Source organism: Strigops habroptila, chromosome 12 (assembly GCF_004027225.2).
Source record: "Strigops habroptila isolate Jane chromosome 12, bStrHab1.2.pri, whole genome shotgun sequence".
NCBI classification, from domain to species: domain Eukaryota; kingdom Metazoa; phylum Chordata; class Aves; order Psittaciformes; family Psittacidae; genus Strigops; species Strigops habroptila.
In genome coordinates, this window is record NC_044288.2 from 14,340,860 (window position 1) to 14,479,774 (window position 138,915).

A 138,915-nucleotide genomic window follows, 5' to 3' on the forward strand; every position below is an offset into this window, starting at 1 on the left:
GCAGCTGCTCTGCTGGAGAAGGACCTTCAGGCTGTGGGCAGCAGAGGTGGAAGGAGCCTGAAGGGTGAATGTGGGTGCCTTGTGCTGATGGGGTGAGGAGCCCAAGCGAGCCTGAAGCAATGGTTGGATGTGGTATTGTGGGGCCCTTGGAGTGCAGTTTTACCCTCCCATTGCTTCCTGCTGAGGATGCTGGCATGGGAGTACAAAGCCGCACAGGGAGTTTTTACCTGGCCTGCTCCCCAGCTCTCCTGCATGAGGAGGTTTGTGTCCTCATGGGGTTACCACAGGTTTTGCCCCAGGATGCCTGTTCCCCAGTGACTGAAACTGGCCCCACAGTGTGTTGCCTCCAGCGAGCCTCGATGCGGAGAGTGGAGCTGCTGCTTCCCAACACAGGTGTCTCAAGGTACCTAAATCTGTGGTGGGATGGTTGGATAAGATGGGTCTGAAATCCAGCTGGGCTGAGCTCCTCCATCTCCTCCCCAAGTGCACTTTGGTGGTACCATGGTTGCACCACAGGAAAACCCAGCTCCTCTCACTGAGACAACACAAAATAAAACCAAGTGCATGGTGCTGGCCTCCTGCTCCGGGCATGGCTGGTTCCCTGTCCTCTACCCCAGTGATGGCCAGGGCAAAGCTTCAGTAAAATGCCAGGTGATCTTATCCCACCCAGTTTAAACAAAGCTGAATTTCCATCTCAAGGAAATCAGACAGCTTCTTCCTGCTTCCACCTATTTAGGGGATGGTTGTTTTTTTTTCCCTGTTGCAAATAGCTAGCTTCATAAGGAAAAGAAAAAAAAGGAAAAGCCATATTCATCTTGCTTTGAAAATGCTGTAAATAAATCAATTCAATCCCAGGGATAAGCTCTGCCTTCTCCTTGCGGTTGACTCCTGCCAGTGCTAATTGGAGCCAATAGGCACATCATGAGGGGAGCAACCCCCTTTACAGGCAACACTTTAGCCTGGCGAGTATGTTTACAGCCTTATTTCAAAGCCTTAAGGAGGAGGGATCTGTCATAAACCCTGGCAGCTTTTGCCGAGCAAACAGTGCTGCTGGAATATTTAAAACCCAGCGTTTGGGTGGAAAATTATAGAAAACACATGTGTTTCCATGTGAGCTCTGCTGCTGCTCAGAGCTGGAGCTGTGGCAGTGCAGGGCAGTTGCGGAGCCTGGCATTCAAGGTGATGAAGAGCCGTCCCTCACAGTGACGGGGGACCAGGGCCTGAGGGTCTGAGTAGCACTGAGGACCCCCAGGACTCCCACCCTGCCCATGGAGGGGGGTTATGTATAAGCTTAATGCAGGGCTCAGGGAGACGTATTCGCTTACTGTGTTTCTAAAATGAGCCCTCCAACTTTTGGGGCACTTAAAGACAGTGACTTAGAAGAAAACCACCTTTCCTAGTCAATGAAAGAGTTGGTGTTGATTTGTTTTTGTTAAAGAAAGAAATATGTTGGGGAAACTATAGAGGTTAGTAAAGATGTTCTCAGGATTATTTTTATCTGAAGAAAATAAGGAGAGATTTCCTGGCACTAAAGATGCCAAGTAAGGTTTATAGGGAAAATACAGTGCAGGGGTAGAAGGAGCAGCGCTCTGGGTGTGGATGGGGTGACCGTGGTCCCATGGGTTGGAGGAGCAGCAGGACTGGCTGCAGGACGCTGCATCTCTCACACTTAGGGATAAACTAAGCACAAATAATTAGCAATAAATCAGGTTTTCCTTGCACAGACCCCCCTGATGGTGTCCTTTGCCAACCCCTCCCCTGCACACAGTAGCTAACTGTGATTTCCTACCCTCCGCAAGGTTAGGACCTCTCTGTCCCAGCAGGATAGGGAGCAGGAGGCTGGCAGGGCTCCAGCGGGGACACGGCACTGCCACAAGCCTTCCCCTAAAGATGAATGGCTGCCAGTTCTCTTAATCCAGCCACTTTGGAAAAATTGTTTGTTCTCATCCTGTTTGAAACAGCTTCAAAGTGGCTCCAGTCTAGACTGTGCCAAGATAAATTACAAACCCAAAGTACTGATATAAACCATAGGGGAAGGAGTCATTTGCTCTAATGTAATTAAAACAAGATATCATAATGTATGTAAGTAGGTATATGTGCAGGCATGCTCTCTGCTGGCAGGGCAGCAGGGAAAGGGAACAAGCAGGATGCCACCAACAAAGGCAAAACCATTCCCACCAGGGTGGGGGCTTCTGCCCCCTTTAAAGAGGGGTTGAGCAGGGAGACCACGCCCCCAGCACCCACCAGCCAATCAGGTGATGCAGGCAGCCTTGACATCATCACCTGTCGTATAAAAGGTGAAGAGGTTCTGCTATGGGAGAGTGGATGTTGGATGAGGTTAGTGGTTGTAGGATGGGTAGATGATGGGTAGATGATGGGTAGATGATGGGTAGATGATGGGTAGATGATGGGTAGATGATGGGTAGATGATGGGTAGATGATGGGTAGATGGTGTTGCTGGTGGTTGACAGCTGCAGATGGGTGGTCACATCCATGATCCTGGTGCATTGGTGCTCATATGTAGGTGTGCAGTGCCATTGCTAGAAGCAAAGGCGGGGACTTTGGAAGGGTGGCAGTGTGCCAAGGGAGGCACATAGTCATGGTAGGAAGAGAAAGGCAGAAGGGCTGCCTCAATGTAAGAGATGAAGCAGGGAATGTGGGTGTTCCAGCATCAGCATGCCTTTCATCAAAGTGCATCTCATGGGAGCCTTCCTCCACACCTCCTGTGGGGGCAGCTGAGGGAATGGGCCTTTTCTCCACAAAAGGTACAGGGTGAAATAAGCACCTCTTCCTTCACCTGGAATAGATCCGATCTGTGATGAGCTAGGTTAAAAAAAAGTACTCCTTCCACTTATAATTCAATTAAATGCAACTCAAGTGAAATAGATGGAGATCCCCTTAAGTCTCCTCTCATTTACTAAAAATAAGGAGGGAGGAGAGAAAGGAAATGAAAAGATCAGGCTCTTAAATTTGGGGGAAAGGAAACTAAATCAATTTAAGGCAAAAATCCTAATTTTGCATTATTATGTTGATAAATAAAGACAAGAGTCCTTGATGAATAATGCTTATAGACGTTCAAGAGACCTTTAAAAAAGTTAATGATCATTAACTTTTCACCATGACTTGGCATACAGACAGAGCTCGATGGAGTTGAATCCTATAAAGAGAAGAAGAGGCAATTACCAGCAAAGGTGTGTCATTTTATTTCAATAGCATTATTATACCTGAATGTGTGTACATACAGCTGGAAGTTAGTATGTTTATAAACATGTGTATGCATACATATGTGTTGCTATACATCACCTCCCCAATACCACATTCCAGCTTCCCCCAAGGCCATTGCTGTGTGCAATGACTTTAACCTCCCTTGGATCTTCTCTCTGGGTCTCTTTCCCTGCAGATCTCAGCAGTAGATCGTCCAAACGCCACCCCAGGTCTGAGATGCTTTCACCCCTGCGTTAACCACAGCACAATTCCTTTTCCAGTTAGTCCCGAAATATCTCTTCCCCTGTTGCTGCCCAGATGCTGCTCCTGAAAGTGTGTGGACGGGATGGCAACAACCCTACAGCCGTGATGCCCTGATGTGATGTCCAATGGACGCGTGTGGAGTTTCAGCTCGTGCCACAAGAGGACTCACGGATTTCATTGGGACCATCAGAGGAATAAAATCCCGGTTAATGTAAGCAGGGGGACCTCTCCGGTGCAGGTGGAGAGCAGTTGTGTCTGGGTTCTTACTTGGTTTGGGAATAGCCCTAAATCGCCCACCTAGCAGCCCATGAGCTGGTCTCCAAAGCTACTTTATTCCTGGTGAGGTGGTTGCATGTGAAAAGCAAATGGGCCTCATTGCTCCTGGCAAATCACTCGGAATACATTGTTATGGGATGCTTTGGGAGCCCATGGGTGCAGGAAGCCCACGGCCACAGGACACAGCCCTGCCTGGAGCTGAGCTGCTGCTTTATCGGGTTGTACCCATCACAGCACAGGGCAGTCTGCTTTGCTCCTTGCCTCCATCCCATTTACATCCCACAGGAGACTTCAGATCCACAGCTCTGCATGGGCAAACTGTGGTCCTGGCACCGCATCCTTCCCACATCCCCACCCTGGGCTGCCTCCACCCTCCCAGCACCCACAGGGGCTCTGTGGCCACATAAATCTCAGCTCGGTGCTTTGAAGTCCCCAAGGAGGGGAGTTGTTGTGTTTGTTTGCAGTGTGGCTTATCACTGCGATGCCTCCTGCTTGTCTCTCGCCGCATGGCTCCAGCTCGCCGTCCGTGCAGCCCCGCTGCCAGGGACCACTGGGCTGACAGCACCGGCTGATAAGGATGATGGATGGGGAGGAGGCTGGCTCCACCACGGCCGGGATGCTTCCTGGGAGCCAGAGCCAGCCCAGCGCTCCCTAAGCCTGGAGGAATGTGTGTCCGAGGGATGGAGAGCCATCGCGGGATGCTGAGCCCTCCACCAGCCCCAACAGTTGGTACCACACATGGGTACCCCCACATCAGCCAAGGTCCTTTCCACATCCACTTTCCGATGGAGTGGGGTGGGCAATGCAGACCCAAATCATGGCAGGGCAGTGGGGAAATGTCCCCCACGCTGCTCCATCACCTCCAGGGTGGCTCTGCAGCCCACCCTGGTCCCCTCCATGGGATGATGGCTTTGATAGGTGACGGAGGGGACGCAACTGGCATCACACCTATTAGCACAGCAGCCTGATGGCATGGGGGGACATGCAGGCGGATGGTCCTCACTTGTTGTGCAAGGGAGGTGCTTTTGCTTAAATTAGGCTTCCTGGGGTGGGAATAGGGCTAAATGGGCTCTGCACACCCTGGTCTCTTTGGTAGGGTGTGGTGGCTCCAGCACCGGGAAGTCCCTACTCTCCGTTCAGGGCATTCCAGATGGAAAATGGTGCTGCATCCCATCCCTTTACATTTGGGTCTCCCTGTCCTTTGGGGAAGCCCTTTGCAGTGATTTTTAGGAGCAGTTCCTAATATACCTGGAGCAAACCCCTCCACACGTCGGCTCTTGTTCCTGACTCAAAGCTAGCCAAGGGAAACATTTTCATGCAGCTACCACAAGGACCACACTGTACTTTCTTTGCAATGCCATTCTTGCTTCCCTTCCTTACCATGACTTGACTTTGCCTTTATTTGACCCGAACCTCTCTCCCTTTTATATTTCTTTCCAATTCCCTTTTTCCCAAGCCATACCATGGAGGACTAAATGCCTCTGCTCCCAGGTTCAGACTGTAGAAAGCAGCCAGCCCAAATCCCCTTCCCCTGGCAGGAGTCTGGACTCGGTCCCCTCTAACAGGCTCTAACGAAGAGCACAGAGCACAGAGATTACTGCTAGCCCATTCCCCAAAGCATCGCTTACTGAGCCATGCCAAGTGCAAACCTGGGATAAAACACACTAATTGCAGTTAGTCGGTCAGACAATGGAAAACTCGGATGCCTTTCCACGCCAGCCTCATTACCAGCCCTTCTTAAGTAGAGGTTGTGCTTGTCATTAAATAGCCATATCTTGGCTCCCCAAGACAGGAGGAAAAGGCAATTTGAAAATGTATTAAAACATGGAGTTTGGCAGTTCTCCTGGATTTAGAACAATTTGTGGATTTAAATCGTTCCATTTCAAATATGTGTGCTTGCTTTCAATGGAATTAAATAAAGATGTGCAAGATGGAGGGAAGGCGGCGCTTTCCTGGATGCTTTTCCCTCTCCGGCTATCAAGGGAAGAGGTAACACTGGGCTCTGAGAGCCTATTTGGTAGCAATGTGTTTTCTGGGCTGCTCTGCGTGGCTGATGCTGTGGCTGACTCAGCTGATGAATACAGGAAAGCAAGAAGTCCTATTAATGCCAGATTTTCCAGTGTTTTTCAGCCTGCTCCTGGTTTTACGCTTACCTCCTGCGCTCTCTACCATGTTCCTAGCACCAGTGGGACCAGCTACCCAAGCACAAGCTGTGACAGTCTGGGGATGGACAGGCTCTTCTAAAGCTGCTTGTTCTGCAGGGATGCCACATTAAAAATGATAGTCAAAAGGCTGGTAAGAAATGACTCCGTGGGCATCGTGCCTTTATACACACCCTTTGATTTGGTGTGAAACATTGGTAATATCATCATTATACAAGTTTCCACATCTACAGGGAGAAACTCATCAGATATTTGAGAACCACATGAAAATCTAACACCTCTTTTACTCCAAGAAAAGAGGGGAAAAAAAAGCACCCTGAATGTCTCTTTAGACAGCACTTCTTGTGCTGGGAAGGTTTATCTTGGCGATAGCAAAGCTCCTCACTTGGCTGTGGGTAGTTGCTGGGAAGGAAGGGTCCAGTAGCATCCCAAAGAAATGTCCCCTCTTTAAGGTAGCTCCAGGACAGAGCAGCCTCTTTGCAGAGCACTTGTACACCTTTTTCTGCTTGTGTGTTTATTAGTCACTCATTTGAAGCCCAAGCAATAGAAACACCTTCTCCCTGCTGCTTCTGGCTCCTCTGGCATCATGTGTGCGTGTGTGTCAGTGGGCAGCTGAGAGGTGAACAGGAGATGAACTATGAGATGACTTACTCGGGTAGCAGGAAGGATGGAGGAGTAGCTTGAATGCAGCCCAAGCCCTGAGCTCTGTAGGCTTGACATAAGCATTTAAGCCTTTGGTTGGGATCTGGTGATAGAAGAGGGCTGGGAAGCGCATTTCTTCTGTGGTTAAAGGTCCTTTTGTCAGTCCATAAATCCAGAGGGAGGTCTGTTTATTCTGTTTACTGCCGTTACCTAACCTGTGAGCCTCTGTGTAAATCATGTGCAAGCCGTGATTTAGAGGGGAGCTGCTCTCCCCATGGCGTGTGCACCATGTCCCTGCCCAGACCCCCACGCAGGCAGCGCGCTCCTCCAGAAGCCGGGAGATAAGAGCAATAAAAGCTGCAGTGCTCTCTCCAGCATCACTGCCACTGCGTTTCTCTTTGGCTCCATCACACGTTGCTGCTAACTGATGGAAAGAGAAACCTGAGCCTAAATTATGGGGTTTCTTCCCTTATTTTTAGGAAGGAGCAAGCATTTCCTGGGGCTCCCCAATGCATTTCCATGCCATCACCCCCAGGGATGTCCGAGCACCGCTATCTGATGGTCCTTGGCCAGACGAGGAGGTGGCTGTGCTGATAACCCCCCCAGGGTACTCGGCATGGCAGCTGGTATCCCAGCCCTCCTCACCTGAGAGGTGCTGAATCCTTGGAGCCAAAATCAGTAGCCAGATAAGGGAGTGACTCCCAGATAATGGTGCCAGATGCTCCGTATGAGCCCCCCAGTGAAAACCGCCTGTGTTATCTGTTCATAGAGCCAGAGGAAGAGGAGGGTTTGGACAACTGAAGGGGAAAAGAATCACCATTGAAACCCCAGCCCTGGCATGCTGGGCTTTGGGCATGCAGGTTTGGTGATGGAGAAGGGATGATGCAAAGCTGGAGAGCTGTGGGAGCCAGCTCATGCTGGGAGGGGGTTCCCAATTCACACAGCCCAGGCTCCATCCTCCATCCCTTCCTCCGCTTCCTCCCACCCACCTCCATTAACATCCACCACAGGATTCCCTTGGCCTTCTCCGTTAGGACGCTGCTGCCAGGTTTGATGCTAACCATTGCGCTCCCCCGTGCCCCATTCCATTTCCAGGCCAGAGCAGTGCAGGGGGGGATCAGCCCAGGTCCTTGCTGTTTAGTCTACCGATCAGATTGGTGACGAGCAGTCTAGCAGCTGGCAGAAAGCACTTCTATAATTGCTCGGATGCCGCTTCGAGCTGTTTGCCCAGTGGATCTTTCTTTCTTTAAATGCTAGAGCCGGGGGAAGGGGAGGATGATTGACAGGGGGATGGGTGAAAAATGTTATATACCCAGTGTTGAAATCTGGACAGCTGGAGGGGGCTCTATGCTGACCTCAAATACAGAGGGATTTGGGGTGTCAGCCACTGGGGAAAGCAAAGTCAAGAGGCAGCTGTGCAAAGCACAGCATCCTCAGGCATTCCGGGTTGGCTCATTCCACCTTCAGGTTGGAGCATTCTTGGCTAAAAAGCTGGATAGGCAGTGTATGGTGTGCAGATGTGCATGCAAATGTGCATGTGCATTTGGTGGCTCCTCACAGGGAGGGTGAGGGTCCAAGAACCCCCCAACCTGGAGCCCATGGGCAGCTTGGTCCCTCCATAGCCCCAGCTGCAATGCAGCTTCACATCCTGCCTCAACCTAAGGGCTGTAAGTGTTGAGGAGTCAATGTCCCATGTCCAGCAACGGATGAACCTCCTCTGCTGGAAACCAGAGCTGTGTTACCGAGTGCAACAGATGGCAGAGTGCTTTGCTGCATGCAGCATCACTGAGAGGCACATCAGGGCCAGTGTTTGCCAAAGAGGGATCCCATATGGACAAACCACACTTGAAACCTGCAAGTCATCTGTCTGACCTTACCTCACATGTGCACTCGAGTGCGCAGGCAAAGCAAGCGACCTAGGGTGGTCTTCATGGCGCTGGGGTTCCTCCTTTGACCACGGATCAAAGTGAGCCCTGCGGGGCTTGGGGTGGGATGCAGATGCTTGGAGTCGGTGCAGCGGCAGGGATGACGAAGTGGATGGTCCAACCCAGCCAAAGAGATGGGGTTTGTTTTCTCTAGAAAGCCAGAGACAGAGGGGGACGTGATAAGAGCCTCCCAAGACCCCCGAGACAACAGTGATCAATCGGTCTTGGGGTCTGCTGGAGTTGGGCCAAGATGTAATCAACTTAATTCGCAATGAGAAAGCTCAAAGGTTAGATATTAAGATGAACGATTCAAGCACCACAGGAGGACAGTGAAGCCTGGGCCAGGTTATGTGAAGGGTATTTAAAGCCCAGCTGGATGATGCTGTGTGTGGAGCAGTCGGGTGCCAGCGTGGGGCTTGGGAAGAGTTTAACCCGCTGAGCTCAGCGGCCAGGCAGGGACACACAGTGATGCCATGTGCTGAGGACATCCTGCCCTGCATCCCTGGTTGTCCCCATTCCAGCAGCTCTGTCTGTCTCCAGATTTCCTGGACAGGCTTGACCGGAACCATCCATCCCTCTGCCACAGCACAGCCTGGACCACTCATCCTCTCAGCATCCTGAGCATCCCCTCAGCAGCTCCTGCCCTGCAGTGGGACAGGGACCAGTGAGACCCTGTGGCACCGCTTTGGAGGTGGCATTTCTATGCTCAAGAAAGGGAATCTCAGAGGTTTTTAGGCACTTACAAGCTACATTACAGGAATTCCCTAAGCCTTGTTTTGGGCTGGTGCCTTTTGGCATTTTAAAGAGAAAAATTATGAGGGGGTTGAGGCTTATTAAAATCCAAAACTCAACCACTCCTGCAGAAACAACCCTGCTTGTTCCAGGCTGGCTTTTATGGCTGTTATACTTGTGTGATAAAAGCTGGCTGGGGCTAATGGCAGGGTGGTGTGGCTATTGCCATATCCCAAACCGCATGTTCACGGGTGTGTTAGTGATTTGTTGAAGCGCTCCAGCTTTGGAAAGGTTTCGCTAACACAGAGAGGGTGGGGAGCTGTGCTGGTTTGGGATTTCAATGGCTCTTCTCATGTGAAGTTAGATCTCTGGTTATTTAAGCAGATTGAATCAAGATTCGTTAAAAGAAAAGCACTTTCCTCCCTTCTTGGAGGGTGGCTACAAGCTGCAAGGAGCACACACACTCCATAGCCACTGGCTGCTCCAGGAAAACTCCCAAATCCAGTATCTCCCCAAGCTCATGGTCCTGCCGCATCCTTTTGGTCGGTGCCTGCTGTCTGCTGGTGACTAAGGAGGTTTATCTGCGGGGCTTTGTAATCAAAGGGCTGCGATAGGCAGGGAAGGATTAACCCCAGAAGGGGAGGAAAATCCCTCGCTGGCCTCCTGCCCCATACATCAAACACAGCGATCCCACGGCCCATCTGCAACACGGCACAGCAGTTAATCACGGAGGAGCTGACCCTTTGAGGTGGAGGAGACCTAAGATCTGGCTCTTCCAGCCCTTGGCCTGGCTGGCATGGCACCCTCCATGCACCTCCCTGGCCTGTCCCAACCTCTGGGGGACACCCATCACCCTCCTCTGGGCTGCTCTCCCAAGTTCTCCCATGCCAGACCCGGCTGGGGCTGGGTGTCAGTTTGGCATCGCTGTCTGATGTTTCATCCCATGGCCATGGGACAGGTTGGGGAAGCAGTGTTGGACGTGGCCGCTCTGGCTGCCGAGCCCCTCATCCCTCTGGACCCCCATCCTGCCGGGACTCCCATCTCTCCAGGACCCCCATCCCGCCGGGACCCACATCTCTTCGGCCCAGCGCTGGCCCTACACTTGGGGAGCAGGTGCAGGTGTGGGGACCAGACGGGTCGATGGCTCCATCTGTTGACAGGCAAATACAACAGCCAGCGCGGCGAGGGATGGGAGAGATGCTCTGCGCTGCAGGGGTGCAGGGCAGGGATGCAGCACAGGGGTGCAGGGCAGAGGTGCAGGGGTGCAGGGCAGGGATGCAGTGCTGCCCAGGGATACAATTTCCGCTGGGACCGGAGCACTTTCCAGGGATCACAGCCGTCTTTAGGAGCTGGAGCAGAAGCCGTGAGGGTGAAGCCCAAGGTGGGGTCACCAGCTCCTTGCAGGAGGTGTTGGGGCGGTGGAGGGGGCAGGTTTTGGGGACAGCCCTGTCACGCACCTCTTGCTGGAGGTGGGAGCTTGGTGGGTGGCTGGAGGGAGGCTGCCACATCCCCTTACCCTGTGATTTAGGTGGCTTGTGAGGCCACTCTGGGACCTGCTCTTCAGCCTCCTCTGCCTCACTTTGTGTCCCTATGCGTGTATTCCCCTATGCGTATATGGTTTCCATCCCATGGGCTAATGCTTATTGCTAATGATCCTTTTGAAGGATTCCAGGAATGTTGGATGGGACCAAACCCCGAGTGGAGCCGCTGGCCACAGTCCACATGTGCCACCCCCTGGACACTCGGCGTAAGCGACTGGAAGCCACCGGATCCCGCGGCAGAAACCTCCAGGTCTGGCTGCTGTTGGGTGGGAAAGGCGGAGGTTTGGCACCCATGGGACTCACCTCCCGGCACAGCGGGACCCAAAGGGGCACCGGGGCTCAGAGATGGACACCTGGGGTGCTGTGGGGTGACTTTACCATGCTGCCACACAGCTCTACCAGGCCTCGGCGCATACTTCCAGCCGGGCTCTGGCTGTTTGAGTGGGAATTGGCCTCTCCTGTCCCTAAGGGTCACAGAGCACTGCAGGGAGCAGTGGGGTTTAGGAACTGTTCCATTAAATCCTCTCAAACTTGCAAAGAGCACGAAACCTCTGGGCTTGTCACAGTTTCTGCAGGCCTATCCCTATGGGGTGTAGCTGGGGTTGGCAGCAGCTGGGGTGCATCTGTGGAGCTGAGATTTTGGGAAATGGGAGGAAGGAATCAGCTCTCACTGGCCCCAAGAGCAGAGGACACAGGAACAAAAAATTGCCTCTTTTGGGAACCAATGGAACATGTGATTTTATATTAATTTATTGCACATATATTTGCCTCCATACATTCAGAAAGGCTCTTGCAGAAGCATCGCTGTTTCGCCTCGCACCGGCGCTGTGGGATGCTGGCTCTGGGAGCTGAGATGCTATCTCGGGGACTAGCTGGCAGTGCCAGCCAGAGCCAGGGCGTACCAACCCGTCCTGTGCTGAGGACACCGTGCAAACGTCCTGACATGTCCCTGAGATTCATTTCTGGTCCGAAGCCAGGCAGGAGGAGGCTTTCTGCGGGAGCTTTCCCCGCCGCGGGCTACCTGCGTCTCAAGCAAACCCTTTGTGCCCTCAGGTCTAACATCTCCGTTCTGAACGAGAGAAAGCGCTGGGTTTACTGTGTTTGGGATGAACGGGACATCTCCCCGCGGTGCCCCGCGGAGCGGTCCCCGGGCCGGGCGGGCGGCAGGTGGCAGCAGAGCCGGGCTCCCGGCTCGGAGCGGGACAACCCAACGGCGTTTCCTTCCAAAGGGGTTTTCCTTGCGGGACAAGGGACTTTCCTCCGGCTATGCCGGGCCCCGGCTCCTTGCCCAGCAGGAAAGGGGAAGCACATCGGCAGAGGAGGCCGCAAGGATGTTGCGAGGGCTGGAGCAGCTCTGCTCTGGAGACAGGCTGAGAGAGATGGGGTGAGGCAGCCTGGAGAAGAGAAGGCTCCTGAAGGGGAGACCTTATAAGAGTCTTCCAATACCTAAAAGGAGTGACAAGAAACCTGGAGAAGGGCTTTGGACAAGGGCCTGGAGGGACAGGACAAGGGGAATGGCTTTAACCTGCCAGAGAGGAGATTGAGATGAGCTCTGGGGCAGAAGCTCTTCCCTGTGAGGGTGCTGAGGCGCTGGCACAGGGTGCCCAGGGAAGCTGTGGCTGTCCCATCCCTGGCAGTGTTCAAGGCCAGGTTGGACACATGGGCTTGGAGCAACCTGCTCTAGTGGAAGGTGTCCCAGCCCATGGCAGGGGGTTGGAGCTGGATGAGCTTTAAGGTCTCTTCCAACACAAACCATTCCATAATTCTATGAAATTCAAGCTGGCTCTGGGCTGCTCTCCATCCCCAGCCATCCCAAAGCTGTCAGAATGACCTTGCCAGGGCTCCATGGGGCATGGTGACAGCCCAAACATCTCTCCTCCTGCCCCATCCTGGGATCCTGTCCCTCCCGGGAATGTTAAGCAATTCCCACTGTGTTAAGCAGTGGTTTCCCATCCCTCTCAATAGAGAGCCCTGGGGGTCAGGGAGAGGGGGAAAGTCCCTGGAAAAGTAAAACTGAAACAAAGCACAAGGCTGTGAGAACATAAACAGGTTTCCAGTAGGATTTCATGGCACCTGCCCCATGGCTGGGAGCACAGCCAGAGCCCACAGGGGTGCAGGGCCGGCCAGGGCAGCCAAAGCTCTCCGTTGGCATCTGATGCCAGGGCTATGCTGGGAGGGGGCCAAAAACACCCCCTCTTAGGACACTCTGGGGTGCCTGTTTACAGGGATGGGTGGTTTTGTTGAGTCACAGGTCAGGGCTGGCAAGCACCCAGCGCTGGATGGAGGGGTCACCCTCAAAGTGAGGGGAAGAAAGTGTAACCCCTGGCAGGGAGCTGGGAGCATCTTCTCCAGCCTCTTGGGCTCCTCTAACACCCTGTCTTGTTGAAAAGGGATTAAGTAGGAAGAAAGCAATGTCTGCTTTGCAAATATGGAGCCCTTGCTGGTGGGGCAGCTCTTACCAGGAAGATGGGCACAGAGATGGGGTCGAGATGTCCCCAGAGGCATAGTAGGGGCTGCAAAGCAGCAGATGGGCCCTGCTTTGGTGCTGTATGATTTTAGGAAGCCGAAGCCTGGCCACAGGGGCACATGAAGGCTGCTGCCAGCATGTAGTGTGTCTCTGAGCCCGCAAGTGCTTCTGAGTGGGAGAGAAGGTGGTTGGGACCAACTGAGAATGCTGCTGGTGGAGGATCTGCATCCCTCAGTGCTGAGCCACCACCAAATATCTCTCTTTTACTCACTGGCTCTCCTCTCCCTGTAAGCAGGGATGGGGGGATTTCTCTTTCAGGGTTCGGGGCGAGGGAGCACCAGCACTGGCATTGCCACTTCCCAATGGACCAGCCATGTAGGGAAGCCCACCACAGGTCCATGACTTCTGGAACTGCAGCAGCATGTACCGTGGTGGCAAATTCCCCCTGTCAGAGGCAGCCCCTCTCTCCTTTACCAGCTCTGCCTCCTCCTGGGGCTCCGAGTTATCTCTGGTGCTGGTGTCGGGGGTGCCTGTGTCACCCCACCCAGCCTGGTGCACCAGAGATGCATTCAGAGCCAGGGCTGCCCTCTCCTGATTACACACAGGGGTGATGCAGCTTTTATCGTGGGCAAAGCGCTGTGGGCTCCCAAGGGCCCGGTGCTCAGAGCCTGGCTGCGCTATCTCCCCTCTTCACGTGAGCCACATGAGCTGCAGCCTGCCTATCTGACAGGCACCACGAGCAGGACAGGGTCCCTGGCCTCTGCCCAGGGGAAAGGGCCATTGCCGCTGCTGGGGAACTGGTTTTTGCAGGGAAGGATGGATCCTGATTGCTCTCACACTGGTGTTGTGACCCCCTGAACACCAGCAGCAGCTCCTGGGATAGGTCCAGCCCTGGAGCGTGATGTCCTGTCCTTAGGAGTAGGATGAAAGGGCAGGCTTGCTCTCCAGCAGCCATCAGACCTTCAAGATGGGATGAAAAGGGTTATGCAGCATGTTAGAAAACGTTTAAATGTGAGTGTCTGACCTCACTGCAATTTCCCTGGGACTTTTCCTTCTGTTTGGGCTATCACATAACCAAGTGAGTCACTAGAGGGGTTGCATGGTGAACAGCTTCACTAGGCAAAGCATCCAAAACAGCAGCACTTGAGGAAGCTCCACAGGAGCATCTTCCACTGCCCTGTGAAATGACAGTGCCATCCCAAATACTCCCCAAAGAGCTGCTGGGGTCCCTACATCAGTCACTGGACCCCCTGCTTGGAAAGGGGACAACATGGAAGTGTTTGGGAGCATGGGGAGGGATAGACAGGCTGGAGAGCCCTGGGAGGAGGTATCAGTTTGAAGATCAAGCAGACGATGTGCCCGGGTGCCCCGCAGCTATTGTGAGCACCAGTGGCTCAATGCTCCAGCCTCTGCCAGCATTATCAGCCATCGTAACACTCTGTCTCCAGGTGCACAAAGACAGAAGGTGCCTTGATGAGGATCACTAAGGTAAGTTATTACATTAGCAGGTAAGGCAGTACAGCTGCAGGAATGAACAGCGCTGGCCAGGAATTGCAGCACCACATGGGGCAGGATGGCTCGTGCCAGGCAGAATGTGTCAGGCAAAACCTTCTCTGGGAAGAGGAACAGGGGAGCCAGTGATCTGTCAGGTGCAGGAGGGGAGGGATGTGTGTGCAGGGACTGATGCTGCCTTGAGTTTTCCCCTCTCTGATGGCTCCATCTCATCAGGCAGGGGAGGAAGCCAAAAGCAGCCTCTAACATGGCTTTTGTCCTTCCCTAGTGCTGCACTGGGCAGGTCTCGTGCCCCACCAACATTAACCACCCCTGGCTGCTCTGCAGGCTCAAGCTGCTGTCCTCCTCCGTGCTCTGGGCCACCACCACGGGCTCCTCCCTGCCCAGATAAACCGAGGGGATGTTTTGGTTTGGCGCGAGCTTTGGTTTTGCATCCTTAGGAGAGGAATTACAAACAATAAGATAAGGCTGCAGAGTGGAAGTGAGCTCAGAAAACCCCGCTTCGAGTGCAAAGAGGTATCTCCTGCCTGACAGACTTGGGTTAGGACTTAAATTGCTGCCGAGGGTTCCTGGAGAGGTGGAGAGCCCTCAGTGCTGCCTTGGGGTGGTCCTGTGCTCACCTTGCACTGCATCTACTGAAACAGAGACAAGATTTTGACGTAGGAGCAGGAGCTTAGAAGTAACTCTCAGGGGTGAAGAGGGGCAATATGTGCATCTTCCCCTGTCTTTTCTTTCTGAGGATGGAGAGGAACTGAAAGGTGTCTCTCTCTGAAGAGGATGAACTCCTGCCTGGCTCCTGTTGTTTCCGCTCTGAAGTCCTGGCCCTGCCTGCTGTTAGATGAAAATGTGTTTAAGAACAAGTGGGGTTTGCTGACAAGCATGAAAATTGAACAGACTGAAACACAGGTGAGAAATCCTGGCACCGAATGCTCGCAGCTTCACGTCGCATTTATGTTGGTTGTGATTGAACTTCAAAGTCTAACAACCAGCCTGGCAGGAGATCAGACTCCCTTACAGGGAGCACTTCTTGCATCACCATGAAATCGGGCAGCCAAAATATAACAAAATCCACTTGCAAATTCTGCATTTCTGGCCTGAGGTTCCTTTCACCCGGTGTGGTTGGAGCTGGTCAGTAGTTGTCACTACACAACAACCTCCATTAATAACATCATCAGGACTTCTTCATTTGCTTGGTATTATTGATATTGCTTGATATAATTGTACAAATAAATGCAGTGATGCAGAGCACAGCCCCTGCATCCCCAGGTTTGCAATTAAACTTCCCATCCTACATTAATTTCCACTGACAGCATTGGGAGACAGATGATGTCTTGGGTCCCTGGCGTGGGTCTCTTTTTCCCTCATTGTTTGCTTGGCTGTCAAGAACCTCGTTGGGAAGTACAGGGCAGAAGAGGCAAAGGCAAGAATAAAGTCATAAAATACAGTATCTCACAGCCTGAAGTCCTGGTCCACTGGTTTTCCGTGGGCAATGGATTCAGGATCCTCCTGATGCTTTACAGGAGCATGTCCATGAGCATCCTGTAGTCTTGCTTGCCCCCTGGAGCTGAAAAAGCAGACCTGCTATACACTGAGGTTAATCAGAGGTACTCTGGTTGATGCCTTTACAGCTGCTGATCTCGATGAGCCTTTCCTGCAGCAACAGCTTCGGGATGACTTTTTAAAACCACTGATGGAGCCGTTCCTTTCCATTCCTCTCATCTCCATACCCAGGTGAGGTTCTCCTGAGGGCCACTACAGAGCCAGGGACCTCCCTGCAACCTTCCAGGCACTGCAGCACTATCTGACATCCCCCATGGGTCTCTGCAGGGAGGGAAGCAGGGGGACAAGGGGTTTCTCCTTGCCCAGGCCAATGTCACTCTGCCATCCCCAGCCCTGTTACCCCCTGGCTGCTCGGCTGAAGGGAGGGCTGACACAGACACTGCACATCCGCCCCTCCGCAACCCATTCCCATCCCCGATGACCTCCCTGGGGACAAAGCATGAACATGAGCCCTTTTAGCTGCCATGTTTGTATACACAGGCCTGTTGCTGACACAGATCCTTTAATCCCCCCCTGCCTGTGTCCCACGGACCGTGCTTGTACAACGGTGGCCATGGCTGGGTGCTGGCACTGCACTTTACTGAAGCCCTTTTACCTCTGACTCGCTGATCAGCTGCTGACAGGGTGTTATCAGGAGGCTGTGGTGAGCTCAGTGGCAGTGCCAGCATCCTGGCTAAGGGGACTGTCCCCAGACTGACTTGGTGTCAGGGGATGGGGAGGACCAGTGTGTGCTGCTCTCTCCTTCGGTATCGCTTTGCTTTCAATTTATCATCTCACCCACATCGTGGGCCTTCAGCTCGGACGTGGAGGTGGCTCAGCACATGATTCAGGCACTGATGTTTCCTTTGCACCAGCAAAATATTTGGGAAAACAAACACAAAGCTGGCGAAGCTGGGTGGGAGTCACAGCCAGAGAGCCCAGCTCCCTGCAGGGCACAAGTGGAGAGGAGGGATGCTCAGAGCAGGCAGAAGCACGGTCCCCCCTGTACCTTGGGTGCACAGACCCTCCAGTGCGGGTAATGGTGACCTGGACTCCTTATAGAAGAGCCATCCCCACCATTCTGGACTGGCTCGTGATGGGGGTCCTGCCCAGTTTCTCCTCCTCTGGTACCTCTGTGATGCCCACTGGAGCCCAGGCTGCTTGTGCCTGGCGCTGGAGTAGATGTGGAGTAAAAGTGGGCAGAAAGCATCATGATAGGATGCCGTGGAAATCAGGAGGTGAAAGTCTGAACCCTCGCACACAAAATAACAAGCAGCTCTTAACTTTTCTTCTCATTGTTCCTCAATCCCCTAGCTATCTGAGGAGGATAACAGCACCCATCACATCCATACGTATCAGAGCAGTGCTGCCCGCCAAACACCCGGCAGCAATGTAATTGTATCATGGGCCAGGCTAGGATTTGAATGGCAAAGCCCAGGGCTTTGCTTTGACTGCAGAGGGGTAAAATAATATTTAAATAACTGCCAGCCACTGGAAGGAGCAGGAGTCCCATGGGAAAGGAGAGAATTTGCGGCCGTGTGGCTGATGATTTTATTGTGAATGTACAACCTGCAAAGGGAGCAAAGGACGCTGCTGGGAGCTGCCTCTGATTTAGTATTTCATAACTTTGGTGGTTGACTCCAAGCCTTTTGGCTGTTAATTATCCTTAGGTGCTTAGAGGAAAATATCCCAGCAATTCCACCCATAAATCTTATTGATTCTCACCTTGAGTCTTTGGGAGCTTTTAGGGCACCTGCACAAGCTGTCACTGCTTGAATTGATTGAGCTCCATGGAGCAGCCACTGGCTGATGCCTCCTGCACATTAGGCATGAGGAAGAAAGATGTATGTCCCCAGCCAGCTCTGGCACAAGGTGTGGATGGCAGAGAAATACGGGCTCTTGGTACTCACAGCATATTGCCAGCACGCTTCGTTTCTCCACGGGAATGGCGTATCCCTGGCTGGGTTGAGCCAGGGGCCTTCATGGTTGCTGTGAGCAGTCAGGACCCGGGAGGGATGCAGGGCATCTCATCTGAAGCACAGAGCTTACGGCATTTTGAAGAAGGATGCTAGAGCATTTATACCTCATTTCTCTTTGTAGAAGCATCTGAAATATTTTTGCTGACGTTCCTGGTGGCAGAGGGGTGGCATGGGGGGAAAATATCCCTCAAAGAAAGTATTAGCCTCAGAGGTCAACTTATGTTGTGTTTTCACAAGCACCTGGAAATTGAAATGATTTAGGAGACGTATTAAGCAACCTTGGACTAATATATCTACAGCAAAATAGGCAAGGTGGGAAATTCTGGTCTAGAGGAGGTATTGCTTTCTACAGCCAATGTCATCAATAACTAGGAAATGGGGGTGTTTTTGGGATTTTTCTCTTGCAGACAAGGTTCTTTACTGGCTTTGGGAGAGCCCTTACAAGAACTGTGGCTTTTGGAGGAAAAACCTGTGACTTTTTAGAGGGGCTTTTTATAAGAGAAGGTAGTGATAGGGCAAGGGGGAATGGGTTTAAACTGAAAGAGGGTAGATTTAGATTAGACATTAGGCAGAAGCTCTTCCCTGTGAGGGTGCTGAGGCGCTGGCACAGGGTGCCCAGAGAAGCTGTGGCTGCCCCATCCCTGGCAGCGTTCAAGGCCAGGTTGGACACAGGGGCTTGGAACAACCTGCTCTAGTGGAAGGTGTCCCTGCCTGTGGCAGGGGGTTGGAGCTGGATGAGCTTTAACGTCTCTTCCAACACAAACCATTCTGTGATTCTATGTTTCTATGATTCTATGATTCTGTGATAAAATCACTTGTGTATCATTATAAACATGCAAAACCTGCATAGCAGAGTTCAGATTTTTAATTATGGGATAGTTATTCTCATTTCAATCTTACTTCTTAATAAGTAAAGCAGGAATAGCTTAGTAATAAGCTTAATCATAAGCAGGAAAGTCCATGGGGTGCACTCTGGACACAAATACATTTGCAGCACCACTTCCCAGTGGCAGAAGATGGGTGGAAGCATTGAGGGGTTGCAGAGCTGGTGGGAGCTGGTTGCCACCCCACGCGTGGCATGAGTGCCCTGAGCAGCACGGTGCCTTCAGCTGGCTGCAGCATTGAACCGCAGAGCCCGAGCCCCAGGGTCGTGGAGTCCTGCTACGTGAAAGCACTTTTTAATGGTGATATAATGGAACTCATTAGTGTCTGCTGTTTTATTATGCAGGTTGAAAATTACCTATTAGTGTGAATGCATTCCATCTTCATGCTGATTGTTCATATGCTTCGCTAGGAGGGTCCAAACGCATTTATCTGGGAGCCAGGGAGTATCTTCCATCTCTCTGGATGACACAGCTACAGATAGAACAAGCCTATGGGACTGTCCATGAGCACTCGCTGGGTTCTCATCCCCTTGCCCTAGCAGGAGAAGCAGAGAGTTTGCTGCTCTGGCTGCATGTTGTGCTTTTGTGCATGGCCCCTCTCCCCAGAGCAGGGATGTGAGCTCTGGGGTTAAAAACCTGGAGCAAGGAGAGGTTAAAAGCTGGGTTAAAGAAGGAGAAACTGGGGAGATTCAGGGCCAATCAAGACCCAGAGATGCTCAAAGACGTTAGCGGCTGCCATCAAAGCATCTTTAAACCTCCAGGCCAGTGTCAAAGCAGCCAGGCATCTGTGATAAATATGCAAGCCACGCTTCAGTCATGGAGAAATAAGTAAGCTGTTGTGCATGGAGCAAGGGAGGTGGGAGCTCCTGCCCAAATCACTGCTTGGCAGCGGAGTTTCCCTGGAGACTGCTTCCTCGGAGCCTGCGCGACCAGCACAGGGCTGGGAGGCAGCACCCAGAGCTCAGTTTGGGCCAGGCAGGCCTGGGGGCATATTTGGGGTGAGGGATGAGGTGGAGAAGCAGGCTTGCGGGTGACAGTTATGTGCTTTGGTTGAATTTGGGGAAAGCGGAGCTGAATTATTTCCTAGTGAACTGTGCTGCAGAAAAGCGGTGACTTTTTGACTGCTTCTCTGCAAGTCGCTGGAGCAGAGGAGCAGAATATCCCAGTGCCAGAGATGTGGTCAGAGCAGGGGGAGATGGGTCCAGCAGAGGTGCGCTCCAAGGGAGGGTGTGTGGAGCTTGCTAGACTCAGCTTCCCTGCACGTGAAGGATGGGTGTTTGAGAGCTGACCAGCCAAGGTGGTTTGATCCTGTGGCTGATGCAGGTGTGATTCTGTGCTGTGGCTGACGCTTCCTTCTCTCTCCCTTTGCCTATGCATCTATTTTCTACCACTGAAAGCTCTGCTGAGGTTTGGCCTGCCTGGCCACCGAGGCTCACCCAGCTCCCTCCTGCCTGGCAGCTCTGGAGCCAGTCTGGCTCTCACCGCGGGCTCCTTCCCACTCACGTGGCAAGCAGAGCAGCATCCCAACAGGACCAAGCAGCAGGAATGGGGGATGGGGCAGTGACCCCATTAGACTGCATGTTCCCTGGCTGCAGACATGTTCCTCAAGCAGCAACAGGCTGTGCTCCCCACCAAGGGCTCCTTGAGAGGGTGAAGGTGTGAGCCTGGCTGGCAGGAAGGTGGCCCGAGCTAATGGGAGTTGTGTAGCCCCTAAGCTGTGCTCTGAGTAGCAGAGCATTGGGCTATATGGAATACACGATATGACTGGTGTAACTGCAACTCCAGTGTCAGAGCATCCTCTCTGCATGTTCAGCCAGGCAGCCAGGACATGGGCCGGCTCTTTGGGAGTTATAAACTTCCTTTAAACTGCGATTTCAGCCCAGAAAGTCAACCGTATCCTGGGCTGCGTCAAAAGGAACATGATCAGCAGGGTGAAGGAGGTGATTCTCCACCTCAATTCTGCTCTCGTGAGACTCCCCCTGCATGTATTCAGTCCTATATCCAGCTCTGGGGCAACAACACAAGAGGATGTGGAGCTGTTGGAGTGAGTCCAGAGGAGGCCACGGAGCTGCTGCGAGGGCTGGAGCAGCTCTGCTCTGGAGACAGGCTGAGAGAGCTGGGCTGGGGCAGCCTGGAGAAGAGAAGGCTCCTGAAGGGGAGACCTTAGAGCAGCTCCAGTGCCTAAAGGGGCTCCAGGAAACCTGGAGAGGGGCTTTGGACAAGGGCCTGTAGGGACAGGCCAAGGGGAATGGCTTTAACCTGCAGAGGGGAGGTTGAGATGAGCTCTTAGGCAGAAGCTCTTCCCTGTGAGGGTGCTGAGGCGCTGGCACAGGGTGCCCAGAGAAGCTGTGGCTGTCCCATCCCTGGCAGTGTTCTAGGCCAGGTTGGACACAGGGGCTTGAAGCAATCTGCTCTAGTGGAAGGTGTCCCTGCCCGTGGCAGGGGGTTGGCACTGGATGAGCTTTAAGGTCCCTTCCAGCTCAAACCAATCTGTGATTCTATGATTTCTTTTGTAATTTTACTGACCAGATTCTTAAATGTATTTTGGATGGGGCACACGCTGGTGTTCCCTGAGGCTGCAGCACACAAGGCTGCTCTCTGAGCTAAGAGGTTGGGTATCAAGGGACACGTGAGCCAAGATGGTCCCAGTGGAGCATCCTTGACAGCCTAAGACTCCGTCTGCAGACCTGCCAGATCCTTGTCGCTGCTGCCTTTCTGAAAGGAGTGCTGAGCTCGTGTTCGCCTCTCACCCTCTTCTTTCCTTGTAACAGCTCCGCCGGGAAATCAGCTTTTTATCCTTCATGAACCAACATCTTCAGCTCCTTGTCATGCCACTAGGGTTTGCACATATGTATCCCCAGGGCTGCAGGACACACCAGGGGCTCCCAAAGGAACCTTTCTGGTGAGAAACAAAGCGGTGTGCTCACTGGTAGAGGGAAAAGGCTGGGAGAGGTTTGATGAGAACAGAAGAAGCACCAAGGGCCACTGTGAACTGGACGGGTTGTGCTAAAACAGTATCAGCAGTGGAGGCTGCCTTTGAAACGTGTGTTATAAATACAGCCCGCGGGGTTTGGGCTCTCTGTCTTGATAGCTGTAAGAATTAGGGGATAAGCACCGAGTGGCAATGAGGAGTGGGTGACATCCCATTGCTCATCCCATCAACCAAAGACTTTAACCTCTTTGGATGACGCTCCGTGTGCTTCGCCGGGCTGAGGACACCAGATGGGGTGTCCCCATGACAGAGCCATCTCCCGCGGACACACACCGGCTCCTTTCCCGATCCTTCCACTGCTCCGTTATCCCCGGACGCGGGTACCCGAGACCATCCTTATCCCTCGGCTCCTTTAATCCTGCAGCAACATCCCCGTTGCTCCCGGGTCCACACGTCCACACATCCCCCCCACACTCATGCTTCTGCAGCAGCGCCTCCGGGCGCTCTCCCCGACGGCAGCCCCGTGGTGAAGCCCAGCGGAGAGTCGAGGAACGAGACCGGTTCCGTCCCCCCCTTCCCGTGCGGCCCCTTTAAACACCCCCCCCCCCCCTCCCTCCCGGACACCCCCCCCCCCACCCCCGTCCGCCGCCGCCTCGCGCAACCGGGCGTTGCATCAGGCACGTGCGCGCCGCCGGCCGGGCCCCGCCCCGCTCCGCCCCGCCCCTCCCCTCCCGGCGGCGCGCGCGCGCGCGGGCGCGCCCCCGCGGCAGTCGCGTGGTCCCCGCGCGGCTCCATATTGCGGCGGCTCAGCGCGCGCGGGGGGGGGGTGGTGGGGGGGGGGCAGCGGCGGCGGCGGCGGGGCTCGGGGAGGTCCCCGTCGGGTGCGCGCAGATGGCGACGCAGGTGGAGGCGCTGCTGCCCGGCGCCCCGCTGCTGCCCGGCGAGGAGCGCGCCCTGGTGCTGAAGCCGCCGCAGGACGGCGGCCGGGAGAAGGGCGAACCGCCCATGGGTCCCGACGGCGGCCTCGCGGCGCCGCGGCCGCCCAGCGCTAAGCAGCAGAAAGAAGAGAGCAACAACCAGGAGAAGGAAAGCCTGCTGAGGGCCGGCGGCGAGGCGGAGGACGGCGGCGAAACGGGCGGAGCGGGGCGCCGGGAGTTCATCGAGGCCCCGCCGCCCAAGGTGAATCCCTGGACGAAGAACGCCGCCGCGCCCGCGGTCAACGGGCAGTCGCCTCCAGGTGGGTGCCGGCGGTCGGAGCCGGGGGAACGGGGGACTGTGGTGGTGGTGGGGGAGGTGGTTGGTTGGTTGGTTGGTTGCGCCGCCGACCGCGCCCCGGCCGGCCGCGCCATGCGGCACGGTGTGGGGACGGCGCCTGCGGCCTGGCCGGGCAGCGGGGCCGCGGCCGGGGGCGAGCGGAGCGCGGCGGGGTTCGGGGGGTGCCGGTCGGTGGAAGTAGGAAGCGGCGGCGCCGTCGGGGGCCATGAGGCGGGGAGCGCGGGGGAGGGGAGCGCGGCCCGGGCAGCGGCCATGAGGCGGCGGAGCAGGGAGGCGGGGGGGGGAAGACGGGACCCGGGGCCTGTTGGCGGGCACGCGGTGCCCCCCCCCCCGCTCCCAGCATTCCGCCGCAGCGCAGCGCAGGCAACGTGGTCGCTTCCCCGGGGCACCGCCAGCGTGCGGCTTCCCCCCGCGGGGAGCGCGGCCCGGCCCCGCTGCTGCTCCCCCTTTCCACCGCTCCCTCCCGCGGCCTGGCGCTGCCCACGTGTGCGGCGGCTCTCCCCCGGCGCGCAGGCCGCGCCGCCTTTCTCTGCCGACTCATGGCGGCGGGGCCGGGGGCTGCGGCCGAGCGCGGCTCTGCCCCGGCGCGGCCGTGTATTATGGGGGGGGGGTCGGTAACGGAGACTACACGGCTTGGGGAAAGGAGGGGAGGGGGGGTATCCCCAAATGGACGCTGCCCCTTTGCTTCCCCACGCGGCTGCGACGGGGCGACGCTGTCCAAATCGCGTTTGCAAGCCGCTGCTGTCGTCAGCAAAGGCTGGAATTGCCGAGCACCATTTGCTGGGAAGTTGGGATAGGTGCTGGAGGGCGTCGCTCGTACCTGTCTCGAGTGAATGGGTGCGAAGAGGGGAAAACACAGAAGTTTTCACTGAGAGTCTTGTTTAGGGAAGAATGGTCGGTTTTCCTTCCTGCCTCTGTTAACTGTAAAATCTCGCTGCCAGATATGACATCAGATTCCCAGTTACTGTACGTGCTAGTGTTTTGCAAGAACTGTTACTGCCTAGCATGATGATTCATCAGAGGTATCGATCTTTGGAAGAAGGACAGCTCGGCAATTTCCACCTGAAAAGCTGTCACCTCAGTGGGGACTATAGAGGAGAAGTTAATTGTGTCAGTTAAAAGTCTGCGTTCAGAGTGTTTTGGTTTGTCATTGTACACGCCACTAGAAGCAAAGCCTAACAAAACCCAGGGCAGCGTTGCTGTCCATGCTTTCCTCTTGCGGTATGGCACAGAACTGGTCACATCGCTCCTTTGTGTGAAAGCTGCACTCCATCGTGCTGCCTTCTTGGGTAAAAATCCCTAGAAATAAAAGAAAACATGCAGAAACGCAGGGTTGAACGTTCCTGTTTGAGGCTCATGTCTAAGGCGCTTCCAGATTCATTCCTGTGCCCATCACGGAAGTGGGTGACCCGTCAAAGCAAGCAGAGCAGTCTGCCCAGTATGAGGAAGGGGCCCTGGCAGCTCCTGAGATGGTTGTTGAAGGAGAGAATGTGTCACTAGCATGTCCACCCTATGGCAGGGTAACAGGGTAATGCTCCAACACTCAGCATTTTCTTGGGTCCATCTCAATGTTCCCCAAGGTGTTTAAATAATGGAGTTGGTTAGTGGTGCGTTTTGGGACGCTTGGAAGCAGCGACTGGATCCTGCCGTGCCCCAGACGCTGCCACTTGGCTCTCCTCTCTTGGGGCATTGTTTCTTTTGCTGCCTGTTGGTTAGCAAAAGGGAAAATGCGTAAAATAAACACGGCTGGTGATCTCCCACGAGAGGCGGGCTGGCAGCTGACCTTGCCTGGTGGCCCTTCGCCCAAGAACCTTCTTGTACAGTTCGCAGGCTGCCGTTGCTTCGGGTGGAGGATTTGTTTTGGCAGATGCTTACAGAAACCAAGATGTGGAACATGAGTTAGTGTGAAAGATGGTGCTGGTGAGGTGAGTTGTTACGTTGCAGTGACCTCCAGGAGGATGGCCTAAGAAAAGTGAGTCCGTTGTACACTGGAAGCAAACCGAGAGCTTTTAAACTCCAGAAAGTCACCACTGGATGTTTTTGGTTTTTCGGCGGAGCTTAGAAAACCATCCTCATGATCCAGCAGTATTTGCAGAGCCAGTGCTTGTGTGCTGGAGATACTAAATGTTCCCAGCCCTGAGGTAGTGAGAAGACCAAGGAGCCTAGTATCTGTAAAGATAAAGGGATTCTTCTATGACTTGTTTTACAGGCTTTGAAAACTCTCTTTTTTATAATTATTATATTAATTATAGACCCACAGAGCGGATTTTATGGACAAGACCTACTCCTTAGGTGCTCACCCGTTATGTAATGGTCAGTGTTGGAACTGGTACTCGAGCATTCAGCTCTGGCCCAGAGAAAACAGCCACCTTCAAGATCTTTGTGAGTTTTTACTGTCTGTGTTAGAATATAGATGGGGAAGAGCTTAACAAATCCACCTCTGGTTGTTCTGAGCTGTTCGACTCGCTGCAGCTGGGGAAGTTGAATGCATTGGTGGGCTGATGCAGGAACTGGAGAATTTGATGAGTTAGGGTTTATCTTCACAAGCTGGTGTCTTGCCTACCTGCTGTGGCATTTTTACGCTCAAGGTTCTCGGCGAGGTCTGTAATTGGGTGTTTGAGTCAATGCTTCTGCTTTTTCAGGGAGGACTGTTGAAGCAAAGCCTCTCCTTGCTTCTTAACCCCTCCTCCCAAAAGCACAGCGGCGTGGCAGTAAGTGGAGCAACCATTAGATCGAGTTAGACAACTGGTGCTGTTCAGCGGAGGCTGAGGCTCAGCTGGAGTGGCACACCAGGAGATTTTCCTGCTGTCTTGACAAGATGTGTGTTACGTTTCTGTTCATGTGCGTTTCAGAGTTGGGGTGCCAGAGAGCAGAGAGGATCCTTCGAGTCCTGATAAAACACATGGTCCTGTCTTATATGGCAAGGCTTGTACTTGTCACTGCTTACTCCTTGTGAGGGCCGGTGGCAGAGCTGGTGACGATGCCTTGTGTTTACTCTCTAATGATCTAGGATCGAGGTCTGTGCTCTGTCCCTTCGTTGTTGCACACTTTCTTCTTATCATGTAAATAAATGCAGCCAGCAGCCTGACTGGCGAAGGCATGATGGCAGCGTGTGTGTCTGCAGTAGCAAAGGAAATGTTTTCTGGCAAAAACAGCTTTGCATTTTTGGCTATAAACCAAATTCAAAGTATTTTCTCAATTCCTTCTCTAGAGCAGAGTGGCTTGCAGTTAAGACAGCTCGACCTTCTGGAACATGTTGTACTGCTCCACTGTGCCCTGCACCAGGGCCGGTGCTGATGCAAGCGTTGGTGCAGGCAGGTGTTAACAGCACCCCGTTTTGAAAACCTGCTGGATTTATTTCAAGAAACGTTGCATCAAGGCACTTGGCACTTCTTTATTTTTAAAGCCATTTATATCTTGGAAGTAAGAACACTCAGTTTTAATGCCTGGCACTGCGATTGCCGAGCTTTGCCTGCGCTAACTTTTGTGTTCTCATTGCAAACACTCAGCCAGGAGAAAGTGGCATATTTCCTAGTGGAGGTGCAGGAGGTGTTTTAATTTCTTGAGTAGAGTTTCTTGCTTGTCGTTTGGCAAATGCACTGGGCGGATAAGCAGTACTTTCCAGAAGGCACACCTTAGTTCCTAGCAGCAAGCACCAGAGGCTCGCTGACTATTGTTCAGTGAGAGCATGTGTTGCTTTATGCCAGAGCAGAGGCTGGGTTGGCTGCCGGAACTGAGGAGAAAGCAGGGAAAGATGTGTTAGCTGCTCACCCTTCACTGACTGACTCCCCATAGGGCTTTCCTTGAAACCAGCCTCCACTACAGAAGATAAGATATATTGGAAGCTTATTTTACCTTTGGCATTTCTTTGCCTTCAGAATAGAAGCGTGCATCTGCCTGCTTGGATATCCAGCTCGGCGGTGCTGCACACACCTATTTCCAAAGCGTTGGGCAATTCTCGCTCTGTCGTGGCATGTAATTGTGGAGCTCTCCTGGCTGTTGCAACAGAGCTAGCTATCGCAGCAGGAGCCCTTCCCCATACCCCTCCTGCCCCAGGTTTCCTCTCTGAAAGCCTGTTCTGATCCCGCAACTCACCTTTGAGTAACTCTTCCTGTCTTGTTGGTGAGGATGAGGGTAACTGGAACTCACCGCTCCAAAAAAATGGGAAGCTTAGTGTTTTCCCTCCCCCACATACCTTTGCCCTTCAGCTTTGTGCTGGACCTTTGCCCTGTTCTGCACTGTTTGTTTCGGGAAGGCTGGGGAATGCGGCGCAGCTCCTGAGAGCTGACTCACTGGCCCTGGTTGCTGGGCTTCAACACTTGCTTCTGCTGCGACCTCCTGTTCCAGATTGCCAGGTCCGAGGCATCGCTGGAGGATTGTCAGCAATCGCCTCCTTACCCTCACACCTCTTCTTTTAAGCTGTTTATTGCCTGTGGTGCCATGGGGGTTTCCACCAGGATTGCATCTGGGATCGCTGGACTGAGCAGCAGAACTTGGGTCAGATATGAAGACAAATCAAGTGCAAAAAGCAGGGCTGGGAATGGGGGCACTGGGACTGCAGTGCTCTGGTCTCCCTTCCTAATTATGACACCTGATCTTTTCGCTGTGTTCAAATGGTGTGAAATTATCCTCAGGGGAATGCCAAATGCCGACTTGGATAGAGTTAGGTTGCTCTTTGCATACTTGAAACTACTTTGGAATGAATCTCCGACACCACCTCAGTGGTAGTGCTTGTTTGGCTAAATAAGAAAGGAGCATTTTGGTACAAAGCCGTGCTGTGTAGGCCAGGTTGAATGTTTTAAGCCTTCAGTTACTGCAGCTGCAAATAGCAAGGGTTTAAAAAAGAATAATCTTAATGAAAACTGAAACGCACTTGAATGGTGTCAGGGATTGTGGTGGCCTTTCTGGTGGTGCACTTCTTGGAGGAGCTCTGCTTTCACCTCAGTAACCAGGTGAATGGAGGTACATGGCCTTGCTGTAGATCTGGCAGATAAGCGATAGGAGAAGGCTTTTTGTTCTGCTCTCACCGTAAGTCCAGTTGGGAGTGGTGAGCTTTGTTCATTCCCAACCACAATATGCATTTACATTCTGGTCTTTAAAATGTTATTTATCCTCTGGTCATCTTGGCATTGGAACCTTTGCTGACTTCCTACCAAGGGCTTAAGCCTCCATGCTGCTGGCTTTGTCAGTCCCTGGCTTGCCGTGCACACAGGGAGCTCAGGCAAAGAGGTGGTGCAGCTTTGTTGATATCCACTGGGCTCTGTCATGGTGATGATGCTGTCTAGGTAGAGCTTTGCGTGGGCAAGAAGTCATCTCCTGGGCTTGGGTAAAGCTCTGGGTACTCTGTGGATTTGTGGTCTCGGATGTGGCCAGATCTTCATTGTCCCTTTCTGTGCTTGAAACCATCTTTCAGTTCCAAACTCATTCTGCAGGTCCAGGTCCTTGTTAGTGATCTCTGAGTGGAGTTGGGAGACTTACCTCTTTGCATTGAAACAACTGGCTAATCTGAATATCTAGTAGCAAATGATACAGCTGCATGACTTGAGCGGGTCAGAGGAGAGGTGAAAGAAGGGCTTTGAAGAAGTTAATGCAGTGCTGTGGGAGCTTAAAGCAGCTACTTGTGTATTTAGGCAACAGTAATTGGTGACCAGAACAAATGGGAACTGAATTTGGCCTTGAATAAATCAGTTACTGGACTGTGGGGAGAGTCCTGGGTCAGGGTCGCTCTGGATTGCTTGGCTGGAAGGGGAAGTGGGTGTGCACATGGAGTAAAAACTGGCATGAAACGTTTGGTGAGAATGGGTTTGCTGATGGCAGTTCTAATACTGCACAAGATACACCTCTTTTTTTCAGGAAGGGTTGTGGAAATGGTGGTCAAGTCAAGTGTGAACATGTTTCTAAGCAAAGGTTCATCCTGTAATTGCAGGTTCCCAGAAGATCCTCCTCACTGAGCTTTCCTCTATCAGGGTATGCATTGTGCTGTGGTTTGGGGGGCTTCCGTGGGCTGATAGGTGTGGATTGCCTTTTCTGAGCAAATTAGTGTGTGATGTGTTGATTTCAGCTCCTCTGGTTTCAGTATTGCAGTGGGTTGATGGTGCTGGTTGAGCCGCTGGAGCCATCCTTAGCAAGTCGTCCAGCCCAGCGTTGGTGTGACACTCGATCAAGAGCTCTTCCTGCAGCATTAGAGCTACGTGTGCTGGGGGGATATTCTGCTGTGACATGCAAGGAGCAGGAGGAAGGGCTGTGAACTGGCTGATCTAATACCTGCATTACCAGTGGTTTACCTTCAGTGTCCTTCTGGAGCAAAGCTGACTTAGGAGCGGCAGCTTGCCTCGACACTTCCATGTGCTGCAGCGCTGTATGGGCTTCAGCACTCTGCTGTGGTTGTGATTTTATTTTTATTCTTTTGGGTTTGAGTCATCCTGTTCCTTTACAGGTCAGAAGGGTTGGTAGAGATCTCTGCTGCGGATAGCTTGGGGCTGACCATGAGAGATGACCATGGTGGATGCTCTGGCACAACAGGTCAGGTAGAAGCCTCCATTTGCTTCAGGAATGGCCAACAGAGGTGGCTGTTGGTGTGACTGAGGTCTGTCAGTGCTGCTCAGTGTGGTTCTGGTGGCACTCAGAGGTGACACAGGAGCCCTTGGTGTAGAAAATGGCACTCTGGTTCTCTCCAGAGCGTGTGTGGCACAATATGCTAGAGGAGGCAGCTTGCCCCGACCTGCGCTCCTGGGAAACGTGTTCGCTTCCTGCCAGGCACCATCTGAAGTGGCTGGAAACAGGTCTGCAACCTGCTGCTTTAGCAGGCAGCACTGGCCCATGACCTGGCCATGTGCCTGCAGGTGCTTCTCTCCACTTCTGACTCCCTCCCCAAAGTGGCCCTGTCTTCTGACAGGGCCCAGGAAAAGCATCCCTTCTCCACGAGGAACATGCTGGAGGAAAAGCATCTCTGGTGCTCCATGGTGTTACTCATTTGGTCTCCAGCAGGCTCTGCAGAGATCCTTTGGTGATGGCGAGTGCGATAGCCTGAGGGGGCAATGGGGAGAAACAGGGGCTTGTGAACCTCACGTGTCCTTGACACACGCGCCAGAGTTGAACTGTGATTGGGAAGCCGGGCGGAGGGACGGAAATGTGCTGCGTGTCCTTCCCGCTGCGCACCCCGGAGGGGCTGTGTGAGCTGGGGGGGCGGGGGGCTGCACGCATGTGGGAGCCCGGTGCTGCTCCGCTCTTCCCTGCCCAGGTATGGGGGTACAGCCCCGGAGGCTCGGGGGGCGGAGGGAGGGAGCAGAGTCCATCCCGAGCACACTGCTGAGCACGTTTTTCCAGCTGAGCGGCAGCGTGTGCCGAGCTCCTGCAGAGTGACTCTGCAGTCTGCAGGGCATGGCTGCGTGCTGGAAGGGATCCGCCGGCAGGAGGGAGGGCGCAGGGGGCTGCTTATCTCTTCTCCTGCTTTCCTGGCAGTCACTTGGCTTTCTTGACTTGCCTGCCGGATGCACATGTGGAGGGAACAGGGGGTTTTCAGGGCTACATAAGTTAGGTTTTAAGTAAGTCTCGAACTGCTGAGAAAAAGAGGTGAGTTTTTCCTGACTAAATATGTGGGGAAACAAGTATGAAATTGGAAAAGCCACAAAAATGAGGAAAGGGTAGAGTTTTGTTGATGGGAAAGTAAGACAAAAGGTGTGTGGGGAGATTGGTGTTTTACCTGCCTGGTAACTCGGAGGTGCTGCCAGAAAGTGGGTACATCGCTAAATACTTAGTCTCTAAGCAGATTATTTGTAATGTATTTTCAGCCTTCGCACTAAATCATTCTGCTCTTATTATTCGTCCTTATTTTTTTTTGTAACTCTGCTTTTGAAAGCTTCTGGTCAGTGATACAGATGAGTGATTCTCAATTTACCAAATGTTAGTTACCAGTGTATCTGGTTTGTGCATTTACAGATGATGGAAGCTAGTGATGGAATAAAATAGAATAAGCAACACTCAGAGTGCGATAAGCCAACATTCATTTCACTTCATACTGCAGGAAATTAATTTCTTCAGATTCTTCAAGGTCAGAGCTTCCATTTTTTGTATTAAATGTTGGAAGAGAAGCGGAGTTTATTCCTGCAAGGCACTTAGGATTCTCACTACAGTAATTTTATACCTTTACTGTAGCCCTTCCAAATCATCACAGAGTCCACATAGCTCAGGAGCAATGTCCCTATCAGTTATCCCAAAAAAAGCCTGCTGAATATATGGATTTGACCATAATAACAAATAGTAGTGCTCTTGGCCTCATCTAGCGCAAAGAGAGACATTTAAAGGAGTGACTGAAGCACTTCACTACCTGTGTACCTCCAGATGGGCTTGTGTTGGCAAGTCAGCTACAAGGCTGTGCAAGGGGGCAAGTAAAGGTAAAAACAGAGCAAAGAGTTGAATGTAGAGTGACACCAGTGTGCCTGATGCTGGCTGTAGCAGCAGATACTAAAATGTGGAGAAATTCATCCCCAAATTGTTCTAGGGAGGTTTTGCTCTGGGTGAAACAGAGGTGATGGGGTATTTGTGCGTGAGATCCCACCCAGCAAGACAGAAAAGCGAATCATGGAGGTTACTTCACCACGTGCTCAGATGACAAAGCACGAGGCTTTGCTGGCTGTAATCATATTAAATTTCACTTCCCATCTCCCAGCTAAACCTTGAGAGCTGGGGGGAATACCTAATACGATCCAGCGCATCTTCCCGGTGCTCAGAAATCCGCTGCTGCTGCAGAGCTTTTGGCTTCCCAATTCCAGGTGAACTTTTGTAGCTCCCATTCTTTTCATTGGAGTATGGCAGATGGGACACTTGCATGCCGTGCAGGGAATTTGCAGTAAGTGACCCATGTTTTTAATGTGAAAAATTAAACCTGTAAGGATGATTGGAAGAGAAGTGCCAGATGACGGACAGACAACCCTCCTAACTTCAGCTGCAGCTGAAATCTGAGTTGGTGTAGTTACCAGCAGAGAAGCGGAACCAAGCAAGGATGGAGTTTGGAGAATGACTGGAAAAGCTGTGTGTTTAAAACCAACCAGATAACCTGCACCAGAGCGGGGGAACATCTCAGACTGTGAGTCTGATGATTTCTAATTCGGTTAAGGGATTTAATTATGTTGTCTTCACTGTGCTGCTTTGTGTATCCTACAGATCCCCTGCTTGGCCCTCTGCCTGCAGCCCTGAGGTGAAGAACACCTTGCAGTTTTCAGTTCCTGGGGTTTTCAAAGGGATTTATGGCATCCCTGCCTGATGTTATGGGGCAAACCCATGATACTGCTGCTTTTGAGGAGGTGGGGGAGATCCTCTTCCGTGGAGAGGCTGGATTTCTGGCTACAGTAATGGATTCTCTGTAGGGAGAAGGATCCGTCCTGCCCACTGCTTATTGAGCTGTCCTTAAGCAAAGCTTCGCTGTGGTGTCTGAGCCTGCCTGCCCTTGATGTGCACACAGAAAAGCGCGTTGCAGCGCGGTGTGTGATAGCCCTGTCAGAAGGAAATGCCATCCTGTATTGATTTCCACAGCGTGGGATCCAGTTGGCTTCTGGGCCACAGCAAAATGGTTCCTGTGTTTCAACAAGAGTCTCCAAGATACGTGAATTTTGCTTGATCATGCCTGGAATTTTACTCCCCATTCAATATCCAGTAGCTTAAAGGAGGCCGAATGTGATCGTTGGGCCCAGACTCATGTAGGGTTGGTCTTCTGGAAGGCTGGAGGCTTCCAGCGGTGTCACTTCAGAGCTACTGATGATTAAAGGATGTGAGAGGCAGAGAGGCTTCCTGGGAACAGCAATCAAGCTCTTTTAAGGTGCCTTGTACTTTCTCTGCAGCTTTTTGTTGGGTGTATGAATAGGAGTGTTAAGACTCATGCTTGGAGCTACAGCACTTTGCTGCTTCTCTGTTTTGGAGATGGGGGGAGAAGGGGTTAATAGGAGGGAGAAGCCAGTGTTTGTTCTCTCCAGTGCAAGCACTGATAAGTGGATGGGAGAAAAAACAGCAGTGACCTTACAGTTATTCCTTGTGTGCCTGCACGTATGCGAGTGTTGGATTCACAGGACTGTCTGTTTGGAGAGCTCTTGCGTTTTCTGGTCAGGCTGACCAGATGCATTCCCCAGAACCCTATCGGCACCTCTGGTGCTTGGACAAGAGACCTGGGCGCTCTTACAAGTGGATCTCTGAAAGGTGCTTTTGCTGGGTGCAGCACTGGTCCCACTGGTGAGTGTGTATTCAAGTCTGAGTCACAGCTCTGCTCCCCTTCTGGCCAGAAGAGACTGAACATCAGCATTAAGGTACTAGTGTAGTTCAGTGTGTGGTGTGAAGTTAAAGCTAGGGAGCTATCTTGGACAGATAGTGCTCTGATTTTGGAGTAGGTGATTTGTTTTCCAGGGGTGTTCCTCTTGCAACTTGGTGATGCTGGAAGTCTTCATCCCTTGTAAAGCATGTGAAGTTAGCAGGGGCACCCCGGCTGAGCTTCACCAAAACCACAGTTGTTTGTACACTGAAAACCTATTTCAAGCATTTGTTTCCACGTGGTTTGTGGGAAGTCGATGTTGGAGCTCACACTGGCTGCAGCTCTTCAGCCAGTGTACGTGATGAGGGTGTCTGAGAAGGAACCAAGCCTCTCCTCCAGGTGAGGAGCAGAAAACCACTTACTCCGGGGTCCAGTGGTCTGGATGCCCTTGCAGAGAAACTGATTTGGGAGCTGATAATGTTTCTGTGGCTTTTTATCTTTCTCTTTCACAGACATTATTGGTGTCTTAGAACCTGACCATACCAGGTTAGGGTTGATACATCAATTTCAAGCTTCAGCTTCTCTTTGAGGAGGTAAAGATACTTCTTATTACAGTGGCTGGTAAGAGGCACGAGAGATGTTTGTCCGGACCTGGCAACTTCGGGGGAGTTAAGGAAGATCTAGGTGGCTTAGAGCTGGACCCTCCCTGAGCCTGTTCGGCAGGTAATGAAGGAGGGGAGCAGGAAGCAAGCAAGATCTCATGAGGTTCTTAATTGTCCATGCTAATCCTTGGGGTTTGGGGTTTCTTGCTTTGCTACTTTTTCCTAGCAGACCTCGCCCCCTTCTCTGCTGAGCATTGCTTTGAAGAGGCCTGTAAATGTCTCAGGCACTGCCTTGGCCTCTGAGGGGGAGCCAGGGGATGGGTATTTGAGCTGAAACATTGCCCTGGGACAGAGAAGAGATTCACGCAGCACTGGTATCTTTGCAGCAGACGCTGGACTCTGTAATTTGGACCTTTTACGCGCCTGTGCTGTTTGCACCGGGAGGATCGCCATCATAGCCAGAGGAGAAGAACTGCTGGGTGGCAGGTCAGGTTAGGAGGAGAGATCCCCATCGATCCTGCATCCACCAGCATTTCCCTTCCCTGTCCCTCTCCTGGGCAGCCAGCGCAGCCTTGGTGCCACTGCGACTGAGCCCTGGTCATGTCTCTGCCGCCGAGTCCCCGCGTGACCTTGCAGAGGTCGTTTTTGTGCTGACGTCCGAGTCTTTTTGTCTGCAGAACGTGGAGGATGATTCAGTTACAACTTCAGAACAAATCAGCCGGTGTCCTCCCCTAGCAGCGGCAGCGTGGACGAGCCCCGCGGCCGGGGAGCCTGCTGTCACGTATGGCTGTGCGTGCAGAGGGGCAGCCCTGGCTCAGCACACCGCTGCGGCGGTACCAGTCAGTGTGCTTTGGTGACCGGCAGTGACATAAAGCGCACTGAGGTTGTTTTCCCCCCGGTTTGGAGAGCGCAAGGGTAATTGCAGGTCGTGGGGAGCAGTGGGGCGCAGGGAGCTGGTTCCTCTGGCCCGGCCGTGCTCCCCTCTCGGCAGTTACGCCTGCGGGTTGCTGCAATAACGAGTCAGCACTTCTGTTGCGTCAGGGCTGATGAGCTGCTCTTCAGCCGCTGCCTCTCAGGCCCAGCGAGGAAGAAGCAGTGTCTGTGGTGGAAAAGGGGGTGCTGCTGGTGGTGGAGGTCCCTTTTTGGCACGGAGAAGGCAGGTTTCCTGTGAGGGTGTTGGGGTTCAGCACCGAAGCATTGCTGATGGAGGAGCCGGGTTGGCAACGTGCTTCTGCAGTGGTGGGGAGGTGTGGGCTCATAAATGGGGTGGCCTTTCTGGACCTGTCCCAGATACCTGAATAGCAGCAGTGGCCAGATAGCCCCTGGGGAAGGGGGTATGTTAGTGGATGCATCAGCTTTTCTCTTTAAATGCCCCATTTTAGCATACGGCTCCTCCTGCGTATAAAAATACCATCAGGCAAAAATTGGGATTCTGTATCCACCACCTACAATAAGGACGAGTGCCCTCGATTTGGTTACATCTCCTGGGCTTTCTGTGCAGCAACTCTGGGTATTGCTGTGCCACATCTGCACCCTCATATGACTGTCCTGAAGGGGATGCTCCGCACCCATCCCGACATCCTGCCGGCTGCAGCACAGAGCCTTGACCTCCTCCTGCTCATTCCTTCCTCCACCCCCATTGCTGATAACGAGGAGATTTGTGAAACATGTTTTCCTCTGGGATTTTGTGGGCTGTATGGGTAATGTACAGAGCTGAGGAGAATGGTAAAGGGCTTGGGAAATACCTGGCTTGGCAGAGACTGGCGTTATAATGAAGAGCTCACTGTTTCCTGTGGTGATTATAATCCCTCTGTTCAGACACCATCTTTCTGGTTTTGAGCCTATAGTGAGAAACAAAGTGCCTGCATGCAAGAAGGGAAAGGAAATGTAAGACCACAGGGCCCAAATTTTGTTAGTCTTCCTTGCCTGCATCGCCGTATTATTAGTCCTCACTCTTTCCCATTTGGCTGCCTGGGGCTATCTTGTATTGGCCCAGTGGGGCAGGCTGGATTCGGCTGCAGCATCATCATCCTCCACAGCATCTGGCCTGCATCGGTGTGCCTTGGGGGGGGAAGCAGTGTGTGTGGTGGGAGGAATCGGTGGGGCTGGTTTGCTGGCTTCAGCTTCCCATGTTGGGACTTCGCTTGAGCAAAACCCCAGCCTGGTCTCTGTGCCCGGGTCCTTCGTGTTTGATTTTTAACCTTGGGAGCTGACCTGGATGGCACCCTCAGGCCTGCAGTGTGCTAGACAGGCTCCTTGCAGAGCAGCCTTTCGCCCCGTGGGCCACATGCATTTCTGCCTCCTTCCCTACCATGGTTTCCTTGGGAAAGGAAAGCGCTGCCTGATTTAGACTCCTCTTGGACACCTCAGGTGCTGCTCTCAATCGGCAGGCTAATTTCTAATCTGGTCTTGTGCTTGCAAGGGAAGAAGGTGTCCCAAAGGATCTTTGTGCATGGCAGTCCCTGACCAGCCCTGCCTCATCTGTCTCCTCTCGGCATCCCTATTTTTCAGAAGAGCAAGTCCTGCAAACAGATTGTTCTGTGCTTGTTCTCAGCAGTGGGGAGAGCTGCCTGCAAGCCCCGCACTCTGGGTCTCTGCTCTGGAGAGCTTGGGATCAAATCCGTATTCATTATAGGTGTGATGAGTTGGACAAGCTCAGTATCCCCCAAACAAGAGAGCTGAGGACCGGAGGCAAATGTCCTTCCTTGACAAGAGCTGCGCTGGCAAACCCTGGAGGTGAATATGAGCAGTATTTGGCCCTGGGTGTCATGCAAGGTCCTTGCTTTATACTAACCTAAGCCCCTGAGGAGTTTCCGCTGCTTTTCTAGGGAATATGGTGGCAAATGTGCTATCATTTTCTTGTGGCTGAGCTCGAGAGAAGCCAGGTGAACCTCGCTGTGTGTTTGAAGAGTTGGTTGGGCAGCTAGCAGGAATGTAAACTTGAGAACTGCTTCTGGGGGGGTACAACAAGGGAATGGTTACCAAGACCTATAGTTCTTGGCTGGCACAAAGGAATTCCTGTTGTCAGCCACTGTATTATTCTTACTTGATTTGGGGGGTTTTGGTAATAGCTGATGCAGCTAGCTGAGCCAGATGGGTGAGATAACAGCACTTCCACCTTATTCCTCTGTGGAGAAGCTGTGCAGGAGTTTCCCAGATAGGGAAATGCAGAAATTGCCTCGTTTAGGACCTGTTAGATCGAGTACAGGGTGTTTGTACTTGCTGTTGTAGGAGCTTGACCTCTTCAGCAACCATCACAGAAATACAAGGTGTTTAGATGTGCTTGGGTGATGTGTTGCTGGGGGATTACAGTAGAACATGCAGTCTGCAAAGGATCCGGACTGGTGCTTGGATGCTTTTCTGGATGTGTTGCATCTTCCCTGCGATCCCACCTTCAGCATGGCCACAGACCATAACCTTGTATAATGGCAGAGGGAGTTTTGATTACTTTTTTGTGTGTCCCTTTGCTTCTGCTGCTCATAGGTGGGATGAAAGCAACCCTGCTTGAGGATGTTTTGGACATGGTGCCCTGTCAAAGATAGAGGAATAAGAGTTCTTTTGGTAGAGGCGTGTTTTTGCTGTTCCTGCATTGGCTGAGCCCAGGCCAGAGAGCACTGCCCTGTCCAAGGGGTAGGCCTTGCTGCAACTCTTGTGACTTTACAGATGAATGTGTGTTTTGGGCAGCTGATAAGCCCGAGCCAGGGGCCTGCCCCTGTCCTAGGAGGACTTTGCCTTGCTGGCAGCCTCCCTTCCCCTCCTCTTCCAAGTTTCTTGAAGAAAACATAGTGTATTGCTCTCTCAAAAGTGCTGTCTTCATAGCTTCTGGGGGAGCCTTTATCAACAGCGTTTCTCCACATATGATGTCCTGTATGCTTCTCAAAAGAAAGAGTCTTCCCAGCTACATCATAAAAATATTCCCAGCAATAAATAGGGTCCATCAGGAAAAGGACCTGCACTTCTAAATGGAGAGAACTTGGGGGAGTGGGAAAGTTGAGTCATCTGTTTCAGGATCCCCTCTAGACTCCAGCAATGGGTTGTGCTTGCTGGTAGAGCCACCTGAGATGGGACAGGCAAGGGGAAGGTATTCCTTGGGGTGATGTGCTGAGGCACAGGGCATCTGTTCAGGCAATGGGTTTGTGCTTCTGTCTGCCTATTCTCTGGTATAGGGGCTGTGTTGGAGCTGGGCACAGCTGTTGATGTCCCTTGTGGCTGCAAAAACCAAGAACCATCAGGAAAATGCTTGTTTTGCTTTTGCTTTAGCTGCCACCTCTGCTCCCTGGCTGGTCACCATGTTAGGTACTCTCTGTGCAGCTTTCCATTTGATAATGCTGGCCAGCGGAGCATGGGGGTGCCACCAGGTAGCTCATTGTGTGGATGTTTGTACATCTCAATGAGCTTTTTATTGCCCACTGCTGTCTGTTAGAAGCCAGCATAGAAGGTTATTTATAAGAGCAATACATCCAGGTAAACACAGCCTCCTTCAAAATCTTTCTCCCAACAAGTGGTTGAATTGAGGTGGGTTCCAAGCTGGATTGTTGTTTAACTTGGGATACTAAGAAAATACTTCCTCTGTTTAGCTAAAGCAAACACATCAAGGAAGGAGGGACCTTTTAAATGATTCACACTCCAGCTGCAACCAGGACTGATTTTTTTCTCTCTCTTTTTTTCTCTTTTACAGATATATTTCCAGCTGACGGCCAGTCTGGTATGTATTAATTGCAAATGGAGCTCTTCAAACCTCCCTCTCCCCTGCACTTCTCTTCCTGCAGAGTCAGCGCTCTCCAGATTTAGAAGACTGGTACAGGAATATGCAACAGGCAGTAGTTTAGAAAAACAAACCCAAAAAATCCAACCTTCCTCCTCAAAAAAAAAAAAAATCCAAACCAAAAAAAGGCCCCTCTAATATTTGGCCATTTCTGTGTGGCAGTGACATGGTTTATGCCTTCCTGTAGTGAGTGACTACAACTGCTGAAGGTTGCTGTCATCCTGTGCTTTGTAGCGTGGCACATTTGGGTGTCCAGGGTGAAAGAGTTTTGGAACTTGTCAGTCTTGATCATCACACATAACTGAAAACATTGACGTGTCAAGACGCAGATGGAACTCAGAATTGCTGCTGTTTGTATGTTTGTTATATACAGCTTGATGTGTCCATGAACATGAAGATGTGTATTTCAATCTGCAATACTTTGAAAAGATGCAGGCTTCCCCTTTGGCTTGTTCAGTCTGTGTGTTGCTGCGAGCATCACTGTTAATGACAAGTGAGATACACACTGCATTGCCATCAGTGCGAGATGAAAACTTCCTGGGCCCAGTAGTGTGTGCAGCCTGGCTAGGAGGGACTCTGCACAAATGGATTGGGGTTTTAGGGCAGGGAGGCTACTCTGGATGGGGGTCCCAAATCAGGAGATAGAGTTTTTAAAAGCAGATATTGGTGATCTCAATTTCTTGCCTTTCCCAAACCGCTGTGAGCTCTTCATCCAGGTTGATGTTGTTGACATGCCAACACTGAAGGGAAGGTTTATGTTTTACCCAGTGATCAGTCAGTAAGATCCTGTTGTCTCAGAGCTGTGGTGTCTGGTGGGGATGTCCCAGAGCAAAGGCTCTGGGAGTGGAGGTCAGTGCTTGGCTTGGACATATCAGTGTGTCCATCTCCTACCTGCTTCTTTGGCTTTGTATGGGATCCCATTTCCCCAGCTCACGTGATAGTGCTGCTGGTTGAGGCATTGCGTGATCAGGATTTGGAGGTTTGGAAGTCGGTTCTGTTGTCTTAAAGCTGATTTCAGTAAAAATAATTCACTGGTTTTGAACAGGCTGATTAACACCGTAGACAGTGTAATTTGGCTTCGTGAACTGAAGACAGGGCTCAAAGCTGTGTTGTGTGTATGTGTTTCCAGAGCTCTAGCCAGCTAACAAGGCCATGGTGTATAACTGGGTGCACTGGAGTGTTACAGAAGATGCCTCTAAGTGTTAGAGGAGTAACCCCATAGTAACCCAACCCATTCATAAGTCATGATTTTCTTGCTTTCAGAGCATGTGTGAGAGTGAAATACTGACTGGTTTTGAAGAAGCAACGATATATTCCCATGTGTCTAGTTCATAAGAGGCTTTTCCCCGCCCTGCTGAAGATCTGCCTTCACTGGGTGCTGGGTTTTGTGCTGCAGACTCTGAGGTGGCCTTTGGTTGGCACAGCTCCATCCTCTGCTCTCCAGCTGGTTGGGGACCTTCACTGCCTCCAGGGTGGGGCATGAGCGTGTGTTTGCAGCAGATAATAGCGTTTCGGTAAGTGCACGTTGCATGGCAGTAGTGCTGCACAAAACATTACCTGTGGAGCCTGCGTTTGGGGTTGGTTGTTTTCGACAATTCTGGATTTTTAAGGAGATAAGTGAAAGCTTAAACAGGATTCCTTTTAATGGTCACTTCACAGGGCACTGCACAGTCCTTTCTTATGCTTTCTCCATAAAAGCTGGTGCAGTGCTTTTTCTTCTCATGCACTAAGCTTATCTGGAAGCCCTGATATCTCAAAACACAGTGAAGTGTGAAAGCAGCAGGCAAAGGCAGCAGCCTTGCCTGGAGCATACCTGCTCCGAGCATCAGAGTTGTTGTGTGCTCCTGAGGCTGTTGGCTTTGACTCCCTCACCTCCCTTTCATTGCTGAGGTTGTTTAATGAGTTTATTCGCTCAAGTCTGTTTCTGCAGATCACCAGGACTCCTGTATCTATGTCTGTGCCTCCTTTTTAAGGTTAATCTTGCATGGCCAGGTGGGTCTGTATGGCTGGTTTTGCCTCTTGGTGAGGAGTCCATTGTCCTTCTGCCCAAGGAAGTAGTTAACATAGTGACTGAGGATGCTGAGCTGTGGTAACAGAGTTGGGACTTGCATAGGTGCGGAGCCTGAGCCAAAACTCAGCCATTTTGTAGGCACAGTAGCTGTAGCATGCCCCAAAGCATGTTCCTGCTTGTTGGTGTAGGGATGCTGGAGGCGTTCTGCCCTGAGCCTGGTGTCACGAGCCAGTGCTGTGGAGGTGGAAGGGCACCAGTGTCTGCATCCCAGTTACCTAACAGCGTTTGGAAATAAAGCTGCTCTCAGAGAGGCGACTGACGTCCCTTCTGTCTAGCAGAGCAGTTCCTGGGTCCTCTCCTCTCCCACATCCACCAGTGTGGTGGCAGAGCAGAGGGATGGACTGTCTTAGAGGAGGGCTTTGAGGGCACAGCTCCACCTGGACCTCTGCACATGTACTGGATGCGAACATTAAGCCCTGTGCAAGGCTGTTGATGCTCTCCCGATGCTCTCTGCTTCGTAGGACTTGCTGCCACTTGGTGTGCTGAAGTTTGCTGGCTGCAATTTAAGGAAATACTTTGCTTGCTTTAAATGGATCTCCTGCTAGCCTTAAGTACTGTTCCTGTGCCCTCCTAGTACCCTGTGCTGCAGCCAGCCCTCCTCAGTGTTGGAGGATCTCAGCCTTTTTAGCCTCACCTCTTAAGGGGCTTAAGTTTAATTGCTTTTCTCTGTGCATCTGTATCACTGCTGTGCCCCTGTTGAAATGCAGAGACCAGAGCTGGCTGCAGGGTGCAGTTGTGGATGTGCTGGTGTTCCACAGAGCAGCAAGTGATGCTCTCTGGAGAGTTGTCAGCAGTGGCCAAGGTCTTTCTCAAGTTATAAATGCCACTTTGAATTGAATGCTGCGAAGTTTTCCATACAGAGATGTGGGGGATGCTCCCACTGCAAGGAAGTGGTTTTTAATCCACTTTATACAGAAAAAATAGATGGATCTTGAAATCAGGAGAGAAAGTCCTATGTTGCACTCCTGTAGCTGGGTACTACTGACTCCTTTGGGAAGGCTCACTCTGATGAGGGTGTTTTTACTGTTTCATGCTGTGTATTGAGACAGAGGAGGCAGCCACCTACAGCACAGGAATTAGCTGAGTTGGAGCGAGTGGGTTATGCAGCAGGATCCATGTGATTGCGCACCCAGGAAGGAAGTTGGCAGCATTTGTTGTATCCAAGTTGTTTAGAAAAATCTTGAATTTCACTGTGTCTGCCTTAAGGTGGGCAGCAAAAGTGATGATGCAGTATCTTGTGCTTGGAGAGCATGTCCTGAAATCAGCTCGGCTGAGGTACAGTGATGCTTAGGTAGCAGAAAAGGAGCCTTCCTGCCTGCTCTCAGAGGTTGTGAGGATGTTTGGCTGCTGTGCTGGTGTCACTGGATTCACCAACGGGAGGATGCCCCCATACCTGTGCTTAGTTTAATCCAGGTGGTTATGGGGCTGTAGCTCCTATCTGGAGACACCCTGCTTAGCGGGTGGCCTTGGTCTGGCCTCCCTAAATTCCTGGGAATGTTTGCAACACCAAATCACTATTGCTTTCCCCTGTCCCAAGAGATGGGGCTGGATTTCTGCCTGCTGCTGCTCAGCCTCTGCATTATACACAGTCATGGAGGCAGGTTTGCAGCTGACCTGGTGCAGGACTCAAGGGTGAGGTGTAGCTGTCGCTTTGCCAGCGGCCATCGCACGTGGGACACCCTGGCCCTGCAGAGATTCCTCTGCAGAAGGAGCCCAAGTCAGGTACCGGAATCACAGTGGGCAAGAACTAGGAATGATGTTTAAATTACATTACATTCTAGAAGCCCAGCCTCTGTCTGCTTTGAGATGCCAAGTTTTCCAGAAGCACATTTGCCCCTTTGCCTTGTACGACCCCTTCTCCCCTCCACTGGCACCGGCAGCGGGAGCTGCGCAGACTTCTCCTAAACGGTGCGAACGCTCAGCGGGAGAGACTCGTGGCAGGCGCTTGGCTCTCAATTCCCGTCTCTTCAATGTGAAGTATTTACAGTGAGACGAACCAGATGCTTCCCAGGAAGGGTTTTTGTCAGTTTCCAAGTCCCCAGATGCAGCTGCAGAAGAGGCTGACGGCCATTAAAGGGATCACGGCACCGGCTTCGGCAGCGACGTGGTGGCCTCTTCTCACTGGTGCTACGGGCACCGCCGGTTGTGCTGTCTCATCAGCCGCAGTGGGATGCGGGTGGAGAGCACCCCTCTGCTGATGACAAGAGATTAATGATGTCTGGTCCTCATGGGTTTTTTTTCCTTCTTCTCCTTTGAAGCTCTTCCACTGCAATGAGAAGGGGAGTGGGTGATGCTCTTGGCTTTTGTTACTGCACACTTCTAGGACCGTTTCTCTGCAGCAGTGGCTGCACGACCACTGCATGACTGCTTTTGCTCCCTCTCTGTTCTCAGCATGGCCATGTCTGCCTCATTTGCCTAGTCACCCTGTGGAGAGAGGGCTGAGCTGATCCAGGCAAGGCAAACTTCCATCCACAGCCATGAGCATGCAGAGGCCGGCAGCCAAAGCATCACTGCTGAGTGCTACCCCAGAGCTGGTCACACTGGTCAGGTTCCCAGTGTGCCTTCCACTTTGAAGATAAGGTCCAGGATCCAGGGCTGGGCCCTCTTTGTTGCTCTTGCTGCTTATCAGCTTTTTCTGCTGACCAGGTGACCCACTGTGCAGCACTGAGGATGGGAGGGAAGATCCCCCTGGTCCGGGCTGCATGCTAGCCTGGCCCCCCTAGGGCAGCCCATGTGTGTGCATGCACATGGGCTCACTCTGTGCCGGGTGTTCCAATCTCAGTCCTGGCTGGATGAGGGACTTCCTGGGTGCCATGGAGGTAGGATGTGTGGAGGTGGCAGGTCAGCTCATCCAAGGGGGGGTAAGGGAGGAGCGGGCTGGCTAGGTCATCGTTTTTCCAACTAAATATAGTTGCCCGTGCTTTCATAAGGCCAGGATTTGTGCAACACGTGACTGCCTTATCCCTCTGGCCCGCAGTCAGTCGGAGTAGGGGATCGTGTGTCTGAATGGGTAGTAATTAGCTGCTAACTAGCTTTTCATTAGAGCCTGTCAGAGCAGGCAGAGCCCTGCAGCAGAGGTGAGCAGGAGTGGAGGAAACTCTGGTCCCTCCTGAAGGGTGGACACCCCCCTTTTAATTTGCAAAGCAGTTGCCCCCAAAGGTGAGTGGATTGGGTTGTTCTGCTGTGTTTTCTAAGGAGTTTCAGTCCCGCCATGCCTTGTGTGTCTGTCCTTGCTGTCCTGTAGTTCCTGCTCGTGTCACCTCCCTCTTTTCCACCACTGCTTTTCTGTTTTGTAGGTCATGAACTACCAGCTGGTCTCTGAGCTGGCTTGGTTGGAGGAGAGCCTGACCCTCCGGCTCCTCCACACTTTGGCATGCCCTGGGCCCCTGCAGCCTTGCCTTCGGTGCCCTCCTCTCCCAATGCCGAGGCGTCCTTGCTGTACCTTGTTACCCTGAGCAGCAGCTGGATCAACTCCTGCCTTTCCACAGGCCCCCATAATGGACTGGCTTGGTGTTTGCCTGGGAGTGCTGCTGGCTTTTCCACCCCTTCTCCCTGAACCATTTAACCCGGCAGAGTGTTTGCAGGAGGCTCGGGGGCTTTTCTCTCTTCCATCATGGCAGAGGGATTGCTGGCTAAATGCCCTCCTGGCTGGAGACTTGCCTGCACCAGACAAGCTGAGTCAGGCACTGGTGCTGGTGTAGCCCCTCCTGCAGGGTGGTGGGGTGATGGGTGCCTTTCCTTGGAAAACTGGGGGTCTGGGGTTCCTTTGCTGTTTCATTCCACGTGAGGCCGGCACCTCTGGGATCGGTGTGGTGCTGCGAGCATGGATCATGTGTCAAAAGTTTCCTAGAAACCCTCTTCAGGGAAGAGCCTCACTTGAAAAGGCAGTGGAAAGATGTCACTCACCCTAGAGAGAGTTCATTTGCTACCTTTAATAGTAGCTCTCTGTGCCAGGCAGAACCCACAGTGCCTTGCTGCCACTGGTAACAGTAGAAATGCCTCTCAGCATTTCTTAACCCGCTCCTTCTGCAGTGTATCTTGGCCCCAAGTTGAAGGGTTTCTGTTTTGGACCGGGAGGCTGCAGGGAGATTGGTTATGCATCTTTGGTAAGTCCAGACCCTTCCTGCCCCTCATTCTCCCTGGCAATAAAAGGCAGACCCTGCAGATAACTTTTGTGTGCAGAGCTGAATGCATTTAAAAAGCAACACTGTTCATCAGCACCCTGTGAGCAGGGCTGTTAGATGCGGTGCCCCTGCGTGCTCGGAAGGCCCGTGCTGCCTGTAGTGTGCTGTCAGCACAGAGACAGGCTCTGCAAGAGCCTGGAGCTGCTTTACCTCCCCCTGCTCCGGGGCTGTCTCAGGAGTATCAGCTGAGGGATGTGAGGGCTTGAAGAGCTGGGAACATAACTCATGTGCCCACACTGCAGCCTGTGACGGCGCCTGACACGCGGTATTGAACCTGCGCGTACCCGCGACCTCTTCCCATGCGGTTTTCCAGGGCAGACTCCGGAGCCCGCGAGGACAGCCAGGTGGGAGGGAGCGTTCTGCTCTCTGCGGAGCTGTCAGATGCCCTTTTTGAAGTTATTTTTAGTGGGTGATCTTTGCAGCAGTTGCAGAGCTTACATTGCAGAGCAGTGTAGGCAGCTCCCTGCTTCCTCTGCTGTTACAGTAGGGCTTGGAAGGTGGAGCTGTCTGATGAGGAGCTGCAGAAGAATCGCTTTGGAAGGCTTTGAGCCGTGGTGTCTGCAGCTTGTCTCTTGCTCCTGCTGAACAGGCTTCCCACGTGCTTTACAAGCCTGAATCCCACTCAGCTCTGCGGCTTAAGGATCCGGTCTTCTGCTTGGTCTTGACCTTGCCCATTCTTGGATGTGCAGGAAACTTGTGGTGTTAAAGAGGTGTTTCAGATACCTCCTGTTACCTTTGTGAGCAGGGCCAGGCCCTGTGCTGCCAGCGGGGAGCTGCCAGAGCACATGCTGCAAGTGGTGTGGTTCTTCAGTCCCCAGCAGCGGGTGAGAGCCCTTGTTGTGGAGACACCAACTCCTTTATGCTGGAAGACATCCTTGTGATAACATCCCATTTAAAGCTGTTGGAGAACTGCATCCAGTGCTCTCTTGATCTCCCCCTTCATGCACCTCCAGCTACAACTGCGAGTTGGCGAGAGGTAGAGCTGTAAAACAGTGTAAACCGAGAGGAGGTACAGTCTGTGTGCCCAGTTTGCCCTGATCCTTGCTGGGTTTTATGTGTTATATGATGTCTTCAGCAAAATATGAGCATGCCAAGCAGTCAGTGCTGTAAATCCCAGGCTTTTCTGCTCGTGCATGGAGCTGCAGAGACAAGCGTTTCCCATCTCAGTCTGGCATTAGTTCTCACACATGGCTGAAGCTGGTGCTGGGAGCAGCTCTTTGGGGGCACGCAGAGGTGGAAGATGCTACGTGGTCTCTGGGGGTATCAGCACCTCTCTGCATGCAGGGCTGTCACCAAACTGCTCCCTGGGGGCACTGGGGTCCCCTCCTATTTGCCTGTGCTTCCCAGCACCTTTACAGTACAGATGTGGTGCCCACCGCTGCCGTCTTGCTGATGAAGAAACGGGTGCAGCAGCCATTGGAGGCTGCTGGTGGGAGGGGGAAGGCTGTTGTTGGCTTGCAGGTCACATCTGGTCTGCACAACCGATCCTGCGAATGTCCCTGGAGAAGGTGTAGCGTTGGTGGGCATGAAGCTCACCAGCTGTGTCCTCTGATGGCTCAGTCAGGCTGAAATGCCAAGTCATGGAGTTTGAATGCACAGGAAGGGACGAGTGCCACAGGAGAGCCGAATCAGTGTCTTGTCCCTGCTGCTGTGTGGGTCAGGCTGAGGCCTGGAGGAAAGACAGGGCTGGTGCCCTGAGTTTCCCATGTTGGCAAGGTGGGGATACACCTTTGTGCAGCTGTTCTCTGTTGGGGTCTCCTGTGGGGCCAGCAAGGGTGTTCTTGCAGGCACAGTGGGGTCCTGGCAGCCTTGGCTGTGGCTGCCTGCTGGCTCCTGCTTTCCTACAGGAGTTGCTTTGCAGGTTGGTGTTGTCCCACCGTGTCTGTCTTGCATCTTGTTCCCCAAGAGGGGCCCTCCTGCCTGCCCAAAAAGACCGGCTATCTCCAGGGAAACGGCTAATTCCCAGGCTGATGTTCTCTGCCTGGAAAATGAGCGTGTATGTATATGTAAGTGTGAGCAAGTAGTAGTTCTCTTCAGTGTAAGCTGTCTGATGGTTTCTGTCTTTTCTCACAATACCTGGGTGTCCATTGTTTCTCAGCAGGTTAATGCTTTATCACTTTGGCTGGGGCACTATTCCCCCTCTTACTTGGGACCTGCCCAGGCCACTCAGGGCTCAGCTCACCCTTGCTCTTCCTCACCTAGAGACCTTGAAGAAGCCTTGTCAGAGCGGGTGTCCATCATGTTGGTTATGAGCTGTGATCCTCGTGTGCGCTGGGACAGCGGGCAGAAGGGAAGGTCACTCAGAGACTGTTGGGTAGTGAAGTGGATCCCGTTGGACCGCTGGGCGCATGTCCAGCTGTCCCGCACAGCACCCTCAGGGCTCTGGGGATACCAGTTCAGCTCTCCCATTCCCAGCAGGACCCGCGGCACGGAGCGTGCGCCCTGCTCAGCCTCTCCAGCGCAGAGTCCGGGCTCTTGGCTCCAGAACATCCTTCATCAGCAGTTTGTCCTGGGGGCTGCAGCAGCTCCTGTAGGGAAGGAGGGCTCTGCTGTGTCAGGGGCAGAGCACATGCCGGAGCTGAGCACTCTGCATTCCTGCTGGGAACCTGGGCTGCACTCTGAGGCTGTCCCAGCTGGAGCTGGGGTGCTCTGATCCCTTCTGTGTGTTGCACACGAGTGGTACACTGGGAGCAGGCACTATAGCTCTCTTACTAGAGGTGCAGGTATTCCTGCAGTAGAGCGCCAGCCCTGCAGATTTATTCCACCTCTTCATCTGCCTTCTCTGAAAATCCATTAGAAGCTGCATTAGATACAAGAAAAGGCAGGGAAACAGGCTGGGAGGTGTTGGGTTTGCTTTTCCCAGGTGAGGTATAGATATGTCTCCTAGGCCATGCTCAGTGGTCCTACAGCACATGTCCATCTCAGGATGGGGGGACAATGCGTTTAGCTCTGGAGCTGCTGTCACCCTCTCTGGTCCTTGTGCAGCAGCTCTTTTCCTTCCAGGTACAAGGTTGGAACCTTGAACCTGGCTCACTTGGACACCCCTGTGAGCTTCCTGCCTGGAGGGCTGCTGTACTGTGCTGGAAGGGAAGCACGAGGAGTCTGCACAGCATTGCCCTCCTTTGGTGCTCACTGGGGAGCGAGCATCGCAAGCTAAGGAATGCTGCTCCTGTGCCCTGGCCATGGGAGGGGTTTGGCTGCAGTGCTGGCATAGGGAAATGCTGCCTCATCCCCTCGGTTGCTAAGAAATAATCTCATGGCCGGGCAGCCCCATGGGCAAAGGATCTGGTTCTGGCTGCAGGCAGCAGATCAAAACCTGCTTTTCTGTTCCTGACTGTGCCAGCATCTGCTCTGTGGCTGCAGGCAAAGCTGCTCCTTCCTTCCCTGCCCGCTGTCCCCTTGCCAGCCTCACACCACTAAAGCCCTGGCTCCTGCTGCCGCTGTTTTGTCTGTCCCCTTGCACAGAAGGGCCCTGTTTTTGGGGGGAGGACAGTCAGGCAGTGTTACTGCAATTGAAAATTGCACCGAATAAATGCAAAAGGAGGTTTGTGAGATGCCAGGAGGGGAGGTCTGAGGCATCTGTGAGCAGCTTTTAAGGGCTCATCTACCAGCCAGGGCAGTATCTAGTATCCCTTGCTAGCACTGCTTGTCCGAGCTACCTGGGGGGTGAGCAACATCCACTTGCTCCCTATTTCCCAGGTTGATGCAGTGATGAAGGCCAGCGGGGTTTGGAACACAAGGTGTGTTCCTGTCCATGTAGGAAGGTTTTCTTCTGAGCACCTGGATTAGCCCAAATGTGTTTTGGATGGGTTTGCTTTGTTAAACACTTGAGTTTGCTAGAATCTCTGCAAGGGAACATCAAGAGCAGTTTCGGGTTCAATGTCCAGGAGCTTGGCTCCAGAATGGGTTGGAGCTGAGGCCCTTGGTTAGGCTGGCGTGCCCTGGAGGGTGCCAGGTATGCTCAGCTTCTGCTTGCCATGGCTGTGTGGATGGTGACTGACTGTCCATCGCACAGTCGCACCCTCTCAGCCTCCTGCCTTGCTCTGAACAGTCTCCACCATGACTTGCAGATCCTGCCTCTGTCCGCACTGACGAGAGGTGCCTCGGCCCCTGCCGCGGCGCTGGCCTGGCCTGGCTCCCTGGCGCAGCCTCCCTGCCAGGCTGCAGCCTTTGCTTTGCTTTGTGTTTTGTCTTCCACAGCGCTCTGCAGATGCTAATGAGTCTTCTCAGCACCCCGGCTAGATAAGGCATCCCTGTTCCTATCTTGCAGATAAGGAAAGCAGCAGAACTTGTTTCAAACAATCTCCTTCCTCCCCCACAACGACATGGAGTCTGTGGCACCCACCCCTGTGCCTCTTTCACTAGGGGTTCCTCTCTTTGGTACCCCAAAAAAGCACAAGAACATCGATGGCCGTGAGGCTCCTGAGCTGAAGCAGCTGGAGAAAAGGGCTGGATGCCATTGCTGTGAACACTGCGAGTGTGTTGGGAGCAGGTACCGGGGTGGGATGCTTGCAGTGAGCCCTGCTCTCCCCTAGCCAGAGAGATGGGTGCCTGCTCAGCCTGCAGAGCGAGTTCGCTTCTCCTTGCCTGCGGTGCCAGCGTGTGAGTGCTGGTGGAGCAGGGGTGCTCCGTACCTGTGGAAAAGCGGGCTGGCCGTGGGTTTGTGCTGTAGCACTTGGTGCCTTGGAAGCTATATTTAGTCGGTGACATCTGTGGGTGTCGTGTGGAGGATTTTAGGGGCTGTTTGGAAAGCGCTCGCTCTTCCTACACTAGCAGGGAAGTTTAAAAGCCTCGTGGCAAGCTTTGTGCTGTGGAGCCGGGATTCTCAATGAGGTGCACGTGGAATAAGTGAGGGACACATGGGACTGCTGTTGCTTATGGGGAGAGGCTGAGGAGTAAAAGGGGGGATTCGGGGACCTATCTGAGAGTTTGGGGTGTCCTGGAGGTGAAATCCCTACGCAGGAACTTGGGGAAGGGGAGTGCACGTGGCTCCATCCGGCCGTGTCTGACTCTGCCTTGCTGACACTTCAAAGCCTGCAGCTCTGAGCAAGGCTGGGCTGGCAGGATGAATCACAGGTTTCCAGGCTAGCAAGGGGACCGGTTTTGATCATCTAGGCAAAGTTGTCCTTCCTTACACAGGAGATCAAAGCCAGCTTTGAGTGGGGCTGGGTAGGCTGTCCAGGGTGTTTCCTGGGACATCCCCACATAGCCTCTGCCATCCCTCGGGGCTCTTCACCTTCCTCACACCCTTGTCCCCCACCCCAGTGAGGGCTTTTCATTTAAACCAGTGGAGTCAGCAGAAATGCCCCTCAAGGCAGGGGCCAGCAGGTTCTCCTCTCCCTGTCATGGAGCAAACCCTCATACGTGGCCCTCATGGGGTTGGTTTGTGTTGGGTGGTGGTGTACTGCTCTGCTGGATTCTGTGTGAGCCTGATCCACAGACCTTGCAGCTAAACCTGGGAGGAGGGAGAAAATGAGCTGGATTTCCTGCAAGGAGGGAGAAAATGAGTTGAATTTCTTCTGCTTGTAAGGAGGTGGTGTGCGAACAGGAACCAAGACACATCATGGTGGAGCTGAGGTTTTGACTCACTACAGGTCCATGGCAGTCTGAACCCCAGCAGTTGCATTCTCATACCTTACAACACCCCGGAGGCACTCAAGTGCTTAAATACTCTTGCCTGTAGCAGGATTTAAGCACTTCCCAGATCTGGCTCTTTCTCTCTGTACATTCCCTCTCATGAACTCACTGCCCCGTGCTGGGATGCACTAGAGATCAAAGCAGAAGGCGAGCAGCACCCATGTGCCGCAGACGTGTGCATCCCTGTGTCAGAGCCTTTCTCCCCTGCCTGGGGAGGGCCAGCGGCGCTGGTGGGGATGGGCCTTGCCTGTTCAAGGGCATGTTTGTTTTGCTGTGCATAACAGCCGATCAAGTTGTGCACGGTGCTTTACAGAGCGAGCCGAACTCGCCACCCCTCCTCCCCGCCTCGCAAGGCCGAGTGGGGAGGGCTGAGCTAAGCCAGGGAGTGCCTTCCTGCGGCAGGATGGGGGTAAAGGTCCATTGCTTGGCCACTTGGATCAGAAGTGTTCTGATCTTGCTGCAGCCCTTCTGAGATCCAGCTCAGAAGCTGGCTCTGTGTTCTGGTCACCTTTTCCTCTTGGCCATCCTTTGCTGAAGGGGGAGCGGGCTTGCTCCCGTCCAGGGCTAACACTTCCACAACCCCCAGCGGTGTTCTAACAGTTCTCTTCTCCTCCTCTTGCAGAACATACAACTCCTGCGAAGGTGGTGAGGGCTGCCAACCCGAGACAGCGGAAGGGAAGCAAGGTAAGGCTGTGCCTTCTGGCCCTCTCACTGGTCTCCAGCTTCTGGTGCCCTTGGCAGTGCTACATGAGCAGACTGCATCACAAGCCTGGTTGTGGAGGGATTATGTACTGGCCTGGCCACTTGCAGGAAGAGCATCCTGATTCTCCATCCCCTCTTCAGTGTTTTAGTGGTCTTGTATGCTACCTGGACTGCTTTTTGTGCCCAGCTAGGCTAGGGAAGACCTTCTCACCTCCCTTCTCACAGGGAGGCACTTGGAGCACAGTCCTGGATGTGGAAACCCTCTGCCCTCCACAGCAAATCCCTTTGGAGCTTAGCCAGTGCCCTGCTTTGCAGTGCAGACAGGGCGGTGGTGTGATGGAGCGGTGTGTCTACAGGTCCTTTCTTGTGCAATCTGTTCTGTCCTGGCACATGGAGAGTCAGGGTAATTGATTTCAAACAATTCAACTACTTTGGAGGAACCAGAGCAATCTGTTCCAGGGATCAGCATGTGATGGAGGGACAGTTGCTTCAGAGGATGTTGCATGCAGCTGGGGCACAGCGAGGGGCACGGGCTGTTGGTGTTGGCTCCCAGAAGCCAGTGAAGGCATGTCTAAAACTTGATAAGACTTTCCTTATCTGGACCACATCAGGGAGAGGAGGGCCCTGGGGATGGAAGGCGCTCCTGGCTGAGACAGGCACGGCCTTGCACTGGAAGTGGTTTTCCAAGGAAACCTGCCTCGTGGGGAGATGAGCAGGGCAGCTGCATGTAGAGATGTGATCTGAGGGACTTGGTGACTCCAAATTAACTTAGAAGTAATGACGCTACAAGGGCAAAGTGGTGTTTCTGTGCTCAGATAAACTCAGTGCCCAGCTGTGATCCATCGTGTGCCTGGGCAGCCATTTAGGTCCTTTCCTCTCTGAAACCTGGAAGAGGTAGAAAAGATGCTAGTGGCCAGGTCATTTATTTAGCAGAGGAGTGACTGGTGGTCCCCTGTGTGGTGTCTGGAGTGAGGGAGCTCACATCACCATCAGACACCTGCTTGAAGTTTCTCACCAATTCAGCTACATGATCCCTTTGCTTCGTTGTTGCCAGCCCTTGGTTGGGCACTGAAGTGAAGCTGTGCCTGGCTGTGACCTGCCACTAGGTGGAGGCAGCTTCTTTAATGGGATGTAGTTGCTTCGGGTGGATTTGGGATGCTGAAAGCTCTGTGCTTTCCCTTGTCCGAGGGATGGTGCCTGTGATGAGTGAGTTAACCTGGGCAACCTGGTGCCAAATACTGCTGTTGGGGCAAAACGGTGAGAGGCTGGTAGCTTACAGGGCTGCTGGCAGCCTCAGTACAACCTCTTACAGACATTCCTGCAGTTATTTGGGATGGATTTTGGGTCCCTGCTTGGGTGGGGGCAGGAGCTGTGTATATGTATGTTTGGATGGCATCCCCAAACCTGGGATAGCCGTCTGCAGGATGGTGGTGGCTGTGGCTCTAAGGGCTTCTGGCTGCTGATGCAGGGAATGGCACCTGCAGCTTGTGCACTAACACGACCTTTCTCTTTGGATACAAGGTTGGTGACTTCGGTGATGCCACGAACTGGCCAACACCAGGAGAGATAGCCCACAAGAGCGTCCAGGTGAGAACACAGAATCGCTCCTGTGAGCAGGATAAGGCCCTTGCAGACTTCCCCGTCCCTCTGGAAGCACAGGCTGAGCTCAGGCCATTTGGGGTGCTGAGTGTCAGTGCGGAGGCAGCCAGGAATAGCGGGCAGGGTGCAGGGGATTTCCTTTTAGGGCTGCTCTGTGTGTCCAGCTCCCTCAGTGCTATTCTGGGAGCCTGGAGCCCTGTCTAAACCCCTGGGCTGGGTGCAGCAGGTAGGGCAGCTCCTAGACCTGCTCTGCTCAGGGTGCTCAGTGCAAGAAGGGGCCTGGGTGAAAGTCAAGACTTCCACAGGAGAAAATGCATGAGAAGGGGCTGGTGTGCCCGTGGGGCATGGGCTTCTCCTGCTCCAGACATGGGTGTCGTTGAAACCTTTCTATTTTTAAGTGCTGCTCTACCAGCTCCTGGCTGGCTGTCAGGGCATGAGGTTCACTCACCCTTTTGCCACTGGGGCAGTCTGCTCCCTTGTAGGATAACCCTGTCCAGGAGCACCAGGCATCCCTGGCAGTCCATCTTAGTAGCTTCTGTGCCTGGGGTTTGTGCCTCGAGCACTTCCCAGCTTCTATAGAGGCCGTTGCCCTGCTCTTTGCCAGGAACAGGGCAGCTCTAGGGGGCACAGAGCAGGGATGCTTCCAGCCTAGGGCAAGGTCCTCTGGTTCTTGTTGCTGCTGGCACAGCTGGGGTCTGCCTCCAGCTCTTCATTTCTCTCACCTCTCACATCTTCCCTCCACTGGTGTGTCTGCAGCAGCCACATAAAGCACCATCCCTGCGGAAACTGCCTGTCAAGAAAGACATGAAAGAGCAGGAGAAAGGGGATGGGAGCGATGGCAAAGAGAGCCTGAAAACCAAATCGGATGAGTCTGGGGAGGAGAAGAATGGTGACGATGACAACCAGAAGTCAGCCCAGAAGAAGAAAGGTAAGGCAGGACCTGGTGGGGACAGTCCCTTGAGCTCAGCACGTCTCCCCTTCTGCAACCCTCAGCCAGGTGGAGGTGTCCACTGCCTTCCCTGGGGGCCTTGCTGCAGGACATGCTCCCAGTGCAGGGACAGCGATGGTGTTTGCAGGCTTCCAGGGGGCTGAGTGTCGTTTTGGTGGAGCAGGGCCCAAGAAGGGGTGTCTGTGTGTGTGGGGAGCATGGCAGTGGTCTGCCCTTCCATGTGCGCTCTGCAGGCACAGAAGAGCCCTGACTCTGGGTTGCATCAGCCACAGTTGGCACATGGGCTCAGTCTGGCTTGAGCCTCGGTGAGCAGAAGGGGACAGAGGAAGGACAAATGCAGTGAAGCAGCAAGGGAGTTTTGTGTCATGTCCCTCCATGCCCAAGAGTTCTGGTTGGAGACTTTCTGCATCCAGTCGGGCTTGGAGAGATGTCTGAGGACAAGGTCGGTCCAAAAGGCCCTGCTGCTTTCTCCCCTCCACGTGTAGGGACTATGTGGCAAGAGGGGACTGTGGGGGAGGAAGCAGATGCTCTCTGAACCTGTGTCACACCCAAACCCTGTCCTTTTGCAGGCAACAAACACAAGTGGGTCCCTTTGCAGATAGACATGAAGTCAGAGGTGCCTAGGGACAAAACGGCCTCTCGGAACAACCGGCAAAACGAGCAGCACAGGCACCCCTCCAACAACCGCAGCGAGCTGAAAGGTGGGGGCTCAGCAAGGGGACCCCTCTGCCTGCCCTGGCCGTGGGGCAGAGCAAGCCCTGATGCCCAGGCATGGCACAGTGGGCACCCGTCCTGCATTCAAAGCGCTCTGGGTGCAGCGGGCTTGTTCCAGGAGGGTGTTTTCATACTGTAACATTCCTCCTGCCCCTCTTTCTCTCTTGCTGCAGGCTGGCACCCGGACAACAAGCACGAGCGCAGCTGGCAGGACCACGATGAAACCTCCAGCGTGAAGAGCGAGGGAGGAGCCGTGCGAGGGACCTTCCGGGGCAGAGGCCGGGGCCGTGGCAGAGGCCGTGGCCGGGGCAGAGGAGGTGATCCCTGGATGTGTGCTCTTGTGGCAGCAGGGAGCATGTGCTGAAGCGTGCATGGCTCTATGTGTGTGAGACCTGGCGCTCCAAAGCGGGCTGGGGAAGGCAGAGCGCTGTAAGGATAAAGGGAAATATTGTGGCAGGCCATCCCAGCTGGTAAATTGAGCTGATTTTAATGAAAGCAAATTATTCTTTCTGGTATTTTAATAAAGGCAAATGCCTTTCTTCTGCTCAGGCCAAGCTCCTCCACCTGTTTTCTGCCCCTTGCAGGACTCCTGCGTGGAGGAGTTGAAGCATGCTGATACTCTGGGTAGGCTTTATGTCATGCTGAGAGCAAAGCAGGAGTTAAGGCTTGGATGGGGAAGCATCTACACTGGCATTTGACAGGGCAGTGTCTGTGCTAACCTTGACACAGCTTCAGTGTAGGGTCTTTGTGTGCCATCTGGGCTGCCCAGTTGCTCCTGGGTAGGAGGGCTCCGGCCTTTCTTTTGCTTGGTGTGTTGAAGCTTCACTGGGATCCCTTCTGTGGCAAAGGCTGAGAGCAGGAGGATGAGGGATGTGGGTGAGGGATGCCCCATTATGGGCTGCCATGGGCTCCTAGGAACAGCGCAGAGGGAGCTGTTTGTGCAAGAGTCTAGCCCTGTTGAGCACATCCCAGGAGCTCTGTGCTTGACCCTTCCTTGTGTCCCACAGGGCACTTTGACTACCAGTATGGGTACCGGAAATTTGAGGGCTCGGATGGCTCCCGCACGCAGAAATACGCCAGCAACATCACTTACTACTTTGACAACATCAGCAGTGCTGAGCTCTACAGCGTGGACCAGGAGCTGCTCAAAGACTACATCAAGCGGCAGATGTAAGCACCACCTCTTCTCCTTGCCTGGGTGTTGGTGGGACGTTCACAGATGTCCTCCCTGGGGTCTGTGTATCTAACCCCGTGGGTAGGGTTAGAGCCAAGTTGTGTTGACTCTGCCACGCATCTCACAGCACCAGCTTACCCCAAGTCTGGGCTCCACAGGCTGTCTCTTACCAGCCTTGCAGTAGCAGAAGTGTGGGGGATTACTTTCTATGGGGGTGTCCAGAGGAAGGTGGCTTTGGAGCTTCCTCTCACTGGTGTGTTGTCCGTACAGAGAATACTACTTCAGTGTGGACAACCTGGAGCGAGACTTCTTCCTGCGCCGCAAGATGGACTCTGATGGTTTCCTTCCCATCACCCTGATCGCCAGCTTCCACCGGGTGCAGGCGCTGACCACTGACATCAGCCTCATCATCAAGGTGAGGGCAAGGAAAGATGAATTTTCCTTCTTGCCATCCCTGTCTGAGGCCTGTTTTCGAGATGGGCTGTGGGTGAGATGCAAGTGGAGCCTTCCCTCGTCTTTTGCTTGCTCCCTTCTCCTCTTGGTCCTCTTAGGGAGGAAGGGCTGGGGCTGAGCCACTTAAAGTGCCAAAGCAGGGCCCTAAGTTAACCAGGTATCCCTTGGTTGCAGGCTCTGAAGGACAGCAAGGTGGTGGAAATCGTGGATGAGAAGATCAGGAGAAAAGAGCAGCCAGAGAAATGGGCTCTGCCTGGGCCCCCTATGGCCGACTACACACAGACTGACTTCTCGCAGTTCATCAACTGCCCCGAGTTTGTGCCCCGGCAAAGCTTCCAGAAAGAGACCGGTGAGCCCTGGGGAATGTGGAGGGAGGTGTGGGATGGGGTGTTGGTACTGCAGCAGGACTGGGACCCTGAGAGTGTTCCCCAGGGCAGGCCTCTGTCGTTTGCTTTCTGTTCAGAGGTGGGAGCGGGTATGGGCTCTGTCCTCAGACCCCAGAGCGCTGCTGCCTCTACACGGGGAAACATGAAAGAGACTGAGTTTGTGGCTTTTCCTCTGTGGGGGCTGAAGGGACTCAGGGAGGGTTAGTCCTGCTGGAAGTCACTTGGCTGTGCCTGGAAATACTCCACTACTGCTGAGCAGAGGACACTCATGAAGCCAGCTTGTCCTTAATGGTCGAGGAGATGCTGAGTACAAATGGGGCAGCAGGCATGGAGCTGTCAACCAAGTGCTGGGGAAGGCTCTGCTGCCCTTCATGGGCTGCCCCCTGCTCCTGTCATCCCATTCCATGGGGGCTGTCAGGAGCCCAGGGCTGGGCCCAACAGGCCAGGTGAAGGATCATCTTGGTGCTGTTGCAAGAGTTAAGTTTTGGCAGGAAAAGATCTGTTCCCACTGGCTCTGGACTGCCTTGGGAAGATTTCTCCGGATGATAGCTAGTCCCGCAAGCTGTGCCAGAATAACCCCCTCTTTGGTTGGGTGCTTTAAGTACACACTCCCCCAGGCTCCATTCCTCCCCCTAAAGCACCTTGTGGCTCTTGTTGGCTCTAGAGTCTGCTCCTGGCTCCCCACGTGCCGCCAGCCCGGTCCCCACCAAAACAGAGGAGGTCAGTAACCTGAAGACGATGCCCAAGGGCCTGTCCACAAGTCTTCCAGATCTGGATTCAGAGACATGGATTGAAGTGAAGAAGAGACCTCGGCCCTCCCCAGCCAGGCCCAAGGTTGGTGGTGGTGTAGGAGCTGTTGGGGTGGGGGTCTCCTCGTTGTCTGGGTGACTTGAATCATAAGTAGGCAGGTTTCAAATCAAATAGGGTCTGTTTGTCATAGGAGTGATGTCCTAGTCTCTCCTGGCCCCATCCGACCCACTTTGGAGCTGATCCTCAGTGGTGTAAATAAGGTGTTCCCCATAGATGGGCTGCTTTGGCTGCAGGAAGGAAACAAATAGCTGTGTCTCCAAGCAGTGCGCTTGTGTCACTGCGTGCTGTTTATCTTGGTGTCACCCTTGTCCCTGTAGAAACCAGAGGAGTCAAAGACACCGCAGCAGCAAAAGCAGAAGGACCAAGATGAACCCGAGGAACTAGACTTCCTGTTCGACGAGGAGATGGAGCAGATGGACGGCCGCAAGAACACCTTCACCGACTGGTCCGACGAAGACTCTGATTACGAGATCGACGACCGGGATGTAAACAAGATCCTCATCGTGACGCAGACACCTCCTTACCTGCGCCGGCACCCCGGCGGGGACCGGACTGGCAACCACACATCCAGGGCTAAAATGAGCTCGGAGCTGGCCAAGGTCATCAACGACGGGCTGTACTACTACGAGCAGGACCTGTGGACAGAGCAGTTTGAGCCAGAGTATTCCCAGATCAAGGTGAGAGCGGTTGATGCAAGGAAGGGAGTGCATGTGGGGCACAGGGAGCCTGCCTTGGTGTGGGGTGGAAAGGGCAGTACAGCGGGTTACAGCCTGCTCATAGGTAGAGCTAAACCAGAATTAGTCCTCTTGCAGAGCTTGGGATTCTTGGCTCCCAGCATCGTGTTCTGCTGTATCAGGGATAAACACAGCTCTGTAATGTGCTTGTAAGGCTGCAGCCAGGTAAACACAGTGACAGTAATGAGGTGACCTGGAACATGGGGCCTATTGCTCCGTTTGCTGCCAGGGTCTTGGCAGGCAGTGCCAGATCCATGGGGGAAACTGGATGTCTCTGCAGTGTCTGTAATGCCCAGTCCTTTGGAGACCGCACTTACTGGGGACTGGTTTGTAGCTGGCCGGACTGCTCTTGGCCTGTGCTCTTTCCCATTTTGGTGCCAGTTTGCACACACTTGGGCTTTACATAGAAAGCCCATCTGCTGCTTTGAAGCATTGGAGTTCCAGCTTGGTGACTCTCACAGCTGGGGGTTTAGCTAGACCCATTCAGCAACAGAAACGATTTTGGCTGCGAGGTGGGTTGGCTGTTGGAGCTATCGGCTGGGCTCAGCATTCCCATGGTTGGTACCTGGCACAGTGCTGAAGCAGTGCTTCTCTCTGGGGTGGTAGAAGCTGAGGGCATGGGGAGAGGGGTCATGATGAACTGATGGGATGAGGGGAGAAGAGGGCAATTGTTTGCTTCATCGCCTTCCTCTTCCAATGCAGCAAGAGGTGGAGAACTTCAAGAAGGTGAACATGATCAGCAGGGAGCAGTTTGACACCTTGACCCCAGAGCCCCCTGTGGATCCAAACCAGGAAGTCCCTCCTGGTCCCCCCAGGTTCCAGCAAGGTAAGAGACGGGTGGGACTGAACTTGTCCCTGTTCCTCCTGGTAAGAGGCCCTCGGAGGTTGGGTAGCAGCTGCGGAGAAGGAACTGTGGCCACAGGCGTGTGGGATTATCCTTCCCAGAGCAATGCTTTTCTCCCAGCTGGATGTTTTGGGGCTCCAGAAGAGGAGGCCCAAAAGCAGGGGTGTCCCAGTTGAGTGAGGAAACCTTGGCAGACTTTGTAGCTCCCTGGTTTGACTTCCCTCTGGCACCCTCTCTGAATAGCTGGAAGGCAGCTGCCTGCTGGGTCTTCTTTGCCTGTGCCTGGTACTTGGTGCCTTGTCCTCTTGGGAATGGGGGATTTGTTGCTGCTCTTAGCCACCAGGAAGCAGATACCTTGTGGGATCCCTGGAAGCTCAGTCCTTGGATCTGCTGCTAGGCGTTAGGCTGTCTAGCCAAGCTGGTGACATGCTGGATTTGAAGCTGCTTGTCTCGGAGGGCTGGGATGTGTCTCTGTATTCCTGCCCCTGCTGCTTCCCAGCTGTGAGATGGATGTCCCTTGGCTGTCGGGATGCTCTCATGCTCAGAGCTGAGCTTGACCCGTGGCGGGGGGGTTTCTCTCTGCAGTACCTACAGACGCTTTGGCTAACAAGTTGTTTGGAGTCCCTGAACCTTCAACCATCGCCCGCTCTTTGCCTACGACTGTACCAGAATCACCCAACTACCGCAATGCCAGGACCCCCCGGACCCCTCGCACGCCTCAGCTGAAGGACCCGACACAGACACCCCGGTTCTACCCAGTGGTGAAAGAGGGCAGGACGATAGATGCCAAGGTGGGAGCAGGGCTGGGGTGTGGGGTGGGAGATGGGGTTTCCCAGCTGGGGCCTGGCGAGGAAGGGGACACGTCCCTGATGCCCCGTGTCTTGCAGACTCCACGGAAGAGGAAGACGAGGCACAGTTCGAACCCTCCGATGGAGTGCCACGTGGGCTGGGTGATGGACTCGCGGGAGCACAGGCCACGAACTGCCTCCATCAGGTACCAGAGACGGGTGTTACATGGTCATGGAGGAGCTAGAAATGGGAAAGGGAGTGAGTATGGGAAGGAAGGAGAAAGGCAGCGTCTGGTCTTAGAATCAGAATCAGCTCGGTTGGAAAAGACCTTTAAGATCAAGTCCAGCCTTTACCCCAGCACTGCCAAGTCCACCACTAAACCCTGTCACTAAGGGAAGGCTCCTGGTCTTGCTGGGGAAGTCTCCTGTTCAGTGGCTGTAGAAAGGATTGGGACCCAACTTGTCCCTCCTGGAAGGAGGGGAGTTTAAAGCCTTGGAATAAATAACAAGATGAGACTCTCTTGGAAACATTAGTTCCCTTCTTAGTAGGATGGCCCAGGTCCCAAACCCGGAATAGACAGTCGCAGGGGTTCAGTGGGACCAACAGGCAAGTGCTGTGGGGTGGAGGGTGACCCCACTCCCCTGTCAGTTGGGTGATGCCAAGGAAGGGTGTTGATGGGAGTCCCTCTTGCTCAGCTCCAGCCCCTCGGAGGGGACCCCAGCTGTGGGAAGCTATGGCTGCACCCCGCAGTCCCTGCCCAAGTTCCAGCATCCTTCGCACGAGCTGCTCAAGGAGAATGGCTTCACACAACACGTCTACCACAAGTACCGTCGGCGCTGCCTTAACGGTAGGGACAGCGGGGTGTGGGGCAGGGTGTCTGTGCTTCCTGTACCTGGAGATAAGCAGGGTCCTACAGGCCAACCTTGCTGGTAGCTGGTGTTACACCACAGGCTGTGGTGAGCATGGACGGTGGCTCAGGGTGTCCAGCACGGGGGTGGGTGGTCTGCATGAGCCCCTGTGTAAGAGCTGGCTCTCTGGGAGAGGATCTGACTCGTGATCATTCCTTCTTCCCGAAACAGAGCGGAAACGACTGGGCATTGGTCAGTCCCAGGAGATGAACACCCTTTTCCGGTTCTGGTCCTTCTTCCTGCGAGATCACTTCAACAAGAAAATGTATGAGGAGTTCAAGCAACTGGCTGTGGAGGACGGGAAGGAGGGATACAGGTAGGAGAGGAGGGACAGAGTGGCCTTTCCTGGGAGGGGAGTGAGGGAAGAAGGGTTCAGCCCTTTGTGAGGCTCACAGCAAACAAAGGCAGCATCTCTGCCTTGCTCCAAGGAAGGACTGGGGTTGCTCTCAGTCCCCTCCTGCCGCTGGTGCAGGGGAGAGCCTCAGGAGCCTCTCTGCTCAGGTGTTGTGTGCAGTGTCTGAGCACTCCGTGCTGCTCTGTTCCAGGTACGGTCTGGAGTGCCTTTTCAGATACTACAGCTACGGGCTGGAGAAGAAATTCCGGCCAGACATCTTTAAGGACTTTCAAGAAGAGACCATCAAGGATTACGAAGCTGGTAGGTGCCTTCTACCCCTTCCCCTGTGGTTGACAGCAGTATAGTCCAGCTGCATGGCTGCTTCTGGGCCTCTTCCCGTGCCTTTGGGGAAGCCACATAATGCTATATATATACTAACATGTGTGACAGGGATCAGGTGGACATCCCTGTTACTTGAAGTACCAAGTTACTTCATGGTAGAGAGTTGAGTGGATGCTCATCATCCTTGAAGAGTGCTGGGGGGGATGGAAGAGAGCAATGGGAGGCTGTAGCTCTCATAGAATGTTTCTCTAGAGGCACCAGCTCCTCTGGGATGTCTCAATGCCTTGTGCTGGCTGAGCCTTCTCACCACCAGGTCAGCCAAGCCTGGGGACATCCCCTGTCAAGAGGGCTGCTCATTACTGTTGTAGTTTGCTTCCCTCCGTGTTCTCTGTCTTGCCTCAGTTGTGCCCACCCGTGGGACAGGAGGGTCTGTGGGGCAAGTGGTGGGGAAGCCTGGAGGAAAGGTTGGTTTTTTGTCCTGCTGATGTCTGGTTTGGTTTTCTTCCCCTCCAGGACAGCTCTATGGGCTGGAAAAGTTCTGGGCCTTCTTAAAGTATTCCAAAGCCAAAAATCTGGACATTAACAGCAAACTGCAAGAATACCTCAGCAAGTTCAAGCGCCTCGAGGACTTCCGAGTGGATGTGAGTAGACACAATGCCTGCACCACACCGAGGGCCCCTGCAGAAGCTCCTTGGCCCCCTCAAACGCTGGAGGATTTTGGGGAAGTCAGTGACACCTAGTGTCGTACCCGATCATTGCAGCCAGGCACAAGCTGCAGGGTTGGAATATTGCAAATCCACTTCAGAACAGCTCCCTGAGGAACTGGATGATAGACTGGTTTAGGTTGGAAGAGACCTTAAAGATCATGTAGTTCCAACTCCTCTGCCGTGGGCAGGGACACAGTGGATGAGCCCATCTTTCCTTATGAGCTGAGGAGGGAGGAAAAAGTGAGCCTTGATGGCTTGAGTGGAGCTGGCATTGCGTGGAGCTTTGGCTCCAAGACTGATGGGCTGTGTCCCTGTGTGGGAAGCAAGTTTGTCACCATTGTGTTTGATTGGAAGTCAGTCTGTCTTTCTCTGGCAGCAGTAGGTTTGGGGAGGAGAGCAGCTTTGGGGTGAAGCATGTGTGTTCCGTGTGGGTCAGGGAGAGAAGCTGCAACTGGAGGTTTGCAGGAAAGCTGTTCTCTGCTCCAGGGGGAACCTGTGCTGATACTGGGGTGCTTCTCTTCCAGCCACCCATGGGGGAGGAAGGTGGACACAAGAGATACCCGACGACGTCAGGGGGAGACGGCAGGAAGCGCTACCCATCCCAGTCTTCCAGCAAAACGGTCAGCCAGTGCCCATCCAGCCAAGCCCACGCCTCACCCAGCCAGCCTGCACAAGAGGATGCCAAAAACCTGAGCCAGCAATCCCCCGCCCCGGCGGCTGCAGAATCGCAGACAGTGGGGAAGTAGAGAGGCTGCAGCATCTGCTTCCTGCCAGGGGATGGGGTGGGTTGGTGGGGGACTGGCTCGGAGAAGGGGAGACGTGAAGGGGTGAGACAGGAAGGGAGCTGGAAGGTGGGTGCCTAAGAATAGGCTGCTCTGGAGAACCTTCAACGCACACGATTTCTTTTCTCTTGTGGCTGGAAAGCAAAGACGATCTGCATCTAAAACACCATTTTGCTATTACAACACCTTGACCAGAGCCAGACCCGCTCCCAGCAGACCCACCCTTTGCTTTCCCTTCCCTCCCCTCCTGTGCGCACACTCATGTCTTAGTGTCTCTTCAAACAAAACAAACAAATACGTTCTGGCTGGGTTTAGAAAGGGGAGATTTTTTTATTATTATATATATATATCAAGTTTTAAATTATTGCTAGAAGTTCGTCTGGATTTACCAAAACAAGTCTGCTCTGTGCGGCCCCAACGCCTCCCCTCCGTGTCCCCCCCTCGCCTCGCAGGGCAGCCCGCTCAGGAGGCTCGGAGGAGCGAGGTTCCCCTCGGGGGGGACCGATGCCACAGCGATGCTGCGGAGCCTCTGATCTCCATGACCTGGCTGACATCTCCCATTCCACGTGTGGCGGTGCCTCTCCGACACCGACCGCCGCGACAGGAGCATCGTCCTGTTCGTCCTCCTGGTCCCTCCTCCTCAGTGTCTTCACCTCCAGCCTTCCCAAGGGTCTGGCTCTCCCTCTGTCCACCTCTCTCCCTTCTGTCACGGACAATTTGGAAGTCAACCAAAGGACCTTTGCCAAGGATAGGCTTGTTGTGACTCCTTTCCTGCAAGGACAGCTAGTGGGAAGCCGGCAGGTCACCTGGACTTCAGCCTGCATGGACGGTGCACCAGCTGCCCCAGGAATGCCCATCGCATGCAAAGACAGGACTTTGCTGGAGGTTTTCTCTTCCTCTTCCCTTGAAAAAACGAAACAACAACAACAACAAAATACCCAAAATCCCTCTAAAAACAACAACAACAACAACAAAAACCAACCTTTCTAAAGACACATCTCCCTTTGCTTTCTTCCTTGGAAATATTATTGAAGAAAAAAAAAAAACCAACAAAAAAACCCAAAAAAGAATTAAAAACACAAAAAAAACCACAAAAAAAAAAAAGTTGCCTTATGGTGGAGCTGGCCCGGGGCAGCCGCCGGCTCCCTGCACCCTGGGGCACGCTGGGCTCCTGCTCCCCCCTGGCCCAGAGACTCCTCCCGGCATTGCTGCCGAGCTGACCTGCCCCGCGGCCTTCCCTCCGACCCCTGCAGCCCCGCTCCTCACGGGGGAAGCTGCCGAGGACAGTTGAATCCAAGACTTGTGCTCACAAAGTAGTTGAAGCCGCTCCGTTGTGTATATACCGTTGTAGCATCCTCCCTGCGACAGCGACCGCGCGTGCTGGTGGCCCCTCTCCGGGCAGGCCGGGGCAGGAGGTGGCTCCGCTCCTGTCTGCGCCTCCAGCGTGGTCCGGGGGTCACAGCAGCTGGAGGGACTGGTCCTTGCTGCGAGCCTGACACGGGGGTGATGCAGCCCCAGGGAACCCGTCTCTCGCAGCATCACTGGCCCAGGGCTCTTCATGGGACTTGTGCTGGGTGCGAGCTGGGGGCCTGCCCGGCAAAGGAGAGCTCTCGCCTGGGTTTCCTTGTGCGTCGTGTCTCGGCAGGAGTCTCTCTGTGCATCTCCGAGGGCTGCGATAACACCGTGCTGCTCCTTGCTCGGCTGAGGCAAGGGCATGGCTGCGGAGCTGCTGGGGCATTTACTTGGTTGCTCTACCCAGCACCGGCTGGGTTTGTCAGGCAAACCCTCGCCAGGCTCATGAGCTGTGTTCCCTCACAGGGAGCTTGTGTCAGGGTGCGAGATCTTCTCCTGGGGCTCAGAAGCAGCGCTGGAAAGTCGTGCTCCCACCATAAGGGTGGGAAGCAGCCACAGCCGCTTGCCTTGCTGCTGCTCTGCTCCATCTCCTGGGTTGGGATACCTGCTTTGCAGCTGGCTTGGCTGGGGCTCTGGCACTCTGAGCTGCGAAGCACGCTCCTGTGTACAGTGTGGAGCGGGCACTGCTGCAATGGGCCACTCAGATGCAGCTACTTGCGTTACCCAATCTGCAGAGTCACAAGCTGGTGATGAACCGTGTCTCCCCTCTGTATCCAGCTGATGTGGAGTCTCATAGCTGGGAGGGAGGAATGATCTCAGTCCCTATACAGCTGCGAGGCTGATGGGTGAGCAGAGATCAAGAGGGCGAGCTGGGGCAAGCTGTCCATCAGCGGCTGCGGATGTTCGCGAGGCTCTGGCTCAAGTTGTCACCTTCCCAGACTGACACTGCACCAAAGATGCTGCTTTGGTGATGGGGCAGGCGGGGGGCAGCTTGGAGAACTGCTGCTGGAACTGAAAGCACAGCTGGGTGTGAGGGAGGGTAGCTGCTACGTTGCTGTTTTCCTGCTGGTGTGATCCTGCCCTGGTCTGTCCTCCCCTGCCCCATCACCGTGCAGCTTGGTACCACTCGCAGGCCCCATTTTGGCACACCAGCCTGTCCGGGCTTGCTCCGTTACAGCAGCAGTGCTCTGGGAGTGCAGGGTGGTGACTGGGCAAGACAGGCAAGTAACGCTTGTACAGGGCTGTGGCCATGACTGTTATCCCTGGATTTCCCCTCTCTCGTGAGCTGGAGTCAGGTCTCTGAGGTTACGGATGCAGCCGGATTTAACCCAATCTGGGAGGGAGAAGCCTCAGAGATAGGGGTTGATCAAGGACACTGGAGATGCGTTGCTGGTTGTTGGCAAGTGGAAGCGGGTCTGGATGTGCCGAGCGTGGTCCTTGCTGCCGTGTCCCTGTGTTCCTTGTCGGCGCGTGTTCTCTTTCAAAGCCAACTGTCTGCGTTTTAGCCACAAATGAAATAGGAAGTGAGGAGGAACGAGCTGCTGCTGTGGAGTCGTTGCTTGTGGAGCAGACTGTGGAATTGCTTGGGTGGTAGAAGAGATAAGAAATTTCCCAGAGGATTTCCCCAAATCTGAATTGATTTTAAATTATTCTTTACTTTCTGAGGCTGAGGCTCTGGTCTTGTCATGGGAGAGGTTTCCCCCGCTCTGCTGAGTCAGTGCTTTGTCGCATCAGTGTGGCTGAGGGCTCTGTGTGAATCCTCTCCCCTGTTTCCCAGGGGAAGGTGGATCAGAACATCCATCCCAGCGGTCCCACCGCCCTCCAGCTGTGTGGAGCGTGTGCCTTGTTTCACTGTCAGACAGCAGCACAGCCAGGGAAAGATGGATGCGGCAGCCTGAGGCAGCTGTGGCTTGCTCCCAGCTCTGCCTCCGGGCTGAGGGAGCACAGGTCACTTCTGCTCCGCACCAGGGCGCAGTGCCCACCGGTCACAGCTCCACGGTGCTCTGCTTACGGGCAGCATCCTGCACCCCTGTGCTGCTGGTGGCCATGGCAAAGCCGCTGTGCAGCGCGTGGTCAGTGCCAGGGCTGACCGCAGCGAGGCTTTCCCCTGTGGCGTGCACAGGGGACAGGTCTGCGGAGACACTGGACCTCGTGCTGCGGAGCTGCATGCAGAGGGAATCGCATGTGGCTCATACCACCACAGGACAAAGGGATGGCTGCCCAGAGAGGGGCCGTGCTTTGGAGGAAGCTGTCACCCTCCTGCGTTTGGCCTTGCTTTTAGCTTGGATGCTTGACCATGACCCTATTTTGTGCTGCGTTTCATTCTAGTGGTCGGGCACTGTGAGCGCTGCTCCATCCCGCAGCTCACACGGGCTGCGTGGTGCTGGTGCCGCCGGCACGGCCGCAGGGAGCCCTGGCTGTGCTTGGGCAGGCCGGGGGATGCAGGGCACGGGCAGCACTCCCCATCTCACCCCTCTGCTCAGGAGGTCCCAGGCTGCTGCAGCCCAGGGCTCCTTGCGAGGTCAGCCTGTCTTTGGGATGCAGGTACAGAGCTCTGGCATGGAGGTAGAAGGCGTGTTTGGAGGAGGCTTTGTTGCTTTGCCATGTTCATTGGGAGGGTGATGGGGGGTATAAATGAAAGTAATAATCCTGCTGCTCCGTTCGCCTGCCTGTCCCTCTTCTGCTGCCCCCCTCGCACCCCCGATGGTGTCCCTGTAGCCCTCGGGGTCCCTCGAGTTTCGGCAACTGCTCGTCTTGCTTGGGACTGGTCGACTGTACTGTAACAATACGATGTGTTAACCTCAGCATCCTGCCACGCGTCCGTACGCGTTGCGCACGGGAGAGCAGAGGGGGCCTTTAGCTGTTAATGCCTTTCCAGTTATCGTATCAAAAGGAAAAGAAAAAGAAAAAAGAAAAAAAAAAAAAGGAAAACTGTACATGTAGCAAGCTGTGTTTGCAATGCTCATTCTCCCCCGTCTCCTCCGAGACTGGTTATGTCACTTTGTCACTGTTTTGAAATGGATTGCTAGGCTCTTTGTAAGAGAGGGTTGCTACACTTGATGTTAAATGCCTCACTGACTCTTTCCTTTGGGTCCTCCCCCCCCCCCAAAGTTTCCAGTACAGGTAATAGATGAATTACTTCTTCTTTCCTTTTCTGTTTTTTATCGTAAAGACAACATTCATCTCGGGGGCGGGGGGCTGGGGGGGCAGCGTTTCAATGAGTAGTTTACAGTTTCACTTTCTGCAGACACTTGAACATAGGACCGATGTATCTGTGACAAGCACATCCCCTCGGTGGGAAGCTCCGGAGGGAGCAGGGAGCGCCCTGGGTACCGCCTGCCCCGGGTCCCCGCGCTGTCCCCTGCGCATCGCCCTCCGGGTGACAGCCCAAGTGGCACCTCTTGGTCCCTGGAGCCTCCCCGGAGCAGCCCCGCTCCCCCTCCTCATGTCCCAGCCTGTCCCGGTCCCGTTGGGGTTGGAAACCTTTGGATGTGTGGCTCAGAACCCCCCTCACTGAGCTGCGCGCTCGCCTGGAGCAAAAGGGGTGATGGTTCCATGCGCTGGCCCTTCCCCAACCCCGTGTGTGTCCCAACCTCAGCCTTCTGTTCCCCAAAACTAGAAAGTGTGTGCAACCTTCTTCAGCTGCATTTATCGTAGAGACAAACTTAAAATGACTCATCACAGACCATGTATCACTTGGGAGGAAAAAATCTTGTTAATATGGCCCGCTGTACATGATCCATCTTCTGTCGATAGTACATAATCTTTGACCCATGTGCTAGGATCATCATCACATATAAAAGGAAAAGAGGAAAAAAAAAAATGTAAAATACTTGAATGAGAGCTTGTATTATAACATTAATATTATTCAGAGTATCTGCTTTCTAGGCTGATGTGATTCATTATTCTAGTAATGCTTTAGTCCTTTGTAATTTGTGGTAATTATGCTTTTTCCTTTTTAATACAAAAAAAAATGTATAAAAATAAAAACTTCAAAAGACAACGGAGCCTGAGCGGTGTGTTCTGCTGAGCTGGGGGGGGTGAGCCCCTGCGGGGCCTGGTCTGAGGATGGTGAGAGATGCATCACTGCTGTCCAAGGATGGAGGCTTGAAAAGATCCTGGAGAGAATTGGCAGCATCTCAGTTGTGTAGATACAAACTGATGTGCACGAAGGTGTGTTCTGTCGCGTCCTTCCTCAGGGTTTCACTGCTCTCCACACAACTCGGGGCAGTTGGAATCTTCTCCCCTTGGCAAGTCTCTTTCCGTAGTTTGTACAGATTTGGGTTGTGCCTCCTTTGTGCGGGGAGTGAGTTGGGGCTCGGGAGGAGGCTCCTGCCATGTAGCACATCGCCTCCCGGCTCTCCTTCCGTGTCCCGTGAGGGGAAACTCACTGTTTGCAGGTGTTGGTTTGTGGAGTAAAGATGAGGACGTGACAGCCCTTCATTCAGACCCGGCACGAAGAAACACTGCTCAGGGGAAGTCAGACCTTCGCATGTGCAGGGGAGAGTGTTTCTAAAGCCTCATGACTTCCCATGGGGTTGCATCCCACATCCCAGGCAGCCTGAGTCTCAGAATAGCGGGTTTAATCCCTTGTATTTACCATGATCTTGTTGGTTGTTCTATGGAATGCTGCTGAAAGAGGCCAAAGCACAGCCTGTGCAAACTGAAGTGTTAAAACCTTCACAAAGAGAGCTCCCCAGGAGCTCCCCATGTGGCCCAGAACACATTGCCCTGGCGCAGGCAGCTAGAACCAAGCAACAGTGCAAGTCATTAAGGAAAAACTCTATAAACTTTGCCTAAAAATAGCTTCCTAGAGCAGTGGTTTGTGCCTTGGGTAGAAAATAACAGCAGCAGAAGTGCAGTCATCTCAAGTAGCGTGTTTATGTTCAGCTTCGGGCTCTGCTATGTGTGAACAATAACTTGTTTCCCAACTCAAATACTATTTGGTGTAAATCATTGTCTGTGGGGCTGCTGCCTTGGCTCACTCTGCCCTCCTGGGTGCCTCGGGGATGCTCTGGGAGAGCGGCGTGAGGCTGAGCAGGACCCTGTGTCTCTGGTAGGCTTTGGTCTGCCTGAACACTGTGTCTGTTCCGTGCAGGTAATCCAGCACTCCCAGGACTCCGTAGCACTGGTTGAACCTGGAAAAGAGAGAATGAACATCCCTGGATGTTACTGAGGTGACTGTGCCCTTCTTCCTGTTTCCATCTCCCTGCAGAGCCCATACAACTTGTGTCACTGCACTGCCCTGAGAGCATCTCAGCTCTGCAGTGCTGACGTGAGCTGAGCTTGAGGAGAGGCCTGGTAATGAGAACCAGCACTGTGGTTTGGGTGATATCCAGCATTTGGGTGTTGATAGAGCTGCCACGTTGGCTCTTTCTTCAGGAGGGGCAAGCTCTTGGGGGGAATATGTCTGTGAATTGAGAGCACGTGTGGGAGATGGGAACAACTCTTGCACTGCTGTGGCTTTATACCCCTGGAACAACCTGCTGGAACCCTGCTCTCTCCAGTGTAAGAGGTGGCTGGGAACCTCTGGGTTAATTGTGATTGTCTAAGCAAGGGGTTATCTGATCAGTGTTACTAGTCCCTCTCTATGGGAAAGGAAGGGGCAGAGAGGCTCCTGCAAATCTATTCCAGCTTTGTGGCTTGCCCTTGTTCTGTCTTTATCCTGGATCACATGCAGCGGCTCCTGAGCTTCTAGGAAGAGTCTTGCACAGAACTGTCTCTGTCCCTGTGCTCGTGCTGGGGGAAGTCCAGTGGTAGCTGCTACTTCCACCCTACTACGTGCTTTGCCCCCATGTAATCTCGGGGAACTTGGAATGCCAGCCTCGGCATTCGTGCTTTGGAGGAAGTTTCCAAGTCAGCTGCTGGAGAGGGTGGATGTCAATGAGGCGCCCGGCAGCTGCAGGGCTGGAGTCCTCTGAAGCCCTGGTCTCTGTTTAACTGCTTTAGGAACCGACAGCTTTCAGCCCGCTATTGGGACGGGGTAACCTTCTCCTGTGCAAACCCATCTGACCCTCGGAAAGGAGCTTTGCAGGAGGGGAAGGGGGAGCCGAGCGGTGCCCAGACGTACTTGAGGTGGTGGAAGTCGTGGAACTCCGGTGACGGCAGGAAGGGCAGGTGGTATCCGCAGTGTGAAATGCTCGTTGTTACCAGAGCGAGGGAGAACCACACTGCGATGGAAACAATGTGAGAGCCCATGAGCATGGGGCCAGTCATGGCAGGCAGCATGTTGGATAGCTAGAAACGAGGGGCAAACTCGGCCTTATTAATGGGTCCACAACAAGCAGATTCAAACACCTTACGAAACTTACTCCATCAAACACCTTACTAAACTTACTTCATCACCAAAGAAAGAATTAGTGAGCTAACCGAGTTTTACTAACATAGTCGCAGCCCAAGCTCTCTAAGCTTGTAGTAGAAGTTAGATGTGAGATCAACCCACGATTGTGAAGGCAGCATCATTCCAGTAAATCCCCCCGGAGCCTGAGGTCTGAATTTCACCCTCTCTTTGGAATAATCTGAGGCTGCCCTTGGGAAACTCAGCTGTAAAAGGGCAGGGCCTGTGGACATGTGCAACAGCATCAACGTGATGATCCGGCTGCATCACCTCGTCATGTCCTACCAGTGGCACAAATGGCTGTTGCTGCCCAGATCAAGCTGATTCCACCAGCTTGGCTCAGCTGGACTTGTGAATATAAAAAGTCATTCTCTCAGTGCTCAGGGAAGCACCATTCAGTCAGCTCCTTATCTGTTGGAGGCCCTTGGATCTGCGCTCTTAAAGCATCCAGTACAAACAGGTACTGCAACCCTCCTACAGCCAAGCTTCTTGGCAGTGCAGCTGAACTTCCTCTTCCTAAGAAGTGCTGTTTAATTTGCTTTTCTTACCACTCCTCCTCATCCCATGGAAATCACACTCTGTGCAGGGTGACCATGGGAGAATCCACTTACTATGTGCTCTACTGGGTGAGCATAAACGGAGACCACGCCGATGGGGGCTGTCCATTCGTGGTGCTTCTTGTGAACGTGCTTGTACAGGAGTGGGAGGTGAACAAGCCTAAGCAGAGAAAACAGAGAAAGGCAGGGTTTGAGCTCTGCAGGGAAGGAACACAGGGCAACATAACACACAATTGCTGCTGGGGACTTGTTCACACCTCCTCTATCATAAAGATTTTGGAGCAGCTGGAAATAAGAGTGTAGGAGTCCTGGTTTCCCTCTCTCTATGGCTTGGGCCCTCACTCAATTGATGTGCCCACTGGCTGATGTTAAACTTAAGTCCAGGTAAACCCCATAAATCAGTCCTTGAATGACTCTTGCTCAAGCCTGGGAGCACTCCGTAGGGGAAGATGTGCTTTATATTTTCACTGTTTTGACTTTTCCTGCTGGCAACTACTAGAGTCAGAACTTCAGGTTCTGTGGCTCCTTCACAAGAAATGGCTTTCTAAGTTTTTTATGTGCATTTGTCCAAAAGGGAAACCTATTTCTGAAATGCTGCACTTTCTCCTGCAGAGTCTTTTGCAGGCTCTTTTCTTCCTTGCTTTAGTTTCCTTCTCTAGTGCTGGTGTCAGTGCTCAGAAAGCCTGCGGTGTCAGGAGCCCTGTTTCAGAGGTGCTGTGCAAGTGAACAGTACATCAGCCATTGGCCTCTTGAGCATTTTTTCTTTCAGGGCAGTCAGTCTTGTTCTTCTCTTTTCAAGGAACACTTGGTCACAGTTTTGTGTAAATCTGCTCAGTCTGTTTCTTCCTTTGCTTCTAAACTGCTCCCCCTTTGTAATTTTACCCATTTTTCTTACTGTAGTTACTGGCAGCACCAAAGCCTCACACTTTAAGGGTGGATTTCAGGACCTGTAAGTCTTACCATATATATAAAAGATTGGTGGAAGAGGGGGCACTGGGGCTACCGCTGCTTTTGCAAGGGATGGGTATGAGCTTAAAGGCAAGGAGGAAACCACAGAGTCCTGTTCCTGTGCTCAGCTCACCTGTGTGTATAATAGAAGAGAATTTCCTCTACTATGGTAAAGATGCTCATCTCCACAAGGAACCAGCGGAAGGTGGGTAACTCCTTGCTGAAGGTGTTGGCCCACCATTTCATGATGTAGAACATGGGCAGAAGCATGGGCAAGGAGATAAAGAACTGATTGCACAGCGCTGTGTAGATGGCTTGGCGCAATTTCTTTGGGTCCACCTGCAAAAGAGAATTCAGATTTAAGGCTCTGTCAGGAGCAATGCAGCTCTGAATGGGAAGGATAAAGAGCTTTAAGTTTTGTAGGCAGTTCCCATGTTAGTTTTGTCATCAGCTTTTAAACAAGCAGCCAATTCAGATCTGATCAGTAGCCTCATCACAAGAACTGCTTCCTCTCTGCAGTAGATACGGAAGACTCAGCTGGATTCTCCTTGAGTCCTATGTGGTTGCAAGAGGAAAGCATAACAGGTTCTTCTCCCTGCTTGTAGCTGAAGAGACAGCAGGAAGTGTTTAGCCAGCAGAAGAGGCAGAGTGAGAAATACTTACAGGATCATTCTTGCCCAGCTGAATGCGATAGCGAGTAATGAAAGTTGGCTTTCCTGTTACATCAGCCACCATAAGGATTCCATTGAAGCACCAGAAAGCAAGGCAAGGCACCAATGCAGCCCCTGTGGTGTGAGGAAAGGGCAGAGATGTGTGAATAAATTGAGGCTAAATCAGAAACAAAATAGAGTGGCATCATATCCAGAGGATCTTGCTGGGACCCAGATGTGCCAGATGTGTATCACCTGCCCTGAGATGCTTTAAAATGGAATATGGGTAAGTTCTGACATCCAGGAAGTTAACAGACAAATGTCTCATAGATTGAAATGTGCCACAGCTGAGGCCAAGAAAGGGCTTTTCTGGGAGGCTGGGGGATCTCTGTCATGGGTGGGTTTTAAATGCAAGTAGAATAAGGTTGAGTTGGTCTCTTGGACCTTGCAAGATCCCTACCAGGCCTGTTCACCAGCTGTAACCACAGACAGAGAAGTTATATAGGTGCTACGGCAAGAGTAAAAGTCACTGATTTTACTTCATTTTTCAGTAATTCTACTGAGTCATCCAGTTCTCACAGGAGCAAAGTGTCTTCACTTTGGGAAACTGTTTCAGCAGCAGCAGAAAGATCAACCTTTTGATCTTCATAGGGTGTCTAATGCGAACCAGTCCAAAGGCAGCAGAGTGGCACTATGTCAGCTCCGTCTCTCTTTGAAGCCTACCTGTGCTTTTTCAGTGAGAGGATTAGTGAGGTTGGGAAGGCACGTCCATGTCCCCCTTTTACTTGTAACACATAGATGGTTCCTACAGTAGAGAGCTGTTAAAACTCACCAAGGAGGAAGAGTGTCGACTCCTTTCCCTCAAGCAGGTAGTAGAGCTTTAGCCACGTTGTTTGCCAGAAATGGCCCAAAGTATCCCACATATTCTGCACATAGCTGTGGGAATAAGTGTTCTTGGTTGCCCGTCTTTTCATCATCCACTTCTTCCCCTCTCCACAGAGAAGCTTCTCCTCAAGCCCCTTTGTTCCAACCATCTTACCAAGCAGAGTTCTCTAAGGCAGTGAATAGGAGCAGGCCTGCTCCGAGGACACAGGCAGTGACCTTCATGGCATCCAAGAGCTTCTCTTCCTGCAAGCAAGCAACAAGAGTAAGTGTGTGCTGCTGTGTCCTGCACTAGAATATTTTGTACCTGGAATGCAGGGGATGAAGGCGGTCCTATGATGGGCTGTTTTGCTTCACAACTCTCTAAAGAACACAACAACAAAGCTGTTACGGGATATCACTTGTGATTGAGCAGGGGGGAAGTACACACACATCCATCTGCCATGCTTACAGAGACCTGAAGGGTCACTGACATGGAATTTCTCTGGAATAATCAAAGGGAAAGAAAGGACCACTGATTTGACCCTCTTTGTTTTCATTTGGCACGCTTCCTGATACCTGGAGGACTATAATATAAGGGGCTTCTGGACAACCACAAGCAGTAGGAAAGGAAGACCTGGGGGTAAAGAACGGTGCTCCACATCAACACCTCCCTCCCTCTGTATTTTCCCCCTCTCTGTATGCAGTTATGCTTCCTCCCCACAGTAGTCAAGAACTGCTGTGCTCAGATGAACTGATTAACAGCTTCAGTTAATCCAGAACCACTCCTCTCCACTTTCCTCTTCGCTTTGAAGACTGATTCTGAAGTCAGGTTCACATGCCCAGAAGCTTGCCCGGTTTTTAGCCCACAAGTATAAGAGAGGTTTAATACCTTTCCTTGCATAATGCACTTTGTGTGCCTTTAGGCCATCGCAAGTACAACTCAGCTCTAGCACTGAGAGTACAATTTGGCTAATAAGTACCGTGTGCCATCTGTATGGAATTCTGCACATGAACAAGGAGCTAAAATACTCCTCAAAGGTATAAAGTGCTCTAACTCCCTACTCTCAGTCACAGAAATGTTATCTGCTGAAGAAATATTCCTGTGTACTGCTTAAGGACATAAAATGTGATGTTACTGTGACTTATCACATTAAGGATTTCAACTATAAAAAGCAACTTCAATGTGAGCACTTAAATATCCAAACCCAAGTTGTTTAGCAAATATATGACAAATGTATAATTAACTGTCTATCTTTTAAAGTAGCCCAAGGTGGAATCGGTTCTGGAGTTCAGCAATCTTAGTTTGGGTTTTCTTGGGTGGGTATGTATTATATTTATCTGCAGGATAAATGTTTAAAAAGAAATCAGTGCAGTTCTAAAGGACTACAGTGTACTAACCAGCTAGTGTCTGTTTCATTACTCTGTCCTTCCTGTTTTTACACTGTGTTGTTGTGCTGCACAAACAGACTGGAGTAAAAATAGCATGATTCACAGTTGCTGTCCTGCTTGTCTCCTCTCAGAGAGGACAAACAAGAGAGACAGCTCACTAATAAATGTTGAATGCAGGTGTGTTTAGAGTAATGCAACATAGAAGAATCCTCTCTACACGGCTTTCAGTGCTTTAAGATTCTGTAACAGCTACAGAACATTAAACATTGCCAAGGACTTGTCAGCAATATTTATCTGTGCCAGGACAGAACTTTGCTCATTAGCACTGAAACTTTCCCTGTTAAAACAAGCAACCTTCATCTCCTATCATTTATTTTTAATCAAGTTAGCAACTGGGAGTAATTTAAAGGACTCTTGCCCTACAGCTTGATGTTTGTGAACCCTGCAGTTTTACATCGGAAGCAATGCAATCAGTTGCCAGCATTATCACTAGTGTACTGAGCTACAAAGGCAAGGCTGGCAAAAGCCATCTATTCCAGCTTCAGAGAGTGCCTGCTGGATTCAGGGTTGGAGATTTGCTCTCTCAGCAGTTTCGTATTTCCAATTGTATCCACGTTACATCTTGTGTGTGCTGACATGAGATAAGACTCTCTTAATCTTTAGACCCTGGAACACCATCTACATATTATTTAGAAAAAGGGTTACAAAAGCTATACAAAGCTTAGAACTTCTTGATGGAATGGTATCCCATAAATCCTTCTTTCTCCTAGGATGAAAAAAACCCACACCAAAGAAAAAACCTTGATGTCTCACGAAGTGTCAGAATTTTTAGTTAGACCAAACAGCATTTCAGGTTATTTAGCACCTTCCAGCTGAAGAACGCAGAGTTTCAAAAACTATTAACTCCTAATACTCATCACTGTGTGTGTCCTGCTTTGAGACAGGACAGAGAGTGGCTGAAGCTCAGCACTTAAGCTATTTTAAAAGCCCTTTGGCTAGAGGCTGTCTTGTTTTGAGGCTGTGTTTTTATTGCACGTGATGAAGTGATTATGTGAGTGAATCCCACACAGTGTAATTACATGAGTGGTAGGAGCAGAGAAGTTTACATAGAAAAAAAACCATCTTGTTCATCAAGTCCCAGTGCTAACACCCTGTTTCTCTTCATGCCAACAACTCCAGCACATTAGTTGCCTTGCTCTCATCCATGGATCCATGATCTTGCCCATAAAGGGCTTGTACAAGCTGGAACATTCCCTAAGTGCAGAACAGGGTTGCTGCCTGCAAGGTAAGGAAACTGGGAAACACATTGTTTAGCTGGACCACTTTGAGGTCTGGGCCCAGTTAGGTGGCACAGCTGCTGGTTACAGGGGAGTGCTGTGGTCTCTGGCCATACAAGCAAAGGTAACAGAGCCTTCGGCACTTGGTGCTGTAGATGCAGCCCCCCGGAAAGGAAAAATGCTGGGAAGCTGTTGCTGTAGTGGTAAGAGATGATCCTTTAAAAGATAACCTTGAGTCTTTACCTGCTTCTGCTGCTCAGCCATGGTGGGATAGCCAGAGTCTCTTTTCATCTGAAATAAGAAGTGATCTAAGTAAGGGAACCTTGTACAGCTGGAAAGTGGAAGAATACACTGCTGACAACAGCAAATCCCCTCAGCTTTCAGTTCAGTTGCAAAACTGTCAGGTATTTATTCTCTGTGCTCTGTCCTGCCCCGCTCCCTCCTTCGTCTTGGCTATTGAGCAAACTGAGCTCTTGAGGAGAGAAATCCCCTTATGTCCTGAGGAGTTAGTCTAGAAGACTAACAGGGATGCAAAGGGTAACAAAGAAACCTGGGAGAACAGCCAAAACCAAAGCTTTTGATCGTGGCACTGGTGTGTTATGGCACAGCTTCCTCCCTTGATCTGGCCCAGGAATACATTGCACCCAGTGGGAACTCCAGCCCTTTACAGACTGCAGGGAAATAATGACATGGGACCTGCGCTCTTCCAGAACGGTGACATGCTGTTAAATTAACAAGGATGGAAACAAAAATCCAACTACCACAAAGTGAGTTTGTGCCATGAAGAATTAACACAGTAGAGCCTCCCACAGCCTTCACTCTCGTGGCAGAGGAACTGTAAGTTACAGCTTAAGAATATGGTAAGTGAGAAAATCATCTTTGCTTCAAGTCCTGCTATGTTCAGTTTGGTGGTTTAAAGTCCCAAATGGACAAGACCTTGTAATAAATCTCCCTGCATTTGACCATTTGTTGCTGGTTTTGGTAAAAAATAAAATAGAATTAAAATAAAATAACCCCCAAGGTTAAAGTAGCTGCTGGGGCTTCACTACCGGCCACGGCCATGGCAAGATCTCTGTATTTCAGGACTGCTGTTGCTGTCCTAGGGATTATTGTGTAACTGTTTTGATATTGCTGCACTCTTACTATAAATTATAATTAGCAAAAGCTAACAAAACATTCCTTAAAGTCGTCTTGGTTTCACCTGGTCTTTCAGAACAAACACGTGAATTCTAAGATGAAGGCCAGATCACTGAGGGTTGCAGAATTAAATCCTTTTTGCTTTTCATACTCAGAAGAATATTCAAGCACAGGCAAACCATGTTATTTAAAGTATAAAGAGAAACAGTTGGGAAGTTGTCATCTTTATTAGAAAGATGACATTCCATTACCTTTCTGATGGTAGCAAGCAAGCCTCTTGGGAGTGCTCCTCTTGCAGCGTTTCAATAAGGAGGAATACACTGCCAAAAAGAAGTTTAGCCAGAAGGTTTGAAATGATAGCTTCCTGGGTACATTCTTACAAATGCAACTGTCTATTTACAGGCATTTCCAGCTCTGCTTCCCTATGTTCCCTACGTTATATCCCAATGTCAGTACGCACGTCAAGGAGCACGAGACAGAAATTGGACCCCTTCTTTCTGCTCATGTTCCTGCTTACCCAAGGACAGAAAAGGACAAGGCCACCCACCAAACCACATACTTTAGTGGAAGAAGCTGATGTTAAACGGTTCTGAGAAGAAGAAATCAAATTAGGCCAGAAGTGATTTGAAACTTGAAGCCATGAATCTGAACTCCCGACCCCCTGTTTCGACATAGGGCTCTATGTGCTCCTATGGGAAATGCTTTGGTAGCAGCCTTAAAAACCAAACGAGTTAACTCTGCCTCCTTTGGCCGAAAAAAGTAGTGAGAGAAGTGCCCTGAGGTGCTGTTGCTTAAAAAGAGGATGTGTTAAGGAAGTCACAGCGTCCTAGGGCCTCTCATGTTTCCTGAGATCTGGAGTTCCTCACTATTAGACTTGTGAGCTACTGGAGCCAGTCTGTGAAATCTTCCGTGAGATTATTTTTCCACTATATCAAGTTTGCCAACCATAACCTTACTGACAAAATATAGTATCTTGTGAGGAATATCTGTAAGTAGCAACCACAAATAACCTGCCAGCCTGAATAGAACAGCATAAATTACTTGCCACAGGACAAATGGATCTTATCTTCATTTCCAAAAGCCCTTCTGGTCGCAGTGATGCATTCACGTTATGAAACATTCACTATACACCTATCTGGTCATGCAGGTCCTCTCAGTGCAGGTGTGCCCACTGCCTCCAAGAAAGCACTACTAATGCTCAAAATATGTCAAGCTTAAATATTCCATTCCTTTACGAGGCTTTGCTCCATTCCAGCTTTCTTAGCAGGTTGTTTGGAGCCCTGAACAGTTGAGTTTTGAGTGTCTGCTTGGAGGGAGATTCCAAAGCTTCTCTGGGAAAACTGTCCAGGTATTTGACTACCTTTGCTGTGATTTTCCCCCACCCAGTATCTAATCAGAATGTCCCTTGTTATAGCTCATATCCCTGTGCTGTCTTCTCCACAACCACCCACGAGGGAGATGAAAACAGCAATATGAAATTATTCTGCTGACACAGTACAGCAAATAGCATTGTCATAGTTTTCTGTGGTTAAAGGCATTATTCAACTCTGATGACCTTGTAGTAGGTTAGATCTCAGGGAGGCAGACATAAGAGGGGTGTCTCAGCTAGCTGCTTGCTGGAAGGCTGATACTCCTCTACCCAGCAGTGCCCAGTCAAACCCTGCTGAATCTTTGCATGCAAAGAGCTCGCGAGCTGAGCACAGCAGAGAATATGGTTCTGCTTTGAGGTTTTAGGACGAGAAAGAGCCGTTGCTTGACTGAGTCCCATATTCTCTGAGTTTAGGAAAGAGTTAAAATTACAATCACGTTTCTAGTAACACTCCTTTTAAAATAACCAAATTATGATAGAAGTCTTGCTTGGGCAAAGACTTCCAGTTCAAAACAATCCTGTGCATCTGCTTACCCTCCCTCTCCCCAAAATCTCAGATAAGTCATATTTACAGGATACAAATTTACATTCCATGCTTTAAGATAAACTTTGATGAATGAGGATTCCCGCAACATATCATTGCCTGCTCTCTTTTGTTGTTGGATAATGTCTCTTCTGATTCAGAATACACCAAATACATTAAAAAAGCATTGGTGTAACCAGGGCTGTTTCGGCAAACAAAAAAGCCATTCAGCTGCTTGGCACTGCTCTCGTGTTGGCAAGTTCCACAGCCCCGAATCAACCAGTGCAGATCTCAGCTGCCTGCAGCTATTTCCAAATGTTAGTTAGAACTGGTGCTGATTAAAAAGGGGGGTAAAAAAAGTTCCTTTTTGATTATTTCAAATTAGTCAACACAAGACTTGATCCAAACTAAATTCTCACCCCTAAAGTAAAAGTAATTGTTTTTCCAGTCAGTGTCTTGATTTTAAAGGGGAAACGAAACATGCACCAGTCAATAAAGAATTCCAGTACATTTTGTTTAATTATTTCCATGTACTTCATCACTTGTCCAACAACTGTTCATTAAGTCACAGATGTATTTTCACCGAATTTTCCACTTCAGTATCAGAAAAAGCTAGTTCATCCAAGTCATGTTTGAAAATGCTCAGCACCATCTGAAAAGGAAAGAACTGCCCTATTTTTTACACTTGTTTTAACATTTACATTATTATTTATGTCCCATCTCTGCTGTCCCCTTAATTTCTGTTGCCCCAAGCTGAGGCTCCTCCTCGTGTTGTACCCAGTACTGTATCCTGACAGCACCCAGACCATCCTGCAGGCACAGCTCCGTAACAGGGTACATCGCTGTGATGGACCGCCTGCCCACCACAGCTTCTTGGTATGTTCCTCCCTCCTGCTTGATTCTTCTGTTGTAAACCTTATTTCACTGGAATCAACCTTTATAGTTCCCAGAGAGTGGAAAACAACCCACCTGAGAGAAAAAAGGCTGCGGCTATCCATGAATGTATAGAAAGGCAAAAAACATAAGGACAACTTACCTGGTCACCCAAAGAGTTGCATATCAGCCATGCTATGTGGGCAGACACAGCACTAGATGTGGTGTTTGGTGGATGTCCTGCTGTGCCAAGCACTGCCCAGGTCTGAAGGCAGCCAGAGTTCCTAGAAAAGCTTACCCGTGTCCTTTACACAGACATGGCATTGCCTTTTAATGACTTCCTCAACGTTTCTATCGCATCTTTTCAAGCCGCGACACCCCTGAGCTCCGGCTGCCCGTTCTCCTGCTGACAGCAGCCTAGGAGAGGTCCTCTGTGCCCATTCAGAGCCCGGAGTTCAGCTCCTCACCTTTCTCTACTGCTGTGGAAACTTTATGAGGGTTTAGGCGAAGGAGACGGGGGTGTGTTTCCAAGCAGGAGCTGGCTGTCCCCTCCCAGACAAGTCATGTGAAGCCAGTGCCATGTCACTGTTAGTACTGGCAGCGTTCCCTGCGTGCATGCGTGTGCTGTCACTCGGTTAAGATTGGGAATACATCTCTGCAGGTAAGAGATTTAATGGTTGTATCCGAGAACAAAAAAGCCACCTACACCTTAAAGAGAAGTAGCTTTTATAATGCACTAACTCATGTTTTGAGCACAAAATAGCTAGTGCCAGTGCGACTGAATGGGTCGAAGGTATGCTTGCTGAAAGCAATAAGGGTCACTGGAATTTGGCAAAACCCCAGCAGTCCAGTTTTCCTGGTGCATTAAATCTATCGATTGAAATGCTGTTGCTATGTGGTGTCCTCAACCAGCTACAGGTATAGTCTCCATCTGTAAAGACAAGATGCAAATAGGTTAGAATGTGGTTGGGCTCAGTTGTCTTTAAATACAATGTTTACAGACCACAAAGTCTGTAATTATGCTATTGCAAAGAGCAAGATGGAATTTGCAGCAGCATTGGTCTTTATTATGCAAATGTGGCCCCAATCTCTGTTACTTACCTCATATACAGAGCCCTATTATGAATGAAGCATGGAGAATCGAGGGTGTTACTTGCCATAACTTCTGAGATTTGTTTTTCCATGCAAAGAAGAACAAGGAATATCACCTCAACCTCACAGCCCTGTACGGCCATTCACAGGTGAAGCAACATCTCAAGCTAGCAGCAGCTATTGCTGTAGAGAGATCTGTAAATATGAATAACAGTGGTGCCTCGTTGTCTGTGCCCAGTTCCTTGTCCCTACCACTACAGCTGTATTTTTATCAATTAACTTCATTCTGGAAGGAGAGTATTCCCAGAACTCCCCTCACACTATTTGTCCTTTTAGCGCAGTAAACATTCAATGTTGCTTCATTTCGCATTTAAGACTGTACTGTTTTATTTGACACTTTCTCTTGACTAATCCTAACTATTCCCTAGTGGGAAAAGAGTTTGTAATTTTTAGCTGATGCTACTAATTGTTATTTATCATAAGACAGCACACTCAATGGGGAGGAATGCGATTCCTTCAAGCGATTTTCACATAGCAGAGGAAGTGGAAATCAGCATTTCAAGAGGGGTGCTGTATGAACGTTGTCCTGAGATGACCCTTCTTTGGGCTGGAGCTTGCACTGTGAGGACTGTTTATTCAATAGCCAAAAGCGGATGATAACCCATTTCACCGATGTCAGTGCTTCTGTTTAAGCGCTGTTCGATTCCAGCACGGGTTATCTCTGAAATATTTATACCCAACAGGAACTGAGAGCTCAGCGTGTTAGTCATGAGGATGTGAACGTCATTTACCTTCTGCTGCGAGTTTGTGTCTAGGGCAGGTGGGCAGCAACATAAAGCTGCCTCTGCCTCTCGGATGGCCTGTGCCCTGCTCTGCTGTCTTCGCCACAAACACTCTAACATCAGTGCTGAGGCACACAAGAAGCCTGATCTCTTCTCAGCAGAAAGGCTTTTGGATCCGATGCTTCATAAACTAGCTTCTCTTTGTTCACTCTCCATTTTCATAACAGTCACTGTTTGTTTCGCTGCTTGAAAAAATCATTAGAAGGATAAAACCTACGCATTGTCTTTCAGGTTTGTGCAAATCCGCACTGATGGCTCTTCTAACATGGAAGAGGAATCTGAACTTAGCACACCTCACCTAAGCGTTAATGCCCTGCCTTCTCAACTGTATGTCTAACCAGCTTCCAGATGTGTGCCACCAGCCAATACTGCAGTGGCAGGCTTCAGGAGCATCTCTGGAGCAACACAAGGGTTAGGAAAATGCAAATGATGGCCTTGCTACATGGTTCAAACATGTTCAGCATCAGCTGCATCTTTTAAATCTTGATTCACTTTTTAAGGTGCCCATAAGTAAGTTTTTTACCATTTGTGGTGCTGTTACTAAGCTCTAAAGGAAATGCAGAACTCTTCCAACAGGGTATGATCCAGCACTTGCGGCTCCAGCTGATGAATGTGAAAATGTTGAGCTACAGCCCTTTATTCCACCTTATGATGTATTAAATCTACACACACAAAGTGTTTGAACTCTGGTCCTAACTAAAGAGGGTGTGAGGAGTCTTCAGGAACCTGCTTTGGAGGCTGGACCTGGAATCAAGTTTGGTAACTTCCAAATACAAGAACTATGGGACTTTCTTAAAGAGCAGGGTGCCTTTCCTGCTATTCTTCATCTTCATTAGCCGTGATCAAAATTAGCCATAATTGAAACAAACAAATTCTGATCTCCTTGAGCAAAACATGTCTCCAGCTTTCCCCAACAGTGGTTCTAAACATCCTTGAATAGCTTTTTTCCCAACTACACACAAACCATTAAAGATTACAAATGCCATTTATCACAAGTGATTATTTCCTGCAATACGTTTTGTATTAGAGTAGCAAGGCACACATATTTTTTCTGCCCTGAGATGATCCATCTTCTCTTTCCCCCCTGGATTTACCATACCTTCAAGTGATGAGTTTATGAGCAAGAAAAATGACATACCTATTTTGCTCTGAACTCTTTAGGGGGAAAAATCTAACCTTACACTTAGAGAGTGCTGTAATCCAACCTGCTGTATTTACCTGCTAACAACGTCTGTTTCCTTGCATGAAATCCCAGCCTCAAGTGATCACGAGAAGAAAGGCGATTACATTCCGCCAGTCTAGCAGAATATTATTATTGCCTAATATATAAATTATGCAACACAAGAGACTGCAGAGCTAAGGCGAAATGGTGGCTATCTATCATCTGTGAAGACAAACTGTGAATCAAAATAGCGTTCAATAATGGGATGTCATAAGATGCTGACGGCACCAAGATCACTTGATGGAGAGCAGCAGTCGGAAAAACCTCTTCTTTTCTAGAAGTTACATTGCTGCTGAGGGATGAACATTAAACCTGAGACACTGAACTATGTCTGAAGTGTAAAAGATGCCAAGATTTGGTTTTCCAGATACTTTTATGGAAATAGTAGGCAAGTAGCTGAGATTTAATGGGCAGGTATCAATTCTGCATCAGTACCAGAACCGCAGTATTCGATAGCAGATACAACCCTGTCCAGAAGGCTGCAGTCTAAAAGAAAGGAAATACTATCTAAGCTTAATTATAGCAGATAAGCTTCCAAATAAATTGTATATCTGCCGTCAGCATCAGCCAGCAAAGCAACTGTTGGTGGCTACGTTACACAAGAAGCCACATTACGCTGCTTCATTGGATACAAACATCCGTGCTAATGTAATTTAAATAGCATTTAAACAGCCATTCAAATATTTAAACAGCAATTTAAATAGCAGTATCTGAATGGGGCGTGCAAGGATGCTGGAAAGGGACTGTTCATCAGGGACTGTAGTGATAGGACAAGGTGCCATGGGTTCAAACAGAAACAGGGGAGATTTAGGTTAGATATAAAGAAGCTGTTCCCTGTGAGGGTGCTGAGGCGCTGGCACACGGTGCCCAGAGAAGCTGTGGCTGCCCCATCCCTGGTAGTGTTCCCCAGGCAGAGGGAGACACCAACCACCCTTACCCCCCTCCCAGCGCGGCTAATGGACTCGCCCGGTCTCCCTCCTCAGGAAACCCGGGCGATCCCATTACCCGCAGTGGGGGGGGGGGAACGGTGAGACAGACACCCCACCACGACTCCCTCAGCTGTGCGCAGGCGCACTGCGCGCACAGCCCCGCCTGTGCCCGCCTTGCCCCTCCGCGGGAGCGCGCCCCGGGGGCGGCTTCTGCGTAAGTCTCGCGAGATCTCAACCAAACCCCGGCCAACGGGCGGAACGGAAATCCCGCCCCTTTCCCTCAGGGTGAGGGAGAGGGGGAAAAGAGAGAGACAGCGAGGCCGTATCGCGCATGCGCAGTGGCTGATCGGGCCCGGGCTTCCGGGCAGGTACCGGGGGGTGTGTGTGTCTATGGGGGGTGCGGGCAGGGGATGGCGATGGGGAGCGGCGGAGCAGACGAGTCGCGGGGGGCACTGAGGGATAGAGCGGCGCCCCGCGCGCGACCAGGTGCGGGCGGGGCGGCGCCGGGGCCTCCGCGGCTGAGGGGGCGGTGGGAGGGCTGAGGGAGAGCGGGCGCCAGCGCCGCTCCACCGGCACCATTGGGTGCCCCCCGGCCTCGTTGGGTGCCCCCCGGCTTCGTTGGGTCCCCTCCGGCCGCCGATGCCCGAGGCTGGGATCGTTGTGCCCGTGTTGCTGCAGGGAATGGTGAACAACCGTCGGTTTAGCGCTGAAACTGCCGTTAGTACAAGCTGAAAGACCTCACCTCAGCGCTTGCCGGGTTACGCCGGAGGAGCTGGTGTGTATAAATGCGTTCTGTGGCTGTTTCTAAAGGCTGTCGCAATAAGTGAATGTTAAACGTGAGGATTCTCCGCTTGCACATCTGAGGGCCGAAAGTTTCTGAGCTTATGGCAGGAGAAAAGGAGAGGGGAAATGATTCTCTTCACGAATAACTGCTCTGTTAGTTGTGCGTCCGCTCCTGTTACCTGAATGGATGCGCTCAATCTCGTTCAGCGTATTTATGGGAAGCTATAAAAGCAAGGAAAAACCTTGGTGCAAACGTTAAATGGGTTATTTTGAAGCTGAAAATGGAAGTGTGACCGACTCCAGCAAAGCGTTCGTTCTCATTCGTAGCTCTTTCTTTATATCAAGCATTATTTATTGATCTCTTTAACACAGCACACTGATAAGATCGCGCAGTTTGCAGTTCAACCCTTCATCTGGATTCAACATCGGTCCCTTTCCTGTGGTCCCTGCAAGATGCCGGCGGCACTTGCAGAGAACAGCCAAGTGATCTGTGAAGTGTGGGCAAACAACCTGGAGGAAGAGATGAGGAAAATCCGAGAGATTGTTCTGAGTTACAGCTACATTGCGATGGTGAGTGTTTTATACTGCATCTGACTGCCTTAGTCAAGGGATTTTGGGGGTAGGGGAAGAAGTTGATTCTTGAGTGAGAAATGATTTCAGTCAAACTGAGCTAGAAGTGGTGAAAAAGTAGAAAGCTGTTCAGTAGAAGCTTCCCAGGGTCTACTACAAGTAGTGCTGAGTATGGATTGAATGAAAGGGAAGAGATACATACCTTAAAAACATGAATTCACTTAATATTTTGCTGTTCATAACTTACTACTTTGTGCCACAGAAAAACAAAACAGGTCAGGTGTACAATTGGGTTTAAATCCTTAGTTCTCCACCAGTGTATTTGTCCTTTGAATGTCTTTCCCTGTTTGGTTATGGAAGATGCAGTGGTCCTGTAGGAGAAAAGGTCTGCAAGTGGCGACTACTCAGCTGGGCTGCTGACTACTCAACTAGTCAGCTGGTCTTTTAGTGAGCTCAGATGTTCATTCTTAGGGAAGAGAAATATTCTGGCTCTAAGTACAACAGCGTGTTCAGAAAGCTTTGTTTAAGAAGACCAGAATCTCCCCCAGGTGGGAGGAATCTCTTCCTGCTCTTAAAGTCTTGGCTGGAGCCGGTTATTTACATAGATAACTGGGGTTAGTTATGATACTGGAAGTTACACCAGCTTTGCTTAGGAACACTAAACTTCAAGATATGAGAGTCCTTAACAAAAGCATGGCATAAAACCACATGCCCCCGCAGAGTGTGTAGTATTTTAGAGTAGAACACAGCTGTGTAAGTGAATACGAGTTTTGGTTACCACATGTCAGTGGGAAATGAGCTTTCTTGCCTCTCTTTGGTCTCACTGAAACTTTGCTTGTGACGTGTGTTTAGCAGCTCTGCTGACAAGAGTGGACACACAGGGATCTTGGGCAAGGGAGAGATTTGTGCCAGATATGCAGCACTGGGTTCTTCATGAAAGGTTTTGCACACGCTCTGGTCAATAGAAGTGACATGACCTAATCTGAGAACAAAAATAGTGTGGAAGTTGGGGTTTCAGCAGAGATAGCACATGGTCACTGGCCAGGTAAAATGTTTTTCATCTCGTAGATGCTTGCTCTGTTGTTAAGGTCTGTTTTGATTGGCAGAAGTGTTCATTCATGTGGGCATTGGCTGTTCCTCAAAACCAGGCAGGTTATCACCATCTAGACTATCAAATGAAGATGCTCAGAGTGCTGAATTTAACTTCTATTTAGAATATGAAAGAACACTGAATAAATAAATTTTTAAAGTCCATTCTTAGTAGATTTAGGGAAAATGAGAGAGTCCTTTGTGAGAGAGGTGTTTAGATTCTACAATAGTGCATATTGGATGAGTTTGTAACATTTTTGTTGTGGAATAAAAACTGCAAGAAGGGATACTTGTAATAAATGAGTGAATGCAGTGGTTAACAAATTGTGTGGGGTTTTATAGTGTCTGACATGCAGCAGGTTAAAACGTGTCTGAATATGGAAAAAGTGGTGGGGGGAAGTGATTTTTACAGAACAACTTAGAGAATGCAGTGCTGAGACCTGCGAGGCTCCTAATAGAGTGATAATGACTCCTAATAGACCCAGTGGTGAAATAAGCTTTTCCCTTTTCTCCTAGGACACGGAGTTTCCTGGAGTTGTCGTAAGGCCAATCGGAGAATTCCGCAGCTCCATAGACTATCAGTACCAGCTCCTTCGGTGTAACGTTGACCTGCTGAAAATTATCCAGCTGGGTCTGACTTTCACAAATGAGAAAGGAGAATATCCTTCTGGGATCAACACCTGGCAGTTCAACTTCAAGTTCAACCTCACGTGAGTCTCCTGAGCTCGGGAATAATCACCTTTTCTCTCCTGCTAAAGCGATGCTTTGGCAGACACAGGTGTCTGTCCATCACTGGCTGGTTCTGAGCAATAAACGTTCAGATTCTAACACAGGTTTTTGTGGGAAACTGTTGTGGCATGAATGGAGTTTGCAGTCTTTCTGGAAGCCAAAGCCATGCCAGAATCGTATCCTTAATACCCTTTTCCTGTAGTTTTATGTTCCTTAAACTTTTTTTCTGGAACAGTGTTATAGTCTGAAACTTTATACATTTTATATACATATCTATATATAAACATATAGATAAATCTCTTTCTGCTAAAAATAAATGGATGTGCTGTTTTCAGCAGAAAGGAAAATACCTCTTTACAGATCCTTGCTAAAATGTAAACTGGGATCTAAAGAAGCATGTTGATGTAATTGTCACACCAGTTCGGGAGAATGAATCTTGCTCAATGGAGTGTGGCAGTTGTTCGTGTCTCCTCCATACTGCAATATCCTGGGTTGCAGCTGAAACAAGTTTCATTATCCCTCCCCCTGTAATTGTAAAGACAAACTCAGCATAATTACCTCTAGAGCTGCCTGGAAATAGAGGGTTTATCTGGCAAACCCACACATTTCTACGAAATCAATGAGTGTTTTTATGGAACTGTCATTGGAGAACATGACAAAAACTCATAGCTGGTATGTGCTGATCATCCAGTTCTTGAACCTCAAAGTTGCAGACTCTGCTTCCACAAACTTGCGAGCCTCTTGAAGTATTGAAATCGCAGTGAAGTTTGCACGGTGTGATCACTTCACGTGACTCAATTATCATATTTGGCCTGAATTTTGCTGTGTGTTGTCACGTCCGTCCCTCCCCCAACCCTCAAATGAAACCAACCAGTGTGAAAGTTGGGTTCCTGCTCAGCTCTCCACCAAGCGTCTCATCACTCATCCCTGTCTTCCTTCCTGAGTCAAGTATTAGGCAATTTTGTTTACTCCCAGAGATAGAGCTGGAGATGATGATACGGTGGTGTGTGAAGTGAAGAAGAAAAATGTAGACAGGAATGATGCTCAGTGCTTTGGAGTTGCACATCTGCTTACGTGGGAGAATTCCCCTTTTTCTCTGGGCTCTCATCCACGATGCTTCCGTCCACTGTGCGGAAGTGACATTTTCCAAAGCCATTCAGTTCTACAGAGGAATCTTTGGAATTTGCACTAGCAACAGAATTATTAAGGATTGCAGAATAGGTTGTTAGAAATGTAGGAGCCTGCAGCAGGGGTTTTAAAACTGATGACATTTGGTAGCACCTGAAGTGCAAAGCTGCTTTTCTCCTTCAGGGAGGACATGTACTCTCAGGATTCCATAGACCTCCTCGCCAGCTCTGGGCTGCAGTTCCAGAAGCATGAAGAAGAAGGGATCGATACCCTGCATTTTGCTGAGTTGCTTATGACATCTGGGGTCGTGCTTAGTGACAGTGTGAAGTGGCTGTCCTTCCACAGGTAGGTCCGGGGTGGTCACTGATGCTGGCAAGAGAGAAATCTCTTTTTGATTGAAATACCACTGCTTTTGTCCGTGGAGACTGACACAGATTTTAGGGAGAACAATTAGCAGCTCTACAGTTCTTAAAATGAGCTTAAAGATATGAAGGCCAAGTTTAAGAAGTCAGGACAGTTGGCTCTTTATTTTATCCTAGCACTTGCTGTGGTCTGGATTTTGTGTACGTGTTGCTTGCAAATCCTTTTGCTGCTGCAGTCTTCCTCTCTGGAAGAAGTTGAAATATGATTTCTACACTTAGTAACTTGTGTGCATTGTAAAGTAAGGGTTTTGTTCCTTCTTCCTTACAGTGTTGATGGTGTTCCCAGCTTCCATCTTGTGTTTATGTAAATTTATGTAGTTGAGATGTCTTTCTTGTAGAGTTTCAAGCAACTTGATGACAAAGCCTCTGGTCCTTGATACTATCGCAAGTGAAAGGACTTGAGAGAGGAGGAGGTGGTGGCGACAGATGCTTCCAGGGTTTCCTGCTTTTCTGTATTGCCCATAGCTACAGAAACTTGCAGTGTCGGGAAGAAAAGTTTGTTCTTCCCAGTGGCTTAGCTGTTCCACAAGAGGTTAGGGAGGCGCCCAGGGAGCATGCAGAAGTCCTGCACTGACATAGATGATCAGGATGAATTCTGGCTCTGATCCAGAGGGGTTTTATGAATGTCAGAAAATGTGGAGGTCTGAAAGCACATAAAACTCTTGTGAAAAATGAGGTATTGGTACCAACTGAGTGCAGGTGTTTTCTGCTTATCTGATTTCTCTCTGTTTTTGTTTTCAGTGGTTATGACTTTGGCTACATGGTGAAGTTGTTGACAGATTCCAGGTTACCAGAAGAGGAACATGAATTTTTCCATATCTTGAACCTTTTCTTCCCATCTATCTATGATGTAAAGTACTTAATGAAGAGCTGCAAAAACCTCAAGGTACTTGTATGTCCCCAGCAAGCGATGACAGGCATCAACCCTGTAAATTGTAAAGCCAAGTGACAGAACTGCTGCATGTGTCATCTTTGAACTGGAACGTGTTTAAACGCTGGTAGTCACACATAAGCACCTATGACTAAGTTTGTATCTCATAGATAACTGCCTCCCTGGCTTTAGTCTTATCAATATGTATATTACAGAGGGGATGTTCCCATAACCTTCCGGTTTGTGTATCAGTAATGTCAGAGGCTAATTACAGTGCAGCAGTGCTTATCTGCCCTGTGCAAGGTGGAGTATTTCTTCTTACATGAACTGCTCCATGGCTTGATTGGACACTCAGAGGCTTGAAAATAACTTATCTACTGAATCACAGCTTTGTTTGAGGAAGGGAGAGGGCCAGCATTTGTAACCTATGAATGTACCCACAGTCATGTCAGTATCTGCAGAAGGAAAGCAAGGTTCCTGAGTTTGGGACGAGTATTTATGCATTCTTGAACAATATTTACTACTGTGTTTCACTCAGCACGTTTTTGGACAAGTGTGTCAATTCTGGTAAGAGATGGGTGTTCCAACATAAACCCTGTTGTGTTCTCGGTGCAGGGCGGCCTTCAGGAAGTGGCGGATCAGCTGGATTTGCAGCGAATTGGACGACAGCACCAGGCAGGATCGGACTCTCTCCTCACGGGAATGGCATTTTTCAGAATGAAAGAGGTACTGTGGTGGTCTTCTTCACAGTTCTTCTTTCTCCAGTTCCTATCCATAAATGTCAATGTGCACAATGTGGGTTTGGTTTTGTTTTGGGGGGGGGGGCAGGTTTGAGCCTTGTGGCCATCACACTTCAAACTGTCAACAATAGGAGGTGTTGCTATTGGCACAGACTTCTGTTTGCTCCTCTTGTATGTCCCTACTTTATTTCACATGCTGCATCTTGGAGGTGGCTGACTTCAAATGAGCTTCTTTAGTGAACATGGGGTGCTTTCTGATTTAGAGGCACAGTTAAACAGTACCTGTTCATTCCTTTTCTTAACCTGCAGTTGTTTTTTGAGGATACAATTGATGATGCGAAGTACTGCGGGCGGCTCTATGGCCTCGGCACAGGAGTGGCTCAGAAACAGAATGAAGATGTGGACTCAGCCCAGGAGAAAATGAGCATTTTGGCTATTATCAACAACATGCAGCCGTGACGAGCGGCACCCCTCAGCACAACGTGGTTTTACCATATTGGCAGCTGCTGTCCTCAACCATTTTCCCTAACACTGTCTCCAACAAAAGGCATCTACAGCACATCCAGCCTACACAAGGCCTGCAGTTTTGCTGAAGAGCTGCATCTTCATTTGAAACCCACAAGAAGAGAGTGGACTGAATTCCTAATGCCAGCATTTGTGGTTTGCCATCTTTTTAATACCAAGGGCAAAAGAACCTACTGTATATACCTCTGGTTTTTTCCTCTTTATACTGTACAGAATCTGCAAGGAAGACTTAAGGGTAGAATATTGAGTAGAGCTGAGGGTCTGGAAATCCAGTGAAAATGGACACAGACATGCACAGAGATTTGTACATTGTGCTTTATAAAGCTTATTTTAAAACTTCTGCACGTTGTGAGGGTGACTGCTTCACCTCATGTGTTGCTTATTTTATCTTGGTGTGGTCTGTGGAAATTGCTCCCTTTTCATCACTGCGGAGGTTTGGGAACAGGTGACATTAAAAATGATCCTTGCAGCTAAAAATATTCAGAGATTTGCTTTAACAACAGTGGGGATGGATATTCCTGGAGCTGATGTGAGCAGCTCTCCATAGTTTCTAATTCTGTGTGGTACAGGTTGACCCACACTGAGCCTCAGCTTAGTTCTTACGGGTGTTAAGGAACTGTTCTGGAAATAGCTTAAGCAGCCTAAAAGTTTGCCTTTGGCAGAGGCTTGGACCAATGCTTTGACTTTAGTTTTCTTCAACTTAACCTCCAAATTTTATTCTTCTCCTTGCAACACAGGTAGGTCAGCAGATGGATAAATACTTGTTCCTCTTTTCCCCTCACTTCTCCAGCCCCTAATTTTACGATCTGCTTAACAACAAACCAACCAGCTCCATTTCTCTTCATTATCAACATCTGAAGGCATCAGAGGATGGAGGAACAACTTGGGATTCTGACTTTTTAGAAAATGAGCTGTTCTATTTTCAACAGCTCTAATATTTCTTAAAAGAAAAGCCCCTTTAACCCTTTTGGACATGGCAAGCTTAAAATGTTAAGATTTTATCTTGCATTTTAAACAAGCTTAACCGATCCATGCGTAGGAGCTGAGCTTTAGAGCTGGTGTTTCAAATGCTTGTAAATACTACTTGTTTTTAATTTTTGTAAAATAAATTTTTTTAAACCAGGCTTTGGTTTGGATTTTCCATCAAACACTAAAATTCCCAAAGTTGAGGCTTTATCTGAAGTCGAGTGATACATGCTCAAAGATGCTCAACTTTCTTTGACCATTTATGATGCACTGCTGGGGTAGTTCTTAGTAAAATCTTCCTTTTGAGGTTATTGTAGGGGAGCTGATGGAAGTTGAGCTCAAGCTGTCTTTGGGGGACTGCAGCTCTCTTCCTGCCCACCTCAGCACAGCTGGCGGTGGTGCTGAGTGTTCTTTCAGTGCAGCATTAGCCAAATCTGGTTTGCTTATCTGTTCTGCGTGAAGTTTTCCTGCTCCATCTAAGCTTGCTTGAAGGGGAAGAGGCTGTTTGGTGAAGCACTGGCTCCCCCTCCTGGATTGCAAATGCTTTGGACAGAACGTGGCAAGTTCAAGTTGGTGGCAGCAGTTTACTGCATTAATACATCTTGTAGTATAACCCCCCCCCCCCTTTCACCTACTGCTCAAGTTGTTCTGAGGCTTTACTCAGCTTGGAGCAGGAAATCTATCAGTAGCAAGTCTGCATTTTGGCTGGAAAGAATCTGGAACAGGTCTGGATCTGACAAATCCATCCCTCCTTTTATTGTACTTAGAAACTTTCTAGGTTCATGACACCCCTTACCCCATCCTACCACAAAAGTTTCTGCTGCCTTTAAAAACTTGCTTTAAGAAATTACTCAGATGGATGCTGTGGTCACTGAGGCTTATGCAGCCTTTTCTTTTCTTAGGAAGAGTTTGTTTTGCTAACAAGAGAGGCAAAGCCTTCAGGTAAGCTGTAAGACTGGTTGAAATGCTGAATGTTCAACACTCCATAATCTAGGGTTGGTTTTGGCACTTCTAAAATAGCATCTTTTCTAGAGAACTTGATAGCACTTTAAATTTACCATTGCTGGAGCAGAAAGCAGTCTGCTCAGCCATGGATGTTGCCAAAATCAGGGACTTTTCTTGACCTGGAAAAATCCCTTCCCTCTTGCTAGTCGTGCTGAAAACAAATCTAGACCTTGCCCTCCCTTTTATGGTGCACTGGTGGCTTCACCATGCAAAGCTAAATCCTAGCACACTTGTTTTACCTACTAACTTTGATTTATGTACAGAGTAAATTTAAACAACAAAAAAACCCCAGGCTTATTTTCAGTGCCTGTGCCCTTGATTAATCCTGATTTCTATACATCAAACTAAATGCCAGTTCATGCTGGTAGAAGACTTTATTTAAAGGAGGGAAAATAACTCACAATGCTTTTAAGAACAATACTGAGGTAAGGGGCAGTTTGTTACAGAAGCCATTGTTACTCTTCAGGGTAGCTACTATTCCTCCTCTGCTGACAGACAGATACAGCTGCTCCAAACTGCTTCTCTTGCATGTCAGTAGTAAGAGCTTTCAAGAGCATAACTTCCATCAAATAAAAAAAGACTGTACAAAAGTCCTTTATACAGTTCAACCCCATAACCTACTGCTTTTCCATTTGCTAACACAAACTCCTTAAGGAGGAGTAGTTGACTGCAAGGGAGTCCATATAACCCTGATTTATTGTAGTATTATCCAAAACTACCCCAGCCATCAAAACAAGCCTTCACTTGAAGAAAGAGCAGCGTTGGTGGTGTTGGCAGCTCAAGGGAGACAGTGTGGTCTCAAGATGTCACGTCAAGAACCTCCTGCCACCCTTCCTGTAGACACCAGCACTGCCGTGTTTCCTGAGGAGAGCCAGAGCCTGTTCCTGCAGCTCAGGAGGACACCGGGACCCAGTGTGCAGGAGCACGAGGCAGCATTCCAGCACGTCAGGGAACGGGAAGATCTGAAGACAAGGAACACGAGGTGATGTCTTTCAATTATAATTGTTCAGCTATAACATACTTGAGGCAGCAGCTCTCCAAAGACACTGCTTTGCAGTATCTTTGGAACAGACAGTCAGTCACGAGTTGAATGCACTTCTGGCTCTTCTTCCAGGTTACAGGCATTCCCTGTAACCAGGTTTGCCCCCTCCTGCACAATCACCATGACTACCTTTAGGTATATGATAGACTAGAGACCAGAGGGGGTGAGACAACCTAGGTAATACTGTTTTCAAACGTGTGATGTGTAGTTTCTGTAGTTCCTAATCTATAAAGGCCATTTTATACCTTAAATTTCTGATCTCACTGTTTATCACAATGGTTCTGCTTACAATAATTCATTCTAAGTAGCAAGGGATTACTTTTAAAATGCATGGGAGAGATTCATCCGAAATACCCTTCCAACCCAAACCATTCTATGACTCTGTGAACATCCCATTGAGTTTTCCCATGCAGGATCTTTCCAACTGCATGGAGAAACTCATGCTTGAAAGAAAGATATCACCCTGATGCCATGTGTCACTTCTCTCTCAAAATTGCTGCAGGATCAGAAAGAAAGTCCCTGTTCCTTACTTTCTGTATGAAAGGGATTCTATGAGGAAGCTGCCCTTACAAAAAGACTTTCTCCACATCCACAATGCCTCTTCTGAAAACTTACCTTCAAATTGTCTGGAAATTCTGCTAGTTTCTGCTTTGCTTTCAGAAGTTGCTTTGTGAGCTCAGGTAGTGTCACTGGTTGCTTTACTTCATCCTTACTGTCAAGAAAAGAGCAGGTGCCGTGAGGAACTGGTTTGCTTAACTGACCACATCACCTCTCCTTGTACAGCAAGCACAGGAGAGAGCTGGACAAGTGTAACACGTGCTAGCTCATTCTTGCCACAGTCCTAAATAACTGTTCAGCAGAGAGGCAGACCTCTTAAACCATGCTTGTCCTTTTCATTATCCCTCCTCTTTTCAGGCTGCCCTATTTATTCACTGTAACACCACCCCCTGTGTATCAGGGAATTCTCCAGCTGCAGTAAGTGCATGCACATGGTGCTTCAGCCCCAGGGAAATGCAAGGCTTTGGAAGTGTTGAAGGCTGTATGTTGAAGTGTCCCTGGGTGATGAGCTTGAGATTAGAGGTAATCAGAGCTAAGCAAGAAATCTGCTGCACAAACACACACAAACCCCAACACTTTTCAATCCATTCATTCATGTTCTGAAGCTTACCCATTCATGTGGTTGCTGTCAGAGTGTGGTTTGTCTGATTCAGTCTCTGAACTTTGCTGCAGGCTGTTTTCCTGGGTGCTTCCCGTTGTGTTTTCCTGGAGATTGTTCCTCTCCTGCTGATGCTGACGGATCATATCTGCTAAAATCTGCTGGACCTCAGCTATATCTCTCTGGGTGTTCTGTAAAGCAGCAATCTCTTCTACAAGAAGCACTTTGCAGCCACTCAGTTCTGACTGTCTGTCTACTAAATCAACCGAGGTAGTTCTTGAGTCACTTTCTGCCTCAGACCTCTGAACTTCAGTTGTATCGCAGCAGTCTTCAGCCATCTCAACTGCACCTTGATCAGGAGTTTCTTCAGAGGAGGACTGACCTGAAATGTAACTGTTCTCAAGACCTGTCTGCTCACTGGGACACAGCACAGGATCCACACCAGCCCTTTGCAAGACAAGGGAGTCTTTGGGTGGGTTCCACCACAGGTCATACAGCAGTCCGTAAGCCACAAAGCCCTCTAGACTTCTGCAAGCATCCATGCTCTGAGAATGTGTGCTGTCCAGTTTGTGCCTCAGGTTATCACAGCCTAGTAATGAAAACCAAACAAAAACCAAGGATCACAAATAGTTTCTAGAACTTTCTGAAGAAAAAGACTAGATTTGGTAAATTAACAGCTATCCCAGGGATCCAAACCAGAGATTTACTCAGATGCTGGCAGGGCGGTGCAGGAAGCAGGAAAGCAAAGGCAGGCATCTCTGGCATCTTTTTAAACACAATACTCTGTTCTAGCACAAGACTGCAAGTCTGAATTTTGATGGCCCAATGGCCCTTGCACTAGTCAAAGTCCACAGGTTTCCAGAGAAACGGGTACGTCTTACTCCTTCCAAACATGCCTATTGATAATAATGGATACTTGCAGGGAAGAGCCCATCTGTCGGTGCCAGGAGATACCCAAGAAGAACCTTACCTTCAGGAAGGATGATCCTGCAAATCTCCTGCATCAGAGTGAAATTACCAGCATCGTAACTGCGGGTCACAGCTCCAAGAATACTTTTCACTGCCTCAGACCAGGTAGTGCTCCGATAGCTCAGAGCTGCAAGGCTCAGGTCATGGGAGATATGGAAAAGCACCTACAGGAAGCACGAGGGAACGTGATGAATACTGTGAAGTATGAGCATTGCGGAGGAGCCGAGAAGCACAGCACTTAACCAAAAGCAATTTTAACAACAGTGCAATTTACAGTCTTCTTCACACAGGAGACAGAGCACTTCGACATTACTTATAGTGGTAAACTCAGCAGCTGTGCTTACATGTGTCCTACTAAACAGATGAGAGATGGGAGCACATCAAAGGTCAGTGGCAAGAGCTGGAGGAGCACCAGACTACAAACAGACCTTCTGAACTCCAGAGTGTTTTAACAACGAGCAGCCCTGACTCTAAGAGCTTGACACAAAGGCCTGAAGCAGTGCTGAGCCCACTCAGCTATGCCAGTCATGGCCAGCACATCTCAGGGCTCGTCACTGACACCATATGTCAGTTCTTACCCTGCACAGAAACAAATGCAGACAAACTGGTGGCTATGCAAGCTGTCCCAGCTGTCTGTCATCTACTTCTCCCAGACTACAGCCTCATTCTGCAGCAGGGTGCCAACACCAGCCCCTAGGAAAGGCTGGCACACCACCATGGGCTGTGTTTTCCTGCGTGTGCCATAGTAAGGCTTAGTGTGCGTACGGATCTAAATCCATTTACCTGCTTTGGGTGTGTGTTGCTGGTAGAAGGAGGATGCTCAATACTGCGCAGCTGCTCCCATGCACATGTGGCTTGTTCAGTGGTGTCCATGCCCAGTACATTCTGCCACACTTCTATCACCATGTCCAAAAATGAAGCCTCTCTGTTGAGCTGCCAGCTGTGGTAACAGGGAGGCACGGGGCTCTTTCGGTTGGAGGGATTTCTTTCACTAAGGCACTTGCAAAGCAGTTCATTAAGGCAGAAAACAAGTCTCTGTCCCTTTAACAAGGAAGAAGAATAAGTAAATCAAGAGCGCTGAGCTGCTGCTCAAAGAAAAGCCATCCCTTACTGACCGTGGCAGGTAGACAAAGGTAAGAACATCATGGCTAGCAGCAGCTTGGTAATAGACTGGTTTTCCCAACTACCTCTCCTCCAGCTAACAAACAGAGAACCTAAATGCCTCCCCACCGTGGGCCCTTTGCCTCTGCAGAGGTACATGTTAAGTTAATCTGAAGAGAGACAACACTAAAGCAAGCTGAAAGGAAACTACCAAACTCACAAAGAGAGTTTTATGTTGCTGAAGGACTTCCTGAGCTGCCACCCAGTTCCTGGATAGCAGCAGGTCTTGGGCACATCTGAAAGACAAAGTTGCTGACAACTCCTCCTCTCCAGATATCAGCGCGAGCTCAGCAGCAGTTTTAAGGGATGTCACATCCCCCTTTTTTGCCAGCACCTTAACTGCATCGTAGGGCGAGGAAGCCCCCAAATAACTGAAAAGACAGAAAGACAAGTCGACTTGGTTAGTACTAAAAATACTGGGTTTGAGTTGTGTTGCAGCACATAGAATTGAAGATAAACCTGTATTTTCCACGGGTTCTCAGAGCTGTCATCACTTTGCCTTACCAAAGTCTACTACAGACATATAGTACCTGATCTGCTGCAAAGCTACAAAGGGGAAGTCACACAGCCTGAAACCTCTGGTGGTGTGCACACCATGCTTGGACAAGAAATAGAAATAGACAGACTCAAGCGACAAAGGTAACAGTAGTTTATCCTTAATGTATTGCTCTGGATTTCATCTGAATACTTTCACAAGCATGACAAGCCAGAACTGGAATCAGCATCAAGGAAAGGCCATTATTCCAGCCAAAGTGTTTCAAGCATTGTTAGTAATTTTGGGAGTCACAAGTTTGAAACAATCTGACCGGAGGAGTATGACCCAGTGATTAGGATCCAAGTCCTCGAGAAACTCAAGATGAGCTGCTACATTGCACCTTTCCAGTGGGAAGGTGGGAAACATCACATAGTCTTTTCTTATACATCCTAATGTTAATCTTGCTAGACTCGTTTTCAGAGACTTCCAGTAATGTCTATGGAAGGAGCTGCTCTCCTGTAGTGCAGCATTTGGACCTTCTGCTCTGAACTGCCCTCTGGAGCTTCTTTTCCCACCTACGTTAGAGGGAGTCAACTGAGATCATGCTCAGAAACCACCACAGGTGACAACCAGACCAATCAACAGATTTCAGCTACTACAAAACCAAGAACCTTCTTTGTTTCAGGCATGGAACCAATTCTGTCTTCTTCCCAGTCCCACTCACCATTTGGCAGCCATGGAATAATGACCATCCTTCTCTAACACTGCTGCCCAGCTCGTGTAGAGATCCTTCAGAATCGGATCTTCTGGACGCAACCTGGCCTTGGCAATTACAATTGCTTCCCTAATGCACATAAGAGAAGCAAGATAGGGAAGTTAATTAATTATGTACAAAAAGTGAAGCAAAATGTCAGCTCTGCCCCACTAGAAAACATAAATGTACAGCCACCTGTAAAACTGGTTCACTTTCAGGAGCTCGACGGCCTCATACACTTTATGGATGGAGAGGAGATGGGAGGCAGCCTTCACATACTGTTCCTGAAAACACAGCTGCTTGGCAAAGGCTTCTACCGTCCAAACCCAGGCCTGATATCCAACTGCAAAAGAGAAGGCAAAGTTTTAAAACTGGAAGAATTCCTCTGGGATGACATCATGTACCTTTGCTCTGCCTCAGACTAGTTTCTTAACCAACTGCAGGGCTTCACTACCAGTAAAATAACTTCAAAGCATATTTAAAACATCAGGAAGGTGGAAGGACCACGACATATTAGAAAGAACCAACTTTGTGCTCGGACATAAGGGCCTGCTCCTTCAAGAAGTCCCAAAGGAAACCACTCTATTTCCTGCTATCCCAACCTACGGGTGCTTGTGGAAATATCCAGGTCTCTGTCATAAATAGGATGTGTTTTGTGTTTGATTTTTGTTATCAGGCAGTTAAAGAAGCAACTTCCTTCCAGTCTGGAACAATCATGAGTTTCCAACCCTGAACAATCAGAAGGAGACTTCTTCCCTCAGCAGCTAATTCCACCTGCTTGTGTGTTACAAGACCAAACATACCCATGGGTGAGATGGCCACCAGCTGGTCTGTCAGCTCTCCCCTCTCAGCAGCCGCCTGGAGGACACCCTTCATGTCTCCCTTCCACAACATGAGCTGCTGAAAGAGATCGGGATGTCCGTTCTCCAAGTGATGTTTTCCTGTTGGAAGCAAACACACTTCCTATCAGCTGGAGTGCAACAGCATTATTTGACATCGTAAAATAACTTCAGTGAGATTCTTCAAGCTTAAGGTATTTCAGGTTTGCATCTGAAACATGTAAAAACTATTTGGGAAAAAGAGGTTTTTTCTTCTTTCGAAGCACACCTGCATTCTTAATCCTACAGTTTATTCCATAGTAAAGAAAATCCAAGTGTTTTTCCCCAATTTGTTTTCTCCTTGAATGTAACAGTTACAATGGACAGTGGCTTCATTATTGCACTTACCTTCCACATCAATCATTTTGTGCAGAGAAGCCCTGTCTGTGAACAGCCCCAAGTGGATGCGATCCTTGAGGTCAGGGGATACGTCTTCATTATGATCTAAACCAGATAAACAGAATGAATGTTGAGGATTTGGTACAACACTGGGAACTGGGACCTGCCAAGTCACTGTACTGCTCCATTACACTCAACTGGTGCCAAATACTTTAGTCTTCTATGTTCTCTCAGATCAGCACCTAGAACTTACAGCTAAGTTTGATCAGAACATGTTTGCACAGAACATTTATTCTAAATGAAGCACAGCATATTCCTTTGCAAGTTCTAAAGAGTAATACTGTGAGAATATTAACATCTCCCTCATGGCTTATTTTCTCCTGTCCATATTATACCTCTGCAGGTGAAAACACTTTGCACATGAGCAGAGAATCCTACTCTATCTCCACAAATCAAAACCTGGCTGGAGTGGCTGCAGAGTGCTGGAACACCGCAGGAGAAGTCAGGTAAGAGACCACAACTAGTCACACATTTGGATAAAGGGAATGATTTTAAAAAAGATAATGCTTACTGGTCAAGGTCAAGTCCTTGGACACATGCTTCTGAACACTTTTGAGCCCCTATCCTCTCAGTGTTTTAGTTTTAAACTGATACCTTTGGTTTTCAGACACGCCGCCAGCCTCAAGCAGTCCTGATGCATTTCATCTTTTGATCTGTGATCCATGAAGGTGCTGAAGGGTAGAATAGAACGAGGCTTCCTCTTCTTCAGAGAGGCATCAGGAGCTGAAAAATCAGACCTGTTTTAGTTGCTGCTGCAGAGTTACAAGAGTCTCCTACAGCAGAACTCTCCAACTTACTCCAAACCCCTCTTCCTCACACAGGAAAACAAAAACCAGATGCCAAGTGCCACAGGCACCTCTACTATGACTTTTGAATACTGATCACTTGGCATATTTTTCTGCCCATCTTGCCTGGAATGAAACTGGCAACTAAAAGGCAGCATCTAAGCCCACATTAAACAACTGCTCAATTGACCTGGCAATGAGGGCAAGTAAAAGAAGCAGCCACTTAAAATGTTTAAGAGATTTTAAAAGCACTCTAGGGGGACCCCTGCCTTGATGCAGGACTGTTAGAAACATACTAACTTGGTTTCTCCTTAGGTGGATCCTTTTTCACAGGAATGGCTTTCTGGATCACAAAAGGCTTTGGCAAGCTGAGTGAAGAATAATCATACGCAGATGCAGATGTATCCTTCGACACTGTGGAGGTAAGTGATAAAAAAAGGAAAAATAATGCTTGGAAAAGCCCATAGCAGAACACTGAGACATATTCACATCCTATTACATTGAGTTTGAAATAAGCTTTGCTTTGCCATGGCACTGAATAGCTTTTTAGGGAAAGGAAATATTAAGGAAACATTACAGAACTGTCAGAAAGCTGAACGAGGTGTCAACAGACATTAATGAGAGTCCACCAGTATTTTAAGATTTATGAGCAGAAGGCAACACTGATCAAAAATGACATTGTTTCAGCCCAAACTAGTTTAGAAAATGATGAAATACATTCCAGAGCCATATTTCCTTCAAGAGGACTATTTCAATAAGTATTAATGAGAAAATCTGCATGCAAATATTGAACTTGGTGATGATCTGAGCACTAAACAGTCTGGGAACCACTGAAGATGATTTGATTATTACCAGTTGTGGAGACTTTATCAGGCAACTCTGCCTCCTGAGCTTCTTTTTCTCCTTCATGGTCTGACACCCCATTTTCCTCTGGCAACGTTTCCTTCGTGCTCTCATCTCCATTCATGGCATCACTTAGATCCTGCTTGCCTGGGCTCTTTCCTATAGGCTTTTTCTTCTTCTTGGTTTTGACTTTTGGTTGCATACTTCTTTTTTTCTCCAATTCTATACTCTTTTTGCCTGTAAAAGGTTGCAAAAGTTACCCGCATATTATCTGTAGAGATCAACAATAAGTTTCCAAGTAAGGATACAACTCCATTTAAACTCAGACACAGTTTATTCTTGAAGAGGTATCAGGCAAATTTGGAATTCAGCATAAAAACTTCTCATATCACTTCAAGGTGGCAACCCTCTATTTCCCAGCTCCAACATCATGTTCAGGAAAGGATCTGATGTTTGAATCTACTTACCCTGAGGAGGCCGTGTGTGCTCCTGCTTTGAGATGTGCCATTTGTGAACAGAAAAATCATCTGCCCCTGTATAAACAGAATCCGGATCCACTGGTGACCACTGGACACTGAGCAGCCGGCCCTGGTGCCCTCGGTAGTTGCAGAGTGGCTCTTCCTTCATAACATCCCACACCTTAGAAACAAGGAAGAAATCCAGTTACTCTGAAAGTCTCATCTCCCCTTAATACTCTGCAATTTCTCTTCAGTGATTTGCACTTGTAGGAGCTTCTCTTTTAGGGTGTTTGAACAGGTATTTTAAATACCACCACGGAGAAAAATCACAGCTTCTTTTGTTTGCATTTGATACCTTTGTGTAACACCTTTCTTTTTTAAGGGTCTAAAAGTGCCACCATGAAAACAGTAACAACTGGACTTAAAAACCAATCCGCAAGTCACAAAAACACCCAGATATCTGCAACCAGCTATCCAGAACCAGGAGATGGTTCCCAAGGGTAAATGTGCACTACTTCAATTGTTTATCTCATAAAAGCTTTGCTGTTTAGTCAGCTTGGTTCTAAAACACTACAGAGTGGATGATCTGAAATACACTTCTAAGTGGCTGTGGAGCAATACCTGAGCAGTGCCATCATAGCAAGCAGATACCAATCTTCCCTCATGGTGGGGGCTCCAAGAAAGACTTGTGATTTTAGCTGTGTGCCCAGCCAGAGTTCGAAAAGGCTCTGTTATTGTCAAAGGACTTTCTGAAGCGCTCTCTGAAACACATAAGAAAAGCGTCGAGTATGGCCAGCAAATTGAACTGGGAGTAAACCAAAATGAGATGCCAAAACTTGGGATATAATCTGCAAACTGTTACCTATGATGCTCTTCAGATTATGCACATAAATAGTGGCATTGATCGAGCCTGAAGCTATCAGGTAACTCAGCTCTGGCTGGCTCCCATGCTCGTGATGCCAACGAATAGCATTAATGAGTTTATGATGCTGCTGGATAGTGCAGAGCAACTTCAAGTCTGGTGCCTGAAATACTTCAATTGAGCTGAAAAGTAAGAACAACAGTGTGAGAGTTCCAGCAGTCAGTGAAAATGGGATTTTTTTTGTGTTATCTTGCATGAACAGAATTACAGAACATAAAAGAGTAACTAAATGAGTTTCTTTTCTGGATTCAACTCAAACGCTCGTTTAGCACATCAGCAAAAGTACATTTTAATCATGAGTGATTCCTTGAAGATCAATTTAACACGATGATGTGGGTCCCCCATGCCAAGAGCGGCTAAACCAAATAACAGCTAGGATTGCTGTATTATCACCATTCAAATACACCAGCAGTGAAAGAACAGAGACAAACCAGGGCAACAAAGAGCACTTTTGCTTCATGACAGAGATTCTGGTCAGATCAGCACGTAAATCACCTTAACCTCCAAGTGACACATACCCATCTTCATTGCCAAGAGCCAAGAGTTTGCCATCTGGCTTCCAGCTGATCTCCGTACGTGCAGGCAGTTTGTGCTGCAGAAAGAAGACATAGATATTGCCACAACCTCTTCAATCTCCCTCATGTGCATTCAACAGGGCACGACTGGCAACTGGATGGAGTTGCAATTATTCAAGACATTATTTCAAGTGCTTTGAAACTGGAAAGCTCTCTATGAAGTGGTTATTTCAAACAGCCACACACAGCTTTAAAACCAGACTCTACTTCAACTTCGTTTTTCTGGTTAAGTGAATGAAGTAACTGATGCTGGAAACAGATGTGCATGTGGAGATCAGGGGAAAAAAAGATTCTTTTTCAGAGACAAACACACAAACTGTTTAAAGAGCTTGAGTCAAGAAGTATCTCTGAAGCTCATCTGTGGAGACTGTGGGTTTCAAACTTTTCACTTGTTACAGATACATCATGAAGGCAAAATCAGAAACCTACCACTCCAAGGGCATAGAAACTAAGATGCAGTTACCATGAATCCATAAACCTCCCTCAAAACTGTACTCACTTTGATTGAATTCGTGTCTCGGATGACTTTGTTGATGTCATTTGCCTCTCCATTAAGCTTCCAAGGGTTGTGTTGAAAAACAATACCTTCTCCAGCACAACTATATAAAGTTGCAGAGGGCTGTTCACCTTCTCCTCCTATCCAATGGAGAAAAAAAAGCTAAATAAGCTATGTTCTTCATCAGTCTTCCCAGAAGTAATCCTGCTATAAATCAAAACATTATTTTACAAGGGTATAGACACGCTCCAGTTGCCTGTGATCCAGCAGCAGGAAATTCTCACAATACAATCTTCTCTTTCTACCAACACATCTCTCCACAGCATCATCATTGCAATCATTAAAACTCCCTTTTAAAGTTTAGTCCTTAAAAAAACCTCAAGTTGTGAACAGCTAACGGAGCTGTTTAGTTCAAATGGTGGAAACATACTTCTGGAGCTAAGGAACACATATCTGCAGGAAGCCCATGCAGTTACTTGTCTGTAACACCCTGAGGTAAGCACAGAGAGGTGCACCTCTCCCACCTACTTCCTGAAGCTCCTAGAATTCAAACTAGAAGAGGTTGTTTTGCTCCCTTGCAAAACTATTCACAGTTCCTCGAGCAAAAGGCATCCTTAGGTGCTGGAAAGGATTGCCACCAAGCAAATAGGGCTCCTTTTCCTATGAAGGGAGGACATACCAATTTCATGGCATGTGTGCTCTGCATGGATGTTCTATTTTGTCACAAGGCGTTGGAAGACTCACCAGGAGACAGAGGAGGAGTTGGAGGCCCCCAGGCTAATGTGTATACTGTCTTCTTGTGGTAAGTACTGGAGATCTGAGGTGGCTTATTCTTAGCACTGGGCAGGAAGATAAGGAAGGAGGGCAGTTAGATTTCAGCAAAGGGGAATACAAAAATCAAATCAACGTATTTCCAGCGGTGAAAAGAGACATCAGGTGCTTTAACACCCTAAAGCCATGGCACAACCAAGCTTTCCTTAACGTCTCCTGTAGGACACTACCAAAATCATAACAAAACTGTCCTGATGACCCTTACTGCACGTTGCTTTTCATTCTCTGAAAATGCCTTTCTGGCTAAAGTCTTCCTTGATGGATGTTCTTACACAGGGGATCTCTAGTCATGCAATTTTAAGTTCACCTTAAGTAAAGATTACCTTAGAAGCTAACAAACATAATGGAGATGATGAGAAGATGCACTGAAAATCCAACTGTTTGACTAGTTTTAATTTAATCCTACTCTTGTCTAACAGTGAAGATACGCCTCAGAGAAGACCACAGCCCCTCTGCGTGGTAACATACCAGCAGGATCTGACACTAAGGAATTTGAAAGCTACTTTCTTACCTGCTGGAGAAGGTGTCAAATATGCCAACTTTTCCATCATCTGTTCCAAAAGCCAAGCAGCCTTCCTTAGTTGGATGCCAGGATAACTGTGAGCAAAACAGAAAGAGACTCAGAATGACACAAGCTACAACTACAGCCACTTGATTTGATCAATGTGCTATGAGTGAAGGCTCTCCCCAAGCAGCTATAGTGGGATAAGATGAAAGGGATTAAAATTGCTAAAATACTATTTGACATCTACATTACAATATAGAAATGGAGACTATGGTAGAATGGTGACAGAACTTCTGGTGTGAACAAGAATAACTCCCATGTTTTCCTGCTACCAGCAATTTCACCAGGCAGTAGCCTCTGGCCAACCGCTGGTTAAACCCAAACTAAAGACATCCATGTTGGTTTTTGTGCGTGTCAAACCCCCTAGCAGAGCAAGGACAACCATGGATAAAGCAAGGAAGGATCTTGAAGGAGGATAAAAGTCAAAGAGCAGTGAAACAGCCAGCTGTAATGCAAGCATGTAGGGTAGGTGAAAAATTTATTGCCAGATCTTAAAATGTGTTGTGTACCAAAAGAATTAAGTACAAAAGGAACAACTTGGCTTTACATATTATTAGTTGGGAAAAACCTTCAGAGTGAAAGAAAAACATTCTTGAAAGAAACAAAGGAGTAAAAAGAGAGAAGGAAAAAAAGGGGGAATCAAAAGGACACTTACTGCTGTAACCTTGGACTTTATGCTTTGCCAGAAGGTTTTAACATCGTAAGTATTGTTCATGGACAAAGTATTCCACACCCGGATCATGCTGTCTCCAACACCAATGGCAAGACAGCCCGTGTCCACAGGGGAGAAGGCAAGGCTATAAACAAATCCCCCAAGGGAGGGCATGGTCCAGGTACATTCCAGAGTTGATAGGTCCCAGCACTTCACCTGAAGAATATTTAAGGAACAAGAAACGGTTAGAGAGACTGGTATGACAAGGAAAAACAAAGCACGGGTGAGATAAAGGGTCAAATTCAAGGCTTAACATAGTATGTGGTCTACACCCTGAGGATCACGTCACAGACAGGGCTAAAATAGCTGGAAGACTGTGACGGAATGGACAAAATGCCTAGATTTTAATCCTATGGTCCTTTTCTAACTTAAAAATAGGAGGCACTCTGCTGCCTGGAAAAGGCAGAAAGTTAAAAACCAAACCAAACCCCCATTAGTTTATACCAAGTAAATGATTTTAGGAAGGAAAAAGACCTTTTTAAAATGAAACATACAAGAAGAAGATGATAAATTCCCTTATTAAATGCTTCCCGTTCAAGTCTAGAATGTCATAACGATTTACTCCAACATGGTAAGAGTTGAGCTTAGAAACTAACAAAAATATACACGTGGACTCAGACAGATTTGAAGCAACGATGTTACAAAATGCTGCAGTAAACCCACTTTAAGGAGAAAATGCATGGCCCTAAATGGGGTAGCCTCACTTAGTCAAACTGTACAGGTAGGGCCATTTTAATGTTAATTTTATAAATGGGTCTTACATCTCTGTCCATTGAAATGGAAAAAAGCAGCTCTTTGTCTTGATGCTTCACAGAAGTCAGATTGAACACTATCCGGGAGTGGTTTTGTCCTTCTGAAGATCCTAGAAGAGTCCACTTGCGTTTCCCAGATTGGGTCAAATCCCAGAGCAGCAGTTCCCCTCTGCAAAATGTAAACGTGTACTTCATTGTTCACTTCACAATTGTAATATAGGTTATCTAGAGACTGTATTACATGTATACATACTGCAAGTACAAGAGTAATACAGCTAGACACACATCCACACCATGCACCTACACACAGATACATCCAACTGTGTACTGGGTTCAGCTCAAACCATGACAAACTGCCACTCTGCAAACCATATCCTTAGTTAACCACATTGACACTGACATGTCATTTCCTCCCAGTAGATGGGCAAAACCCCAGTTAAGTACCATTTGCAGTCAATATTAAGTTAGATCATCAGACAAGTTATAGGACTAGTAGTTTTCTAGAAGTCTGAACTCCCACTTTAACTCTTGGCCTGTCTTCTCTCTAGTTATACTGGGAAGGAAGAGGTGGATGTCAGTGTTTCCTACCCAGTTCTTCCTTAAGGATCAATAAACAAATCCACAGTTATTGCCAGTACCCAGGCTCTGTGTGCCCTACTTACCCAAAACAGCTGGATACAATTTCAGTGGGATGACCAGGCGGCCAGTGAACAGTCAGCCAAATACGCTCCTTAACAGTGGGATCGACAGCTCCACCTCTCCTCTTTGTAGGTGGCAACTTCAAAGTCATTACACCTATGGAAGCGAGAGGGATCATCTAGACCTAAGAAGCCCTGTCAGTCTGAAGGTTTAAGTAGCTCCCCATGCTTTGAGCTATCAAGTTAGCCAATCAAGGCTGCATTTAGAGAGTTCTTCCACCTACTTTTATTATCTCACGTTATCAATCTTACTTACTTCTGCCTCTAGTGCAGCTCCATATTCGTATGGTCTGGTCTTTGCTTCCTGAAGCCAGGTAACAACCTTTCTTCGTGGTTGTGTCCTGTGTCAGCTCCCCATTTGGAACTTCGCCTTCCTCTGAAGGAACTACTGAATACCATCGAAGTCATGTTATTACACTTGAAAATGCAAAGCTTTATAGAAATTACCCAAAAATACATTGATTTTTAGCAGAATATACTTTACTGAACTTATCGGTTGCCTTTGCTTAGCTACTTAATAACTTTCTGTAAGGAATTCAATATTGTAGAAGGACATTTACCTGAACTAAACACAACTTGATAAACTATTAATCAGTTCTACATACCTGGGAGCTCATCTTGCCAAGCAGATAACCTTTCTTCACCAGGCACAGGGCACCAGGCCAGACAATGTATTTCATCCTCATGGCCTCTCAGCCGATGAAGCACTTCTCTTTTCCTGCTGATATCAATTATAACCACCATGCCATCCTTGTAGCTAAAACCAGAGACAAAAATTAATGAAGAGATTCTTGGATCCTTGTGGAATACTACCTGAGTCAATTTCCAAGCTCTTTACTAGGATCACCATCACTGTATCACAGAGAAGCTAAATCACAAGCCAAAAGGGGACTAGCACTAGACTAATTGTCCAGGGGAGCTCCATATAGCACTGGTGTATCTGCACTGTCTTTTCAAGAACCAGTACATTTGGCTTCAAGAATGCCAGCAATTCATTAGTAATACAGCTTTCAGTCAAGTCTAATTAAAAAATTACAGTTTTAAGACATTTCAGAGCAGCAAACCCAACCTGGGCCCTTACACTGCTAGGGATTTCTGTGTGGCAGGTCCACCAAATCTAAATGTTATTTCTAATCTGTTGTATACCAGAGAAAAACCATCAAAACCTCTTCCAATTAACCTTACAACCGTGCAGCAAAAATTCACAACAAGGTTCTTGCAGAAGAAGAATGGCAAACAAAAACTTAATGAATATTTACCCAATTGCCACCAGGTTTTCATGATGAGGAGAACACGTGAGACAGAAAACTGTCCGAGGCTCTGGGAAGAACTGCTGGCTGTCACTTCTGTTGTACCAGTAACAAACAATGACACCTTTCTCATCACCAGACACAATCAGGTCTTTCACAAGAGGTGACCAGTGCAATGCTGAGATCGCGTTCTGAAGAGAAGAGGATTGAATACATTTCAAAGCTGTCTTGCCACCATCTAACACAGAATAACAGGTAGAAAATAATCTGCAGGTACTCCCCAGCATCAGCTGAGTTTGTTCTAAAGGGTTTCAGTTCTTCTGGGCATTGGCATTTGCTGATATGGAGTCCTGAGTCAAGCTAACTTTTCAAATGCTAGTTCTTAGTCTGTCCTCTGTGGAACAGCAGCTTGCTGAACAGATTTTAAGGGAGCTGGGTTAAGTGCAATGAGTACACCTGCAAGCACAAGCACTTACTGAGGCTTTGATGGTAACCAACACCTTATTAAGGTGATGTAACAACACCGCTGGCCTAAGGCTACAACAAAAAGCTGACCAGAAGCATTCAACGGGTTTTATTTCATTGGTTTTGAAATCATAGAATCCCAGCCTGGTTTGGGTTGGAAGGGACCTTAAAGCTCATCCAGCTCCAACCCCCTGCCACGGGCAGGGACACCTTCCACTAGAGCAGGTTGCTCCAAGCCCCTGTGTCCAACCTGGCCTTGAACACTGCCAGGGATGGGGCAGCCACAGCTTCTCTGGTTAAATTCACCCGTGGTTCCAGCGACATCACCTCGCCCTGTGCGCAAGACCTGAACATCCCTCCCCACCCCGCGCTCCTCGTGGTCCCCCCACCTGGTGCCGACTGTGCTCCACCACCGGAGCCAGGGCTTCCGTATCCCAGATCTTCACGCTCCCATCATCGGAGCTGGTGGCGCAGAGGCTGCTTTGCCCGGGGCAGTGGCAAAACGCGAACCCGGAGATCCTCTCCGTGTGCCCTATGAGCTCTCCTGCACCGACAGACAGAGACCGCCATGAGACCCCCGTGAGCACATGGCATCCTCCTCCTTCTCATCATCATCCCCTTCACGGGTCCCGCCGCCCCCCCCATCATCATCATCATCATCATCATCATCATTCTCCTCCCCTTCACGGGTCCCGCCGCCCCCCAGCCGAGCGGCAGCTCCCACCCGAGGCGCGGCCCCGCGGCGCTCGTATAAAACGCGAGGGCTCAGAGCGGGCCCGGCACCCTTCTGCAACGGTACCGTAGAATGCAGGCGCGGCCCCGCCGACATCCAGCAGGCAGACTCGGTGCCTGGCCGCGAAGCCGAAGAGGCGGCCGTCGCTGCTGGCGTCGCTGCAGCGGCTGCTGTACCAGTTGGGTGATGCGGGCAGCACCCGCACCCCTCCGGCCGCCGCCATCGCTCCCCCTCAGCCCACCGGGCTGCCGCCAAGCGCTCCGCACGCCGTCGCAAAACAGCGCACCCCGCCGCGCGCGCGCGCGCGACTGCCGTGAAGCGAGGCCGCGATGATGGCGGCAGGAGTAGGTAAGCGTGAGGGGACGGGGCAGAGCGATGGTGTCAGGAAGGGTTTTACCTGCTCGTTCCTTGCTCATTTTGCTGCTCCCTTATAGGTAGCGCCTGGGTGCGCGGTCTGCTCGGTTGGGCGCGGCCGGAGAGGTGAGTGTGGCTCTGCCGGGGTCCTGGAGCTGTGGGGAATAGGCCGCTCCGTGCCCCTGTGGTGTCTTTCTCTTTCCTTGTGGCATGGTGTGGTGGCTGGGGCGGGTCGCAGTAACGAAGTGTCTGTTGCTCCTCTCGGCGCTCTCCCTACTCGTTGGTTTTCTGTAGTTGTTGGTCTTTTCACTCAGTGTGGAGGAGTGGCAGAGTGGTGCTGGGGGAGCACTGTCCCTGCTGGCGTTATCCCTGGCTTCAGCAGAAAGGCTGGTGTGGGTTCTCCAAGTGCAGAGCTTTGGTCTTTGCTAGAGCCTGAGGAGTCACTGATTGGAGTCACTGTGTCACTGAAGGAAGAAGAAATAAGCATATGTTTTCTGTGCTTTGCTTTGCTGCCTTGCACTTGAACAGTTTCACGCTAATTGTTTGTTTTACTCAGTTTTTCTAGCCTGTGTGTCTCCCACTTGCTGCTTATGCGTGACGCTTTCTAGAAAGCTTCTTTCTTTCCTGTTCCCGTTATTTAGCCATCTCTAATGTACTTTTATTTGTTGCTTGCCACCATTTTCTTTTGCTTACAAGTGTTTGTGTCCTCTTTCTTCTCCTAAAGTTACGATAGAGTTGTGCTCATATGAGGTTGGATTACTTTAAGGTGGAGGGAGTGGAAGATTCCTTAGTTTGTTAAAGGTATTAATGTGCTCTGCTAATACCGGGAAGTTCATTACTGTTTAAGTTGTTAAACTGCAAAATGATATTCGTGTCCTTGTCAAATGCTTTAATGGATGATAATATGTCTGGTGATGGTAAATTGTTGTCTGAATGAGTGAAGTTTTTAAGTCCTCAGCAAATAAACTGCTTTTGATAAATACCTGCAAAAATATTCTATGATATTTAAGTTTGTATATTATGGTACCCCCTACTGATAAGATGTGAAATCTTTGAGGTGTACAATGCCCTTCTGAAACTGATCAATATGTACACAAAGCTGTTCAAACCTTAGTCGAATTCACAATATCTGGTCTCAAACTTGTCTGTTTCTTGTAGTTAGGAGGGGCTGCCCTGTACTGCTTTATCTGGGCAGCAGAGGGCAAAACAGAGCTTGGTTTTTCTTCTGAATCTGAGGTGAGCGACTGAAAACTGGAGGTTTTTGCTATCACTGTCTTATATTGATGTGGTTGCATTTGGAAAGCAGTTTAGATTATCTTTCCTTTCAAATTTCAGAAGGTTTATAAACTTATATTACTTTGTAGATACTCAGTTCACAGTTGAAAAACTGGAACTGTTTACTTCCAAAAATGCTGTAGGTAAAAGTTAAATGAATACTGGATAGTCTTGGAAAGATGTAAATGTTTTTTTGGGAGGAATAAACCCTCCATAAGAACAAAGAGGTGACTGTGTTTTTGTATGACAGTCCTGGGACACTGAATGTGGAACCTCATGCTACGACACTGTCACTTTTGGTTCATGGGTTGCTTTAGGAAGCCCAAGGCTCCTTATTAAATTAAAATGTCCTTTCAGTGTAAACTATAGAGGACTGGAACAGTTTTATTTTGTGAGTACTCAAATGTGTCAGTTCTCTTTGTCAGGACAGGTAAGTTCACAAGTTTCCAGGTAAACTGGGCAGGGACAAAGAACTCTGATGTTCAGCAGCAAACACTGTGGTCTTGTCTTGCAGGTGGCTAGCAGCCAGTAGCCTTCTTCCTCTGTCAGGCGTCCACACATCATGCACAGCTCTGCAGCAAATTGGAAAGTGGGAGAAAAAGAACAGGATTGTTTACCCTCCACAACTGCCTGGAGAACCTCGCAGACCAGCTGTAAGGATGCCCCAGGGAATTTCCTTACCTCTTTCTGTTCGGCAGTTTCTGATTAGATTGTCACTGTCTCTGAGTGACTCCACAAAGCACTGGTTTGATAGTTTATTCATCTGTTATTTAAGATTTTGGTCAGTTTGGCATACCTCCATTGTAAAAGTTAACATCAGTTTGAACGTTTCACATTTCAAAATGGTATTGGAGCTTCAAGTTGCAAGTATGTGATGTAAATGGCTGAGTCTCCACTCGTCTGAACTACAAGGGGTAGAAGTTACCAAGGATGTATCATTATACACTGTTTGTAGTAACAGTAAGTAACCACAGAAGAACATCACTGTATTGTTGCTTCTGTGCACAAAGATATAAATGTAACTTTCCTCGAGCAGTGGACCTAGTGGTGCCTTTGATGTGGGTACAATAGAGTATGGGCTCTTTTCACTTCTTAATTTCTCTGTGTAATCAGACTTCAGAGAATATATAATGCATTGCCTGTTGCTGTAGTCTCCCCTTTGATGAAGCTCTTCAGACGTTGTTTTCTGTCACAGCCATTGCTCAAAACATTCAATGTGGACTGAGGTTCTAAAGTTCTGTGGGGAGGGACGTGTCAGTCAGATGTGTATTATTGAGGGCTTTTTCTTAGGAAACTGTCTTATATATACACTCTCAGTGGGGTTGTTTCTTCAGTCTGGTGCACAATAACTTGTGTTTTACTAAGCCATAAACTGAAGCAACGAATCTAAGCATCCTTTTGTTACCCGTCTGCTCAGTGTAGGGTCTTACTGCTGCTGTTCAAGACAACTTTTGGTAAAGTTGCCATATGTAACCTGGTCAGATTTTTCAATGCAGACATAATAGGTTGGGTTTTGATGACAGCAGGCTTATACCTGTTTCTCCCTGTCCCCTCTTACTGATAATTTTAAACTGGGAAGTACAGTTAAATGTTAAGAGAAACAAGCCTCTTAAGTTGTGCTTGAAAACTGAGTGTTCTGTGTTCAGTCACGGAAGGGACTAACCAGTGCTGCTTTCTCTACAGCAAACCCAGGAGAATTTTAAGTTAATTCTTTGCTATTTCCTCACTCTCAAGAACTGATATTTTGAAATTGCATTTTTGTAATTGTTCTTCATTGGGAATTAATGTGCTGTGGCCTCTGCTAGGCAGCAAAGTAAAATATTTGCATCTTAAAAGAATAGGGCTTTTTTTGGACATGTGTTTTTGTGGGCCATGAGCATTTATCACTTCTGTCAATGTTATGGCCTAGGACATAGAAATACTGTGCTGACTAATGCAATGTATGTGAAAATGCAGTTATCAACCAACTCTGTTATTAGATCAGATTTTTACCTGTTCATAAGGAATGCCACCTCTTCCAAATGTATTGATGTTAAATTACACTAGCTAGTTGTGATCCCTGTTAGTACAGTAATAATGTTAACTGCGTCTTTGGAGACTGCTCTTCATGCCAATCAGGCTTGAAACCCTCTTTGCTTCGAAGAGCTAATGAAGTTCCCTCTGGTAATACTGTTTAGTTGCTGTTCCAGTAAGTTCACTTGACAGCAGAGTAGTATTTTTAAGACTGAATGGGCATGTCAGTCCTAGACTGCTTCAAAATGTGGGGAGAAGGAAATGAGGAGATGATGGAAAAACAGCTTGTGATTATCTAGCTACTTCTTTTTTTTCTAATGCTTTCAGCTTCAAAAGTATGCCTCATTTGGGGTGTTCATGGTATACTAGGAGAAGTCATATTATTCTATTCTTAGTAAGAACATAGTGTAAGATGCAGATGCTCCATTCTTATTTTCACAGCAAAATTACTGATCCTCTCACATTTGTTTTTTGCACCTAGGAGATATATCACTGTCGGAGGGAGATAAAATACAGCAAAGATAAGATGTGGTACCTGGCAAAACTGGTAAGCAAAAACTGCTGTGTACTGTATTTGTTACAACACCAAATTTAAGTGCTATATTTGCCTTAACAACCTCGTTCAGGCACAATCTAATCAGCATCTTTGTAATAGAGTCCTGAGGAAGAACTGTGCAGGCGAGCGGTTGTGTGTGGTTTGGTTTAGATGCTTTATCCTACTACGCTCTCAAATGTGTACCCAGGATCAGTTGCAGATCATGCGCTGTGGAAGCATTTTTGTGTTTGCTTCTGCCTAGTAGTAGCTGGAAGGGGAGCTTTGAAGGAGAGTAATGGACTGGTTTTCTCTTTAAAGAAAAAAATAATGTCTTATCAAGAGTTATTGAATATTTAGCTCAGAAGTTCTGTGTGTAAGGCATGACCTTGAAGAAATGGTAATTAAGGAAACTAAAATCTTTTTATTTGCTTTTTATAATGGCAAAAGGATTTAAATACTGTCTTCTGAATAAGAGAAGGGAATTGTTTGTAATTACAGAAGCTAACTTTAACACTTTGATTGCAGATAAAAGGGATGTCCATTGATCAGGCTCTGGCTCAGTTGGAATTCAATGATAAAAAGGGAGCAAAGGTGATCAAAGAGGTATGCAGGAGGGTTCTTGAACACTCCTGGTTTCAAGAAAACTTTGAAATCAATACCCATCACCAGAAGTTTGGAGATGTTTCTATTTCTGTGTTTTTCTGTTTGTATTAAGCCCATTGGGAGTACATTCAAACAATGCTTTTGCAGTAGTCGTGTAATGTTGGGACTTAGGAATATGCCGAGGTCCCTTGTGCTGATGATTTAACTTGTAATGATAATAAATTACACTGGGTACCTCTGTAACAATGCTTGGTGTTAAGTTCATGGTAAACAGTGCAGAATCCTTGCACTAATAGCTCCTACATGTATGTGCTTTGGTTCTTAAAATTGTGAGAGACGAAGGATATCATCAGGGGAGGTTCTGTAAGGGAATGAAAGCTTTTCATACGCTGTAGTTGCTAGGAGTCTCAAATTACTCATTTTCTTGGCCAAAGCATTGATTTCTGGCATCATGATGACCAAGTAGGATCCGGTATTAGCTGAAAATACTGAATGGCCTAAGATCATTTTGGCCATCGTGGAATTTGTTTCTAGTTGGATGTGTAATTAGACAAAGGTCCGTGGATGGAAGGCTGGCACATGCTGGTGGGAACCATCTTTTCCACTCTCTTTCCTCCCCAAAAATGTAATAAAATTGTCCTGCACCTTTTTCAGTCTATATGCAAAGAACAGATTTCTGTGAAAGATGTTTGTCTTTTAACAATTTAGATCTCTAAGAAGTCAGTTACAGAAAAAGTATTCTACAGGCTCGCAATTTGTTCCATGTTATCTAGAGATAAGAAATAGCATTACTTGAACTCCTGCTCAGCATTTCCATTTGTTTTCCTTTTGTTCCAGGTTCTCTTAGAAGCGCAGGAATTGGCAGTAAAAAAGCACAACGTGGAATTCAAATCAAATCTACATATAGGTACTTTTTGTCCCCTTTTCTTTCAAGTAAGGTTTTGTTGCTTTAAATCAACTAAGTGAATAGAGGATAGTTTCTAGTAAACGTGGCTTTGCCAAAACATGAAAGGCATGTGCTTCTGACTTGCAGCAGAACTGAAGTTACTGTGGTGGCTGAGCCTTCAACCATCTCTTTGTTATAGTTGGTGTCTGGCTGGTGTTCTTCTGAGGCCTGGATGCATTGTTTGTAAGATATATTCATCCGAGAGTTGAATTTCTGCTCTCTATGTGAACAGAAAGCCCTGAAGAGGAAGATGATTGACATGATCATGAAAGACTAGACGACAAGAAGCAAACAGTTACTACTTTTTATTGTTGCCAGTGGATGCAGATGCTGGATGCTTTGCCCATGGCTTAGTGCTATTAGATTTGCAGGATCAGAATCTAAACTTCTGTTTGAAACAGCCTAAAAGTAAATGATTATTGACAGTAGATTTCTTAACAAAAAGGTTTTGCTCTAGATGACTGCAGGATAAGTTTGTAATAACTGCAGCACTGTCTAAAAAATGTTAGAGAAATGTTTACTTGTAGGTGGTTTTAGTCCCAAAGGAAAAAAAATCCCATCTTTCCAAATATGTTATAAATGGTATTAAGCTGACCTCATAAGCTTCGAGTAACCTGGATTGGAGAGCAGATTTGATTAGAATTCTTTGGAGCCTTCCAGGCCTCTGCCATGAGAAGGTTTATCTGCTAGTGCAGGACTGGATGTGTAGATAATGAAAATACCCGTGATGAATGCAATAAAGGGAGAAGGGAGGGAAGTGAAGCCTGTAAGACTTCTACAGGAATTCATGAGACAAACTGCTGGAAAGGAGCGGAATTAATACCACCTTCAGAACCTAGACAGTGCTCAGTGTGGCTTCCTTTGGATTTTTCCTTTACTACACATTCATCTTTGCATGCATGCTTTCTAAACTCACATTTTTGATGTTCCTGAAGAGTGTTAATTCAACTCACGGGTTCTTCTATAGCAGTAATCTCCTGACTGTAGTAGAAGAAAGATGGAGGAGAGAATCCTGAGTAGAATTAACTTTTCATATGCAGCCATGAAAAATACACTGGCAAGACAGTGTTTCATTGCAGGTGTGTAGTAGTTGATTCACTGAACACTTCTCTCTCCCCCTCCTGCCTTTTTCCTTCAGCCGAGTCGACGACGGGCAGAGGCCGCTATGTGAAGCGGATTCGTTACCACGGCAAAGGCATGTTTGGCATCATGAAAATCGTCAGGTGCCATTACTTTGTGAAGCTGGTGGAAGGTCCCCCTCCTCCTCCAGAGCCCCCAAAGACTGGGTTTGACCAAGCAAAAGAATATGTGCAGCAGCTACGCAGTAGAACCCTTGTTAATACACTGTGACAAACTTTTGTGACTATATGGGTATTTCTTGTTTGATAATGTAATTATGTAAAAGAATAATTAAAAGAATGGTTTAGTTATAGCTTTGGTGCTGCTGGAGCTGGAGGATGCAAGAATGGTCATAGGCTTTTTTCTTATTTGCCAGACCATAAATATGGAAAAGTCTTAGAAAAGCAGCAACAGATGTTACTTTTTCTGAGTTATTTGGGCCACAGCATTGAAGCTCTACCCTGGACTGTCAGATCTAGAGTATACGGTGCTGTTATAAAGCTTGGCAGGAGCTGTGGTTGTCCTCACATTCATGCAGCTGTCTTGGTTATGTATGGTTAGGTGTTTTATTGTAAAAATATGTGCTCCACGGTCATGTTGCAAGATCAAGACTTACACTAAAATTGCTAAAATTTGGCATCTTAAAGTACTACAACAGTGGAACAAAACAAGTAACAATAATAGTTGAGATTACCAGGCATCACTTTATGGTTTCTTTATCTGGGCTGTCATGCTTTTTCTTTACAGTCTCTGCTGTGCATCTTGGGCATTGTGTCTGGGAGTGGGGAATAAAAACCCATTTAAAGTTCAGGTTTTGTCAGTCGGTAGGTGGCAATGTTTAGTTTGGCAGAGAGGGAAGTGGCAGTGAAAACTTCGAGCATATTGAAACTCTCTTCTTGATTCTGACCATGGCATTAACAGTCTGATATGTGCATGGGGTTCAGGTTGTTCTCTGGAAGCTTGGTGTGGGCAACAGGCACAGTATGGAGAAAAGAACTAATGGTTCTGCTCTGTTTGGAAACAAATTGCTTTTGTAATGTTGAGGCAAGTAAGATGCTTCATGGATTTAATACGGAATGGCTTGTTGCATATACAAATCAGATCTCTGAAAACAATCTCATTTTTATCATCACTCCTTTGAAGAGGAAAATGTCTGAGATCAATAGAGGGGGAATCTCCTTTCACCCAGTCACATTTTCAACTCGGATGGCCAGAGATCATCAGGATAAAAACATCAGCATAAAAAGAATGAGTAGTTGCTTGTTTATGGCAATGTCTGATATTTAGACCTTACTTTTCCATTCTGGGAACATTAGAATGTGAGATAAATTGCTTACCTCATTTGGGTCTCTTTACTGCACCAACTAGCGGTAGCTTTTCCTACAGGTGTTTTCTTCGATCAGTACTTGAATGGTGACAAAGGGACAGTTTGTGTAAGGAGACAAATCATCTTTGTTGTCTTAATGAAGCTGGTATACAGCTGTTTCTTTTGGCTACCAGACAAAGAGTCTCATGATGTTACAGAGTGATTGTGAAGTTGCACAAGCAGTACATGCATAGCTTGGTATTGTTAATGGGTGCTTATTTGCAGTCTGCTTTTCTGCAGAGCATTTCCAGACACATTACCTGCTTTAAAGCTCCGATTTAGTAACTTTTGTCTGAAAGGTATGTTCCTGATAAAACTCTATCTCTGCAGTCCCTGATGGGGGATTGAAGAACTGTTTCTGTTGTGCTGTGATAAACAGCTCTGCTTTGCTCTGCCAGCTGCTGTTAAACTCTTTTGTCATACTGAATCTCTTACAAGTTGTAGCAAACTTAAATGACTTAATCTTTTTTTTTTGGAGTCAGTGATCTGGGAGAAGACTAAGGAATTGCAAAATAAGCCAAGCTTAATAAGCACTTGTCATCCAAGCAAGTAATATCTGGCTTCTAGATATTTCATTCCAGTGCCTGTTTCTCCTGCATGCTGTAGATTTTGCATTGATCCCTTCTGGACCTCCAGACAAGGTTATCTTTGCTCTAGTTATGAATCTGCATAGGTATCATTGCTCTAGTTATGAATCTGCAGATGGGGAGAGAAGCAAGAACATCACTGTTGTCTTTTCCAGCTTGTTTATTATGCAGCAAGTGGCCCTGACACTGCTTTAAATAGACCTGGCTTTTAAAAACTTCCAGTCAAAAAACAAGGTTCTTGCTTGTTATTCTTGTTTTCCTTCTCAAAACACTAAGTGGGAAGACTCTTATGACATGCTTTTCAACATTCTTTTTACTCCTTAGTACGCCTTTCTGCCTTCTTAAAGTTGCATAACCCATCGTGGATCCTTACAGTGCTGGCTAAGGAAGCTCCACGGTCATGTCAGTAACACACGAAGACAGGAGACTTGGTGAGATGAGGGGCTGCAACTGGCTTATTCCTGCCTGTCACTGGTGTCTGAAGTGATTTCTGTGATAGAAGCATCAGAACGTTGGTATAGAAATCTGTCTGAACCTTTATAAAATTCAGTAAGATCTAGAGATAAAACTTTGTACTGTCAGGCTGTATATATAAATAAAATTTGGGGGTTTTGATTCTACTGTGCTTTCTTGCCAAGTGGTACATGTACACTTCAGTTAAGTATTTGATATGGATTCAGACAGGAAGTTCCATGCTAACTGCAACAAGTCTTCAGCAGATGATAATTTATTACTGTGACCTCCAATAAAAGAACATTCTTCAATGAGCCATCTCCAGAAGGGAGGGAGAGTGGCACCTCTACCTGGTGCTGATTTTATGAGTGACGTCTGGGGGCACTGTAAACTCACTACTTGTGTGTGTATGTGCTGATGTCAGAAGCTGGAGAAGGAGCAAGTATGCGTGAAGGTGTAGCAAGGCTTCAGGGAAATCTGAAGAGAGCAGCACTGTGAGCTGTGCTCAGCAATGTGAGATTTAATTGAGGAAAACCTAACAAGCCCAACAGCAGGTTTTCACAAGCATTTTAAAGTACCCAGCGAGAAAGCTGAAGTACTTTTGTCAGCCTGATGGCTTTTTGGATGTTTTGATTATTTTTTTTTTTCTTCCTTTTTAAAACTCCAAGGCAGTTACTGGGGGGGGGGGTAGTTCACCAAAGGTAAAGAAAGACTCGTGAATATAGTTATAAAGTGGTCATCAGCCTCTTCACAAACAAGGAAGATGTGATAGTGACTGGACAGTAGGAACGTCTAATCCTGTTCAGGTCTGTACTGGAAACTGCTGGTGTAAGGTGGACTGCATTAGGGCTTGAGTGGTACCTGGGCACAGACAGGCATCTTCTGCCCAGTGCTTCAGCTGTGGCACTGTATCTGGCATGAACTTGTCTAGACCAAGGTCACACAGCACAAATCTTCCCATTGCTCCTGTTTGCGCAAACGGGAGGTGTGGAACAGCACTGCCACCGCATTGCGGAGTTGCTTGGGCAATCCTTCAGGCACTGGAGTGGAGGAACAATAGGAATCACTGTTTGCTTTCTGCCAGTCCCTATGAAAATTCACTGTGGGATGCTGGAAAGTCATTTGCAAACAAAATTCTCCTTTAAATAGAAAGAAGGTTACTCCTAATACCCTCACTGAACCGTAGGAACAAAGTGTGACATTCTTCACCATATGAGCTACAGTCCTGTTGAAGGACTGTAGTTCAAGCTTTTCAAATAACAAGCAGTTATTGCTGACTGACATCTGTCCAGCTGCACTTCAGCCATGTCATTTAAAATAGTTACTAAACAAACAAAATAAGAGACTGTAATAGCAGTAATAATCACACAAGTTACTGTTTGCTGGAGCCTTACCTAGGGAAAATAACTCCAGAGAAGAGTTTCAGGAACTGACTTTTGAGTACTAGGCTGAGGTAAGGAACAAGGTATCTCTTGGGAGTAGTCAGCAAATGCAGAGATAATTTTGTATTTGCTCTATAACATTAACGCTTTTTGTTTCAGGGAAGTTATATGCTAACACAGAGGGCAGACTGCCATTGAAGAGAACGAGCCAAGGAGAGCGTAACATTATATTGGGCAAATTAGGCATCGACCTCAGATATTAGTTGAGGAAATGAAGCTGAAAGTCTGTGTGATTCACTTGAACAGAGCATTCTTAAAAATAAAGGTTTGGGGCAGAGCACCTGAATAACTACTGCCTCTGTGGGTGCTACTTCTGTGTATTGTGCAGGAGTTTTGTGTGGTAAAATGAATTTTTCATACATGAACCTAGATTCACTCCCCTTTTTTTCCCTCCAAAAATAATGAAACGGAGGCTTAAACCATATTTGTGTTCATATGATACCTTTATTTTAAATTAGCCTGGAGTTGGGACCATTATCAACACTGCAATCAAGTCACCTGTGTCTCTGTCTTAACACTATTGGAATCCAGCCACCTCTCTGGCAGCCTGTACTAGTGTTATGCTACTTGCCCTGTGAGAACTTCCTTCAAAGCCCAGCCTGAACCTCCCAAGCCCTGTTGTCCTTGTCCTTCATTCTCTTGCTGGGTGCTACTGCCAAGTGGTTGACTATCCCATTGTAACTCTCCTGTTGCTCTCAGATCACCCTGCTAATGACCTTTCCGGCAGGATGAACCAGCCCAGCTTCAACATCTCATAAATCTTGTTCTCTAGCCCTTGTCCTGTGCTCTCTCCAGTTTCCCTGTCTCTGTTGCAATGGGGAACCTTAAAACCAGACTCAGTGTTCCAGGTACAGCTTCAGCAGCACTGATGAGAGGGAGATAACTTCCCTTGGTTGTCTGGCCATGCTTTTAGTGGAGCCAAATATGCAGTTTGCTATAACTGTGATGAGAGCATGTTGGCTCATATTCAGCCTGATGTTCATGCAAAAAAAGGTCCTTTTTATAGGCTGCTCATCAGAACTGCAGTAAGTACCTGTGGCAGTTGTGTTCCAGCTCTTGTTGCTTTCCTGTGTACACTAATAAGGACTCCTTTACCACTAGGAAATTGTTCTGCTATGTGTATGATAATTGTCTTTCCTAATAGAACAGTTGCAAAACAGTTTTCTGGCTTCTGTTATTAATCAAACTCTCAGGCTAGCTAAGAGTGGAGTAAGGGCATTTGTACATGCTATTGTGGTAAACTCCATCAGGGTATTCAGCTAACAAGCAGTGCAATGTGTCTGCACTTCTCCTATTGATTATCTCCTGCAGAGCAAGACAAACATGGGCCCTTACTCTATGCTGGTCATGTAAATTAAAACCTTAATTAAATGAAAACAGAGTGGACCATGAGGTGCACTGCACTGGGCCATAAAAGGATTGATGTTCAAAACCAGCTCTTTGAGCTGCCCCTGATTACTTGCCCTCTTTTTTCCCACTTAAAATAGTGCCCAGTAGTGCCTCAAGATGAACTCAGTAAATTTTCCCCTGTATAGTTTACAAGCTCAAGGTTATGGGCTAGAACAAGGGGTGTCATGCTATAAATCAGGTGTAGTGGAACAGCTTGAGAGAGCGCACAGAAGCCCTACTTCCCCTCACACAGTGTGTGTCCTAAAACTCTGAAGGTGGAGTTGGCACCAACCCAGAAACACCCACAAATGGCTGATTAAATCATTAATAATGGGTCTCATCCTGCTGCCCTCTCTCTTCTGGAGTTTGCATTCCCTGAATCATTCCAGTACAGCAAAATGTACTGGAAAATTCTTCACAGAGCTGCACATCAGTAAAAACAGTTAAGTTTTCACCAGAAAGGGGATGGAGCCGAACCCCACTGTGGTGCAGAACGGAGGTGGGACATCTGCCCTGTGGTAGCTTTCCTTCCATCAGCTAAATGCCTTTTGCCAATGTACTGTATCATAACTGACAGACCTTTAGCTTTTTGCCCTGTCCACGTGAATTGGGGAAACCACCCAAGAGCCCTACGGGTGGTGGCAACCTCCTCAATAGCACTGTTGCTAAATTTCATCCTGAGTTTACTTACATTTACTGAAGTGCCCAGGACCTTAAGTAAATGTAAAATGACAAGAGTCATATCTGGAGAAATCTTGAGTGTGAATCAATTGGAACTCTAATGCCTGTAAGGGGAAGGTGATTTCCAAAGTCAGTGAAGAGAAGGCGCAAAATGATGTGAAACTTGGACTTACCTCGGGCTGACTGGAGCCAAGATAAGGGTCAGAAGTCTGGTGCAGTTAAACCTCTCTTACCTACAAAAAGTCAGTGAAAATTTCTGCCCAGGATCAAGGCAGTAGCAACTAAACTGTTGGCTAAGTAGCTAGAAATGTCTGGGTTTGTCTCTAGTACGTCACATTTCAAAGCTGAGATTCCCACCTATGCTCATCAAATCCTAAGTGTTTCAAAGATGCTCTTCATTTTTCTTTTGCTCTTATTATCTGTCTCTTTAGGGGGGCTGTGCTCACTACTTCTGTGGGGATGGATGCTTGAAAAGCAATTATTGTTTTCATCTCCATCTGTTCTGATGCTGGATATGCCTGGCTTTTTGAAGGCTTTCAAACTCTGTGCTGGGATTGCATTTCTCTTCCTAGTGTTGAGAGATTTGTATTTTTAATAGGTATTTGTTTTATCTATCACTTGCTAGATTTATTCACTTGATAATCTCTCCACAGCACAGGCAATCTAATCACGTCCTGATCTAGCATGCAGGGCTTTTATTAATTTAACAGTTTGGCTGTTGGATCAGTTAGGCATCAGAATTAAATCCTGCAGTGTGCTGAGTATGCTCAACCCCACCAGAACTGGGAGCAGCAGTAACTTGCAGGGAGCCTGCAGCATCTTTCAGGATTGTGCTCTTGGAAGCTTTCTTTACACACGGAATATACGAATAAGTTACTGTGTCGTGCATGTTTTTCCTTCCTAGACCATGCCCTTCTTTAATATGATTTCTCACTTGATAAGTGAGACTTCTTGTCATTTTTGCAGTGACCGCCTGGGCTCAGTTAACCACTTTCGGGTCTCTTCAGAGCTCTTTTCAGTGTCCATCCTCCTGGGTACGAAGCAAAGACATCCTTCATTCTTCAAGGTGTGCGTTGTTAAAGTTAGTTGGAGAATGAGGGGAGGAAAGCAAACAAAAATGCTTCCATGAAATGACACTTCTACCCCACTCCAGCACAGTACAACAAACTCAGTACCATTGTCCCTGAATGTAAGACATCAATGTTTCTTTCTATCTACAGCAATGAAAAACTACAGGTCTTTTTCTTATTCTCTGACATGGAAGCTTCCAACTTATTCCTGCTTTTTCAAAACACACTTAATTCACATGCTTTATCAGACAGCATAGTGTCTTTGTTTCTCAAAGGTAAGTTTTGGATATTTTACTTGTTTCTGATAGCAATTATGGCAGCCAAAATTCCTGGTTTCAGATGGAGCCTAATAATAAATTTTCCCATTCTGGTTCCTGGGATAGCAGGGGAATAGGGGTGATGACCCAGGAGTGCATCATGTACCTACAAGGTGAAATGCCACTGCAGCCCCAGCAGCAGGCAGTTCCTTGGCACAGCTGTGCCTTTGGCAAGCCAACACATTCATGGCACTGACAGCGTAAACATTTTGTGGCAACTGTGCAAAGCAGGCAGCCAATTATTTTACTAATGATTGCTTCTCAATGCTTTCCTCCTTCAGCTGCCCTCGAGAGGAAAACTTTCTGCCCTGTACTCTGTCCTCTTGGATAACGTCATAAATGGTTTCTTTCTGTAAGAATGCAGTGCTAACATGGGACTCGGCTGTGTAATTATGTTCCTCCTCTAAGTTCCCTCCTTTTCCACACTTTATTTGTAGATCTTGTTTGTCTCTGTGGTAGCTGTAGCAGGGATAGTCTCGGAGCTTGCATCTGCTGACCCCTTTCTGAGCTGTTCAACTGCTTCCTGTAAACCAAAGTGATGGAAGAATTAATGCTTCCAGAGTGTTTCAAGCTCCTCGTGAGATGCTCAGTAAGGACTTTGTGTATGTGGGTGGTGACCTTCTGCTGGCTTGTTTGCACAGATGGTCCGGGTTGATTCCAGTAGCTTCAAGTGAGGAACATAAACAGTTTGTGTGTACATTAAGTTCTCAGAGTAGTCAGGACCATGGGGAAGTCTAGGGCTGTAAGTGTATATACACAAACACAAAGAAAGAAAATGTTTGGCAATATATGTGGGTATGTCAGGAACAGAGGGGTGATCCTTCCTGCTTGAAGGTATGTTCTTGATTCAGTGAGCTGAAGGTTAGCTGTGCTCTGAACAGGAGTAGCATGGCAGGACTCTCAACTTAAAAAGCTACTTTTGGTTTTGGAAGCCCAGGGGTCATCTCTGTTTAGTGAATCCTAAGTACTAAGTTAACTCAGTTTCTGGCTAGCAGATGCCTACTGGAAATGATTCTCAGCTACCTTAGTCATCTAGTACTGTCTTCTTAACAGAATCTTGGAAGATTTCTGGCCATTATGACCATGGCATCACTCTGACCTTAATTCTGCTAAATAAAATGATAAATACGAACTGAGCTCCAGCCTTTTGGTACTAGATTGCTACCAGCCTCTGAGCTACCTGGATTAAAGCTAGCCAGAGTGTTCAGCAGTGAAAAGGTAACTTCAGATACTGTCCTCCTACATCAGTTTTAAAAGGAGAGAGGTATCGCTTCCTAATTGAAGAGTATCCTCTACCTCACCACTGTTGTCAGCTATGGAATCCAATACAGCACTTTCATCTAGTGACAGTGATGAAGTGGTTATTAAATGCAATAGAAATCATTCAGGCCCCTTTTGATTAAAAGCTTCACTCTTATCTCTGGCTTTCTATGTTCTTGGGAAAAAGCTTGGCAGAAATACAGAGCTAGAGAGAAATGCTCCCCTACTTTGTTTGGAGGGGACAGGGCTTTCAAGCACACATAGGTAGATATTTGCATCTAAAGCAAAAGGTTGATATATCATCAACTAAATCTTAGTCTTGAAAGCTTGGGCACAGGGCTTTTGAGCAATGATCCAAGTGGATTAAACTGTGTGGAAATGCTATCTTTTGGGTACTCATCATGGAATAAAGCACCAAACATTTGAGAAGTAACCATTACTTTGCATATAACACATGCCAGAGAAAGAGTGTGAAAAGGTGTCAGCACCCTTCTATTAGCCAGCTCTTTTGAATACAAACAGAAAGTGTGAATTTAAGTCAACCGAAAGGCATTCTAAACTTGATGTTCTCTTTGCCCCAGAAGTGTTCTGCTGATAAGAAACAAATTAAAAATGCAGAGTTTTTAAATAGCAAAAATGCTGCGTATTTCAAATGAAGTTGGTCTTATGTGTGGCATTTTGTACTTATAATATTAAATGCACATTAAAATGATTACTGTAAATGGTGAAGACATCAAAGTTTGGCATCAAAGTTAAATGAAAGCACTTGGAAGTCTGTTTCTTTGATCCGTACATAAATAAGCTTAACAAGAAGCCATTTTTTTTTTCACACAGCCAGAACTGGGTAGCCAGTTCAGATTCCCCTGCATCCCACTGATTCCCAAACTAGGTTAGATCCAAACATGGCCACTGTTTTTTGTTGGGTTGGTTTTCGCATTTGCCCAGGACGCTTCTATGCCAGTCCACCAGGGAAAATGAGTTGGCAGAAGGCAGAAGTCACAGGCTCTTATAAAATGTTTCTGAGTTCATATGGAGAGTGGAAAAACTCCAGGATGCTGAAATAAGAGCCTATTTCCTCTTCTAGTTTTGGAATGAGGACATCACAATGAAGGTTAGTTGATGAGTCCTTAACCTTGTTGAAGACAAGGCTTTTATAGTTAACTATAGTTATCTTGGTTGTGTTTCACTACCAAACGTCTGTTCCTGGGTTGGCAAGAAGGTGTGAATTAGGAATATGGGTCAGAGTTCTGTTAGTTTGTATCAGCTAACTTTCTACTGCAGAACTGAGCCATGCTAATGTTCAATTCAGTTCACTCTTAGGAAGAAAACAAACAAACTACCTTGATGTGGAGTGTGTAAAGTAAAAATGGGGCTTGACTTTAGTGCCTTTCACCCAAAGACCCCACTGTGCTTTACAGTGATTAACACTTACAGGAATCTGCATGGCACAGAGGAATTGCTCTGTGCTCTGGGAGCTCTTTTGGTATAGTGAAAATATAAGACCTTTATCTACAGAGAGCCAAGCTTCAGCTCGTTTAGTTTGAGAGTAACTAGAAGCAAGGCTTCAAAGAAAACCACCTTGGCTCCTGTGACTTCTGTTTAGTGGCCTGAACCTGTTGGGATCAACAGACTTTCAACACTTAAAGGTGTGTGACAGTCAGTAAAACATGCTCTCAAAACCACTATGAATCTATCCTGTTTTGTTTGGCCTGTAATCACAGCCTCTCTGAGCACGGACCTTTCACCAGCAGCCGAAGCTGTGTATGCCTCTGTGGTCCAAAAGAAGATGTTCTGTTTTGAAGAGCAACTTGAAAGGCCATACTTTACTTGACACAGGAGAACATGCTACTGCTTCACCCTGGCCTCTGTTTGTAGTCCTGGAGTTTTAAATGTATGTCCTCCCTGGGAAGGCATGTTATCTCAGAGGAGGCACATCCCAGCCTGTGTGTTCAGAGATGATGACTTCAAGGCCTCTTTTGGGACTGCTGTATGAGGTCCCTGGAGGGCAACCAGCAAGGCAAGTCTTGGTGGAGGACTTGCCCTTCAAAAATTCAGCCACAGCCTCAAAGTGTGTGCCTGTGACTTATAAAGGTGTTACATTTCCCTGCTGAGAAAGTCAGAATTGTCCTTCCTCCCATGTTCTTTGCCATTAAACTGTTCCATGGCATGTCCCCCCCAACCGATTCATTATCTTCTTAAAGTGGGGTTTCTTCTTCTGAAGAAGCAGCTGAGGTAGCAGGCTGCAGTTGGCACTGTGGTCTGCCCTTTGGGCAGCATGCTGCTGCTTATGTGGTGAGCCCCAGTTTCATTAGAGCCCCATGAGAAGGAGGCTGTGCTTGCTGGGGCGGTGGTAGGGATGTGGTCAGTCCCCCTGTGGCAGCATGATGCTGAGGCTGCTTTTCAACCTGCTTTCTGGCTCTTGGAGGTATGTTTATTGTAGTTGCCCTTTAGTGACTGGTTCATTTTTGTTTTGTACAGGCTACCGTATTTTCCATTGCTTCCCTTTAGTGCTGAGTTGAATTTCATGGGGGCCTGCAAAGCATCCCAAGGGAGGGCTGAAGGAAAGAGGCTGCAGAAACAGGCAGTGTTGGCACGTCACTGTGCTTAAGGTACAATTGCTCTCAGTGTAGAAGTGGATAACAGGCTATCGGTGCATGGCAAGCCATTTCTCAGGTATGAAATGAGCTCAGAAATGCGCATGGTTCTGCTTTGTGGACAAGAGGGAAAACTAGGAGGACTCAGTGTTATCACCTGCATCTCCCTGGCCTGGGAAAGCTGGTCTTCAGGGCCAGTAAATCTGGTTTCCTGTGAATGCAGGAGAGGTCTTGGAATAATCTCATTTCAATCCCTCTTTAACGGATTCCAGGATGAGCTGGTTGCCATGTATAGCTTCTTTACATACGAATTTGGGTTTGAACCCAGCTGAATTTTCAGTCCAACTAGAAGCAAGGTCTCTGCTAAGAAAAAAAAGGACAAGGGAAATAGTGGGGAAGGCTCCCATGCAAGTGAATGAAAAAACAAAACCAGGAGGACTGAATGTTTGTTATTCATACATATTCTTAGAGGTAATTATTGTGATTTCATTCCTGAAAACTGCCTGCCTTAAGAAGAAATTACTGTATTCTACTAAGTGCTTGTTTATTAAACTTGCAGTAACTGAAGTTAAATATAAATTATCAAAACACCTGTGAGGTGCAGGGGTTTTCTTTTGGCACGTGTCTGTGAAAAATAAATCCAACAGGAGAACATTCAGCAAAGCAGGAGGTGCAAAATGTAAGTCAAGAACTGGCCCTGGATCAATGGTCCCAGTCCTGCTGGCCTCAACGTGGGATTCCCAAACCTTCCCTAGGGCGTGGGGAAGGGTCTTCCCAAGGAAGCAAGCTGACAGTGTACTGCTCTCATCAACTTGTGTAAGGCTGGGGCGCGCTTTTCCCTTAAGAAATAAGGGGAAATTTGGGTGGGAATCAGAATTGGGAATGGCAGGAGCGCAAAAGAAAGAGTGGGTGGTCTGCAGCATGCGGCAAAGAGGAAAGAGGGAAGAGGGGATGGCTGTGAGGACAGGTAGCATCTGTCTGTCTATAAAGGCCATAGTCTACTTTGCAATTTCCAGGTACTGAAATAGTTTTCAGCAGGGAAGTATGGACAGAGCAAGGGAAGTCTGGAGAACTCTACACATTTGGCCTTGTAAGAGGTTAATGGCTTAGCCCTTAAAATGTACCAGAAAATGCAGGGAGGTTTATGTGATGGCTTTGACATATTCTGGCAATAAATGCAGTGTAAAGATGTTTCCTCTGTTTGCTCTAAGCCGTTGACTTTACTCTGTCACTATGGGGAACTGACTGTATGTAACAGAAAAGGAAAGAGAGGATGTAAATTTCTGATGCAAAATATTTGTGTTTTTCTTTAGCACAGTTTACTACAGGAAGAAACTTATGCCTTTGCACTCTGTGTATCTGCCAGACTTCCCAGCAGCGTCAGGATCTGTTGACCAAGTTTGGCAGATGAGGACAAGTGTGGAAGAGAATGAAGTTTATAGAAAACCAGTGACAGGTAGAGCAGAGATCCTATAAGCACCTGAAAAAGAAAAGCTGTGATGGGCTCCAGAAAAGAGACCTTGTCCTGGTGCTGGATGACTGGAGCTGACACCTTCCTAAAGCACAAAGCCCATCAGTCACTTGACAAAAGCTAGTAGAAAATCAAACTACGTTCTTTGTTTTTGTGCTAATGTGGGTGAATTCTGGAGAATTCTGGAACTGAAGTGTCCTGAACAGCTGATCCACCTGATTTCAGTGGGATGTCCTGTGCTTACAATCAGTCCTTGTTTGAGCAGCACTTGTGCAACTGAAGTCTTCAATTTCCCCCTGGTTCCTCGGAGTTTGCTGCGTGGTTGTACAGTTTTGTCTAAGAGAAATGTGAGTCAAATGATTCTTCTCTAAGCCCAAAAACCTGCTGGGTGACTGAACATAGGTGCAGGCATATCCATATTTTTGATTGCTGGTTATTCGTATGAGGCGATGTAGGTGTATGCGCCTTTTTAGCTGAGTTCCCTGCTGCATAGTCCTGCTTCTGTCAGTCTCCTTGGAGAAAAACATGCTTTGGCCTAGTGACGTCTGCACATTACTGTTTTCTTGCTCATATTCCTAACATTTATAATTCAAGCATCTTCAGATAGAAGTGAAAGTTTCTCTTCTACAAAATAAAGAGCATAATGGCTTGTGTTAATTATTCCTTCTCGCTTACTCACTTACCAGCTCATATATTACTCCAAGGCTTTTAGTGCCTTGGGCCAAAAAGGGTCATTACAGCAGGCAGCCTAATGACTTGACCAAAAAAAGTGAGTGAAGGAGAATGAGTCCTTCTCCACTGGAGCCTCTGAAGTCATTAATAGGTGCCTTGGGAATTCCACAAAGCAGCAGCTCAGAAAACAGACAGGATTGTTCAGTGTTGGATATCACTCTGGTGACATCTATGCTATTACAAAGATTTACAGCTGGAATAATTCAATCCAGTTTTATTCCAGTTTTTCTCTTCCCCCATTGACTCACATTGTGGAAGGCAGTCACACCCTCAGAGTTGGGTTTTGCCTAATAGAAGCACCAGAACATACTAAGTGGAACAACTAATGGGGACGAAGCTTTTTCCCTTCCTTCCAGACTGGGTTATCAATTATGAATTAGCTGCAATCTAAGATCAAAGGGGTTCCATTTTTGCAGCTGAATTTGAGGGTTTGGGAACTGAACAGATGAAATGCAGTTAATGACTCATTTCAGGAAGGCAGAGACAGGAGATAACTGACAGGGGTGGAGTTCAATGTTTGCTTTAATATGTTTTTGAACACGGACATACGTTCTGAAATGTAAAAATGGATGCTGAGATCAAGTTACTCATATAAAGTGATGCTATTAGTTCCCCTTGCAGGGCATGGCAGATGGGAATCTGATCTGCAGCATTTTTCTTAATGCTGTTTATGACCTAGATATTGAGATGTACTAGAGAAATGTGTTAGGGTTACCACGCATTTGTTACAGAAAATGCTGTTTTGCATTAATACAAGTTCCATTGCTGCAGAGAAAAGACATTTCTCCAGCAAGAACAGTTCAACACATGCTCAAAGCGGAAGAACTATGAGGGTTTTAATTTAAAAGTGGTTACAATCTAATGGAGGGACATTCAAAAGAGGGTGGGGCTTAGCGCTCCCCAAAACAGCAAACAATAAAGCAGCCTCAAGGTAATAGATGGTGCCACAAAGTCTGAGAAGCCTTAGGGAACAAATAGTAATCTGCTGTGATGTCTGCAAGGAAAGAGCATGAACACCCAAAGCAGACAGGCACAGCAGGTGCCTATTGTTTAGAATTAGCCTTTTCTCCTTATAACACTCTGGTTTGAGTAGGTGGGACCCAGGTCAGACCAGGTGAAAAGGTGCTTGTGATTAGGGGCTGAGCGCCTCTCGCCACAGCTGCCCCTCAGCGTGGTGGTAATGGGCTTAGTGGGGATGGGAAGCAGCAGGGGTGAGGTTGTGGTTACCTGGTGGGGAGAAGATATCAGTCATGGTGCTTCCCTGCAGCCAGGCAAGAGGAGTTTCTTAACATTGAGCCTTGAAGGCAGCAGGAGCCTGCAGAGAAACTTCCCAAGGAGCTGCCCTGCTAAAAGTGAGTGATTGGTGTGAAAACATCCCTGGGTTTCTAGAGGAAAACATGCGGGAGAGGGTGAGAGGGGCTGGATGAGAGGAGGGGGCTTAGTGGGCTGCTGCTGGGACCAGCCTCTGGGTGGTGGGCCTCTGTGGCTGCCCAGTGTTTCTGTTGTATTAGCATTGTGACTTGCTATCTGCTCTCACACAGCAGGAAAAGTCAATTATATGCTTTGAAGTGAAAAAAAATCCTCTATTTTGACCTTGAAGTCCTGATTTTTAATTGGATGTTAGATAAATTTCTTGGTGCATGTTACTTATTTTGTTTGTGTAATGCCTCATAATTCTATGATTCTCATAAGTAGGATTTTAGATTAATTTATTTTTAATTGTTTCTTATTTTGTTTGCTAATGCCTCATGGTAAGGCTTTTGAAATTACTGTGAACCTGTTACTAGATTATAATGGAGCAATGATGAAAATAATGAATTTATCACAACTGTTGTTGGAATAACAAGGAAGGAGATGCTAATGCCCTGACTAACCTTTGCTGATGTATCAGAAGAAAATGTGATTTGAAGTACTGAATTTTATGCTCAGTTTAAGATTTGAGGAGAAACTTTCAGAACTTTGCTCTTACCTGAAATGTGAAATGAATGTTTACTTTGGAACAAAACCTCTTTGCTAATTGAGCTGAATGCAGAGCAGAAACTTGCTTCAGTTTTTATTCACGGATTGTTGTTTGTTTGGGTTTTTTTCCCTTTTGTCCTATGGATTTCAAGCACTTTTTTGTTTTGAGGCTCCCTAATGAAAAATACCCACCCTCACCACCTGCTAACTTTTGCTTCTCGTTTAAGCAAGATCTGACCTCGGGCAGGTGTGTCCTGTTGCTCCGAGTTGCACAAAGCTTTATTGTTCTCTTTAGCTGTAATGAGCACCTGGAGATGAGAGCATCTCCCCCTACAGAACAGCAAAGAATCTGTCTGAATCAGGTGTTTAAATGGTTCTTTTTCTTTCTCTTGGTCATTGTCTGCATCTTTTTCACGTTGCTTGTATTTCTCCAAAGGCTTCTCTGCTTCCTGGTACTGGTTTTATTCAGATATTTTATAAGATCTGAATCTTTGGGAGAGACAATACAGGGCATGACCTAGACATGTTTTTCATAGAAAATCAAACTAATACAACTATTATAGCAAAAATACTCAGCCCTTTTTTAGAACTCTGGGCTAGATCTGTCCCTGATGGCTTTCATCTTCAGATCACCGTGTAAAATTTCTTTCTCTAAAGGACCTCATGGCAACGGAGTTATTGCTGTAAAAGTCACTGCCCTATCTGGAGAGGGGTACTAACTGGTGCACTGAAAAGGGGGACAGCAATAAAGTTCATGTGTTATTTGATTTGTTATCTGATAGTTTAAGTCTATTCCAGAAACAGGCAGCTCTGCCCTCTCGCCTCTGCTGTGCTGTTCAGCCCTTTGGGTCCAGCTAGCTCAGGGAGGCTGTGGAGATGGGGAACCTCTGGCTCGGGGGATCTTGTTTGAGAAGGGGAAGGTTTCATGAACCTGCCTGTGCTGATTGCTTTGAGTTCTGTGGGCTGGAAGGGGAGCATCTCGCTCTTTCAGAGGAATCTGGCTAAAGCAGGCAAATAAGTTGTATGGTTCCTTTCAGGCTCACCTTGAAGGCTGCTACCTCCTGGCAGTATGTGTAATCCTGAATGCTTTTGTATAGGGTCCTCTTCGGTGGTTTTAGGGCTTTGATCCTACAAGCAGGGGAAGCCCTGTGAACCTGAGTGCTGCTGTCCTATGTCCTCCCTGGCTGGAGGTAGAGGGATGCTCTTTCTTCATGGAGCCTGATCCAGGGGCCTCTGGAGGTAAAAAGCATGAGCAAAGCTGTCACACTCAGTGGGCTGCAGGGTTGGGGGCTGCTCTAGAAAGTTAAGCCCTATTCCTTATCTCTGTATGGCTCTGCCTGCTCCGAGCTCTTGCCTTGTGCTGCCAGAACATGCAGCAATCTCATTCCCTGGAGCGTGCCAGCGATGTGAATGAGTAGGTCCTAAACCCTCTGTTTCCTGTTTGTTTTATTTGGTGTGTTGTTAACCTTTACTCAGTGCACTTATTTACTTCAGGTTTTAATAGTGTGATAAGGTCACAACAAATTTAGTGGGAGGCATTCTGAGCACTTACAGCAATAAATCACAGTGTACATCACCCTTGAGCAGTTTATCCAGAACCAGAGAAATCCAATTTGGTCCATAATATGAAGGCCAAATAAAGCCAGGTATCATAGTGAGAAAGCTTTGACGTATTGCTCCGAAAGAACCTGCACACTTCTCCTCTATAAATTAAGAGCTATTTTGCAGAGCTGACAAGCAGCTGATTCTTGGAACTGGTCCTACTTGTGGCTTTTTCCCCCCTCCTCTCTTCCATTCCAGTCCCTTGATCTTTCCTTTTAGAAAATCCAAAGAGAAGAAAAAGCAGTCTAATCTTTAATGTAGGTTTTAAAACACTGGTGGCATGGACACATCTCACAAGTGCAATGAACTTGCTGGTAGTGCATGAAACCCTAAAACCTCAGGGGCTCATCTCTGCAGGAATATGTTCTTATCTATTCCTTTATACAAGGCGTTTTGGGGTTTTTTTTCTTAGACAAGGCAGCCTTTGCAGGTAGGATCAAACCAGCCTGCAGGTCATCCTAAAAGCTGCCAAGTCCTAGTGACCAGAAGGGAATAGTAGCAAGCTCTATTCAAGAGCTGTAGATAAAGCACAAGGGAATGTGTCATGGACCACTAAACTGCGCTGGCTGGGAAATGGGCTTGATAACCTGGTGTATATATATCCTGCTTTAATTCCTGTTGGTTTATGGCCCCTGCAGTACCCCAGGAGCCCTGCGGTCATCTGACCTTACCCCTGTCTTTAGTCCAGCAAAATTGCTAGGGTGTTTGAGGGAGGAGGGAAAAGCGGGAGGAAGGGATTAGCTGCAGGCAGTAATGTCAGACTCCTGAACTCTCTAAATAACCCAAAAGGAGATTGATTTTGCTGATGTGTAAAGCATAGCAACCACCTGGGTTTTAAGCTAACATTAAAAATTAAATGCCAGTTTCCATGTTATTAAAGGTGGAATAAAAAGGTGTTGCACCTTACCACGTTCAGAGCAAGAAAAAGGTGTAGAGCTCAGCAATGCGAAGTGTGAAAGTGGTGTGAGGAGGAAGGACAACCATCTGCTCGGGTTTCTCCTTCAGCAGTAGTCAGAGAAGAAGGAACTGTCTGAGTGAGAGACAGTGCTGTGATGTCTGCCCAATTGCCATAGAGCAGTGTCTGGCTGGCCTGGGTGAGCAGCACATCTGATGGATGCTCAGACAGAGCCCCCATAAAAACAGGCAAGTCAGGTTTTGCCTGGCACTGCTGCCTCTCATTCAGTGTCAAACACTCCCTGCAAGAGCAGCTCGCCGAGTGATAGATTAAAAAGCAGCAAGAGATCATCAAAATCTGGATACAGCTTTTTTAGGTTAATGAAACCTTGTCAATGTGGAAGAATGGAGGCACTGGATGTGGGGGCTGTGGGTGAGGCAGAGTTGCCTCTCACCACTGCAGGGGTATTTTGGGTATGTGTAACTATTGCTAATTCTGCCATGTTGATTCTGAGTCCTGGCCTGATGTCTTTCTGAAGATTAAAACTCCAAGAAATGTGTGATTTGCTTGTTTATAGTGTGAGCCTCCTACCTCCATCTGCATGGGTGTATTTGAGTATCTGACCTGTGTGCATCAGGCTGGGAGGAAAGCCAAACCTTTTCTTGTCATCAAATGCTAGGACTTTTGGAGCAGTGGGAATGCTGACTGTGTGCATGGGACCTGTGTAACCTGATGGAGGTCCCTAGGACAGAACATGAAATGGTCAGTCCCTGCTGTGAAACCTGGGGAATAGGGGACAGAGGTTTCAATAAATTGGACGTGCCCTTGCTATGACCTACCATAGGTGCAAAGTCTACTGCTGTCACTGGCAAAGAATAGCTGAGAGCAACAGAGTCATTGGGAAATGGGGCACTTGCCTTTAAACGGGGTCTGTGCCCTTGCCCAAAGCACTGGGCACCGGACACGATCGCTCTGCCACGGGCTGAAAGCTGCAGCTCCAGAGCATTTTGTGTGCAGCATAGTGTCTCTCAGTCTTTAATGCCAAACTATTCTGATCATCCTCTTTTAATTTTTTGCTGACTAACTACATCCATAAGTTCTTTGCTCTACTAAAAATCTGCTTAATGCACAGCCATGTTGTAAAGTCAAGCTGCAGTTCCAACATGCCTAATCCTAAAAGAAGCATTTGTTCAAAAAAAGATCTATTTCCCTAGGAAATGTGCTTTGATTTGTGAAACTGAAAATGTATTCTGAGCCATTCATGTGACAGGTCACTATTTCACCCTTTTGATGCAGTAAAAGTTTATTCTTTTAATAGGTTTATTGCTTTTTGGTTATTCGCTTCCAAAGGACTCACTTGAGTGCTGCAGCTCTGATCTGGAGTAGAGAAAATTAATTCTTTTTATGGTAGTCTGTTCCTCTTGCAAGCCCTCATTTTAAGTGCAGCAAATAACAGTATGTGGTCCTAGAGGGAGTACAGAGCCTCTAATTTAATATTGTACCAGAGGCCTTATAATGTCAGCGCTGCTGGATCGAGCTTTTCTCTTTTGAGCCCTTCTCCGTGTCCCAAGAGGAGTCAGGAGATACCAGGTTGGCTGCTGCCAATGTGCATGGATGCTGCTGGGTGTGTGTGTTCATTCTTCTGGGTCTGGGTTTTCTGGTCCTGTGGCATCCCAGTGGCAAATGGAACTTAATTGTCTGCACAGCGCTGGCTTACTTCTGAAACAACTATTTGTTTATTGTGGTTCTGTTTCTGCATTGTCAGTTGCCAGACTTACCACGGGATACGAACACCCTGTTCCTGTCTGCAGGGCTGCTGGTCATGGGCTGATGAGCTCCGATGGGAGCACATGTGGAACTGGAGGCGATGCTCGGTGGAAGAGGGAAATGGCACCTTTTCAGGATGTCATTTGCAATTAAGCTTGTAATTGTTACCTTGCTTTGAAAGACTTTGTGAAAGTGTGGGCATATGGATTTCAGAAGTCAGTTGTTTTCTAGAGGCATATTGTGAGTGGGTGAGTGGTTGATGGGATAGAAATAAGGAAACCAGAATTCTCCCAAGTGGTGAATTGCTTTTGGTTCTCCCATTAACAGAAGGTCTCTCTTTCAAGATTACTTTATTATTTGGGCCCTTTATCATCTCTTACATCACTGAGGAAAGTGAAAAGATATCAGCAACTGTGTGTGGCCGTGCAGACAGCTACCGTCTGCAAAATTGAGCACTTTCCATCAAAAACTAATTAAATTAGCCCAGATTCCATAAGTAATACAACCAGATCTCCCTCATACCTCCCAAGAGAAGCACGTTCTAAGTCAAGTGCACCCAGAGACCACATTTGGAAGCGAGGCAATTATTAGTTTAATTCAGTCATCAACTTAATCTTACAGAAGCAGAAAACTCCTGTTGCTGGAGGAGGTGGCAGTAGCATGCAGCGCACAGGCTGCTCTGGCTGCAGCTGGAGGACAGACACACTGCCCACACTGTCTGACCACTGGCAGTGTCCAGACCACCCTCCGCTAGAAGCACTATGTTGGTCTGTTCTCTCCATGCTTTTCTAGATGGGGTTTTATTGTGCCTTCAGCACATGGAACAGGCATAATCCAAGGGCAGCTTCCTTACCTGCCACAGCTTCTGTATTGCATGAGCATGGAGAGGTTAAGAGCAGGAACTGTCCAGGGCTCCTAGACAACAACTCGCTTATCAGCCACTGAAGAGAAGTAGTCATGACACCTAAATTAGAGTCTGATAGTAGGTAGTTTGACTGCAGCCCTAAGCATCGCCATGAAATGCATTAAGTGACCTGTCACATGCAGTTTGCTGTTTTGCTCATCCTCTGCCCCGGAGACAACTGTGTGCACAAGGAGTTATTTGTAGCAGTAGGGATTTTTTTAAATAACCATGCAGCCTTCTGTCTGCTGGAGAGAGCAAGTTGAGGTGTGGAGATGCAGCAGAGGGTGTAGTGGTGGTCCTTTAATCGCACTAAAGATGTTTTACTTCATGCACGCTGACCAGTTCCTGAGGAGACACTGTCTTCTGTGCCTAACACAACAAAAAAAATATGCTTTCCACAAAGCTTGTGTCTGTTCCACCAAAACCAATGTGACTGCTAATGTAGTTACAAAGGGTGCAGGCTTGCACATGCCTTGGTCTTTAAGCACTTCCTTGCCAGAACTCCAGGAATGGCCATACATGTGAGGTGTGCTTGCTCGTTTGTTTTTAAAGGTTTGTTCACTCTAGAACTCAAATGTGGCTTTAAAACACAGTCATGGATACGTCATTGACCCAAGCAGTATATCCATCTTTCTGCAAAACAGTGGCAGCCTGACAGTGCAAAAAGTACTGGTATGGTTGAAAGATATTCTCTAGTTATTTAAAATCACTATAAATATTTTAGCCCACAAATTACTAGAATAAGGGGATGCTGTGCTCCCTGCAATTGTCAACCTTGCTCTAGGGCTAAGAGATTCTCTTCCAGCTGAAGCATCCCTGGGTTTACCACTTTTCTTAGCGAGAACCTGCACACTCATCCTTGGAGACTTTTTGAGAGGTACAGAAACACACGTATGCAAATTTCTTTTATTTTTTTTTGCTGGCTTGTTCTGCATCTCTTTTATAGGAATCAGAACTGGGTTTGAATATTTCCATTTCAGTATCCATATCAACTGCACTGCCTTCCTGGGAAGAAGCCTTTTCTAGTCTCTTCGTGAGTGCTTGTGTTTCCTTGCATCACTGGATGTGCTTGTTCCATCTGTACTCAGCTTGTCCTAAACTTGATTTCTCAAGTTCCTTTACCTGCTGATAGGCTGTCTCTATCTGATGCCTAAATTTTTCACAGTTGCTTTCTAGAAGGCATTTTGTTTTCTGCGTAGCACTTGCAGCTCTATTTTAGCATTGATGTTAGGTTCAAGTACTACTTACACTCTGTTTCAATCTGTCCAGTTTGATTCTCTCTCCTCCAAGTGATTGCTTTGGCTGATCTTCACTCTCCTTAAATTTATGTCTCTGTGCAGGTTTCTCTGTGTGGTATGGGGTGGGTTACCTTCTTGAAATGCCTTCTGCCATGGTGGTGTTTCTTGATATCCGAG

General features: G+C 48.6%; 5 protein-coding genes across 10 annotated transcripts; 3 read left to right on the forward strand and 2 right to left on the reverse strand.

Annotated features, from left to right (window-relative positions):
• The first annotated feature begins 22,760 nt into the window (after positions 1-22,760).
• On the forward strand, positions 22,761-63,981 carry LARP1 (La ribonucleoprotein 1, translational regulator). Its single transcript, XM_030503636.1, has 20 exons — positions 22,761-23,296; positions 38,852-38,878; positions 51,453-51,514; positions 53,054-53,119; positions 53,888-54,059; positions 54,650-54,781; positions 54,968-55,111; positions 55,802-55,964; positions 56,239-56,383; positions 56,596-56,770; positions 57,472-57,641; positions 57,935-58,294; positions 59,054-59,177; positions 59,781-59,986; positions 60,083-60,189; positions 60,680-60,831; positions 61,064-61,208; positions 61,438-61,547; positions 62,082-62,209; positions 62,800-63,981. Exons 1-20 carry the CDS (start codon positions 22,951-22,953, stop codon positions 63,019-63,021), a joined length of 3,156 nt encoding a protein of 1,051 aa, XP_030359496.1. The 5' UTR covers positions 22,761-22,950; the 3' UTR covers positions 63,022-63,981.
• Positions 63,982-68,102: 4,121 nt separating this feature from the next.
• On the reverse strand, positions 68,103-80,800 carry FAXDC2 (fatty acid hydroxylase domain containing 2). The gene is made up of 10 exons (XM_030503637.1): positions 80,498-80,800; positions 77,821-77,889; positions 76,676-76,723; positions 73,942-74,030; positions 73,735-73,838; positions 72,916-73,037; positions 72,386-72,591; positions 71,359-71,464; positions 70,481-70,647; positions 68,103-69,548 (listed from the first exon to the last, which is right to left on the reverse strand). Exons 3-10 carry the CDS (start codon positions 76,721-76,723, stop codon positions 69,392-69,394), a joined length of 999 nt encoding a protein of 332 aa, XP_030359497.1. The 5' UTR covers positions 77,821-77,889; positions 80,498-80,800; the 3' UTR covers positions 68,103-69,391.
• A 3,892-nt stretch (positions 80,801-84,692) lies between these two features.
• CNOT8 (CCR4-NOT transcription complex subunit 8) lies at positions 84,693-92,399 on the forward strand. Of its 3 annotated transcripts, none has more exons than XM_030504708.1 (7): positions 84,693-84,787; positions 85,575-85,772; positions 87,378-87,571; positions 88,902-89,063; positions 89,882-90,026; positions 90,627-90,737; positions 91,061-92,399. In XM_030504708.1, exons 2-7 carry the CDS (start codon positions 85,656-85,658, stop codon positions 91,208-91,210), a joined length of 879 nt encoding a protein of 292 aa, XP_030360568.1. In that variant the 5' UTR covers positions 84,693-84,787; positions 85,575-85,655; the 3' UTR covers positions 91,211-92,399. The 3 variants fall into 3 exon arrangements, with proteins under 3 accessions (XP_030360568.1, XP_030360569.1, XP_030360570.1); XM_030504709.1 differs by having other exon boundaries at positions 84,768-85,194; XM_030504710.1 differs by having other exon boundaries at positions 84,770-84,905.
• Positions 92,400-93,602: 1,203 nt separating this feature from the next.
• Positions 93,603-110,425, reverse strand: GEMIN5 (gem nuclear organelle associated protein 5). Of its 2 annotated transcripts, none has more exons than XM_030504634.1 (28): positions 110,233-110,425; positions 109,823-109,977; positions 108,978-109,159; positions 108,324-108,475; positions 107,975-108,103; positions 107,683-107,815; positions 107,030-107,189; positions 106,212-106,424; positions 105,503-105,588; positions 104,905-104,999; positions 104,164-104,300; positions 103,608-103,681; positions 103,030-103,211; positions 102,789-102,928; positions 102,177-102,348; positions 101,719-101,946; positions 101,167-101,280; positions 100,676-100,804; positions 100,031-100,126; positions 99,608-99,745; positions 99,000-99,147; positions 98,775-98,894; positions 97,736-97,946; positions 97,198-97,455; positions 96,416-96,578; positions 95,458-96,034; positions 94,905-95,001; positions 93,603-94,209 (listed from the first exon to the last, which is right to left on the reverse strand). In XM_030504634.1, the coding sequence occupies exons 1-28, from the start codon at positions 110,387-110,389 to the stop codon at positions 94,054-94,056; spliced, it is 4,602 nt and encodes a 1,533-aa protein (XP_030360494.1). In that variant the 5' UTR covers positions 110,390-110,425; the 3' UTR covers positions 93,603-94,053. The 2 variants fall into 2 exon arrangements, with proteins under 2 accessions (XP_030360494.1, XP_030360493.1); XM_030504633.1 differs by having other exon boundaries at positions 107,975-108,106; positions 110,233-110,403.
• A 29-nt stretch (positions 110,426-110,454) lies between these two features.
• On the forward strand, positions 110,455-130,881 carry MRPL22 (mitochondrial ribosomal protein L22). 3 transcript variants are annotated; one of them, XM_030504328.1, is made up of 8 exons: positions 110,455-110,514; positions 110,601-110,646; positions 112,310-112,448; positions 114,290-114,355; positions 114,869-114,946; positions 115,784-115,853; positions 117,031-117,263; positions 127,011-130,881. In XM_030504328.1, the coding sequence occupies exons 1-7, from the start codon at positions 110,496-110,498 to the stop codon at positions 117,240-117,242; spliced, it is 630 nt and encodes a 209-aa protein (XP_030360188.1). In that variant the 5' UTR covers positions 110,455-110,495; the 3' UTR covers positions 117,243-117,263; positions 127,011-130,881. The 3 variants fall into 3 exon arrangements, with proteins under 3 accessions (XP_030360188.1, XP_030360187.1, XP_030360190.1); XM_030504327.1 differs by lacking the exon at positions 127,011-130,881 and having other exon boundaries at positions 117,031-119,584; XM_030504330.1 differs by lacking the exons at positions 110,601-110,646; positions 127,011-130,881 and having other exon boundaries at positions 110,482-110,514; positions 117,031-119,584.
• Positions 130,882-138,915: the final 8,034 nt, after the last annotated feature.

What these genes read in the sequence shown, in the direction of transcription:
- LARP1 (XM_030503636.1), top strand. Translation starts at nt 22,951, where the DNA reads ATGGCGACGCAGGTGGAGGCGCTGCTGCCCGGCGCCCCGCTGCTGCCC. An exon ending in CAACCGCAGCGAGCTGAAAG is followed by an intron (nt 54,782 to 54,967) that starts GTGGGGGCTCAG and finishes CTCTTGCTGCAG; the next exon opens with GCTGGCACCCGGACAACAAG. An exon ending in GCAGGACGATAGATGCCAAG is followed by an intron (nt 59,987 to 60,082) that starts GTGGGAGCAGGG and finishes CGTGTCTTGCAG; the next exon opens with ACTCCACGGAAGAGGAAGAC.
- FAXDC2 (XM_030503637.1), bottom strand. Translation starts at nt 76,723, where the DNA reads ATGAAAAGAGACTCTGGCTATCCCACCATGGCTGAGCAGCAGAAGCAG. An exon ending in GTCGACACTCTTCCTCCTTG is followed by an intron (nt 73,038 to 73,734) that starts GTGAGTTTTAAC and finishes CTCACACCACAG; the next exon opens with GGGCTGCATTGGTGCCTTGC. An exon ending in CTCACCCAGTAGAGCACATA is followed by an intron (nt 70,648 to 71,358) that starts GTAAGTGGATTC and finishes CCTCGTTTCTAG; the next exon opens with CTATCCAACATGCTGCCTGC.
- CNOT8 (XM_030504708.1), top strand. Translation starts at nt 85,656, where the DNA reads ATGCCGGCGGCACTTGCAGAGAACAGCCAAGTGATCTGTGAAGTGTGG. An exon ending in GTTACAGCTACATTGCGATG is followed by an intron (nt 85,773 to 87,377) that starts GTGAGTGTTTTA and finishes CTTTTCTCCTAG; the next exon opens with GACACGGAGTTTCCTGGAGT. An exon ending in AAGTGGCTGTCCTTCCACAG is followed by an intron (nt 89,064 to 89,881) that starts GTAGGTCCGGGG and finishes TTTTGTTTTCAG; the next exon opens with TGGTTATGACTTTGGCTACA.
- GEMIN5 (XM_030504633.1), bottom strand. Translation starts at nt 110,389, where the DNA reads ATGGCGGCGGCCGGAGGGGTGCGGGTGCTGCCCGCATCACCCAACTGG. An exon ending in AACTCCTCCTCTGTCTCCTG is followed by an intron (nt 104,301 to 104,904) that starts GTGAGTCTTCCA and finishes TCCATTGGATAG; the next exon opens with GAGGAGAAGGTGAACAGCCC. An exon ending in AGCAACATAAAACTCTCTTT is followed by an intron (nt 97,456 to 97,735) that starts GTGAGTTTGGTA and finishes TCCTTGTTAAAG; the next exon opens with GGACAGAGACTTGTTTTCTG.
- MRPL22 (XM_030504328.1), top strand. An exon ending in GAGCAAAGGTGATCAAAGAG is followed by an intron (nt 114,947 to 115,783) that starts GTATGCAGGAGG and finishes CTTTTGTTCCAG; the next exon opens with GTTCTCTTAGAAGCGCAGGA. An exon ending in CAAATCAAATCTACATATAG is followed by an intron (nt 115,854 to 117,030) that starts GTACTTTTTGTC and finishes TTTTTCCTTCAG; the next exon opens with CCGAGTCGACGACGGGCAGA.